General features: G+C 44.6%; 1 protein-coding gene across 6 annotated transcripts; it reads right to left on the reverse strand.

Annotated features, from left to right (window-relative positions):
• Positions 1-14,671: 14,671 nt before the first annotated feature.
• Positions 14,672-86,944, reverse strand: TBC1D24 (TBC1 domain family member 24). Of its 6 annotated transcripts, none has more exons than XM_077449218.1 (8): positions 86,811-86,944; positions 61,341-62,361; positions 53,053-53,070; positions 45,705-45,863; positions 32,094-32,157; positions 25,460-25,555; positions 22,640-22,862; positions 14,672-15,350 (listed from the first exon to the last, which is right to left on the reverse strand). In XM_077449218.1, the coding sequence occupies exons 2-8, from the start codon at positions 62,303-62,305 to the stop codon at positions 15,172-15,174; spliced, it is 1,704 nt and encodes a 567-aa protein (XP_077305344.1). In that variant the 5' UTR covers positions 62,306-62,361; positions 86,811-86,944; the 3' UTR covers positions 14,672-15,171. The 6 variants fall into 6 exon arrangements, with proteins under 6 accessions (XP_077305344.1, XP_077305346.1, XP_077305343.1 ...); XM_077449220.1 differs by having other exon boundaries at positions 86,793-86,924; XM_077449217.1 differs by lacking the exon at positions 86,811-86,944 and adding an exon at positions 86,634-86,767.
• Between the last annotated feature and the right edge of the window lie 57,235 nt (positions 86,945-144,179).

Genomic DNA, 144,179 nt, shown 5'->3' on the forward strand with positions numbered 1-144,179 from the left:
TGTCATGCTTGTGGCTCAGAGTCTTGCTATGCCTCATGGGACTTGTAGTTCTGCAACATCTGGAGGTCCGCTAATTGCATATCCCAGCTGTAGAGTCAGAACTTCCTATCTGCTTGTTCCAGATGAGTAACTGAGAAAATACTAAAGAAATTGGATCAGCATGAAAGTGAGGCAACAAGCATTTCAGAAGTCAGCAAAGACAGGCTCCTTAAAGTTTTTCTTCGATAAAGCTCAGTCCCAAGGAAAGGGTTAAGCTTGCCCAGTGTGAGGAGTAGAGATGAAGTGGTTAAATGTTTCCAGGAAGGAGGAAGGATGATGATGATGATTGCTCTGTGTAGTTTCCAGTCATCTGATCTGTCTTTGTGTGACTGTCCAGTGTGAAGTGTGAAGTTTACCTGGCCTAGAAAACTACTGAAAACACAGAATATTCCCAATGACAGCAATGCTTAATGGAGTTTGTTCTTTTTTGTCAATTGTGTATTTTCTTAAATTTTAAAAAAGATACAGAAGATGTATAAAAGAAATTCCAGTCATCAACAAAGCACAAGTCACATGCATAGAATATAAAAATGATACCTAAATTGCAGTTGCATGGTACTGCAACCTGGCTGATTAGAGAGGGGAGGAGGAAGAAGGGCAGGGGTTCCAAAGAGCGGGCGACGTAAACAAAACATGATATATCACACAAAAAGGGTTTGACGCTCTCTCAGTTATTATTGGAAGCCCCGGAGTGCCTGAACGAAAAATGAGGACACTCCACGGGGGTCCCACCTTGAAGAGAGAGTGAGAAGAGGGAGGGGGGGTGGAAAACACCATGGATATATAAAGTGAGATGGTTAATGGGTTAAGGGGGGGGTTAATCAATCAGCCAAAGTATTTAGGGAGATACAGATTATATTGAGTGTAATGGTATGGCACCCGGGATTAAGCTCTGACTGATCCCACAAGTCCCACATTTTTTAAAATTGAGGGAGTGTATCATGGACTATCACGGTTAGGTGTTCCATTCTGAGGATAGTTGTAAAACATGTGGGAGTGTAGGCGGAGAGGTGGATAACCATCTTAAGGGTATGGCTCCTCTTGCTGCAAGAAGAATAAAGGCAGCCAGTGTCTGGGTATGCTTGGAGACGCTCGGGAACAGCAGCCCTAGCAAGTAGTGGATCAGGTCTAATGGGAGATTGGTTTCTAGAAGGTCTTGTAGGAAAGCCTGGATGGAGGACCAGAATGGGGCACTCCCAGAATATGGGAAAAATGTGAGCCTATGTCACCTAGGCATCTCCAGCACACATATGGAACCTTAGGGTCATATCCATGTAGGACCTCCTGGATTTCTATACCAACAAAAAATGATATCTTATAAGCCATGTCTCTCTGTTCCACACACCTTGATGATTTGGAAACGGCCTTCCAGATCTTCTGCCATTGAGGAAGGAGTATGGGTCGTTGGGTGGCCTAGGACCATTTCTGCATATATGGGTGCTGTGTTTCAGTAAGTGGGTGGATCTCATGAAGGTACCTAATAGATATCTGAAATAAGGTGGTTTTGATGTGGGCCTTTAAGAAGTTCAAATGGGGTGTTTTTATCCAAGGTTAGGGGATTTAGAGCAGAAATAATGTTTAAATTGGAGGTAGGAGTAAAATAGTTGTTTAGGAATCTGGTGTTTTCATTGTATGTACACAAAAAGGTAGGAGGGTGAGTGGGTGTACCAAGGCCCAGAGCTGAAAGATTCCAGCCCGAGTCCAGGGTAGCATCCATGTGTAGGATAAACTATCCAACTTAATGAAGTTTTTAAATCTATGATTATTACTTATGTAAATATATGCCTGACAAAATACACATTTTATCATGTTTGATCCCTTTAAAAGACCCTGCAAGTACAGAAAAATACCTTTTAAACCACTTGACCTCATGAAGAGTTACACACACCACCCCCCCCCCCCCCCCTTATGACCAGGCCATACTACACAATATGGCACTGTGTTACTTTAACTGACAATTGCATGGTTGTGTGACACTGTCCCCACAAGTAAAGCTTACATTTGGTGGTATTTGATCACCTCTCTGGTGTTCATTTTTTGTGCTTGAAACAAAAAAAAAAAAAAAAAATATTTACTTTCTATTATAAAACACATTAAAAAAATCATAAAAAATAAAAATAAAAAATGCATTCTACTACATATTTTCAGTAAAAAAAAAAAAGAAACAAAAAACAAATCCTAATAAGCGTATGTGTTGATTGTAGTTGATTGTACACGTTATAGCTTTTGCGTAAACCAAACTATGGGATATTTTTTTTTTTTTTTTTTACTAGTAATGGTGGCAATTAGTGTAGTATGGGAGGAGCTTTTACTAGGGAAAGGCATGGATCCATGTCCATGCTTTGCAGGAACATGGGATCCATGCCTTTCCTACCGACAGAATGGCAGCCTGCCTTGTTTACCACCTTTCTGTCTCTGTGCTTGATGATCGTCAGGTGCCGAGTGCCGATGGACATCAAGTCTGCGGTACCCACATATCAGCTACCGCTGTGTATAATCGCAGCATGAGCAGCCTGTCGTTGGCACGCATGCACGCTCCAGATCTAGAAGTGTCGGATTATGTACTAGGTATGTGGTTCAGGGCAGCAGCACCACCTTGCCACCATATACAAGTTATATGGATGGCAAGTGGTTAATCTGTCAAAAATACACTCAGATCCAAAGCCCTATTGTGGGCTACCACACATTTGTGTGGACTGAGTGGTGTCAGGCACTTTGATAAATTACTTGGCTAATCCCACTCCCAGCTCTCTTCAACTTAAAAGGCTAAAAAAACGAGGAAGACACAGGACGGGTAAAGAGGACACAGGGCAGCTCTGAATTTTTGACAATATTAAAGTAGTTGTAAAAGTCAGCAGGGTGAGTTGGCCTAAATTGATAGAGAAATTTGATTTTAAAAATGTTTTGTATTGGATGTCTATAGCAGAATGAACAAAAAAACAAAAACACAAAAAAACAAAAAAAAAAAAACCGCAGTGGTGATCAAATAGCACCAAAGGAAAGCTCTAAATGTTGGAAAAAAGGACATGCATTTATTACAGCGTCAGCGTCGCACGAGCCTTGAGGGCACTCTGCACATACTCAGATTGACGTGTATTGGTAGAAAGAATTTTTTTTTTGTTGCGAGTGCATGCACAGGGCCAATCGGCACTGTCCAGACAGAGGGTCAGGGGTCCTGCAGCCTCATAGGACAGTCAGAGTAGAATGAAAACTTCTCCTACAAGCTTTAACCAGACACTGATAGAAGTCACAAGACTGCTATATACTGCTAATGAGAAAAGTTATTTAGCAGTTTAGATTTACTAAAGCAATTGCATTTCCATGCTGTCTGTACTGTGAGAGACCAGATATAGTGAATGGAGGGTGACCCTCCTCTTGGGTTTAGCTAACCTGTCATTAGAGAAACATGGGGACTGCCAATTCCAAATCTGCTTCTGAAAAAAATAAATAAAAAAGGGAAGGAGGAGGAATTACATTAGGTCTCACCTGTAAATTCCATATCTTGACATGCAGTACAGGACACAAGCAGAAAACGGACAGACACTGGGTAACAGGCTGGTGCATTCAGGTGATTGGACCCCATGTACAGGCAAGTCACAATCACTCTTATCATAATCTTACAGTACCACAGGAGTATTTATAGAACTTGGGATGTTCATAAGCTATGAATAAGAAGGGTGGGCAACCTCTAGGCACACAGAACTGTCAACAGGCCCAGCAATAACAAGGGACACAAAGAGTACCACTGCTAGAACCTTGTGGCCAAATACCACATCCACAGCAGACTGGACATCCTGAAAATCCCAAACATTGTGTCAATATTAAAAAAACACAAACAGAAGGGAAATCTTCCAATGGGGACACTAGTTCTGGTGACACCTCAATATTTCCTGACTTTGAAAAGTGATTTCCTCTCATTTCCGATTCTGGCTATGACACAGAAAGTGAAGAGAAATCTCCCCAATAGGACACAAATGGCAAAAAAAACTGACAGGGGTTATACCCTTCCTTAAGCCTGGTACGCACAATGAGATTATTGAACGAATGAACGTCCGTTTTTTTTTTGGCATTGTAATCTCATATAGAGTTTTACAAAGTTACAAAAATTCTTTTACAAACAATAAAAATTCTGAAGTGATGCAAATGTGTTGTTTTGTATTGGATTTTCAGATGTCAACTGTATTGATTAAAAGGAAAAATCATACGATCTGGTATTATACACGTAAAATATTCTTGCTTATCCAATCAGATAATAAAATCAGATGAACTGTCATGATCAGCTCTCGAAAAGCTTGATTGATATATCATACGATCGCTTCGAAAGTGGTATTTTTTCCATACGATTTTCCGATCGGGGGTCCGATCCTTTGCTCAAAATGGGCAGATATAAAAGACAAAATGAATGCAGCGCTGTAGTCACAAATACATTATTAACTGCTTGCCACCCGCTGGCCATCATCATTTAAACAGGGAATGTGCTTGATCGTGTGCGTGCATACCTGTTCCTTCTGTGGCGGCGTGTTACAGAGACACCGCTCAGACATGGCTGTTGACCACGTGACTTCATCATGTCCGATCACAGGTGGTACCACCCCACCTTGCACAGGGCATGCGTGTGGACTCGAGCACACACGTCGGTGGCGGCGTGTTTCCAGGAACACTGCTCATCACCGACACTGGTAAGCAGCCATTGGCCAGTGGCGGTTTACCACGTGACATCACTAAATGTCACCAAACCGCAGTAACCAGAGGTTACCGGGTTCTCCTCACACACCGATCGTGTGTGAGAAGGGAGATTGCAGTAACATCTTGTTACCGCTTACAGTGTACACCAAACAAACTGATTGCCGCCCGACCCCCCCCCCCAATAAAGACCTGTCATCACCCATCAAAGTACCTGTCACAGTTCATCCGAGTAGTCGTCAGTCCATCTGGGTACCCGAGTACCTGTCACTGCCCTTCAGCATAACGGAAAACCAGTCACCAGCCCATCAGAGTACCCGAGTACCTGTCACCAGGCCATCAGAGTACCTATTTGCAGCCCATGCCTCATAGAATATATGTTGGGTCATTTTGTGGGCAATTCCATTGTCCTGGTGCTCAAGGACCTTCAAAAGTGTGATAGGTAGGAATGAGATGAGATGTGTACTTTATGCTCCTAGAACACCTGACGGTACTACTTCAATGTTGGGCCTCTGTATGTGGACAGGCTGTGTAAAAGTCTCACATGTGGTATCGCCATACTCAGGAAGAGTAGCAGAATGTATTTTGGGGTGTAATTTGTTGTATGCATATGCTGTGTGTGAGAAATAACCTGATAATTTGACAATTTTGTAAAAAATAAAATAAATAAATCATTTTGTAAAGACTCGTGGAGCAAAAAATTACAACTTAAAAAAAAAAAAAAAAATCACCATGCTACTTAATACCTTGGAATGTCTACTTTTTTAAAAAGGGGTCATTTGGGGGGGCATTTGTACTTTCCTGACTTGTTAGGGTCAGTTTTTCAGGGGGACCTGAACGGATGCTCCATTGAGGTCTATAGAGCGTCGGATGTCAGCGGTGACATGTCCACTGACAGCAGACCCGTTCCGAAAAAGTTTGACGGAGGAAAAAACCTACTTTTCCATCCATAATCAGATCGGGTGACGGACTCTGCGGTCCGTCGTCATCCGATCTCCCATAGGGGAGAGCGGTGCTCTGACAGTCCCGTCCCTGCGCAGTGTGCAGAGACGGACCTGTCATCTGCCTGCTCAGTGGGGATTGACGGAGCGATCCCTGCTGAGGAAGCGGATATCCACAGGGCAGATCATCCCTGAGCCGTCCCGTGTGAAAGGACCCTTCGTGTCAAGAAATTAGATTCACCTGATGTACTGAAGGCGTGATCATATGTGATAAATTTTCAGTGAGTCGCACCAGTTTGTAGACTGTATAACTTTTACAAAGACCAAATATACACTAATGTGGGTTATTTTTTACCAAAGATATGTAGCAGTTTCAATTTTGACCAAAATTTATGAAGAAAAATGACTAATTAGCAAAATTTTATGACAAAGTAAAAGGCATTTATTTTCACAAAATTTACGGATTTTTATTTATAGCACAAAAAAATAAAAAATCCACTAGTGATTGAATACCATCAAAAGAAAGCTCTATGTGTGAAAAAAAAGGGCACACGTTTCACATCGGTACAGTGTTCCGTGACTGAGTAATTGTCATTCAAACTGTGAGAGCGCTGAAAGCTGAAAATTGGTCTGGGCAGGAAGGGGGTGTAAGTGCCCTGTATTGAGGTGGTTAAATGTATTTGGAGGGATCAGTCTATTGCAGTCCTTGCACAGCAGAGCTTGGACTGGGAAAGGGGGAAGCAGCCCAAGTAGCCAATTAATTCATGTGCCTATACTGATAGGAGAAGAAAGCAGACTGAAGAACACCCCAACAAACCTGCCATCAGACGTGCATTGCCGCACAGTGTAAGGCAACATACTAATGTTTGTTTGAACGTGCAAAAAAAGGTTATTGGAGTGAACGGCAGGATATTGCTTTGTGCTCAAGTGTGTGCCCATCAGAAGGTTGAACTGGGTGCCATTCAGAATAAATGGTATTGCATCCCACAAGCCAACATTGCCACAAAAACATGGCGTGAACAAGCCTTCAAAGTCTAGTATTAGGCTGAGGGATAGTCCTGGGATCAGAGGAAGTAGGTCAAATGATGATGATTGATGTTAGAAGACTGACATCTAGTGGCAGTATTACTGTGGGATTATTCTGGCTTTATACAGAATATTGCAGTAAAATCTTTTAATGGGCTTTTTTTTTTTTTAATGGAGTTTTGCTTTAAGAGTCTTTGGAAGGCACACCAGACACTAAAATCAGGAAATATAATGAGAAGGAAAGAGAACGATTCATTTATTCCATAAGGAGTGTAATGGGAGCACACAGCTTGTAAATGAGTGGATGAAGCAGTCCTGAACCCGCAGTTACAACCGGAGGGGACTGGTTAATATGGCCTCTTGCTTCTGACTTTGATAAATAAGGTCAAATACGTACTTGTGTGATGGGGAAAACAGGAACCAGAAAACGAGCTGCAAAGCTATGTCAGGAAGGCGGCTCAAAGTTTGGCCTTGCAATTGTAGTGCCTACCCCAGTAGGAGCCGCTGGCAATGATGGGTCCTCTGTCCTGCCACAATTCTTAAAGCCAACACACATGGTTATAGATAGAAGGCCACTCACACCTGTGTAAAACTTAACCACTTGCCGCCCACCCTATAGTAAAATGACAGGGGCAGGGTGGCACTCATTCTGGGATGGCATCATATGACGGTGCACCAGTACAGCTGTTCTTGAGTGCCCGCAGTTTAGCTATCGTGGCCATGCCTTGGTTCCCAGGACACGGCGTGATCACGATCTCTAAAGAGCCGCACCTCTTCAGTCATGTGATCGGCGGTGTCCAATTACAGCTGGTCACCCGTACATAAGGTAGTGCTGTTTATTGGCTCACACTGATAGACACACACACACTGTGTGTTGAGGAAAGCCAATCAGTGGCATTTCCTTGCAGGGGAGACCTGTTCAGGTAATCAGGGCACTGATCATCAGTACCCCGTTTACAGGACAGCCCTAGCAGTGCCCCATCAGCAATACCAAGCAGTAGACATGTGCAATTCATTTTTTTCCAAATTCGCTTTACTGAATGTCAAAATTGAAAAAAATTTCAAAATTTGTTAATATCAGAATTAACAAATACCCGTTTAACAAGTTTTTCCGGAAAATCAAAAACCCAAAAATATTATATATTTAAGTTATTAGTATTACATTTCAAAATTTGACTGTTAGCGAACGTAATGGATACAAATTTATCCAAAGTTACAAATGATCAGAAATAAAGAATGGAATGTAACAAATAATAAACAACTTTATTATTACATTTGTTCCGTTCCATTTGGTTAGATGTGGCATTCGTTATTTCAGATAATTGGTAACTTTGGATAAATTCCCATTAATTACGTTCACTAAACAACAAATTTGAAAGGAAAATCCAACAACTAATTTAATAGTTTAGTTAGAATTTGAAAAAATAGTTTTGCAATTCGTAAAATCCGAAAATAAGAATCCTAACGAATGACCCGAAAAATGAAAACCCACATTTTTCAGCAGTGCACATGTCTACCAATCAGTGCCCATCAGGTGAGCGGCTCACACAGCCAGCTGCACAATAATGAAGTCTGGCCTCTAATTACAATAAGCAGATCATTTGATATCTCGGACATTTACTGCTACAATTAGCTTCCCCTAAACTGGTCTGTGTACTTCTGTATGACTGCAGCTCTGCACACCACTTTGGGGAAGTCAACTACTGCATTTATTGTTTTCTATATAGTATGTCAAGCCTATATACAGTGGTGTGAAAAAGTGTTTGCCCCCTTCCTCATTTCCTGTTCCTTTGCATGTTTGTCACACTTAAGTGTTTCGGAACATCAAACCAATTTAAACAATAGTCAAGGACAACACAAGTAAACACAAAATGCAATTTGTAAATGAAGGTGTTTATTATTAAAGGTGAAAAAAAATCCAAACCATCATGGCCCTGTGTGAAAAAGTGATTGCCCCCCTTGTTAAAACATACTATAACTGTGGTTGTCCACACCTGAGTTCAATTTCTCTAGCCACACCCAGGCCTGATTATTGCCACACCTGTTCACAATCAAGGCATCACTTAAATAGGAGCTGCTTGACACAGTAAGGTCCACCAGAAGATCCTTAAAAGCTACACATCATGCCGAGACCCAAAGAAATTCAGGAACAATTGAGAAAGAAAGTAATTGAGATCTATCAGTCTGGAAAGGGTTATAAAGCCATTTCCAAAGCTTTGGGAATCCAGCGAACCACAGTGAGAGCCATTATCCACAAATGGCGAAGACATGGAACAGTGGTGAACCTTCCCAGGAGTGGCCGGCCGCCCAAAATTACCCCAAGAGCGCAGCGACGACTCATCCAAGAGGTCACAAAAGACCCCACAACAACGTCCAAGGAACTGCAGGCCTCACTTGCCTCAGTTAAGGTCAGCGTTCATGCCTCCACCATCAGGAAAAGACTGGGCAAAAATGGCCTGCATGGCAGAGTTCCAAGGAGAAAACCACTGCTGAGCAAAAAGAACATCAAAGCTCGTCTCAATTTCTCCACAACACATCTTGATGATCCCCAAGACTTTTGGGACAACATTCTGTGGACCGATGAGACAAAAGTGGAACTCTTTGGAAGGTGTGTGTCCAAGTATATCTGGCGTAGAAGGAACACTGCATTTCATAAAAAGAACATTATACCAACAGTAAAATATGGTGGTGGTAGTGTGATGGTCTGGGGCTGTTTTGCTGCTTCAGGACCTGGAAGACTTGCCGTGATAAAAGGAACTATGAATTCTGCTGTCTACCAAGAGATCCTGAAGGAGAATGTCCGACCATCTGTTCGTGTACTCAAGCTGAAATGAACTTGGGTTCTGCAGCAGGACAATGATCCTAAACACACCAGCAAGTCCACCACCGAATGGCTGAAGAAAAACAAAATGAAGACTTTGGAGTGGCCTAGCCAAAGTCCTGACCTGAATCCTATTGAGATGTTGTGGTATGACCTTAAAAAGGCCGTTCATGCTCGAAAACCCTCTAATGTAACTGAATTAGGACAATTCTGCAAAGATGAGTGGGCCAAAATTCCTCCAGGACGCTGTAAAAGCCTCATTGCACGTTATCGCAAACGCTTGGTTGCAGTTGTTGCTGCTAAGGGTGGCCCAACCAGTTATTAGGTTTAGGGGCAATCACTTTTTCACACAGGGCCATGATGGTTTGGATTTTTTTTCACCTTTAATAATAAACACCTTCATTTACAAATTGCATTTTGTGTTTACTTGTGTTGTCCTTGACTATTGTTTAAATTGGTTTGATGTTCCGAAACACTTAAGTGTGACAAACATGCAAAGGAACAGGAAATGAGGAAGGGGGCAAACACTTTTTCACACCACTGTAGTAGGTCAGCACTAAAGACATGAGAATAGTTTTCTCCCAGTAGGACGGATAACGGGTGAATTAATGATAGCAGCCCATGTGGCTTTGTCCAACATTTTACAGTTGATAGCCCAAGCTTAACATATTTAAAGCCATATTTTCCCCCTAATCTATGTCTCATTAGGGAGATTTCCCTTGACTTACTGTCTTGTGAAGTGAAAGGATATGCACATTATATTGTCAAATGTATTGGGATGCCTGCCTACACACACACACACACACACACACACACTTCAATGACCTCTTATTTCATAGGGTTCAATATTGAGTTGGCCCACCCTTTGCAGATATAACAGCTTCAACTCTTCTGGAAAGGCCGTCCACAAGGTTTAGGAGTGTGTCTATGGGAATGTTTGACCATTCTTCCAGGGTTCAATATCGAATTGACGCACCCAGAAGAGCATTTGCGAGTTCAGACACTGGTGTTGGACAAGAAGCCCTCGCTCACAATCTCTGTTCTAATTCTTCCCATAGGTGTTCTATCGGGTTGAGGTCAGGACTCTGCAGGCTAGTCAAGTTCCTCCACCCCAAACTCCCTCAACCAATGTCTTTTATGGACCTTGCTATAAAGGGTGGGCCAACTCACTTTTGAACCCTATGGACCAAGACTGGGATGCCATTAAATTTAATGTGCGTGTAAAGGTAGATGTCCCAATACTTTTGGGAATATAGTGCATTTCCAATAGGACTGAAATTCCCCTGCTGACTGCCTTCATAGGGATAAGTGTCCCGATTGGAAGATTTCCCCTTCTATTGGCAGCTCTAAACTTTGGATCTACACCCTTACCTTCATTCCAGGTGGCATTGGCGACGAAGACATTTACAAGCAGCAAATCTATCACAGGGATACAGACTGCAATGATAACAGTGGGTTCTAACCCATCAATACTCTCCAAAAAGCACCACGCCATCGTCACGGGTAAAAATGATGAAACATTCAGTAGTTGCATGAAAATTACATGTTCTTGTGACTGCATGGGTTTTCTACAGCTTCCTCCTAAACCCCAAGGACATGCTAGTAGGTCAATTGGCTCATCTCCAAATTGGCCCTGGTGTGTGTGTGTGTGTGTGTGTGTGTGCACTTGTATATGTATGCATGTGGGATAAGGACCTTAGACTGTAAACATCATGAGTGCAGGGACTGCTGTGACTGTACAGTATTGTAAAGCACTGCATTAAATTACTATTGTGCTCTACCTGGAATAAATAAAAAAAATAATAATAATAGCATATTGCCAACCCTCTGTCAATGCTGCCATCTAGTGGACACTTGAGAATTGGCAGTACACATGGCCAGAATTTTGCTTAGCAACAAGCTTCAGGGCAGGGGACAGTGGCGTCTTCTTCAAAATTTAAAACAAATAAATAAAAAAAAAAAAAAAAAAAAAAAGAAGAAAGAAAGAAATAAAAAAAGAATGTTATCTAAAAAATTAAATGAGAACAAAGACCGACCGATGCCTTGCATAGAAAAACAGAAACTAGAATACATGAACACAGTATTGATTCTGGTAAAAGGGAAATTTGTCATTGAGTTGTCTGTATTACTAAAGCTTCAACTCAAGTACACAGATGCTGCCCCAGTGTTCAGTGTCACATGTTCTAAAGTCTAGGCATTTGATCATGTACACTATATTGCCAAAAGTATTGGGACACCTGCCTTTACACACACGAACTTTAATGGTGTCTTAGTCCGTAGGGTTCAAGGTCAAGCTGGCCCACCCATTGCAGCTATAACAGCTTCAACTCTTCTGGGAAGGCTGTCCACAAGCTTTAGGAGTGTCTATGGGAACATTTGACCATTCTTCCAGAAGTGCATTTGTGCAGTCAGATGATGGTCTGATGTGGATGGTGAGGCCTGGCTCAGGGTCTGCCTCAATTCACACCAAAGGTGTTTTGTCGGGTTGAGGTCAGGACAGTCACGTTCCTCCACCCCAAAAACTCAAATCTACGTCTTTGTGGACCTTGCTTGTGCACTAGTGCGCAGTCATGTTGGAACAAGAGGCTATCCCCAAATTGTTACCACAAAGTTTGGATCATGAAATTGTCCAAAATGTCTTGGCATGTGTGACGCCTTAAGAGATCCATTCACTGGAAATAAGAGGCCAGGCCAAACCCCTGAAAAACAACCCCACACCATAACACCCACCCCGACCAAGTGAGGTGTACCAGTGCACAAAGCAAGATCCATAAAGACATGGATGAGAGAGTTTGGGGTAGAGGAACACGATTGGCCTGCACAGAGTCCTGACCTCAACCTGATAGAATACCTTTGGGATGAATTAGAGCAGAGACTGCGGGCCAGGCCTTCTTGTCCAACGACAGTGCCCGACCTCACAAATGCGCTTCTGGGTGGGCCCACTCAATATTGAACCCTATAGACTAAGACTGGGATGGCATTACACGTTCATGGTAACATACCAGGGACATGTGGGGAGGTCAGTGGCTGGGGAGGCACTGGCTAGTATCAGAGCCAGATATACACAGGTTACATATGCCACGAATGTCAGAGAGAGCAACAATTCTAACACAATACCTCCTCTGTAACCCTAAACATGTAACCTATAAAAATCTTACTCACCTATGGAGATTTTTATGTACCGAAGTTTGGCGCCATTCCACAAGTGTTTCCCAAAAAATGCATTTGAAACATTGCTGTGCAAATACCATGTAACATAAAAAGTTGCAACAGCCAACATTTTATTCCCTAGGGTGTCGGTTTAAATGAAGAATGTTTTATATAAATATATACATTATATATAGAATGCATTATACAAATTAAATATGGTTTTTAAGGCAATTTACTATATTTTCAAAAATTGTACTCAAGTAGGTGGCTTAATGGACAAATTACTGAAGTTTGAAGTTATAACAAACCAGTAATTTCACAGTAAATAGATTAAGTTATAACATAATAATTTATCAAGCTATATAAAGCAGTACCTTTTCAGCAGTAGATTTTTATTCTCCCCAATAACTGAGAAAAACATGGAATTATGGGTAAATCTTATACCCATAAACCCATGCTTTTTCCTTTTAGTTAAGAGGGCTAGGCTGGAAGGGAGCATGCTTCTTTTAGTCTAATGCCCCCTTCTATGACACTGTAGTGAGAGGAGAGCCTCCACTGCAACATTTTTGACAGCTGGGGCCCAAGGCTCCAAGCTGTCCATTAAGCTTAGTGCCTCTGACAAGAAGTGAGGAGAGGCACTGTGAGCTCAGCCCCACTCTGCTGCAAAAAGAACGTGCGTGTTTGTATTTAAAAGCCCCGTATGTCCGGAACTATAAGTGGAAGGAGCCACAAATTTTGACCAGTGGTGGGGTAGGCCTTCAGCTGCCTACCCCAAGTCGCCGAGCTATGACCCTCAAGATGCAATCCCCCCCCCCTTCCATGTTCATGGCCGGTCCAAATCCTTACATATTGATGCCTTTTCTCCCCCCCCCCCCCCCCCCCGGAAGAGCATGGCCTGTGCACAGTAGTGAGATTGCTGGTTCTGTGCCTGGCTGGCACGTGAGCAGTAGGGTCTGGTAGCACATGCACAGTAGGGGCTGCTGAGTTGTTGCTCTGTGAGAAAATAGGGGGGGCACTAGCATTGTGCCAAGCCAGTGCATGCACAGTAACATTGTTGGAAAACCAAGCACAGTACAACGCATGTGCAGTCTGGACAAAGAACCTGACAGACAGCAGCCTCTACTGCACATGCGCTAGCCAGACAACACCAGTGCTTCTAGACAGACTATAGGCAGAAACTCAGGGGAAACATTCAAATATTTTAAAGTCTAGATAGGAGCATTTACCAAAAACAAAAAAACAAAACAAAAAAAAAACCAAACACACACACACACACACACACACACAGGCATGTAGCTACATGTATTTTTCTAGGAGGGTTTCCTTTCACATTAAAACAAGACAGCCATGGTTGCAGCAGAGACAGCCATGGTTGCGGCAGCAGCAAGTGTACCCATCAGTGTCCCCTAGAACCCATTGGCAGGTTGTTTGGAAAAACAATGCTCCGATTTATGATGCCTGAAGCTGGAAAGGAGTGTCTTTCAGAATACACACTGCATCTGGGGATTCCAAACATGTACTGCAATCCCATCAAACACTCACCCTCCCCCATCTACAAAATGCCAGGTTTAGATGATTCCACTCACCTGATCTGTAACCTTCAGTGCAAGTATGTCTACAGCTTACAATAAAACGAGGTTCCGGGTAGACATTACTAGACAGAATTAATGTGCAAAGTGAATACTCTGAGTTCTACCCATCCCTATCACCATGACTTACATTTTCTCTGGCTCCAATGACGAATATGCATACCAGTACTGCATTAGCCACAGGAGGTTTCAGTTTAAAAAAACAAAAACAGCCAATTCATTTACCAGCTGGAGAGTGGGAGGAAACCATACCCAGAGGAAATCCCAGATAGCAAACTCCATACAGTTAGTGTCATGACTGAGATTCAAACCAAGGCCCCAGTGCTGCAAGTGCTAGCCACTGTGCTGCCCCCTAGAGTTCTCCTTAAAAATGCTAAAATTTATAATAAAAAAAAAAAAAAAAAAAAAACATGCAGGACCAATGCCTGAGATTCACTTTTATTCCTAAAATTTCCAACATGGAGACAGACTTGGGACAAGTGAAATATTCCCCTATCCAGACTCTTTAGTTCTTTTTAAGGTGTCTTATTTAATGTTACAAATGATAGCTGGTTTCTGAGGGAGGAGAAGGGAAGATTGAATACACAAATACATGAAGACAGTACAAATAGCTGCATTTGACAAGCACACAGGGCAGATACCACAGCAAACAAACACACTCGGAATGGGCGGAAGTCACATATCCCTGGTGCAAAGTCTAAATGATAAGAATTCTTGATATGCTATGGAATGAAGATGAAGTTACTTCAACAGACATCAATAATCTCAGAGGTCATAGTATGGTCTTGTACAACACAACAGATACACATTTCAGTCCATCAGACAAGAACCAGCGGCGAACAGCAACTCTAGCAGACCTCCTGGGTACCTGCTTAGCTGTCCCAGAATTCTGCGCTGGGGACATTGGTCATTGAAAAATGGCTCAACGCAAGGTTGAGGGACGTTCCTCATTGTGGAGATTGTCCTCAAAACCCCACACCTCTATTATTGCCACCTGGAAGGTTTCGGAGCACAGAGGCTGGTTGTTGAAGGTGTTGCAGTGGCTGGTTCTTCCATAATTCAGATCAGAGTCCAAATATAAAGCTTGTCCATCGCCGCCACCTAGTGGAAGGAAAGATTCAGGCAGGACCAGTTAATAAGACAACAGGTAACGCAGCAGATCTAAAGGATTCATCCATTAGTAAACGAAAAACATTTTCAAAAAGAAATAAAATGCACACATTAACGACCTTCTGAAAATGCTGGTTATCTGGCTATTATACTGACATATTGGCTTTAGTACTGTCTGACGTCAAGCAGGTGGATCAGATCAGAAATGATTTTCACTTGAAAAAGCTGAAACCAAGACCCTTTCAGGTGCTTTCATGCCAAACAAAAGCACCCCGAAAACCTATTTCCATTAAAATCAATGAATGCTTTCACACTGGGGCAGTGCGCTGGCAGGGCTGTGAAAGAACACCATTGAAATCAATGGAAAGGTCTTAAAAAGCACCTGAAAAGCTCTATAAAAGCGCTCAGTGTGAAAGGGGCCCAAGGCTACTTTCACACAGAGGTGTTCTAGCACTAAAAATAGCACCTGCATAGCGCCTATAAGAGCCTCTCCTCTCACTCCAATGTGAAAGCCCCCAGGCTTTCACACTGGAGCGGTGCGCTGGCAGGACGCCAAAAAAAGTAATGCAAGCCGCATCTTTGAGGCGCTGTAGGAGCGATGTATATACCTCTCCTGCCCATCAAAATCAATGGGCCGTACCACCGAAGTACTGGCTGCAGCAGTGCTTTTAACTCTTTTTCAGCCATTTGCGGGGGTTAAAAGCACCCTGCTAGCAGCTGAAGAAACAACGGTAAAAGTGCAGCTAAAAATAACGCTCCCAATGCCCCAGTGTGGAAGTAGCCTAAATAGGTGCAAAATACTTACCTCTTCTCTATGGTCCGCGAGGACCTTAGCCTTGATTAAAATGACACAAGATGATGCAACAGGAAATCATTTATCCCAGCATCAAGGCACTGTGACAAGAATGTGTTTATTTTACCCATAAATGCAACTTTAAGATTTAGTGAGAATGTACAGAAATAAGATGATCAGCATGAAAGCCAGACAAACTTTTGCAGGATTAGAAATCAGCAATTGTGGCCTCCCAGTTTCTCCCAGGAAGGGTTTCCTTTAAAGCGGTTGTAGGCCTGACCAAAACACCCAAACCTGTAAAAGGTAAAGGCATAATGAGCTAGTATGCATCGTATACTAGCTCATTATGAAACTTACCTTGGAACGAAGCCCCCGTGCCCCCTCCCGGCCACTGCGACTGCACTGCCAGTTTCCGCCTGCACATGCACGAGTCACGCAGTGCTTTGTGAATGGCCAGCTTGTCTTCTGTGACACACAGGTCCCAGAAGACATGGGGCTCACCGCAGAAGCTGTGAGGTCTCAAAAATTGGGTGGAACTCCGTTTTAAAAAGGAGAAGTAGGGCCAAAACTCTTTCAGCGTCTTTCAGGTTTTCTTATCCTGGGGATCACAGGAATGCACTTTTGTACGCCTGGACCTGTGGGCCAAGGTCCACTGTCCTCCGATGTCAATGAGCTGCTCCAGGCTCTGCAGGGACCTCGACTTTAATGTAGGGAGCCACCCAGATGCTTGGACCAGCAGCTGGCTCAGCCTCTCAGCGAACCACCGAGAGCCTTAACCACCCGCTCCCGCCACCCTCTACAGCCCACCGCTGCAGTGAGCAAAGGAGAGGCTGGACAGAGAGTGGCACCTGCACAGATTGGCTAACCTGTTGTGTTGACAAGGCATCAGGCTGACCGCTCAGCATAGGACATGGAAACAAGTACAGATCATGGGTAGCAGCATCTACTTCGGTAATTTCAAGATTCCAGGGGGAAATCGGCCAGGTATATACAGTTATGCTCATAAGTTTAAATACCCTGGCAGAATTTATGATTTCTTGGCCATTTTTCAGAGAATACGAATGATAACAACTTTTCTTTCACTCATGGTTAGTGTTTGGCTGAAGCCATTTATTATCTGTCAACTGCCTTCACTCTTAAAATCATAATGGCAACAGAAACTACCCAAATGACCCTGATAAAAAGTTTACATACCCTGGCGATTTTGGCCTGATAACATGCACACAAGTTGACACAAAAGGGGTTTGAATTGCTATAAAATAACCATCCTCACCTGCGATCTGTTTGCTTGTAATGTGTGTATAATATATTATATTACAAAATTACTTTTTTTTGGAATTGGGGTTGTACTAGTAGGTGGGTACCATACCCTGAGCCCCCCCTTGGGGAAAAAAACAAAACAAAAAAAAAAAACCACAACACACACAATAAGAGGTAGGGAAGGGGAAAGATGTGAAATACAGTAAAATGGTCTCTTTAACGGATTAGTGACGGACTCACGTGCACCTACTGTGGGGCGGGCAGCTGCTCTGTGCAGAATCATGTACCTGTAAGGTTCTGAAGTTAATCACAGCACCAATCTTCAGGTCTAGGCCAATGATTTATGGGCTGGACCTGCTGATCGGGTCTGACAAATCAGACCCGCCCGTGTCTGTATTTACATTACACAGACAAAGGAAATTATGTGATCTTCTCTCCTGGAGCCCTCATCAGAGCTAGGGTGAGAAGAGGGAACAGACAGTGAGTACAAGCACTACACTGACACCAGTTCAACCCCCAGTTAACCCTTTCACTCCATGTCACAGTGTCATTAGGTACAGTGTACAGATATTTTTTCTGATCACTGTATTAGTGTCACTAGATAGCGTTAGCAGCAGTCCCAGATAGGTAATATATGGTGGGTATCCTGATGCTAATAAAGTTGCACCCCCTGATCACCCCCAGTTAACCTTTTCACTCCCCTATCAGTGTCGTTATACAGTGGTCAGAAAAAAGATCTGTACACTGTACTAAGTGTCACAGGTGATGCCAGATGGAGTTAGTGTCAATGCCAGAAAGCGTCAGATTGCCCACCACACATTCACCAATACATTTTAACCCTTTGATTTCCAGTAACACCAACACAGACACACTATACACCTCCATACTAGCGTCCCCAAAATATAGCATTAGCAGGGTCAGCCCCGACACCTGCGTCTATGCCTCAAGTGCAGTGTCAGTAGATCACGGTCACTTCCGATACACAGCACACAAAACCACAGCAGGTACATTTTATTTGTAGCAGTTCAGACCCTGACAGCCAGGTGCTTTACCTCAGAGTCACACTGGGTACCTAGCAAATTAGTGGCCAAAATATCAAACGAAAGGTATACTAGTGAAGAGGCCTATAGGATGCAGAGCATGACAGATGAGAGCGATGGGAAGCACTCGCTGTTAGAATCAGGCTCAGTATTCGAGCCTATAAAGAGCACCCTGACAGATTGCTCTGACGAGGAAGTAGAGATCCCCGCTAAGGTCAGGCGTACCTGACCCCATTCCTTGGTTGCTGAGGTGCTGCAATCGCACGATTCCTGTATGCAGCAGAGATCCAGTACTAGTGTCGCTCTACCTTTTGGTGAGCTGCCGAGCACCAGCAGCCTAGTACATTCTGTTCTTAGACACACCAGTACTGCTGTAACACTTGGTTACGTGGCGAGTCCCATATGTTAAAGCTGGAGTAGTGGCTAGCACACGTAGTGTCCTGCAGCCATTAAGAATTCAAAGACAGGCACATAGAGCCTATAGTACCCTTACCGATGTGCTTGCGAATACCGATTGGGAGCCCAGATTCTGCAGCGCCTGTACTTTCCCCATTAACTCGCCAACCCGGAATTCAGGTGGAAACAGCAGATTTTACTTCCCTTGGTCTTTGAGCTGTTTTCCATGGAAGATCTGTACTGATCTATTGTGGACCAAAACAATTTATATGCCAATCAATTTATCGCTGAAAACCCAAATTTGAACCTTGCCAGACAATTTGCATGGAAACGTACCACGGTTTCAGAATGTAACTTTTCTGGGCCTAACCCTCAACATGGGCATTACTAAAAAGAACGGGTTGCGGTCATATTGGTCCAGTGACCCAATTCATTTGTGCCCCGTGTTCTCTGCTGCCATGACCAGGGGTAGATATGAGCATATCATGAAATTTATGCACTTCAATGACAATGAACTCTGTCATGCTTGGGGTGACCCTGGCTATATGATTTCACAAAAATCGGCCACTCTTAAATCAAACAGTGGCTAGATGGTTTGGAACTTGAAGGGGTACCATTCATACCTGGACAATTTTTATACACCTTTTTGAATTTGGAATTGGCACATGTGGATTCCCCAACAGCTTGCAAATTAGTTTTTCATTCATGCAGATACAACAGTCCAAACTGCAACGGTGACAGGTGTTTTTGGGAAGCCCCCCATCTGTCCACGATTACAACCTTAACATGGGAGGGGTGCACCTCAAACGACCAGATGGGGCCGTACTTCATTTCTTGTAAGGCCTGACGCTGGTATAAAAAAAAAAAAAAAAAAGTCTGTATATTTTCATCCAATTGACCGAGTTTAATACTCATGTACTATACAAAAGCGTCAGGAAGAAGTGGATCCTTCCTAAAATTTCAGGAAGAGATCACAGCCCTTTTGTTTCTACATTTTCTAATCCAGGTGCAGTGAGCCGGCTGCATGAGAGGCATTTTCCGAACGTCCTCCCTGGTGCCCCTACCCAAAGAGCGGCTCAAAAAAGTGGTGGTCTGTACCAAACGCGGATGCAGGCAGACACCCGATATTTTTTTCCCTCTTGTCCTGGTCAACCTGGTCTCTGCATCAAGGACTGTTTCCGTCACTACCACACACTAGTGGAGTATTAGTATAGGGTACAACATGGCACAATCTAGGGTACACATTCACACAGGGTCTCGAAAGAGGTTAGTCAGGAAACTGCCCATTGCATTTTGAGAGACCCTAGCCTGGAATGTTTAACCACTTGCCACATGCTATATAGAAATGACGGTGGCAAAGTGGTTTAGTTATCCTGATCGGACGTCATATGACTTGATCAGGCTAAAAAGTCAGCGCATGCCAGTGGGGGCACGCAGCGTGGCAATTGGAGGGCGATGTGCGTCAGTCTGACACACCGCAACTCCAACCGGGTTAGGGAGCCTCTGACAGAAGCTTCTTACTACGTGATCAGCTGTGACCAATCACAGCTGATCATTGCGTGAACCAGGAAGTGGTGGTAAACGGCTTTCCTCAGTTCACACCGACAGGGAGAGCTGATCGGCGGCTCTCCGCTGATAATACATTGCTTATCGGTGCAGACCCCATCAGATGTGTCCATCACCTGCCAATCAGTGCCACCTATCCAGTGCCCATCAGTTTTTTTATTTTGTTTATAGTGCAAACAATAAAAACTGCAGAGGTTATCAAATACCAAACAAAAGTTCTATTTGTCGGAAGAAAATTATAAAAATGTAGTTTGGATACAGTGTTGCATGACTGTGCAACTGTCAAAGCTGAAAATTGTCTTGGGCAGGAAGGGGGGAAAGTGCCTGGTATTGAAGTAGTTAAAAAATTTTTTACAGATACAAAAAAAAAAAAAAAAAATGTAATAAAAGTATAAAAATATAATAGCCAAAAAGTTGTTGTTTTTTCCGAGTTCCGTTCTGTTCTTACAGTACTGTACACTGTAATGTTTTACTGTTTGCTTTGCAGATACGCAATTCAGCTGCAGCACTGATCTGTTTATTCTGACAGCAACATGGTTCAATTTCAGAATACATAAATCAATGATTGCAAGACCATAGGAGATGAATTCACCACCGCAGTAAAATTAAAAACCCACCACGAACATTGCATATATGCCCATCATTAGAAGTGGGTGGATGCAGGGCAGTATAGTCCAATGGTGGGAATACTACACTTTTTGGCAGAGATTTCTTCATCCACAGGTTTCAATGTGAATGGAGGAATCTGTTAGGTTCTCTTTTTTTCACTCACACCCATAGGCTGCATGGAAAAAAACATTACATTATATGCCCAACAAGGACAGGCAACGTACTGGTACTTTGCTGGACTTTGAGCGGTTATACCAGGTGATGCCTGGAAGTTTAGGCATATTCCCGGTAATGCTTTTTTTCAGCCGGCTAATTAGCCACCAGACTGCTTTTACAAGGGAGGGGAGGCAAATGTAAGCCTTCGTCTCGTGTCGTATGTAAACAATTACACCATGCATGCAAAGGTCAAATCAAGAGCAGTAATTCTTGCACTATGCCTCCTCTGTAAATCTAAAGTGGTAACCTGTAAAAGGTTTTTAAAAATGTATGTAGTTTGTCGCTGCTGCACAGGTGTGTGCAGTTTTAAAGCATGTCATGTTTGGTATCCATGTACAACAATTGGGCAATATATTGCGTTTTTTGTGCAAAAAAAAAAAAAAAAAAAGTAAAGTGTATTTTTTTTCCAAAAAAGCGTTTGGAAAATTGCTGTGCAAATACTGAAAAAAATAAAAATAAAAAAAAATAAAAAAACCCACCCACCATTTTATTCTGTATGGATTTAAAGACAAATGTTTGGGAGTTCAAAGCAATTTTCTAGAAAAAAAAAAAAAAAATAATTTCATTTTTCCATGTAAACAAAAAGTGTCAGAAAAGGCTTGGTCTTCAAGTGGTTACAACAGTGGATGATGTGTAGCATAAGCTTCTAATGCTGGGCAAAAAAAAGGCAGGACACTTCAAAATACACCAACCCCCCCCACTACCCACCACAGTGTTGGAGGCCATGAAATGTCAAGATCGCACAAAACTTCCCAAAATGACCCCTTTTTAGAACATAGACACCCCAAAGTATTTGCCAAGAGGCATGGCGAGTATTTTGCAGATCATTTGTTACCACAATTTTTTGGAAAAATAAACAAAATTAAAATTCGTTTTGTTTATTTTTCCCCAAACAAAGTTGTGCTATCTTGGTATTTCATGGCCTCCTAAACCGATAAGTAGCAAGGAAGTGAAATGAGCAATTCCCTTTGAAATCATGAAGGCGGTGATTGGTTTTCGGGGTCCTGTATGCAGCTAGACTGCTAAAAAGTCTCACATGTGGTATCCCCTTACTTTCACATATGCCCATGGTATGTGTGAGCAATATATAAAATTTAAGTGACAATTTTTTTATTTTTACACAAAACACTATAGTTAGTAGACGCTACAACTTTTGCACAAAATCAATCAATATACGTTTTATTGGGATTAGTTTTACCAAAGAAAAAAAAAGGATATAAAATTTTGTCTGGGTACAGCATTGCATGACCGTGCAATTACCAGTTAAAGTAGAGCAGTGCCAAATTGCAAAAAAACGCCCTGGTCATGAAAGGGGTATAACTTTCCAGAGGTTAAGTGGTTAAACATTTAGAGCAATAATAAAATAGGCCAGTATTACACTTTGTGCGCTAACTACTCACCTATGATAATGCATTCTGTGCTCCCAGCCATGAACATGGAGGCTGTTTTGGATGGAAGGTTGAAGTGGCGAGTGGCCAGGAATGGAGACAGGCGATCAGAAGGGTCTGTGCCATCAGCTGTGTCTTGGGAAGAGTTTGATTCTTGGTCAGCTGTTGCACTTACTCTGCCGAGCTCGGGGTGTTTTATGATCACCCACTCGTAGCGTTCCACCTCTGGCTGAAGCTAAACAAACAGAATCAATTAAGACACTGAAAAAATTATGCCAGTTATGCCTTCTATGTACACAATGCCACACCGTTCGGTTCTGAAGTACACAGTTTTGACCCACGAGAAGTCTGAACATGCAGGTTAAATGCAAATTAGTTTTTTTTTTTTTTATTCTAGTTTTAGCTTCCACCCATTTAATCATCTCCAATTTTAGAGTGCTTTTCTTATCCATCTATAAACTTTCCTGAAGCTGATCCGATCCCACAATGAGCTGCCAGCGGTGGCTTTGTGTAGGCAGGTGCAAAAAAGGAAGCGACAACGGAAGCTCCATAGCAAGTCTATTGGTGACGTCACTTCCCTGGCATTTCACAGCCATTGCAGGCTGCATCCTGCACCAAGCTTTCACTGCTGGAGACCAGATCAGAGCGACTTCACAAAAAGTTACATATAGCAAGTTTTACCGAGCTAGACAGGTTACTCAAATTGTGCCTGCAAGTAGATTTACAGATTTTAGTTTTAGGCTTGACTTTCACTTTAAGACAAACCTGTGAGTTGCATATGCAAAATTGCCCTACATGAACACAGTACAGCTTTACTTTAAGGACTAGCATGTAAAGGCTTTAGTTATTTCCTTCCAACCTGTCTGTGAAGCAGTTTGGAAGGATTTGGAATGCGGTGTTAGCATTATCAAAATAATCTTACAAAGCCATGTACACCTCCATTGAAATCTCTGCATTTGCTTTGCTTGCATAAATGTAACATTCAGCTGCATCTGAACCATTTTACCCCGCCTGTCAGACTTGGACCACTTTCACAGTGAGGCGCTATTCAGGCGCTTTCGTGCTAAAAACAGCACCTAAAAAGCTAATGAAAACGTATTTCCATTAAAATCAATGAATGTTTCACATTGGGGCAGTGTGCTAGCAGGGCTGTGAAAAACTCCCTCTCCGTTGAATTGAATGGAAAGCTCTTCAAAAGCGCTCTGTTTTTACTGGCAGTTTAGAAGCTCCTCAGTGTGAAAGTGGCCTTACAAGTCTATGTGAAAGCAAACAAAGCAACCTAAAGCAGCTCAGAAGTAAGGCAGACCATACATTATGCAATTTTCTTTCCTTTAACCATAGATTAAAAAGGAAAGAAAAATGCTTGATTTCCCCCCCCCTACCTACACTGACTGTTGATGGGGGCAACCCTCCCGCAGTGGTATTTTCTGTAGGTGGGGAGCAATGTTGCCGTCAGTATCTTTACTGGCAGCCAGAAAAAAAAAAGGCACTTTTCTCCTGCCAGTGACAGGAAAGGGTTGCCAGTAAAAAAAACAAAAAAAAAAAACAAAAAAAAAAACAAACAAACACCACAACCCCAACAACATGACTGAGGCTTGGCACTGAAGTTCTGGTCTGGAGCTGGCCTGAGACCATCCACGTTCCTGCTACAGTGTCTGTAGAGGTGGTGGCTGCATGTGTTGTGTGATATCGTGGTGCAATGGAGAAGAGCGGAATTGTGTTCAGGTCTGCAGGACAGGAGCATGGCAAGCCGGGAGTGGCATGGCCAGTGCTGTTTGTACTGAAGGAACCTCCTGGTTTGGGGAGAGACTCAGGAGGGGACGTGTCATCTCTGCTGCACATTGCTGTCAGTGTCACGAGTCAAATTTTATGCGTGTGTTTGGGCCTGCCCATTCTAAATTTCTTGCCCTCCAGTGTCCTGTCCCCGAGCTACTTACTATATCAAAAATAAGACGGGGAATATGTTTTTTGCCTTAATATCTACCTTAAAGCGGAGCTCCACCCAAAAGGGGAATTTCTGCCACCTTTTCCGGTTCAGCCTACCCATTCACAGAGCACAGTGCGCTTCATGTAGGTGCAGTAGGGAAGCCACAAGACTTCACTGCTGGTTTGCCTTAGTGGAGATGGCGGCAGGGTGAAGACACTGCTGGATTCCTGGACAGGCAAGTGTCCCACAATATTTGTATCTGCTGAAGGAGCCCGAAGCTCTTCTTTAAAATACACATTGCTAATTGCATATTGTACTTGTTAGTAGCCTAAATACTGAAATTCGCACTTAAAATTAATTTCGTAAATGGCAGCTAAAAACAAAACAAAAAAAATAAATAAAAAATAATAAAAAAAAAAACAAAAAAAAACACACAAACACCTTGGCTGTGTATCCCAGAGCCGGGGATAACAACCGAGGGACACCCAAACCCCCCCTCCCCCCCAGCCGCCTCCTCGGTCTGCAACTTCCGGCAGCTAGGGACAGACTGGCATGAAGCTGGAAACTGCTTTTTTTCCAGTCTGATTGTAAACATGGAACCAACGTCACTTCCTGTTTAATCGGCTGCCAACGGCGCCGGTAAAAAACAAAAAAAAAAAAAAGCCCACAACAGTATTCAGAATCGCCGAAAGTGGTGATCTGAATGCTTTGAAGTGCAAAGGAGGGATTGGAGGTCTTGTAGACCCGATCCCTCCATAAAGAGTACCTGTCACATATATAGTTTGGGGGCTCAAAGTAATTTTCTAGTAAATAAAAATAGGGATTTTAACTTGTAAACACCAAATTGTGAGAAATAGGCTTAGTAATGAAAGGGTTAAAGGAGGACTGTAGGGAGAGCTTCTTACCCGAAAAACAAAACACTCTCCAGTTCCAAAGAAGCTCAGCTTGTTTCCGCTTTTCTTACGTGAATTCCAGTCAGTAGACAGATACGCACCACACACCTAGAAAACAGACAAATGGAGAGAAACTGAAAATGATCAGTCAGCATGAGTAGGCGTTTTTCCCCCATGGTCAGCAACTACAGGTGTACTACAGATTTCTGCCAATATGTAGCAGGCAAGTTGTAAACAATCTATGCAGTCACTTCTCCTAAAGATAGGAGCTGGCCAAAACAACGATAACAGCCACCACCTACTGGGATTACCGTAATTCTACAAAGTGTAGCAATGCTTTCTCCAAGAAGGAAGGCATTGAATTATTCCTTTATCAAAACATGCATCCAGAGTTGATTGCACACAGCATCTGGTGCAGCTGTGTATAGTAACCAATCTGTTCCAGCGCGTTGAATTAAAGTGTCACTAAACCCACATCTTAAAAACAAAAAACAAACACACCCATCAATAGATTGTGTATTACATGCTGTTCATACTTGCTCAGTCACTATGGGTCCTTTCACACTAGCGTTCTGTTTCAGCAGTTCAGTCACTTTTTTTCCAAAGAAAAAACTGATCAGTTATTTATTTTTATTTTTTTCACATCTACTACCAATGCAAAATGGACCTTTTTTATACAGGAGAAAAATATGGAGTTAAACCATTCCAAAAAAAGTTGTTGACGGAAGCGGATGTAAAAATGGATAATCTGTTTACATCAATTTTCCATAGAGACACGTTGATTTTCGTTTTTCATCCGTTAACGGATGGATGAAAAACAGACAAAACTGAACGCCATGTGAAAGGGGCCTATGAGATTCATTTTCTGCAAAAAAAATAAAAAAAATCACCACACAAACTGGTTGATCATGCTGTTTTCTATCTCCACCTTCTGTCCATGTCCCCAATTCAGCCATTGATTTTGCAACAGTGTTTGCAGCTCTGCACATGCGCAGTTTTCAGTGATTTTCCATGCTGAGCATTTCCTCACCATCACATCTGAGCAGCCCATGCGACTACAGAGACATGAGAGTGTTAGGGTTGCCACCTTTTCTTCAAGTCAAACCTGAACACTTTAGCGGCGCACCGCAATTTTTTTATTATTGTATAAACTATACATAGATTTTTCTATTAAATAACATTTCTTATAAGAAATTAACAACAAGAGTCTCCCTTTACATCAGAGTCCACAGAGTTCCCGTTTTACATCTGAACTTGCAGAGTTCTTTCACTGTAAGGGGGGACTCTGCAGACTCTGATGCAAGGGAGAATTCTGGGAACCCCGATTTAAGGGGGAACACTGAGAACTCTGATGTATGGAGAGGACTTGGGGATTGGAGTGTGGGTAGACAGAGGGGTAGGGGTGGGGGGAGAGTTGCAGATCTCATGTCTCATAAATTTCATGTCAAATATACTGTATATTTGTATGACAATTTAAAACCCGTTTATAGATGTTAATTATTTTTACTCTGTATTCCAAAAGTTTTTTTTTTTTTTTTTTTTTTTTTTTTTTTTTTTAATATGAGGAAAAGGACAGTTGTGCCAATTACACTTACCTTATTGCGGTCTTTTCTGAGATATGTTCTGCTGAAACCGAATGTAGTGATACCAATATGACCAAGAGCACCAACAGCTCTTGGTCAAGTTTGTGCAACCCTTTACAATTATAAAGGGAGACCGTACAGTTCTAATACAAAATCAAGACAAGGAGGGTTAAGAAGGCCTTGCTTGTGAAAGCTACTACTGCCTCAATGCTTCTGGGCTTCTAGAAAGCTATGGGACGGCCATTGTAGTAACAAATTCTACTCAGAAGACAGCAAGGGCAGGAAGTAAATGGCAGACGGATGACAGCATGGAGGCAAGTGCAATTACAGCAGAAGTAGGGCCAAAAGGTCTTTTGGCCCTACTTCTGTGGGTCCCAGGAGTGCACTTAGCTCTGCACTCCAGTGACCCAGAATCAGTTAAAGCCTTCTGTCGGCAGATGTCACAGAGCCATTCCAGGCTCTACAGGGATCCTGACAATGGTCGGGGTCCACCCAGAAGCCTGGACTGACAGCTAGCTCACCACACCGCTGAGAGCCTGAGCCATCCACGTCCGTCCCCTCCACAGTCCAGTACTCTAGCGAGCACCAGAGGGGTAGAGCAGAGAATGGCACTTGACAGTCCGCTTTCTGTGCTCAGAGCGTGCCTGAGAAGTGAGTGATCAGCAAGGATGAGCTCAGGCGTGTTCGCATACTCCACATCGGGGCAATGTCTCACTGCCTGTGATTAGCGCAGCGATGCGCCAAATTCCTGGCAGGCTCTGCACGTGGAGTATGCAAACACGTCGGAGCTCATCCTTAGTGATCAGCAGTCTTTGATCGCTCAGCTCTCAGTGTAGAACAGCAGCAGCATCGGATCCATGCTGCATCTACATTCGCGAGCATGTAGGTTAATGTTTTTATTTTTACAATCCTTCTCTTTCAAGAAAAGAAAGAAAATAAAAAAAGAAATAAAAAAGGAGGGCTCCAGGTTTAGCACTCCATGGTGTTCCTCCTTTTCTCACTGTAGAAAATGAATACAAATATTGGACTGATGGTTAGAAGGATATAGAGATATAATCTATTATGTGATTAGGTTATGTGAGCATTACCAACCTAAAATTGAACTGCACCATCACAAAACACACATCAGTACTTGTTCCCGCAACCCGAAAGTGGCTGTAAGCTACGGACATGAAATATTAAAGCATATCCCTCTAGTGTGTACTTGTCTCAGTTCAGAACGTTAAAAAAGGTAAAAAGTAAAAGGGGATGGACCACAAGATGATTGACAGCCACAGCCCAGTTCCTGTGTGAATGGGAGGGGATCCCCTCCCTCCAATCAGCTCTCGGATATCTGGAGTGTAACTCCAGTTCTCGGCCAACTTTTTTCTGAACTCTCAGACAAGCTTATAAATTCATCACTTTGTAGGGATGTAGAGAAAACTGCAAACAGATACAACTTATGCAGGGGGACTGGTTTCATCTCTGCAGCACCGGTGTATAGCCTGTTCACTTGGTATAATGGAAGGGTGTACAACCTCCTTAAGACCGAATTCCCACTAAATTCCATCCATTTTAGGAGAGTTTTGACACGTGTTAAAGTGCTATGCATTTTACATACTTCTTGTGACATCATATCCTGTGTGTGGGTTAGTGAAGGAGTGAGTGAAGATATTCATTTTTGGATAGTTTTTTGGTAAACAGGATGTCTAGAAAGCACCTGCTCTGCACACATTGCTCCCCCCACCTTCAATTCCCCAAAGATGGCTGCTGGTATGGGTGCTTGTAAAAGTACAAAATTCATGACAACGCATAGTTTATTTCCTTGACATGCATTTTACACATTTACATGCATTACACTGTGCTGCATTTTAAAGCAATGCAACATTGTAGTGTAAGCGTGTCACATTGAAAACCTCTGCTTTACAAGTCTTTGTATTGATCGACATTATACAAGTGCACAAAAACGCAGATCAACGTACCAGTGTTAATTAGCTAAGAATTAGCCTCAAAATTAAAGACCATTACTCAAGGGGACTTCTTTACCGCAGCATGACCTAGCTTTCTGCTTGCATCCATCTGTGCTGTGAAGCAGTTTCTGGTCACCACTAGAGGGCGCTGCATATAGACAGGAGAGCGGCTCTGCATTTTGCTGAATGGCCAAACTGTCACCCTAGACTAGATTCATTAGAGCACAGCAGAAAAACGCAGGGGACAATGCTGCAGGAAAAAAAGGCCTTGACTGTACGTGAATGTCATTAGAGAAGCTGTAATACGAATCGGATGCAATACCTTACTCCTCGATCTGCCAGGCTCCCTCCATTTGTGCAATACCAGAGTGCAACAACCGGTGGGAGAGTCTTACAGAAGAGGCTTCGGGGAAATGATCATATAGATGAAGGAAGCCTGCCAGAGCGAGAAAATATAACCTAGTACACCCCATTTCTATACTTGTATATTTTAGGAGCAATTAACCTGGTAGTTCTTTGTAATTCCCCAAGTTGGGCTTTAAGTCACAGACCCACAACAAGCTGCATAATATAAAAAAAAAAAAAAAAAAAAAAAAAGTCAGCATTCCTTTGCGTATACTTGTTGCGGGTCAGCGAATCAAACTGCACTGAAGGTATAGCATTAGCATGACCACCTGGGAACTAGCGTACTAAACAGGAAATCGGCATCCTCCATTCTCTCAGGATGGGTTCACAATAAAAAGCGGAGATTCACACAAATTGAACCTCTGCTTTTCGGAACCCCCCCCCCCTCCGGTGTCACATTTGACACCTTTCAGAGGGGAAGGGGTGAAGATACCCATCTAAGACAGGTATTTGCACCCACTTCCAGGCATAGACTCCCACAGGAGTCTATGCCTCTTCCTGTCCCGCCGCGCTGTCTGCTGTGACACACACGGGTCACAGACATCGTGGACCACTCATTGCGCTGTGCAGTAGGGAACTGAAGCTGCAACGCTTCACTTCCCGATTCCCTCACAGAGAATGGCGCCGGCAGCAGCCGAGAGATTGCTCGGCTTCTGACATTACTGGACTTCAGCAAAGGTAAGTGTCCATTTATTAAAAATCAGCAGCTGCAGTATTTGTAGCTGCTGGCTTTTAATAATTTTTTTTTAGGTGTTTTTTAGGACTCTAAAAGTAGGAATAAGGCCCCATACACACTATTAGATTTTCTGCAGATTTCCCAAAACCATGTAATATGGAGGTCAAACCTTAAACGTTGCAATTTGTAAGCAAATCGGGTAGGCCCTTGCACTGCATGGTTTTGGTAAATCTGAGGACCGAAATCTGCAGAAAATCTAATGGCGTGTATGGGGTCTTATCCATCAAACTGCTATTTTTTTTATTAGGTAACCAAACTGCCATTTTTAGGGCTCCAAGGACAAGTACAAATATATAAGTGGTGGGGGATTTTTTGACTAAGTTGTCAAGATTTTTATTCCTTCAGTTTTGACTTGGGTCCCCTTTATATGACCATTCTGATTAAATGGTCCATTCACCACTATGGACCGGTGGGTGTAAACAGACTTGTGTCTATTTACGCCTGCCTACCTCCAATACGAGACATATACCAAAAAAATAAATAAATAATAAAAAAATAAAAAATAAAAAACCCCCACACAACACACACAGGAATCCATTTTGCCGGGCAGATACTGGGGGCAGAGCTGGTAAGTATAAAGGGTCTGGAGGACGACTGGAGTTAGCTGCTGAATGCTGAGACCAAGGAGGGCAGAGACAAGAAGGTACTGCGGTTGCACAGAGAAGCGCAGGACCTGCTGGAGAAGTTCTGTCCTTCTCTCTGCTACCAACTGCTCAGATGAGGCAGGGTCAGAGATGAGGGGGGGGGGGGGGTGCCACAGCTGCAGGAGAGGTGCAAGGACCACAAGAAGTGGCCTGGCAGGACAGATTTGGCTCACAAGTCTTGTGTGTGACACATGGTCTAGGCAGAGCAGATTGGAGGGCTGTCGTGTGTACATGGACAGCAGAGCCCATTTACATCTGGCCACCCATAGAGCACAGTAAAGCTTGCTGCGTGTAGGAGTGCCATATAAACTGTATACAGTGCTTAATCCTGCAGCAGGATGAGACCTTCTCCTTCCACACTGGGAAGGTTATGATGTACATTTTACTTAAAGTACCAGTAACCCTCAGATGTAATTAACATTTCTAAAGTTTTACATTACAGTAGTAGGGTCCTCTTCTCAATTCTGTCAAGGGACACCAACTGTATGCAATCTGCATGTTCTTCTTATTATGTTGGTTTCCTCTGACCATCACTGATCCAAAAATCATGCTGGTATGTTAATTGGCATATGATCAATTATCTGGACAGTGACTTAAGTGCTTTTTGTATAAATGTAGCATAACTTCATTTTAATTAAAAGAGCTTTTTTATTTATTTATTTTTGTCATAACAAAAAACACACACACCTTTTTTGGGGCATACTTCTCTTGTGGGCCACAATAACACGCTTAGTAGTGCTCTCCTGTGACCCAGAAGCAGCTGACAGTGGGCTAAAATCTGCTGTCAGCTGACGTCACACAGCCACTCCAGATGCTGTTAGGATCCACCAAGATGCCTGATGGATATAGTTGACTGAACCTCTCAGTGTGCAGCTGAGAGTCAGAGCCAGCCACTTCCACCTCTTCTCCTGTCCCACCCTCCAGTGAGCGAGAGACCATTCTCTGCTCAGAGCAGACCGAGAACTGAGCAAGATCAACAGTCATGTGATCATTTAGTTCTCAGGCTTAGAGATGGAGAGAGACATCACAGCGATGCAGCAGCATAGATGTGAATATATAGGGTCCCCCCCCCATATATCTTCTTTAACCGCTTTCCAACTTCCGCATGAACATTTACATCGGCAGAATGGCACCAACAGGCAAATCCCTTTAAATTTGGCGTAGTGTGGTCACGTGCATCCCCCAAAAAAACGGGGAAATGCAATGCCGAATCGCAAAAAAAAACAATCTGGTCTTTGGACAACCAAATGGTCCTGGACTTAAGTGGTTAAATACTGCAGATCTGAGCCAAGGTTACGATTATCAGTCTGTGTATGCCATAATACATACCTCTTGGCTGCTGGTTTTGATCAGGAGTAGGGTGGGCTCATGTCCTTCACAATGCAAGAAAAACCTGGAAACAAAAGAAAAAAAAAAAACAGTAGAGGTCGGTCAGAATAAAGGCCAATTCAGTTTAAATGCCACTGGGGATATGGAAAAAAAAATAAAAAAAGAAGGAATTTAGATATGGTGTTCATATTAAATAGATTTTGTATGCATTACAAAAATCGGAAGACAAGATGCTGTTCTTTAACATGTGGGTATGGCTCCCACCTCTAGGAGCATTGGACACTATATAAGAGAGGCCTGGCTCCATCCAGTGTCTAACCCGACACCTAAATACAAGCGGAACTGTGTCCTAGAGAAAAAGCATTTCTCCCAGTGTTCATTGCGGGATATGGGACTATTCTGCAAACATTTGTAAAGTTGTTAAAGCAGTTCCAAAAAAATAAATAAAAATATATTTTATTTTAATAAAAATTAGATATAGAGAGATTATACACACACACACACACACACACACACACACACACACACACACATCCAAAAACGTATATGTATTGTGATTTTATGTGATAGATCAACACAAAGTGGCACATAAATTGTGAAGTGGAAGGAAAATGATAAAATGGTTTTCAAAATGTTTTACAAATAAATATCTGAAAAAAAAGTGTGGCGTGCATTTGTATTCAGCCCCCTTTACTGTGATATCCCCAACTCAAATCTAGTGGAACCAATTTCCTTCAGAAGTCTCTTAACCACTTTTAGACCGGACCAATATGCTGGTCAAAGACCAGAGCACTTTTTGCGATTCGGCACTGCGTCGCTTTAAACTGACAATTGCGCGGTCGTGCGACGTGGCTCCCAAACAAAATTGACGTTTTTTTTTTCCCACAAATAGTGCTCTCTTTTGGTGGTATTTGATCACCCCTGCGGTTTTTATTTTTTGCGCTATAAACAAAAATAGAGCGACAATTTTGAAAAAAAACGCATTATTTTTTACTTTTTGTTATAATAAATATCCCCTATATATATATATATATATATATAAAAAATTTCCCCTCAGTTTAGGCCGATACGTATTCTTCTACATATTTTTGGTAAAAAAAAAAAATAAGCGATTGATTGGTTTGCGCAAAAGTTATAGCGTTTACAAAATAGGGATAGTTTTATAGCATTTTTAATTAATAATTTTTAATTATTTTTTTTTTTACTAGTAATGGCGGCGATCAGCGATTTTTATTGTGACTGCGACATTGTGGGGTAGACCCATCAGACATTTGACACATTTTTGGGACCATTGTCATTTATACAGTAATCACTGCTATATAAATGCAGTGATTCCTGTGTAAATGACACTGGCAGTGAAGGGGTTAACCAGTGGGTGGCAGTGTAGGGGTTAAGTGTTCCTAGGGGTGTGTTACTAACTGTGGGGGGGGGGGGGGGGTTGGGCTTTCATTTAGTGAACACTGATCTCTGCTCCAATCACATGGAGCAGAGATCAGCGTCACTAGTTGCTAGGCAGAATGGAGAAATGCTGTTTACAAAGGCATTTCTTCATTTGGCCGCTCCGTGAGACGATCGCAGGTATGCCCGCGGCGATCGAGTCCGCGGGTCCCGCGACCGGACTCACGGGGGTCCCGACCAGCGCGGGAGCGCGCCGGCGGCGGCGCGCTCCCGATGGCAGGGCGGCAAATTTAAAGGGACGTACATGTACGCCCATTTGCCTTCCCGTGTCATTCGGTCGACGTACATCGGCGTGCGCTGGTCGGCAAGTGGTTAATTAGTAAATAGAGTCCACCTGTGTGTAATTTAATCTCAGAATACAGCTATTCTGTGAAGCCCTCAGATTTGTTGGAGAACCTTAGTGAACATCATGAAGGCCAAGGAAAACACCAGACAGGTCAGGGGAAGTCAAGGCTGAGGATACCACTCTACTCATCACTCCAGATCTAAATGTGCGTCTTTAAGGGGCCATCCCATTGTTCTTTGAAGCCTTACAGGAGCCAGGACGGGTTCCATCCCCTGTCAGCACTTTAGCAGCGGCCTCGGAAGCATCGACTACAAACCCCTACCACAGAGCCTGAGTAGAACACACCAGACAAGTCAGGGACAAAGTTGTGGAGACATTTAAAGGGTAGTAATAATATCTCCCTCGCCATATCCTCCCCTCTCTAGCTTTGAACATCTCACGGACCAATGTTCAATCCATCATCTGAAAATAGAAAGAGCACGGCACAACTGCAAACCTACCAAGGACATGGCTGTACACCTAAACTGACAGGCCGGGCAAAGAGCATTAGTCCAAGAAGCAGCCAAGAGGCCCATGGTCTGGAGGAGCTGCAGAGATCCACAGCTCAGGTGGGAGAATCTGTCCACAGGACAATTATAAAAGTCATGTGCTCCAAAATCTGGCCTTTATGGAAAAGTGGCAAGAAGCCATTGTTGAACGAAAGCCATAAACCGTCCCATTTGCAGTTTGTGAGAAGCCATGTGGGGGACACAGCAAAACGTGGAAGAAGGTGCTCTGGTCAGAGGAGACCAAAAAATAGGATTTTTACGTCATACTTACCTGTAAAATCCTTTTGAGTACCTCATGGGACAGTCAGGTTAATATTCGTTACTTGCTGGGACATCCCAGAGCAATAGCCTTGAGGGAGGGAGACACCCTGTCAAACAATAGCCAACAGAACTTATATGGTAGCCCACAATACACTGTGGCCGAAAGCCAAAGCCTCAGCTGCTCAAACAGCCACTTGATACATTTTTGTGAACGTATGCACTGAAGACAAGGTAGCAGCCTTACAAATTTGAGCCACAGATACCTGATGGCGAAAAGCCCAGGAGGTTCCTACACCACTGGTAGAATGAGCTCTCACTCTAAAAGGGGAGGAGCTATGTTTCAGACCTTAGGCCTGAATGACCAATGGACGGACGAGTCTGATCCTTGGATCTCTGCAGATCTAGACAGATAAACCTTGACTACCCAGACAACATCCAAATGCAGTTGGCTTTCTTCCGCCAAGTGAGGCAGAGAAAAAAAAAAAAAAAAAGGCAAAAATAACCCGATTTAAATGAAAGGTCGACACCACCTTTGGCAAAAAGGATGAAACAGGTCATAACTGTCATGGTGATCAAGTACGGTTCCCTGCATGAAATGGCCACCAACGCGACACCCTTCTAGCCGAGGTGATAGCCATCAGGTAGGCTAGCTTACATGACAGCAAATCTAATGAAATTTCCTTAATTGGTTCAAATAGTTGTTTCTGTAACACAGACAGCACCAAGTTCAAGTCCCAAGGACACATAGGTGACCTAATGGGGGGGAAGCAAGCGAGTTGCCTGGGTCATTGAATGGGAGGCTAAAGACCTTTGGAAGAATACTGATGGGGCCGAAACCTGAACTCTGTACTCAAAGCCAATTTGATTTCCACAGCTGACGGCAGAAAAGAGAATTCTCCCAATCACATATTTCCGACGAAGCCATTTTCTGGCTTCACACTAAGCAATAGAAGTCTTCCAGACTTTATGATAAAATCTTCCTAGCGACAGCTTTTATTAGCATTCACTAAAGTATACACCACTGGTCCTGAGATGCCACAGTCCTTTGACAGCATGGCTATTAAAGCCAGGGTGTTAAATTTAGAGACTGTAAATTGGGGTGGAATATAGGATCTTGAGACAGTAGATCGGGGCGACATGGAAGCATCCATGACCCGTCTATCGTCCGTTTCCCATCTCCGGGAACCAGGGCCTTCTGGGCCAGGCTGGTGCCACCAGAATGGCTGGAACCCCCCCCTCTCTGAATCCTGCGCAACAAATGTAGAAGTAGAGGAAAAAATCGGCAGGAACGCATAAACCAAGGAGCACTAGCTCTATGGAACTATCAGAGCATCAGCTCCAATTGCCAGAGGATCTCTTGTTCGAGACAAACTGCTGTAGCTTGTTGAACCTGGATGCCAGTAGGTCGACCTCTGGCCATCCCAAATGTTGTTGGGGATTTCCTGGATTTTAAATTTCCTGGAACACCTCTGGGTGTAAGGACCATTCCCCCGGGCAGATCTGCTGAGAGAATCCACTTTCCAGTTCTCTACTCTCAGGATATGGACTGCAGATATCATTGGCACATGCCCCTCTTCCCAGGCTAGTATGCAAAGTTCAGAGGAAGTAGCCGATCGCTAGCTTGATGAATCAATGGCATGCTTCCATCCCTGGTTATTTAGTAAAAAAATTGAAAATGAAAATGGGACTTTAATTTTAAACAGGTCATTGTGGTTATGGATAATAAAAAAGGGAGATCTATTAGATTAATATTGATTTAATGTCATTAATCCCTAGGGGTGGTCCATGATTTTTTTTAAGCAAAAAAAAAAAAAAAAAAAAAAAAAAATATATATATTTTAGACTAAAATAGGATACAGGTATCAAAAGATGAATATATTTATAATGATAATCACACCTTTATGTAAACAAAATCAATGGACATAAAATGTAACACTCAAAATGACATAAAATCACATGATATGGATACAGACTCGGATATTGTTAATTGAAATTGGCTTAGCTCTGCACCCTAAGTTTATAAACTGACACGTTTCTTGGCTTCCTGACAGTCATCAGGGGTGGGATTCACGTGATAAAAGTGATCATCAATATATGCAAAACCTTAATGACAGCAAATTAAATAAAAATTGATCTAAAAATGTATCTACCTTTATTATCCATACCCACAATGAAATGTTTCATTTAAAGTCCCATTTTCATGTTCCAATTTTTTTAGTTTTTTTTTTTACAGGCTAGTATGTAGTTTACCTCCAGAGCTGAACGACCCCCGTTACCGCCTTGGTGGTTTATATAGGCCACTGCCATGGCATTGTTGGACTGAACCCCGATGGGGCAGTCTTGAAGCTCCACCATCCAGGACCGAAGGGCCAGACGTACTGCCTGTAATTCTAGGACGCCGATGGGCAGGGTCTGTTCTGTCCCTGACCATTTCCCTTGAGCTGTGAGCCCGTCTAAAGTCGCTCCCCTGCCTGAGAGACTGTCATCTGTAGTCAGTACTCTCCAAGTTACAGAGAGAAAGGATTTTCCCTTTTGCAGGTTCTGATTCTGCAACCACCAGTTTAGGCTTAAGCATGCCTGAGGAGATAAGCACATTGGATAATCCAGAGCTTTTCTTGATCTGTTCCAAGCCGACTAGATGTCTTGTTGTAAGGGTCCAGAATGGAACTAGGCATAGGGCATTGCCTCAAAGGAGGCCAACATCCTCCCTAGAAGACTCATACAGAGCCGAATGGAGGGTTGTCTAGTGCCCTTTATCCGATACACCCGATCCTTCAGGGCACAGATCCTTTACGGGTGGCAAGAAGACTCTTGCTTGGACTGTGTTTAGAAGCAGACCTAAATATCTCAGACTTTGTTCTCAAGGGTGACTTTTCAGTATTTATGATCCAGCCTAAGCTTTTCAAATAACTGTGTATATTATGCTCTGTTCTAGAGCCTGTACTGAGCAATCTCTGAGCAGGTCGTCCAGATACCCAAGCACCAGGATCCCTTGGTCTCTTAAAAAGACCCAGTATTGGTGCTAGGACCGGTGTGAACACCTGGGGAGCTGTAGCAAGCCCAAAGGGTAGAGTCACAAACTTAAAGTGACTTACCTCTACTGCAAAACGTAGGAACCTCTGATGAGGCTGAAAGATAGCCAAGTGTAGGTACGTGTCCTTTATATCGATGGAGGCTAAAAAAGTCTCCCCTTCTGTAGTGAGGTTACTATCGAGTGGACAGACTCCATCTGAAAGGACCATCAATAAATCGCAAATCTTTGGGCACCCAGATAAAAGCCACCTTTAATGCATCAAGGGGGTACACTTTGCAAACAGCTAGCCCAGAACTCCCCAGTATGATCACCGTACACAGGTGTCCAGTCTTTAGTTAGGGCTGGTTCACACTGCGGGCGATGCGAGGCGACACCGACTTGCCTCGCCGCGACCTGCCGCGACCTCAGCGGCGATTTGCAAATGACTTCTGTATAGAAGTCAATGCAAGTCGCCCCGAGGTCGCCCAGAAGTAGTACAGGAACCTTTTTTCTGAGTCGGAGCGACTCGAGTCGCTCCTCTCAGAACGGTTCCATTGTACAGAACGGGGGCGACTTGTCAGATTGCGGTGAGGCAAGTCGTGTCGCCTCGCATCGCCCGCAGTGTGAACCGGCCCTTAGCTTGACTGATTCACTGGGACACCCCCACAATAATAAGAGGGGTTTCAATTACCCGTCCAGGCGCAGCACCACTTAGAAGCTAAGGGCCCAATCTTCACCCTTCACGGCGGGTTCCTGTCAATAGGACCTTCAAGGACTGGGTACCCTTTCATGTTTAGGGTCCACAACCTTGGACCTGTACTGCACCCTGCAAGAAATGCCTTAGTGCTGTAGTGTCCAGGATTTCCACTCCACAGGGTCCAGTGCCCGGAGGCCACATTACAGGCAAAACCTTTCATGATCTTGAGTCTTCTTTGCAAGGCTCGGGTACCATTTATCCAAGCATAAAAGCCAAATGGATCCGATTAATCCCTTGATTCATTTTTGGAACAGTTTGTGGCACTAGAGACCTGGAGCTCAGAGCTCAAACAAACCGTGCCATCCACCTTGCAGACACTGGTAAAAATAAATAAATAAATGCACTTCCTGTATGGGAGGGGTTATATAGAGGATCACTTCCTATCTGAAGACCTTTGATCTACCAGGGTCTGCATGAAAAATAAATTTACCTTTTTGGCCTAAAATCAAAATGCTATGTGTGGTGGAAAACTAACACTGCACATCACCCTGAACGCACCATCTCCACCGTGAAACATGGTGGTGGCAGCATCACATTGTGGGAATGCTTTTCTTCAGTAGGGACAGGGAAGCTGGTTAGAGCGGATGGAAAGCTAGATGGAGCCAAATACCAGGCACTCTTAGAAGAAAATCTGTAAAAAAAGACTTGAGACTGGGGCAGACGTTCACCTTCCAGCAGGATGACGACCCTAAAGATACAGCCAGAGCTGCAATGGAATGGTTTAGATCAAAACATATTCATGTGTTAGCCCTTGTACACACGGTCGGACATTGAGACGGAAAATGTCCGATCGGACCGTGTTGTCGGATAATCCGACCGTATGACTGTCTGATCGGAATTCTCTACAAACGATCGGACAAAGTGCCACGCATGCCCAGATCAAATTCCTAGACCAAAGCTATTGGCTAGTAGCCTGAACGTAGTCCCGTCATAACGAAATAATGTCATCACGCTACGAATGATCGGATTTTCCGTCAACTTTGTCTGACCGTGTGTATGCAACACCAGTTTCGGTCAAAATCCGGCGGACAAAATCAGACGGATTTTGTTGTCGGAAGGTCCGACTGTGTGTACAAGGGCTTAGAATGGCCAAGTCACAGTCCAGACCTAAATCCAATTGAGAATTTGTGACAAGACTTGAACATTGCTATTCCCAGAGGCTCGCCATCCAATCTGACAGAGCTTGAGCTATTTTGCAAAGAAGAATGGGCAAAAAAAAAAAAAATATATATATATACACATCACTCTAGATGTTCAAAGCTGGTAGAGACATCCCCAAAAAGTCTTGTAGCTGTAATTGCAGAGAAAGTTGGTTCTACAGGTATTAACTCAGGGGGCTGAATACAAATGCATGCCACACTTGAGATTTTTTTTTTTTTATACAAATAAAGGGCCATGAATACTTTCAAGGCACTGCAAATCAAAAAAAGGAGGAGATCTATGTATTGCAATTAATCTCTACTTCGAAGATACATCTTCATATACAGTAAATTCAAATTTATGGATCATTTATTGTATATGAAGATGGATTTTCAAAATAAAGATAAAATTGCAATATACAGAGATCTCATCCTCGTTTTCTGCAGTAAATTTTTGGTGAATCTATTGGGAGGCCGCTGTGTGGTGAGAAGTGCATAACATGGCAGGAGTGACTATTCAAAAAGAAATGATTATTATTAATATATTACACATTACCATTCTGTCCGCACATACACTAGTTTACCATAAATATTGGGACACCTGCCTTTACACGCACATGAACTTTAACCACGTCAGCTCTCAGCCTATTTTTCAAACTTGTTGTTTACAAGTTAAAATATTTTTTGATAGAAAATTACTTAGAATAAAAAATATATTTAATATTATTCTAACGTTTGGGGGTTGTAAAAACCTAGAAAATAAAATGGTGGTCTTTGCAATACTCAGTCACACCATATTTTCGCAGCAGTCTTACAACTTTGAGAGAGAAAAAAAAAAAAAACAAACACACACACACACACACACACTTTTGAATAAAATATAAAAAACACCCCCACACACTCACACCACACAGTAAAATTAGCCCAATTTTTAATATTGCGAAAGATAATGTTACGCCGAGTAAATTGATACCCAACATGTCAAGCTTCAAAGTTGCACCCGCTCTGCGACAAACTTACCCTTATGCAACGTTTAGAAAAAAAAAAAAAAAAAAAATTCTACAGGTTGCATATTTTGAGTTACACATGCGATACCTCACATGTGTAGTTTTAATATGTGGGCGCTACTCGCGTATGCGCTCACTTCTGCACGCGAGCTCGGCAGGATGGGGTCAGTTTAAAATGTCTCCCCCCCCACTCCTTCTTTCACCTTTTATTTTTACACTGTTCTTCAAAAATTGTGTCAGTTTTATTCCTATTACAAGGAATGCAAACATCCTTTAACCAGTTGCCGACCGCCGCACGATGATGTACGTCGACAGAATGGCACGGGCAGGCATATGGGCGTACATTTACGTCCCTGCCTTCCCGCGGGTGGGGGGCCCGATCGGGCCCCCCCCCCGGTGCCAGCGGTGGTCGGAATCCGTTCAGGAGCGATCCGGGATGAGGGGGCGGCCATTCATTCATGGCCACCCCCTCACGATCGCTCCTGACGAATGGAATTGCAGCATGACATCACTTCCTCTCCTGTAATGTAAACACAGGCAGAGGAAGTGATGTAATCTCTCCTACGTGTCGGTATTTTTTGCTCCGGCTCCGAGGAGAGAGGATCGGTGAGTTGCACCAACACTACACAGTAGAACACGCCAGGCACACTTTCACCCCCCCTATCACCCCTGCACCCCCAGTCACAGTGACACCAATTGCATTTTTTTTTTTTTATTATTGCATTGGTGTCATTTGTGACTGCAATAACTGTTAGGGTTAGCCCCCTTTAGCTCTAGGGTACCCCCTAACCCCCCCAATAAAGGTTTAACCCCGTGATCACCCCCCGTCGCCAGTGTCACTAAGGCTGGGTTCACATTGCAGCGGTTTATGAGAACGGATGTGATTTGCACCACACTGCAGTGCAAATCACATCCGATCTCTGTGCGATGCGAGTTCAGCCATACAGATAGTATGGCTAAATTCGCATCGCACCCGCCGCAAACTCGCACGGGACCCTTTTTTGGTCCGCAGCAGAATCGGATCGCATGGGTGTTCACACCATGCGATCCGATTCCTGTCCGAGTTTGCAGATCGCACTGCGATATGCGAACTGATCTGGGGGTGTCATTAACATTTCACTGACACTCCCAGCAGTTTGCATAGGGCAGTGTGAACTGCCGCCGGGAGGCATGCGATGCGGGAACCCGCCGCGGATTTGCGGCGTTCCCGCATCGCTCCAGTGTGAACCCAGCCTAATAAGCGATCGTTTTTCAGATCGCTGTATTAGTGTCACAGGTGAAGCTAGTTAGGCAGGTATTTAGGTTCGCCGCAGCTTTTTATAGCGCCAGGGACCCCCATATACTACCGCATAAAGCCCCCTGATTGCCCCCTAGTTAACCCTTTCACCAGTGATCACCATACAACTGTTACAGGTGACGCTGGTTGGTTAGTTATTTTTTTTATAGTTTCAGGGCACCCGCCATTTATTACCTAATAAAGGTTTAACCCCCTGATCACCCGGCGGGTGATATAAGTTTGAGGGTCAGATAAGGTCTGCGTCGCCCCAGGCAGCGTCAGGTTAGTGCCAGTACCGCGAACACCCACGCGCAAAGCATACACCTCCCTTAGTAATATAGTATCTGATCAAATCTATATTAGCGTCGCCAGCAGTTTAGGTTTCCCAAAACGCATTGTTAGCGGGATCAGCCCAGATACCTGCTAGCACCTGCGTTTAGCCCCTCCGCCAAGCCCAGCCCAGCCCACCCAAGTGCAGTATCGATCGATCACTGTCACTTACAAAACACAACACGCATAACTGCAGCGTTCGCAGAGTCAGGCCTGATCCCTAACAGTTTTTTTTGTAGCGTTTTGATACAGTCGCTGACAGCCTAGGAGCTTTTTTACCTGTGAGTCTCACTAGTGTACCCCTAAATTTAGGGGTGTCTACTTTCCAAAATGGGGTAATTTGGGGGGGGGTTGTGCCATCTTGGCATTTTATGGCCTTCAAAACTGCGATAGGTAGTGAGGAGTGAAATCAAAAATTTACACCCTTAGAAATCCTGAAGGCGGTGCTTGGTTTTCGGGGCCCCGTACGCGGCTAGGCTCCCAAAAAGTCCCACATGCGGTATGCCCGTACTCAGGAGAAGCAGCAGAATTTATTTTGGGGTGTCATTTCACATATGCCCATGGCATGTGTGAGCAATATATCAATTAGTGACAACTTTGTGAAAAAATAAAAAATAAATAAAAGTTTGTAATTTTCCCGCAACTTGTGGCAAAATATAAAATATTCCATGGACTCAACATGCCTCTCAGCAAATAGCTTGGGGTGTCTACTTTCTAAAATGGGGTCATTTGTGGGTGTTTTGTGCCATCTTGGCATTTTATGGCCTTCAAAACTGATAGGTAGTGAGGAGTGAAATTACAAATGTATGCCCTTAGAAATCCTGAAGGCGGTGCTTGGTTTTCGGGGCCCCGTACGCGGCTAGGCTTCCAAAAGGTCGACCACATGTGGTATCCCCGTACTCAGGAGAAGCAGCAGAATGTATTTTGGGGTACAATTCCACATATAACCATGGCATGTGTGAGCAATATATATCATTTAGTGACAACTTTGTGTAAAAAAAATAAAAATAAATTTGTCATTATTCAATCGCTTGAGGCAAAAAAATAAAATATTCAGTGGGCTCAACATGCCACTTATCAATTTCCTTAGGGTGTCTACTTTCCAAAATGGGGTCATTTGGGGGGGGGAGTTTTGTACTGCCCTGCCATTTTAGCACCTCAAGAAATGAGATAGGCAGTCAAACTAAAAGCTGCGTAAATTCCAGAAAATGTACATTAGTTTGTAGATGTGACAACTTTTGCGCAAACCAATAAACATACAGTTATTGACTTTTTTTTTACCAAAGACATGTGGCTGAATACATTTTGGCCTAAATATATGACTAAAATTGAGTTTATTGGATTTTTCTAATAACAAAAAGTAGAATATATAATTTTTTTTCAAAATTTGCAGTCTTTTTACGTTTATATCGCAAAAAAAAAAAATAAAAAAAAAAAAAATAAAATAAAATCGCAGAGTCAGTCAAATACCTTTAAAAGAAAGCTCTATTTGTGGGGAAAAAAAAAAAGGACGCAAATTTTGTTTGGGTACAACATTGCATGACCGCGCAATTACCAGTTAAAGCAGCGCAGTGCCAAATTGTAAAAAGACCTCTGGTCATTTACCAGCAAAATGGTCCGGTCTGAAAGTGGTTAATAGAAGAAAAAAAAAAAAAAAAAAAAAGCCTGACAGGATCTCTTAAATAGGAGATCTAGGGGTCAAAAAGATCTCAGATCTCATAAAAAAAAAAAAAAAAAAAAAAAAATTAAGGTTTGCTGTCGCTTCTGCCCTGCATTGGTATGGAGCCGGGTGGGGGGCCATCTTCCCCTCACTCAGCTCCATACAACACGCGGAAGAGGTCCTGATCGCCTCCACCACTACCGACTGCTCCGGTAAGCAGCGGAGGGCCTCCCTCCCGCCATCGATAAGTGATCTCGTTGCATATTCGCTGGCGAGACCACTTACTTTGAAGCGGACTGCCTGCTGAAGAGGATACCGGGGTTATGGTAGCTAGCTGCTGCCACAACGATAACCCTCTTCAAACAGCCGACGTATAACAATGGCGGGCAGTATATAAGTGGTTAATGGCATCCCAGGCTTCGTCCATAGGATTCAATAAATGAGTTGGCCCACACTTTTCTGCTATAACAGCTTCAACTCTTCTGGGAAGGCTGTCCACAAGATTTAGGAATGTGTGACCATTCTTCCAGAAGTGCATTTGTAAGGTCAGGTACCGATGTTGGGCGAGAAGACCTTGCTTGCAGTCTCTGTTCCAATTCACCCCAGAGGTGTTCTATTGGGTTAAGGTCGGGAGTATGCAGGCCAGTTTTATGGTGTGGGGTTGTTTTTCAGGGGTTGAGGTTGGCCTCTTAGTTCCAGTAAAGGGAACTCTTAAAGCGTCAGCATACCAAGACATTTTGGACAATTTCACGCTTTGTGGAAACAGTTTGGAGATGGCCCCTTCCTGTTCCAATGTGACTGCACAAAGAAAGGCCCATAAAGACATGGATGAGCCAGTTTGAGGTGGAGGAACTTGACTGGCCTGCAGAGTCCTGACATCAACTCAATAGAATACCTTTGGGGTGAATGAGAGCAGGCACTGCAAGCCAGGCCTTCTCATGTAACATCAGTGCCTGACCTCACAAATGTGCTTCTGGAAGAATGGTCAAACATTCCCATAGACACTCCTAAACCTTGTGGTCAGCCTTCCCAGAAGAGTTGAAGCTGTTATAGCTGCAATGGGTGAGCCAACTCAATATTGAAACCTACAGAATAAGACTGGGATGCCATTATAGTTCATGTGCGTAAAAGGCAGGTGTCCCAATACTTTTGGCAATATAGTGTAGCATCCTCTGGCTGAATGTATACTCTCCAGTTTTAGTAAATCAACCCAGTCTACTGCTTTACGACACAAAGCTGAACTGGGCTTGTATGCAGGTGCAGGGATACAGCCAGCCAGAGGGAGGTGTGCAGCTTGATGTGCTTAGTGTCCTAAACTTCTAGTGGTGGGATCTTCACTTACACATTAAGGCAAGAGTCCTGTGCTCTGCAAAATTCTGCCTCTCGATTACATCAGCCCAGCAGTAGTAATATCTTGTGCATCATAATTACATTTGATGGAACACCAGCCAAGCATTCGGAAGGGATTATAACCATCAGGTTTCCATTGCTCTTTGTGCCCCCATTTTGGAGAATTTCCCACGAATCCTGTCCTGGTGACAGGACAGAAAGTGAGTGGAAAATTACCCAACAGCACAGATTTTCTATCCCTTCTTTAGAGTACAGAGGGATCAGAACATCTGCCAGTTTTTGTTGGAGAATGGGGACACTAGTTCTGGTGACCTGGGTTCTCCAAAAGAAACCCTTCATTTGCATGGATTTCCTCTCACTCACTTTGTTTGGCTATAGGGCAGGGAGTAGAGGTACATTTCCACAATAGAAAAAAAGATGCCAAAGGGGTTATTAAAAATGTGGCATATAGTTCTACTTTAAGTTGTGGTTGAACAATCCACCTGGCAGCAGAAATAGTGGTACTGCAGAAATCCGTGGCTCTCACCTGCCGAGGCTATTGCCATGCTCCTGGTTGGTGAAGAGCAGCAGCGGCTGGCAGAGGGCAAACCTTTCCGGAATCCAGGACCAGATGTCTCGCATCTCCTTCACACTGACAATCTCAGACTTGAAGTTTTCGGCATCTACAGCCAAGTGGACATTCTGTCTGTCAGACACAAAGTGTTACAGAAATCCATTAGCGTGCATTACATACACAGTACTTTGGCTGTATATCCATTTTGAAAGTCCCAGCTGGTCACTTTCATGGCAAGTTTAGGAGCAGGATTTTTAGCTCAGAGAATCAGTCATCTACAAGTGAATTGTGTGTAGCCAAACCAATTAAATTACTGCTCCTCAGCATGGCTTTGCTTCAAGAGGAATCCCTGAATAAGGATTGCCACGTACAGCACAGTAACAGATGTTCCAGATGTCAAGCATCAATTTCTTTATTAATGCCAGTCCCGCTGTCCTAGGAGATAATGAGCACCTATAGGGAGTCAGATGTTTACACTTTTCAACTTGCTGGAAAAATCTCTCCAAAAAGTGGGCCAAATTGTGCACTACTAACAAAAATAAATAATAAAAAAAAAAAAAAACACCCCACCACGTGAAGGAAGCACTACATGCAAGCCACTGGGGGGTTGATTTACTAAAACTGGAGAGTGAAAAATCCAGTGCAGCTCTGCAAAGAAACCAATCAGCTGCCAGTTTGTTTTTTGTCAAAGCTTAATGGAACAAGCTGAAGTTAGAAGCCAATTGGCTACCATGCACAGCTACACCAGATTTTGCACTCCCCAGTCTTAGTAAATCCATCCTACCGCCATCATGGTGGTTCAAGTTGCTCAAGGAAGGGCAGATTTCTATACCAGAGTTTCCCCTGGAAGGGGTCTGCTTATCTATGGAATGGCCACACTTGGGGCCACATCACAGCATGTTTGCTACAGTAACAGAACAGCTCCCCTTTATCTTTAATGGCCATACACATGGGCCAAATAATTGGGTGGTATAGGCTGGCTCAAAAGAAACCTATTTCTGAATAGACTAAAAAGGTGGCTAGAGAACTGAATAGTTTAGCTCATGAGAATATAGCAGCAAGGGGGAGAATGCCAAAGAGGTTGGTCAAAATCCATCCGATGATTGCAAGTAAAGCGCCAAATTTAAAGCATTGTTATAAGGCCATGTTTGACCACTTGTACCAGTGAGTCTCAGCCTGGGTTCTGTGTACCTTTAAGGTGCCTTCAGGAGGTTGCTAGGGGCTCCCTGAGCTGTGGTTAACCGACTCACCATCTGATGGTGCCTTCAAACTTCCAGGTCCAATGCCACAGAGCCAGCTGTATGGTTGCAAGGGTGTCATTCTGGCCACGAATGTAAGGGGTATTTTCTCAATGAACCCCATGGACTAATCTTATCTGGGGTTACCTGAGACCTGGAAATTTCAAGGGTTCCTCTAGGGCAAAGAGGTTGAGAAACGCTGAGCTATACTGTTGATGTAAAGACAGATTTGATCACATGCGCAGCCGACAGTTCTGCAAATTAAGAGCAACACTTTTTTTTGCGCAGCATGCTTTAACAAGTCTAGCCTATCACTTGAACTTACTAGGCTTATTTGTTTCTTAGCAACAGAAGAAAAGCCTGAGAAGATTACGCTAATCATGGATCAAGTGCCAAGACGAAACAGCAAGTATTGATAAAAAGTGTTTAACCGTTATATATACTGTACACAGATATGGTTTTGACATTTGCATTTCTCAAGGTGGCCAGGTCGGATGCAGCCCTAAAACAAGAAAGAAATAAAACAGACTGGGCATTGGCTGAGAAGCTTGGACTGTGCACTGTTAGTTAACCAAAGAGCAATAACATGCATTTCCAAGCTAGCTTACATGTACAGCTGCTGAAAATTTCTTTATAGCTTCACCCATTTTCTATAGCGTTATGATGCAGACGGCAGCACGTTATCACAAAGTGCAACAGAAAGAACACCACAACTTCTACCAGACTTGTCTGTGGCAAACGATGCCTGCAGGACTCAATTTTCACTAGAATTGCAAGTGATCTAAGAACCATCAATTATTCAATATCGGAGGGCGTTCTGTGGAACGAAATGCATCAGCTAGGACCAGCAGTGGAGTCATCACGCCGGCGTGGTTTGGTGATGCCGCTTGCATTCCATGCTGTTACTACTTCTGCGAGTATATGACTTGCATGTCAATAAAGAGGTCTTAATATACTACACTATGAGGTCTCCTCCTTTCCTTCCTTTTGCCTGTATACTGCTGAAGCTGCTGCATAATTGCTTTGAGGAGCCATTACCCTATATGCTGGGAGAAACTATGAGCCACGAGAGTTGGTGATTCGATTACAAGCAATGTCAGACCTCTAATGCAGGGTACTGAGCTATATTGGTGGTGGCATCACATTGGATGGTGAAGGAGTCTTTGTATTGATGGATTGCATGTCCAGCAGGGTTTTGGTTGGACGTACTCTTTATCCAATGCCCTTCTGAACCCTCTTCTAAAAAAAAAAAGAAGATTTTTTTCCTTTTGCCTTTTTCAGGCTTTAGCTTTTTCTGGTTAGGAAAGGACTCCTTTTGTTTAGGTTTCTTCATTGTAATGGTGGGTGACCAATAGGTCTCCAGCATTTCAAACATAATGGCCATTGCTCTTTGGTTAATTACCTTTCATAGGCCTATCTGTTGTGGAGGAAGTTTTAGGACTTCTAATGCTGCCGCCTGGGAGAAGGCTGGATGAGTCAAAGCCAGACAGATTCAAAAGACTGTTGATCGATCAGGTCTGGACTGGGATAAAAATTAGGCCCGGGCATTTTAGACTGATCAGCAGGGCAGGAGGTGCAGATATGGATCATATTAACAAGCAGGTGACCGATTACCCGCTTGTTAATATGAAAAAACTCCCACTCTCTACAGATTACAAGCTCCTCCCACCCCGTTCTGCTGGGAGAGCCAGGAGAGGAGACACAGGCATGGCTGCATAGCCGGAGGTGTGTGGCGACCGTGATCTGTATCAGCCATGTCCAGACTGTGTTCACTGGCAACCTCCACAAAAAGAATTTCTCCCAGGCTCTGGTGTCTAGTTCCTCAATGCATGATGTGAACAGCTTCATATTAGTAATGCCCGACATCTTGCAGCCCTCCTCTGAATAATGGGTATTCATACCCTAAAAGGAAAAAAAATAAATAAATACACTATTCAAATATAAAACAGCAAAGTGTATACTCAAACGAGTATTGATAGAAGGCATAATCAAAGCAAAATCCACTGTTCTGAACATCGACAAGCCAGGACCTGACGTTGAGTGGATCGAACGATACCTAAAGATGCCCAACGCATTTCAGGGGAGAACCCCTTTCCTCAGAGCCTAAATGGGCAAACCGATTAGGCTCTGAAACGCATTGTATTCTTGAGGTATTGTTCGATCCACTCGACGTCAGGTCCTGGCTTGTCGATGTTCAGAACAGTGGATTTTGCGTTATTGATTATGCCTTCTATCAATACTCATTTGTGAGTATACACTCACAAGCTTTACTAGTGGTAATGCACTAGGTCTGTGCACCCTCCTTTTCTTTCACCGCCAACCTCCCTCTGTGCCACCCGGTCATCCACAGGCAATGATGCGAACTGGGAGCTGGGGACCCCTGCATTAGGCAGGCAAATGGCCTGTGTTCCCTATGGCCAGTTCGGCCTTCTGTTGATAATAAAATGGATCCTAGTGTGCAATGCATTATATATTTTATACATACTTACAGGCTCAAGTAGTCAATCATATTACATGCACACTGGCACGTTTACAAATTTGAAATCGGTTTAAAAATTGCACAGTTCTCTTCGGACAAAGCCAGTGAATTCCTGTTGGTCTTTATAACCCTGGTCCCATTAAACATGCATCCCAGTTAGTATTTCCATGGATATGCTTAAGGGAAGTACACAGTTTTCCATTAGCCATGCGATGAGAGACAATAAGCTGGTATTGTATGTCATGCAATCTGCTATGCCCTTCTCTCCTGGACTTCCCTTGGTTGGCATTTAACAAAAGATTTGCCTTTAGCGAACAGGAGAGCCTTATAAATAAAAAGCATTAAAAATTAATTCGGTCACGTTGTTTGGGATACTTCACCATAAGGCTGCCAACAGTGCAGAAATCTAAGAACAGTCTGTAAAACAAGGCAAGCTAAAAATGAGGCTTTCCTTCATAAAATCTGTGAAATAAAAAAATAGTCCAAAATAAAGGCTTCATTTTTCTTGCTTTTCTGTATTAATATCAGTGCTTTTATCACCTTACGGACTGGACTGAATTTTTTATTTTATTTTTAAGAACCAAACTAGGAACTAGGACACAGCTCTCAAAAAAATAAAAATAAATACATACCATATAGCTACTTGCTAATGTATACATATCCCAATTCAAATGCAATTAAAAGAGAAGGACCATGCGGTCATTAGAACCATGTCATCACTATAAAAAGACCCATGTAAACATGCTCAGCTCTTTGCAAATACATTTGGGGTAGGGATACTGATAGAGCTAAAACAACTATGTAAGGTGGTCTTGCTGCTGAAAGTCCACCAATAAACAGCTCCTGGGCTCTGTATGCTGTCAGACTCTACCCCCCCCCCCCCCCAACCCCCCATATCACTGACCAATGAACACCTTTCATTTGTCCATCCCTTTGTTGGAGCATACAAAAGGAATTGGATTGATTATTTTATGGAAGTCCGTTAGAAGGGAATATGAAATTGGATTCTGAACATGCAAGCACACCATTTATTGTACTTGTATAGCCACAAGTACAGTTTTTTTTATCCTTTGCCCTACACTGCCCAACAGTCCAGTAAATCAGGCCTCATTGGCCAATGTAGACCCTCACATTAGACAGTTTATTGGGAGGCTGGATTTCTTATTTGCTCCTGTTTGGAACTTGCAAAAACCCACACGTGTATAAAGCCAATGAGCCTCCAAAACATCTATCGTAACAGGTTCTCTTTAAAGCATTCTTAATATACCTCCAACTCTCAGAGCACAAGCAACACCATTTCAATAATTCTTATGCAAAGGACCAGCTTATACTAGTGGGACCGCAATACTCTAAAGACACAGGATTACAGAACCAAGGGGGTTATTTACAAAAGGCAAACTCACATTGCACTACAAGTGCAAACCTACAAGTCCAAACTGCACTTGAAAGTGCAGTCGCTGTAAATCTGAGGGGTAGATCTGAAATCAGGGGGAAGCTCTGCCGATTTTATCATCCAAGCGTGTACAAGCTACAATGCTGTTTATTTTTCTTTCATGTCCCCCTCGGATCTACAGCGACTCAAGTGCACTTGTAGCGCAAAGTGGATTTGCCCTTCGTAAATAAACCTCACCCCCCCCCCCCGTGTCCTTCTTTGCTTACCTGTTTCAGCCCTGTGCAAGCTCAATAATGTGTAGGGCTGAAACAACTAATCGATTATGAAATTAATCGGTTACTATTTTCATAGTCGATCGACCAGTAACATAATGGGGTTAAAAAAAAAAAACTAAAATGAGCCCTTTATAATACAAAAAGAGCAAATAATCACTACTGTAAATATTACTTTCACAGTTCTACAGTAAAAAAATGAACCCCTTCCAGTAGTGATTATCTGCTTTTTTTTTTTTACTATAAAGGGCTCATTTTAGTCTTTTTAACCCCATTATGTTACTAAATGTCTTAGGCCTGGTTCACATCTATGTGTTTATTGGTGTTTTTTGCAGAAACGCACTACAGTTCATTTACATGGTTTCCTATGGGACCCGTTCATATCTGTGCTTTTTTTCAACCGCTGCGTATTTGGAAAGGGTCAGGGACTTTTAAAAGCAAAAACTGTTTCTTTGGTTCAATATACTTCAATGGAGAAGCTGTAGAAAAGCATGTAATGCATTTTTGAAGCAATTTGTATTTTTTAATCTGCCCAAAAAAAAAAAAAAAAAAAAATGCAAAAACTCAAATTGCAGTAAAATCACGTGCGCAGAAATAAAAAACGCACAGCAAAAAGCACTGCAGAAACAGATCAAAAGCAAACTGCATAGGTGTGTACCGAGCCTTATGCTGGCCACACAGATCAATTTTCAGATGAGAATATTCAGACGAAAAATCTTTGTACATTCGCTGAAAGAAAGAATTTGGTTTGAAATTCTCACTTGTTTTTAACATTCCGTTTTTAAAACGAATGTAATTTCTGAATGAAAACCACATCCACTGTCTGAAAATTCCTTTGACTAAGCAGTTTTCTATTTCCAAATTTTGCTATCACTGTGATTGAAAATGAACGTCAATTTCATTTTTTAAGGTTATTAACCGATTAATCGAAACAATAATCGGCCAACTAATCGATTATGAAAATAATCATTAGTTGCAGCCCTAATAATGTGTCAAGGTCTAAAACCAGATATTGCTACCGTGGCTCTCAGGAGCCTCCTGAACACTGCACACTGGCACTGGCCCTACATGGACTTTCAGGTTGAGCGGCAGCTATTTAGTTGTGCAGCCAAAATCAGAACAGAAAAATCAGCACAAGGGACATAACTCACTGTCAGTGGGAGATGTGCCTTGTGACAATTCCTCTTCTATTCATAGCAATCTTTCTCCATACTGCCACCCCCTTCAAGAAAGGCTGACTATGCCCACCCTTTCCACTATTTATGGAAGCTGTACTACAGCTTAAATGAATGGAACATGATCTGTGGATAGAGGATTGATAGCTCCACCCCCTCCATTCATAGAAGCAGTGTTAAGACTTCTATTAATGACGAATCTGGGAAGGCATAGACAAGCTCTCTTGAGGCGTGCCAGTGGACAAGACAGCCCTTTAGTTGTGTTAACCCCTGCCACACCAGAAGCAGGGGGCAAGAATTACTACTAACAGTGGCAATCAACACAAGGGACACATTACTACTGACTGCATGCTCCTGGCTGCTACAAATGGGAATCTCTTAAACTGTGTGCGTTTAGGAGATACTCACGGTACCTACAAGGTAAGCCTTACTATAGGTTTACCTGTACCAACAACTGAAAAAGTAGACTTTACTACAGCTTTAACTTGCACCGAGATGAGGTTATAAAATCTGCTCAGCAGGGTTCTCAAACAACTTATTATAACAAGTTATGGGCATTTTCCTCCAGTAAATCTAACATCTTCCCAAGCAGCTTAAACAACTTGTGACCACAATGCATGCTGAAGCATTTAAAAGCAGTCTTGGACTGCAGCACAGGGTAGTTAGTCAGCCGGGGAGCCATCAGCTACTATTAGAATAGAGGAAGCAGAAGACAGCGCTGGGGTTAAGTACAGGATAGAATAAGGTGCACCAAGGTCACTTACCGGGCAGGAGGCTTTAATCTGGAAAAAGGACAGGAAGAGGAAGAAACAAAAAGGCAGAGAGAAGACAAGAGAGTAAGAAACAGAAGTTATTTTATTGGTGAACAGGGATAACATTTTAATCCATTAAAACCCACCATTTGTTGGCAATAGAGATGGAAACTCAAATCAATAGGCAAGAACGACATAGTAAAAAATAAATCAACTAGGCAGGTTGCTATTGGTCGACTATACAAATATAACTTTCCAGTTGCTACATCAAAGCTAGACATACCTTAATCACCCAGTCCTTATGCATGTAAGAAATTAGACTTGAAAAGCAGCATTACCGAAAAATGTTTAGGCACAGTTCACACTAGTGTGACTTGTCACACAAAGCAGAAAGCCATTTATTGCAATGGCACCAGTTCCAATCTATGGGACTCAAGTCACAGCATATTCAAAAAAAAGGTTCCTGCACTACTTTGATGTGACTTAAAAGGGGTTGTAAAGGTTCGTTTATTTTCTAAATAGGTTCCTTTAAGCTAGTACATTGTTGATTCACTTACCTTTTCCTTAGATTTCCCTTCTAAATGTTTTTTTTTTTCTTGGTTTGATTTGTCTGAATTTCTCAATTACTGTTCCTCCTCAGTAAGCTGTCCTGACTGTAAGTGAACCAACAATGCACTAGCTTAAAAGGAACCTATTTAGAAAATAATAAAAACAAAACAAAAAAAAAAACAAAAAAAACAAACAAACAAAGCTTTACAACCCCTTTAAGAATCCCATAAAACGCTAACATTGCATGAAAGTCAGCCGACAATGGGGTTGCACCATTGTGAACGGAGCCTCAGTCAGCTGAGATCCTGGAGTAGTTATAATGAGGCGTTGCCTATTACCTTATCCTATAATTAATCTGCAAGTGTCCATCTGCAAGGTACACTCACTTCTCATCCAGCAGGCCTTCAAACTGTTTTAAGAGAAGAGGACTAGAGATGAGGAAAAATACAAGTGCCACAGGTAAGATTTACAGAATGGTTTGGCAATTTATCTTTGTAGGTAAATACTTAGTAAAGTTGTCCTTTAAATGTTTTCACCCACCCCTTCAGTGAAGTCCAGGTAGCATTATATTTCCTTTCATCCCTACACCTGGGATCTTCAATGCCCAGCCCTGAATGGCACCATGCAGCTCAGCCCATTTCTATGGCCGATCTGTCCTCATTGCAGTCTCCAGCCATCCACAGGAGTAGCAGTAGGTTAAAATAGCCAATGGGCCGAGTGGCACATGGACACAGGAGTAGAAAAATGTGTCCGGGCTGCACATTGAGGATATCTACAGTGGGGAGGATGGTATTTTACTACCTAGGCAAGGGATAAACACTGAGGGACAACTAAATGGTTAACCTACATGAAGTCCCCGGTTCTGGCAGTATCCTTATTTATGACATAATGTTCAGGTCACACGCAGGGCATTGCTGTAACACTGGTCTACAAATTGTGGGAAATCATCAACCTCAGATAAAAATGTGCCAATTCGTACATATTTTGATTAGATGAATTATAAAAAAGGTGATGAAGGTGCTGGTTGGCTAAAGTTGAGATATTTCACAATAAAGATTTACACACGGGCGTATATTTGCCTACATGGTAGTGAGGTGTCCGATGATCACGATGCTTCATAACTTCGACAAACTACAGTAGAAAAGTTAAAATGGTACCACATGGAAATGCCTAAATTTATGTTCACTTTGAGACCAAAAAGATTATTGGCCAACTGTAAAGTTCTTATTGCTAGATACAGTTGTCCTGGTCAGATGTACACATCAAAGTTTCATCTGGTGGCTTGTGAAAGTGTAATTGACTAACATTTCCAAGGAACAGTTGCGTGATATTTTCCCTCAGAAGGCAAGATGCCTTGAAACTAAACAACGCAGAAAACTTCTGCTACATTTGAATCTCAAAAGTGCAGTACGATAGATCTATCTATCATTTTTTGGATGCAAAACAAAATAGGGGATCAGGACAAGAGTTGGGACCCTTATTGTTAAGGAAGAAAAAGTCCACGCCTTTCGCAGTCCCAATAGTGTGGAGGGAGCATGAAAAACCAATAAATGAATGCAAAGTTAGGTTATTGGTATCAATAGAAAGATAACATTTATAACGATTGGCGTGGCAATATTCTCATTACTAGATCACATTTTGCACATCACCCTCGTAATTTTGAATTATTTTGATCTGAAGCTATATCTTGGAAACTGGAGGCAATTAATACGCAGGACTTAAAAGTTTCCTTTATTAGTGACCCAAGTCACAAGCTAAGCTTCCAATTTCCCCCTCTAGGAGGTAATTTTCTATACATGTTTAAGCAGAATCACCTAGAGCACAACGACCACTACCGTGTTTCCCCAAAAACAAGACCTAGCATTATTTTCCAGGAAGGCTGCAATATAAGCCATACCCCGAAAATAAGCCCTGGTTTAAAATGCTTATAAAATCCTATAAGCCACTCTTACAGTAGTATATAATGTACAATGTGTGCATTTTTGTAATATAGTTGCGGGGAAGAGAGCTCCCTTGGGTCACAAGGGCAGAGCGGCACTATAAATGAAGGTATTTGGCGCAATCATATTACAGAAACACATTGGATTATAGGATTTTACAAGCATTTTAACTCAGTCTACACTGGGGATGACTGAAAGGCAGGGTGAGAGGGGGAGAGCGAAAATAAGCCCTACTGTGTCTTTCGTTGCCCAAAATTGATATAAGACCCAGGCTTATTTTCGGGGAAACACTGTAGTAGATTCTTCACAGGAACAAATGTAGCAAAAATAAAAAAGACTAAGTTAGACTTACCGGTGACGGTATTTCTAAGAGCCTTTCAGGACAACCCCGGAGAGAGTAGCTCCACCTTGCAATCAGGAAACACATGCCCACTTTAAAAACACCTCCTCTTCCTCCATGGCTTCAGTTATTGTGGCCTTCCGACGCTGGAAAACAAAGCACAGAAAGCACAACACCATGGTAGAACTTAATACATTTACTAAGCATAACCTAGGGAGGGAAGTAACGGTTGTCCTGAAAGGCTCTTAGAAATACCGTCACCGGTAAGTCTAACTTAGTCTTTCTCAAATCGCCTTTCAGGACAACCCCGGAGAGGATAACCGAGAAACTTACCCTAGGGCGGGACTACTGCCTGCAGAACCTTCCTGCCGAAGGCCTGATCTGCTGCAGACAGTAGATCTAACCGGTAGTGCCGGAGAAATGTCGAATAACTGGACCAAGTGGCAGCCTTGCAGATTTGTTCAGGCGTTGCACCGGCCCTTTCAGCCCAGGAAACTGCCGTGGATCTAGTAGAGTGGGCAGCAATACCTGAGGGAGGTATTTCTCCTTTTGCTTTATAGGCTTCTGTTATAGCCAACTTAAGCCATCTACCCAGCGTACTTTTAGAAGCTTTCTCCCCCTTGCGTGATCCAGAAAATATCACAAAGAGGGCGTTTGATTTTCTAAATTCCTTAGTAACTTTCAGAAACTGTAAAAGACATCTTCTCACATCCAATGTGTGAAAAACTTCCTCTCCTGCATTTGCTGGGGTTGCAGAAAATGTAGGTAACACTATTTCCTGTGATCGATGGAAAGTTGAAGATACTTTCGGTAGGAATGCTGGATCCGTCCTCAGTACCACCCTGTCCTGATAAATTTTAAGGAAGGGTTCTGTAATAGCTAGAGCTTGTAGCTCGCTGACTCTCCTGGCCGAGGTGATGGCCACCAAAAAGATTGTTTTTAAAAACCACCTTCTGTAAAGAAGCTTCCTGTAAGGGTTCAAACGGTGCTCCCGAGAGACCCTGTAAAACTGTAGACAAATCCCAACTGGGAAAGTCTTTAAGGGCTACTGGTCTATTTCGAGCAAGAGCCCTAAAAAATCTAGAAATTCAAGTTTCTTTAGATAAAGTCTTTTCAAAGAAAACTGATAAGGCAGCCACCTGAGTCTTCAGGGTACTGGCTGCGAGACCCTTCTCCATTCCTTCATGGAGAAACTCCAAGACGGACACCGTGCTCTTGACCTTGAGTTCTCTAGAACTGCACCAGGAGTTGAACTTTTTCCAGACCTTCATGTAAATTGCCTGTGTAACTGCCTTCCTACTGGACAGCAGAGTCTTTACTACTTTATCTGAGAGACCTTTGGCTTTTAATAGGTCCTCCTCAGAAACCAGGCGGTTAGCTGCAGGAGTTCCACCTCTGGATGACTTACTGTCCCCTGGGATAACAGATCTTTTCTGAGTGGTAACCTCCATGGGGGCTTCGAGGCTAGGTTTCGAAGACCCGCGAACCAGGGCCTTTTTGGCCAAAAAGGAGTGACTAGTATTAAGTCTGTCCTTTCTTCCCTGAATTTCCTCAGTACTAGTGGAATTAGAGGAAAGGGGGGAAAGGCATAGCACAGCTGGTAATGCCAGGGGTGAGCGAATGCATCCAACCCTATTGCTGCATCTCCTCGGTGAAGAGAAAAGAACCTGTCCATCTTTGAGTTCTGCTGGCTGGCAAAAAGGTCTACCTGTGGAACCCCCCAGGCCTCGGAGATCATCAGGAACACTTCCTGATTCAGACTCCATTCTGCCTCTAGTAATTTGCACCTGCTTAGGAGGTCCGCAAACAAATTCTGAGAGCCCTTCAGATGCACTGCCGATAGTGAGGCTGTGTTCTGTTCTGCCCAGGCTAACAACAGATTGGCCAGCTCCATCAAGCTCATGCTTCTGGTTCCCCCTTGCTTCATAATGTAGGTAACCGCTGTTGTGTTGTCTGACAACACCTGGACATGGTGGCCTTTCAAACTCTGCTGAAATGCCACTAAACCCAGAAAGATCGCCTTCAACTCCCTCCAGTTGGATGATCTTTGAGCTTCCTGTTTGGACCAGACCCCCTGAGATGTCTGACCATCCAGATGGGCTCCCCAGCCCCAGGCACTTGCGTCTGTAGTAAGGCGCTTGTCCACAGGAAAGGTCCACACCAGGCCCCTTGAGAGGTTTGCCTGGTCTCTCCACCACCAAAGAGCCCTTTTCGTCTTTGACGAAATTTTTAGCTGTTTTTCCAAAGGATCTTGATGGGACCAGCTTGACAAAACCTCCCTCTGAAGGGGTCTGGAATGGAACCTGGCCCACTGAACAGCCGGGATTGCTGCCGTAAGCAGGCCCAGAACTGCCATAGCCATCCTGACTGAGACTGTCTGGTTGCTCTGTATCCGCTGTACAGCTAGCTGTAACTTTTCCTGTTTTTCCAACGGTAGGAAAACTTTCTGGAGAATCGAATTTAAGGTATACCCCAGAAATTTCATTTCCTGTGAGGGGGTCAGGATTGACTTCTCTAGGTTTAGAAGCCATCCCAGGCCCTCGAGGTGAGACTGGGCCCTCTGGAGATTGACTAGGACCTGCTCCCTGGAGTCTGCAAAAAACAAAAGGTCGTCCAGATAAGGAACGACTGGAATCCCCTTCAATTTCAGGGGTTCCAAGGCCTCTGCCATAATCTTCATAAAGACCCTGGGAGAGGAGGAGAGTCCGAACGGCAGAGCCCTGAATTGGAGGTGCCATACCGAACTCCCCACCTTCAATGCCAGGCGCAGGAACTGCTGCGATGCCTGATGAATTGGTATATGAAGGTAGGCATCCCTTAGGTCCAGGGATGCCATGAAGCATTCTGGGGTCAACAGCTTTGTGATGGAGAAAATTGTATCCATCCTGAAATGTTTGTACCGAATGAACCTGTTCAGGAATTTCAGATTCAGGATTAGACGGTACTTCCCTGAGGGTTTTTTCACCAGAAAAATATGTGAATAAAAACCCCCGCCCTGCTGGTTTACTGGGACTTGAATCAGAACCTCTTGCTGTATCAGCTCCTGTAACAACAGCTTCATTGCAGAGGCCTTCTCCTGATCCCTTGGCAATGTTGTCACATAAAACCTGCTTGGGGGTAGTTCTGAAAACTCCAACCTGTACCCCTGATCGACAACGCTCTTCACGAACAGATTTGGAGACAGCCTGTCCCATTGTTCGCGAAAAGCTGACAGTCTCCCCCCCACTGGGGAGATATTGTCACTTGTTCTTAGGGGACTGCTCTGGGGGAGATCTAAAGAGGACTCCACCCCTGCCTTTGCCCTTCTGTGAACCCCATCTGCTCTTGTGCTCCTGGTCTTTTTTATGGGACTGCTGAAAAGCACGAAAATTCTTTTTAGCAATCTGCTTTTTCTTAACTGGAAAAGCCTTCTTTTTATCGGCTGTTCTATCCAGCACAGACTCTAAATCGGGACCAAAGAGCAAGTCACCCGAGAAGGGAAGACCACACAGCTTGACCTTAGAAGCAGTGTCCCCAGACCATGTTTTCAGCCAAACTGCTCTCCTGGCTGAATTTACAAGAGCCGAAGACCTAGCGGCCAGTTTAACCGATTCTGCTGATGCATCCGCCATGTATTTGACTGCATTCAGGATCAGTGGAAAGGACTCTAAGAGATCCTTGCGGGGTGTCCCCGCCTCAATATGGCTCTTCAGCTTCTCTACCCAACATTCCAGATTCCTGGCCACCACCGTAGCTGCCATTGCTGGTTTTAGACTGACTGACGCGGCATCCCAAGCTTTTTTAAGGATGGAGTCAGCTTTTTTGTCCATTGGGTCTTTAAGGATCCCCATAGCCTCAAAGGCTAGATCCGTTCGTCTGGACACCTGTGAGAAAGCTGCATCGACTCTGGGTTTTTTGTTCCAAACCTCTGAGTCCTTATCTTCGAAGGGAAACCTTCTCTTGAGAGCTTTAGAGAAGAAAGGGGCTTTTTCTGGGTCCTTCCACTCTTTTCTCACTGAATCTGAGAGGACCCTGTGGACAGGAAAAACTCGCCGTTTTGTTTCGTCCAACCCCTGGTACATTTTATCATGAACTGACAGTTGTACTTTTTCTTCTTGAATTTCTAGAGTAGTGTAGATTGCTTTTAAAATATCATCTACTTCCTCTAGTGATAGCTTGAATTTGGAGCCCCTGCTATCTTCTTCCTCTTCCTCCTCCTCAGAATCCCTGAAGGAGATGAGAGTACTACCCCCTTCGTCTCCAGACTCTTCAGTTTCCACCTGTCTGGATGACGACGCCCTGGGGCTGGGCGGTAAGTTCTGAGGCTCGGTCTGTGCGGGAGGGTTTTGTATCAGGATGGACCTGACTGAACTCAAGGAGTTTGTCAGCTCTTTAACCGAAGAAAACAAATCCTTATATTGTTGAGATGTTTCCTCTTCCATCAATTCTCTGATACAATTTCTGCACATTGCCTTCTGCCATGAATCTCTGAGGGGGGTTTTGCAAGAAGGACATTTTCTCTGACCTGGTCTAGCTTTTCCTAGTGATTTTTCCTGAAACGACATACAGGTTTAACTCACTAAAAGCTCTCAACAACCAGTTGTTTAACACCAAGCCAGTGCAGAGACCCACCACCAAACAGACCACTAGTGAGACCCCAGAACTAGGCTGCAAAAGGTCAGAGCGAAGTCCACCTCAGACCTGCAGCGACAGGCCCCCAAGAGGGGGGGAACAAAACAAAGACATAACCCACAGTAAAGCAGAGGGTGCCAGTGCACCTTACGTACCTGGGCTGGACCGGTGCTGGGGGCGCCTGTCTCCGCCATAGCTGGCTTGCACTCTTCCATCGCTTGAGTGAGGCAGCTATTTTACAAACAGCTCTCATTTTAAATTTTCCCGGCCGCCGCGTCATCAAGGCCGGCCGGAAGCGGAAGCACGCGGTCACCTGACCCGCCCCATGACCCCTGCGTTCCAGGCGCTGAACCACGGCGCCACGCCCCCTCAGAGCGCCCGCGCGTCACCGTAAACGACGCCGTCGCCGCCCGGGACCCGGCGCCGAAAACTGAGCCATGCCGCTGACCTGCAGCGGCCTCCGCCAGCAACAGAGCCCTCCCTGTGCTAACAAGCGGACACCGGGCACCCGACGCCGGCACTCCGAGGGTCCTTACTCCCGTGAGATGGCGGGACCAGGAGCTCCAGGAGTCCTCTCCCCGTGGAGATGCTGCTGGGGGTCAAAGAGAAACAACCTGCAACAAAAGGTAAGCCTTACTCCCCTGCAGAGAGTGTAGCTCTCCCTGGTTCAGGCACATGCTTCCTCCAAGGAGGAAACACAATAACTGAAGCCATGGAGGAAGAGGAGGTGTTTTTAAAGTGGGCATGTGTTTCCTGATTGCAAGGTGGAGCTACTCTCTCCGGGGTTGTCCTGAAAGGCGATTTGAGAAAAGATATATAAAGTGTACCTACCACAACGTTACCTGCTCTAGAGTGCTTACCTCTTCTGCTTTACGGTGATGCCTTTCTGCTGCAGAGCTTTCTCATTGGCTATCTGAAGTAACTGTATTTCTTTACGGGAGAAAAGTCGGATAGCAAAGGCTTTCTCCAAGAGTTTTTCTGGAGACACGGATTTGCTGATGTCCCTCACAAATTCCTGGATGTCTCTTTTTACATTATTTGACTCCATAGGCTGTCCACCTCTTACTTTGTGAAAGAATTTCAGGAGAGCCAACGCTAACCTGAAGAGAACTTTGTAACCTTCCACCAAAAACACATCAAACACCCTTGTGACGTAGTTAAAGGGCAATTCTCCAAAAAGCCACCTCTGCCAGTCTGAGTATACCTCCATGACATCTTCAGACACTGCTACCATGAGCTTGTGAGGTCCCTGGCAGTATTTGCCTGCCAGATCCCCGAAAGTCATGCAAGAAGACTCAAATGCTAAAAAGGTTTGGTCAACAAGCCGCCTGTTCGGGTCATTGCAGGCTAATATTCGAGAGACGCTTTCAAAGCATTCTGCCTCGTCCTGGCTGTAATGTAGAAGAAGAGCCACAATGGAAGGGAGAGCAGGACAAAAGGAGATATCTGGAAATTGATTTGAGATACACATTATGACTTTCCTGACTGCTCCAACCCCTTCAGAGTTCAGACAGTAGGTGGGAACCTGACGGTCGTCAACAAATTCAGGTAGTGGTAACGTACTGGTATTTCTCTTGCCCACTATTTTTCCCACAATGTCTCGGTACACACTGGCGTCAGGTGTCACAGTGCGGCAAGGGATGTCCTTGATAAGTTTTTTATAAACTTTTGCTCGTAGCGAATGGTTCTTGGCCCAATACCCCTGACGAGACAGCTGTTTCAGTTCCTGTAAATCATTACAGTTTAGTACTTTGGGGCTCTGTTCCTGGCCCCCACTCTCCATCTTATCCCAGTCCACAAAACGCCCATATTCGGTGTCATCCATAGTTGATCTTTACCAGGAAATACAGTCTTCAGACACAGCTCTCAGTTCATAGCTTCCTGAAAACAAAAGAACAAAATTAAGGAGCAAGCCTCTACTATGCCAATGTGTTCCCCAGTTTTTGTTAATGCCCACCAAAAACCACCAAGTAAATAGACAAATTAGACATTTTCTGTCCTAGGAGAAACTAAACTAGGGTGGCTGGAAATCAACCTCACCAGCCACAAAGGTTATTTTGTTCTGTCAGTCAAACAAAGTTGATAGCAAAAATAGGGGAAAGTACCCTCAAAAGTACCAGGGGCAGTTACCAAGTTATAAAAAAATTAAATAAAGAAAAAACAGGCATTACAGAAAAACCATATTAGGAAGTCTATCTGGATAAACAATTACTATAAAGCTGATCTTGACGGGAAAGTCATTTTGCATTAGCCTGTAATACAAGAGGCCTGTTCCATCGAGTCCACGGAATGTTTGTACAAACCCTGTTTACAGGGCTTTACACAGACAGCATCCCATAAAGTCAGCAGTAGTGGAGATAACATCGGCTGTGACCCAGATAACTTGAAACCCAAGTTAAAACATTAAACAGGCATGTGCAAACTGTACGGAGTGCCAGAGGAAAGATGGTCCAGCCAAAACACCCTATTCCTAACATAAAGAGGCCTGTTAATAATATTAAGTAAAATGCTAGCCAGGCCACCAGCATGTGCAAATAAAGCTGATATTATGATTCCAGCAGGCCCCAAATATTGCTGATGAAGAAAGAATCTTCACGTTGCATCCACAATCCAGGGATCACTCTACACCAAATGACCTAAACACAAAGTATGACATTATTGCTAGACTTACTCCTACAAGTTCTTGAATGCTAATGAAACCACACAGGTCGCAAAGTAGAATGCAGAAATGCCAAAATACTTCAAAAACATTAAAATGAAGCAGCAGGACTATAGTAACAGTGTGTACTGTAGAATCAGGTTTGCACTGTCTGGCCTATACAGGGTCAGGCTCCGTTCACTGCTAAGCAGGTGCGTAGGAGTGCGACACTGTTTAAGGCTAGGTTCACACCGCAGAAAATGGCACTCAAAATGCGCGACTAATCACTTCAATATTGGGCGCTTTCACCCCCTTCCTGCCCAGGCCAATTTTTGATCGACCAATTGCACGGTCATGCAACACTGTACCTATATGAAATTTTTAGCATGTTTTTGGTTGCGTTTACCAGCTTCGTTTCTGCTACTCAAAGAAAAAATAAAATAAAAAAAAAAAAAACACACAAACACACACCTTTTCTCTTAGTTTTGGTTATAACATTTTGCAAATAAGTATTCCCCCCCCCCCTTCACTTGCATGCGCGGATGAGGCTGCACTGATGATTAGTGTCCCGATCATCAGTGTAAATCATGTACTGACAGCCTTGCTGGTTATTGGCAATCCTTTCCTCACACAGACTAGCATTGTAACCATCTTTCAGATATAGCAGGTGGGAAGTTGTTAAATATGCATGGGGCTGCCATTCATTCATTCTTAATTGCACCCCCATGCATCTAAAAAAAAAAAAAAAAAAAAAAAAAAAAAAAAATATATAATAATAATAATAATAATAATAATAATAAGTCAGGTTTGCAAGTGAGGGAACAGCTGGAAAATCCCTGACTTTGTGTTTAACCACTTCAATACCCGCCCATTGTCATGACATCCGCAGATGGGATCTCCCATCCTGGGCGGACGTCATATGATGTCCTGGGCTTCCCGGCTGTCTGGGGGGGTGCACGCACACCCCTGCTGCATCATTTGGGACCCGATGCACGTGCCCAGTGGCCGCAATTTGTGCCGGGCACCCGTGATTGCCCATTAACTGAGCAGGACTGGAGACCAATCGTCTCCTCCCCTTGTGAGTCCCCTGCCCCTACAGTTAGAATCACTCCCTAGGACACTGTTAACCCTTTGAGCACCCCCTAGTGTTAACCCCTTCCCTGCCAGTGACATTTATACAGTAATCAATGCATTTTTCCTGAATAATAATAATTTTTACAGCATGGATCGCTGTATAAATACCAATGGTCCCAAAAGTGTCCGACGTGTCCGCTGCAATATCGCATACAAAAAATAAAAATATAAATAAAAATGCCATAAAACTATCCCCCATTTTGTAGATGCTATAATTTTTACAAACCAATAAATAAACGCTTATTGCGATTTTTTTAAACCAGAAATATGTAGAAGAAGAATATAGATCCACCTAAACTGAGGACTTTTTTTTAATTTGCGATATTTATTATAGCAAAAAGTAAAAAATAGTGTTTTCTTTTTTTTTTTTTTTTAAACTTATCGTTCTTGTTTATAGTGCAAAAAATAAAAACCACAGAGATAATCAAATAGCACTATTGTGTGGGAAAGAAAAAAAAAAAAAAAAATAACACAAAAAACAAAACAAACAAAGATAAAATTTAAAATTGCCAAAGTGCGACAATGCTGAAAACTGAAAATTGGCTTGGGCAGGAAGGGGTGAAAATGCCCTGTATTGAAGTGGTTAAAAAAAATGGTGCAAGAACATTTTTCCTGCATGAAACGCAGGCACAGCAGGCCATTAAAATGAATGTGCTGTCGTGTCTCCGCAAATGTGGCTGGCAGAGCCTCAATAGTGTGCACTGAGGCCTGGTTCACGTTAGCAAAACACACAGGGGTGCCATTAAAATAAAAAAAAGGCATTGCTACACATCTGCAAAAGGGTTGCGCATTCCCACGACACACAATTGTAAATCTAGTCTCAGTGCAAAGCTTACAGACTCCAGTGCTCTGAATTCTCTCACTATTGGTAGATACCGCAAGGAAGATTTTTTTTTGGGGGGGGGGAGAGAATGTAAAGCTTACGATTATTCACTGCAAGCCAGTCTTAAGCGGCTCGTGCACAGTTCGAATTTTGGCTGGCAGGCCAAAAATTCACTTTGTGGATGGCCTGGTCACAGTGGCAGACTGGGCTGGGGGCAGAGTGGCAATTTCCTCCTGGGCTCATCTGATGCGCCCAGAAAAGGCTGCCTGAGACCCGTTTGTTCCATCGCTGGTCTCCATCGTCTGCACTGGTTCCTAGGATTACCTGGCACCTAGCCAGGGCAGTCATCAGAAATGGTGGGGCCTCTTACACAGCTTTAGACCTGGGCCTGACTGCCAACATTCCCCAGGACCCACCCACATCCTCCTCCAATCCCATGTTCTCTTCCAGTCAAATCTCCTCCTACCACAGAAAGGAAGGGGGCAGTGGGCAGTGGGACAGGAGGGGGGGACAGCATCACAGAGGTAGCCGCACGTGGGTGTGTGGGGGGGGGAAGACAGATGGAAAGGCTTGAGACAGGTGGGGGGGGGGGGGGGGGGGGGGAAGGGTCATACCTAGGGAAGGACTGGTCCTCTGAGCTCTCACCTGTCCAGCAGTGCCAGGAGGGGGGTAGCTGAACCTGTGTCCCATCTCCACCAGGATCTCCGGCAGCAGCAACAAGGAGGAACCAACTGGGTACCAACTGGCCTCGCCCACCCTGGGGCACAGAGCGGGGGGGGCCCCCTCCCTCCTCCATGGGGCCCTCCGACCTGGCACCTCACCCCACACAGCATCTGACAGCAGGCCCCCCGACCTGCCCACGTGGGATCCTCCCACCTCTCCTGCATCCTGGCAGCCGGTCTGCTCTGATGACAGCTGCCTCGTGTTTAAGATGGCCTGGACCACCGGTCACAACCTCCTTACATGCGTACCAGCTGTACCCCCCCGGGTTCATGCTGGGACTTGTAGTGCTTCACTTTTGAGGATGTGATTCCCCCAAAAGGACTACAGGTTCCAGCATGAACCCCTCAGAGCTCAGAATGTGCTATGCATCTCCCCCCCCCCGCCCCAAACTAGTGAAGAACAGGTTACAGCATGAACCCGTGAGATCTAAGGGGGGCAAATACTTGATCACAAAGGTGGGGGGGGGATACAGTGTGGCCCTCTAAGTTCAACACCCCCACGCGACTTTTCCCCGATCCAATACTTTGCCACCACCGGCTCTATGGGCCACCTGACTGGACTTGCCCCACCCCCAAACATAATTTGACTGGGGGAAAAAAAAAATGGATATTATAAAAATGTATCTGTCGAAGAAGCTGCACAAAAAAATAAAAAATAAAAATAAAACGGTCCAGGGAGCAGTGGCTACATCTGAATGGATGCTGGTGTCAGCTGTCAGAGTAAAAATATCTTGAATGGAGGAATTTGCCAGATTTTGTTAAGCCAACAGGCAAAAAATAAAAAAATAAAAATTAATAATAATAATAATAATAATAATAATAATAATAATAATAAATAAAAAAAAAGTTAGGTCTCTGAGCTTTTTACAGCTGGTCCCAGGGTCTTCTGGCACAACCCCCCCCCCCCCCCCCCATGTTAACCTGTCCATGCACATACATAGGCTTTTAGCAACTTTAGTGCCAGGATAGTTTTTGAAGTAGGAAAAAACTCCATCGTGTGTCCAGAAGCAGAGTTTGGGCAGAAAAGCGATTGACGCTACTAAAAGCACCCAAACGCTAAACATGATTAGCACATGGGCGTTTTTCATTTCCATGGCCAAAATTAAATTAAAAATCCTGGCTAAAGAAATAAAAATGCACAAATACAAAATGCTGCTAAACTGGTTTAAAAAATAAAACCCAACAACCAAAAAACAACGCAGCTTGGCCAAGTTTAATGCCGATTCCGTCAGGAGAAAAAGCATTCACAATAAACCAACGTGCATGAGCTCTTCGGAAGACACCCTTTACACAAACTCTGCTTCCTAATACTTTGTTAGCATAGGAGCCCAGCCCAACACGGGTTAGTCAAGTCCGCCAGCATTTTTACATACTGGCTTCTCTATAATGTAACTGTATTAAATAAAATTTGACACATTTACAGAAGTTTAACAATGGTTGAGATAAGATTATGCACATAGGAAGTTTAGGAGTGTCAATCTGAATTATCTAAGAATTATTCAGATCCTGGGCCCTTAAAGCAGATTAAACAGCACAGTGCTTGTGCAGTGTAATCTGTGTCCCCCGCCCCCCCCCCCAAACTGAAGAACAAAACCCACCTCCCTGAACCTGCCACTTCATGCAGTCCCTTCTCTGTACTGACCACGAAAAGCACCGTGGTCAGAGTGCATCCCTCCATCACACGGAGCTGTCCCTCTCTACTCTACTCCTTGCCCCTCAGCTCCCGCTGTCTGTCTCTCTCTCTCCCCCCCTCCCCCCATTTATATATTCGGCTCAAACACTTTACGGCGTCAGCATACCAAGACATTTTGGACAATTTCATACTCCCAACATTGGGGATGGCCCCTTCCTGTTCCAACATGACTGTGCACCAGTGCACAAAGCAAGGTCCACAAAGACATGAATGAGAGCGTTTGGGGTGGAGGAACTTGACTGGCCTGCACAGAGTCCTGACCTCAACCCGATAGAACACCTTTGGGATGAATTAAAGCAGAGACTGCAAACCAGGCTCTCTCATCCAACATCAGTGCCTGACCTCACAAATGTGCTTCTGGAAGAATGGTCAAACATTCCCACAGACACTCTTAAACCTTGGGGACAGCCTTCCCAGAAGAGTTGAAGCTGCAAAAGGGTGGACCAACTCAATATTGAACTCTACGGACTAAAGCCTCATACACACGATCGGATTTTCCACAGATAAAACGTCAGACTTTTGTCCGAAGGGCGTTGGCCGGGAGCTTGTCTTGCATACAAATAGCACACAATTGTCGGCCAACAAACAAACGTAGTGACGTACTGCGTGGCTTTGCAGCTCTTTAGCACCACCCTTTGGGCTCCTTCTGCTAATGTTGTCTTTGGTGAGCATCGATTCCAAGCATACGCGTTTGTACTTTTGTCTGGCAGAATTGTCTACACACGATTGGAAAATCTGACAACAGACAGTTGTCCACGGAAAATTTATAAGCCTGCCATGCAACATTTGTCGGATTTCCGGACAATTGGCTGATGGAGTGTACAAATGGTCAGAATTTAGGCCAAACACACAATTCCCTGCTGAAAATCCAATCGTGTGTATGAGGCTCAAGACTGGGGTGCCATTAAAGTTCATGTGCATATAGGCAGACATCACAATACTTTATATTATTTAAATAAATATTAATTTTACTATATTTATATATATATATATATATATATATATATATATATATATATATATATATATATATATATATATATATATATATATATATATATATATTATATATATATATATATATATATACACACACACACACACACATACATATACACACACACACACACACACACAGATGTTTTTACATGTATTCAAATAAAATATAGTACATATAATGATGCATTGTCCTATACATATCTTGTTCCAATCATATCCTGGGCATACATGAACTGGCTCCCTCTTGCTCAGCAGTCACAGGAGGCAGAGGGAGGGGGGTGATCAGGCACGATGCAGATCCATTACAGAATCATTGCACCATTCGATGAAACCCTGTAATGTGATTAAACACAGTTCGATCATCCCAGAAATAGCTGCTGGCTTTAGAAGTCACTATACATTGCTGCAGCCTGCTAGTGAGGACACACACTGATCAGAAATTCAATATTAGCAATTGTCAGGCCACTACGCCTCTGTGGCTGGGCGCTAAAAAACAATGATGCATTTTTATTATACAAAAATTGTTAAACTGGGGAAATCACTAGAATTGATGTGAAGGGGGAACAAGTGGCTGAGCACAGTATTTATGGACAAGTCTATGGCAAAAAGGAGTAAATATTTTATTATATCTTTTCATGCAATAACACTGAAGAGATTACACTTTGCTACAATGTAATGAGTGTACAGCTTGTACAACAGTGTAAATTTGCTGTCCCCTCAAAATAACTCAACACAGCCATTAAGGTCTAAACCGCTGGTAACAAAAGTGATTTCACTCTAAGTGAAAATGTCCAAATTGGGCCAAAAGTGTCAATATTTTGTGTGGCCACCATTATTTTCCAGCACTGCCTTAACCATCTTTGACATGGAGTTTTACCAGAGCTTCACAAGTTGCCACTGGAGGAGGAGTGGCAACTCTTCCTCTTCCACTCCTCCGTGACAAAATCATGGAGCTGGTGGATGTTAGAGACCTTCCGCTCCTCCACCTTCCATTTGAGGATGCACCACAGATGCTCAATAGGGTTTAGGTCTGGAGACATGCTTGGCCAGTCCATCACCTTTACCCTCAGCTTCTTTAGGAACGCAGTGGTCATCTTGGAGGTGTGTTTGGGGTCGTTATATTGGAATACTGCCCTATGGCACAGTCCCCATTCCATTGGGGGGGGGGGGGGGGGGGGGGAATCATGCTCCGCTTCAGTATGTCACAGTACATGTTGGCATTCATGGTCCCCTCAAACTGTAGCTCCCCAGTGCTAGAAGCACTCGTGCAGCCCCAGACCATGACACTCCCACCACCATGATTGAATGTAGGTAAGACACACTTGTCTTTGTACTCCTCACCTGGTTGCCGTCACACACGCTTGACACCATCTGAACCAAATAAGTTTATCTTGGTCTCATCAGACCACAAGACATGGTTCCAGTAATCATGTCCTTGGTCGGCTTGTCTTCAGCAAACTGTTTGCAGCCTCTCTTGTGCATCATCTTTAGAAGAGGCTTCCTTCTGGGACGACAGCCATGTAGACCAATTTGATGCAGTGTATGGTCTGAGCATTGAGACTGACCCCCCACCCCTTCAACCTCTGCATCAATGCTGGTAGCACTCATACACTGTTTCCCCAAAGAAACCTCTGGATATGACGCTGAGCACGTGCACTCAACTTCTTTGGTCGACCATGGCGAGGCCTGTTCTAAGTGGAAAAAAAAAAAAATAGCAAGAACACCCTGACTAACCTAAACCGTATAGCTTTAATCTAGGCTTACCTGTAGGTCAAAGTGGGTTTACAACCACTTTAATGGGATTAACACCATTTAGTCACCCTGTCAAACGATCTGTACACACCGTCAGCCAGGGGTAATTGGTGTCAGAAACAGTAAACACCCCCCCTGGGGTTGTAACCCTCTGAACAAAAAGCATATAGTAGAAAAAGGACTGGAAAATTTCCAAAAAGTTATTCTTCAAGGAGGGTATACCGGATATAACAAGATTTTGATCGCTCACACCACAGATAAATAGTACAAAAAATTCAATATAATTAACCCCTCCAATACGAACAATTAGAATGAAGACAAGGTCTTAGCCCACGTACACACGGTCAGAGATTTTGCTAACCAAATCCGTCGGATTTAGTCCGACGGATTGTGTCCGAAACTGTTGCATACACACGGTCGGGCCAAGTTGTCGAAAAATCCGATCTTTCACAACGTGATGACGTAATTTCGTTACGATGGGACTACGTTCAGGCTAGTAGCCAATAGCTTTGATGTAGGAATTTGATCTGAGCATGCGTGGCACTTGGTCCGATCAAAATGCTCTACACATGATCGGAGTATGTCCGTCCGGCCCAGTTGGTCAGGAAATATTTCCAATATACTGGAAAATTGGGTCGGACGGAATCAGTCCGATGCATACCACACACAGTCAGATTATCTGACGACACGGTCCGATAAGACTGATTCCGACAGATTCTCCGACCGTGTGTACAAGGGCTAAGACACCGGTGTCTATATGTACTCATCCACACCATCCATTCAACACACACACACTATATTGGAAAAAATTTGAACCATGCATGGTACTAAAGTTTTTAAAGAATTTTTCTCATCATATCTTTCAAATAGTCTTATTCAAAAATCCATCGATGTGTTGATTGACTCCACTAACGTGACAACTTTATTGCTACAGATATCCTGTTAGTTTTCCTATTGAATGAAAGTGACTGTGTAAAGTAGTATCAGTCAGGCAATTAGACAAGGAAACCGCTATGGCTTTAAATAGGCAGTCTTTCCATTTATCAGATACAGCTCACGGTCTGACATCTTGTCTCATGCTTTGTTTCTTTTACTTCTTTGATACTTTGTTTCTCATACAGACGGCCTCATCACATGTAGATTGTCACATAAGTATCAACTTGTAATTTGTTCAAACATCAGGGTTCTATAGACACCGAGCTTGGATCGTTGCCAGCAATTTCAGTCACATAGTAACATTGTATGTATACAAACGGCAGTCTTAGGCCTCTTTCACACTGACGTTCCGTTCAGGCCCGCCTGTCAGTTTTTCAGGCGGACCTAAACGGATGCTCCATAGAGCTCTATGGAGCGTCGGATGTCAGCGGTGACATGTCCGCTGACATCCGACCCGCTCCGATCCGAAAAAGTGTAACGGAGGAAAAAGCCATTTTTCCATCCGTCTGCGGATCGGATGACGACGGGCACTGCGGTCCGTCGTCATCCGATAGGGGAGAGCGGCGCTGTGACAGGTCCATCCCTGCGCAGTGTGCAGAGACGGAGCTGTCATCTCCCTGCTCAGCGGGGGATCGGCTGAGTGATCCCCGCTGAGCAAACGGATATCCACGGGGCGGATCAGAACTGATCCACCCCGTGTGAAAGGACCCTTACAATATTCTCCAGTCACCAGGCCACAGACCTTAAGGGTCAGTTCACACAGGGGCGACCCGTCAGGCGACTTAGCCGCCTGACAAGTCGCGTCCCGCTCTATCCAATGGAACCATTCTAATCGGAGCGACTCAAGTCGCTCCGACTTAGAAAAAGGTTCCTGTACGACTTTTGGGGCTACTTGCATTGACTTCTATACAGAAGTCATTTCACAAGCTGCCGCTAAAGTCGGATCCCGGTCGCCGGAGGCAGTCGCGCTACAAGTCGTGCTGCCTCAGTGTGAATGGGCTCTAAAGGGGTTATAAAGTTATTTATTTATTTTTTTTTAAACAAACATGTTATACTTACCGCCACTGTGCAGCTCGTTTTACACAGAGTGGCCCCGAACCTGCTTTTCAGGGGTCCTTCGGCGGCTGTCTCAGCTTCCGCCTGCAAGTACTTGTCATGTTCATGCGAAGCACTTGCGGGCGCGCTCCCGTGATACAGCCGGTGCTCCATTGGATGTGACTGATAGAAGCGCGAGCCAATGGCTGCGCTGCTTTCAATCCATCCACTCCAGTCGAACAGCGGCCAGGCTGAGTGGCGAAGAGGACGTTGGGGGCGAGCGCGGGACTTTCGAGGGGTCAGGCAAGTAAAAACTGGGGGCGCCGGCACTGAGATGTTTTTTCACCTTAATGCATTAAGGTGAAAAAATATTTACCTTTACAACACCTTTAACATAGTCTCAGGATGGAAGAGGTATAGCGCTTAGTGGAGCCATAGGATGAAGGCAATACAGCGCTGTAAGAGTAAACATGCCGGTGTTCACATATGCAGTGATGTCTCTAAATGCTTACACGTTTCGCTTTTAACCAAGCTTCCTCAGAGCATGTTCAGCGAGACCAAAATGTGTCCTTATATACCTGTGCTGCCCATTAATCAATTTGCAATCACAGGAATCACAGACATCCAGGTCTCGCTTACACACAGACATCCATTCATACATTCCACAAACCAAGTACAAATCAGGGACGGTCTCCCGCTGCCACAAAAAACAAAATCAGCATATTTCATATAAAAATCTTATATATCTCTACAGACCAGTACAGCTGGGGATGACAATATTTTTATCTAGTCATGCTTCAATTTGCGCAAACCCATGCTGTGCATGAACTTAATACCAGAACAAATGCAGGTCCTAAAACCTAGTACCGTATATACTCGAGTATAAGCCGAGATTTTCAGCCTCTTTTTTGAGGCTGAAAGTGCCCCCCTCGGCTTATACTCGAGTCATCGCTGTCTGCCCGCTCGATCAGCGTGTCGAGCAGACAGACAGCGGCCATTCTGATTCAAAAGCCGCGCCTCCGGCTCCGCCTTCGCCTGTGATAGGCGGAACACTGAATTTCCCAGCAGCCTGTGTTCCGCCTATCACGGGCATCTTCTCATCCTCGTACTACGGACGAGGATGATACGACGTCCGTGATAGGCGGAACACAGGCTGCTGGGAAATTCAGTGTTCCGCCTATCACAGGCGAAGGAGGAGGCGCGGCTTTTGAATTTTACAATGGCCGCCGACGAAGAGGGCACGGGACGGAGGCAAGGCAAGGCACGGCACGGGACAGGACAGGACGGGACGGGACGGGACGGGACGGGACGAAGGCAAGGCACGACACGGGACGGAGGCTCGGGACAAAGGCTCGGGACACAGGTAGGCTGGACACACACACACACACACACACACACACACGGATGGAGACACACACACACGGATGGATGGATGGATGGAGACACACACACACACACAGGGATGGATGGATACACACACACACAGGGATGGATGGATACACACACACACAGGGATGGATGGATGGATGGATGGAGACACACACACACACACAGGGATGGATGGATGGATGGACACACACACACACAGGGATGGATGGACGGACACACAGGGATGGACGGACACACAGGGATGGACGGACACACAGGGATGGACGGACACACAGGGATGGACGGACACACAGGGATGGACGGACACACAGGGATGGACGGACACACAGGGATGGACGGACACACACACAGGGATGGACAGGCATGTCTCACCCTCGGCTTATACACGAGTCAATAAGTTTGCCAGTTTTTTTGGGGGTAAATTGGGGGCCTCGGCTTATATTCGGGTCGGCCTATACTCGAGTATATACGGTATATCAGAAATCTACAAAAGTCAATTTTATTTTTTCCCCTGAGTGGAATTTGTTCTGTAAAACTGCTGTATGGTCTTGACCACCGTGCTGCAGCTCAGTTTCAGGGTCTTGGCAATCTTCTTACAGCCTAGGCCATCTTTATGTAGAGCAACAATTCTTTTTTTTTCAGATCCTCAGAGTTCTTTGGCATGTGGTGCCATGTTGTACTTCCAGTGACCAGTATGAGAGAAAGAGCGATAACGCCAAATTTAACACACCTGCTCCCCATTCACACCTCAGACCTTGTAACACCAATGAGTCACATGACACTGGGGAGGGAAAATGGCTAATTGGGCCCAGTTTGGACATTTTCACTTAGGGGTATACCCACTTTTGTTGCGAGCAGTTTAGACATTAATGGCTGTATGTTGAGATTTTGAGGGGAGAGCACATTTACACTGTTATACAAACTGTACACACTACTTTGCTACAATGCGGAAAGTGTCGTTTCTTCAGTGTGGTCACATGAAAAGATAATAAAATTTATGATGGGTGTACTCACTTTTATGAGATACTGTACATATACTGACGGTCACAGCTCTCTGCTCAGAGCAGAGGGGGGAACTGGACAATCAGTGGGATTTGATCGCTCAGTTCTCACTGCAGAGCCAGCGGGGGGACACATGCAACATTGGATTGATGCTCCCCATCCAGGCTGAATAAAACTGAACCAATCCCCACCTGCACATTGAAGGTGTATGTGTGAATCCTCCCCAACCCTCTACTGTATTCCGATAGAGGGGACTCCCATCGTCAGAATACAGTGATCAGTGCTGCAGCTCTAACTGAAGCAAACTTCCCAACAAGTCAATTTGAGAGCAGTCAGTCCTTAGATCGACCAATATTGAACTGGAACAGCCATGGATGCATGAATTTCAATCTATGGTCAGCTCAGGCCCCTTTCTCATGGGGTGGACTCCACCTGCTCCATCTCTGCTCATACAGAGTGGACTGCCCTCCTACAGGGGCGGATGAATGTAAACAGACCACCTGTCCATTTACACCCCTGACTGCCATCCAATCCATTAGACGGATGGGGATTTGTTCCCCATACATCTGTTTTTAGTAGATCGGATTGGATGTCTACTTATTGGATTTCTCCCCCCCCCCCCCACATTTGGCACCTTTCAGGGGGGAGGCGGAGCAGATACCTGTTAAATCCAAGTATTTGCTCCAACAATATTTGTAGCTGCTGAATTTTTGGCGGCGCTTTACCGCCAATTTCACAGCACGATTCGGCCACTAGCAGGGCTATGCCAGCGGTATAGCCACGCTGCCCCATTGATTTCATTGGGCAGGAGCGATGTATACACCGCTCCAAAGATGCGGCTAGCAGGACTTTTTTTTACCATCCTGCCAGCGCACCGCTCCAGTGTGAAAGCTCTTGGGGCTTTCACATTGGAGACACAGCAGCGGCTCTTTCAGGGCGCTATTTTTAGCGCTGTAGCGCCTGGAAAGTGCCCCAGTGTGAAAGGGGTCCAACTAACAGTTTGAGATGTTCCTCATCACACAGAAAGTCATCAAGGCAGCTTCCTTCCTCTCCTGTGGTAGAACCGTCCTAAAAGTGAATTTGTAGAACTGGTTTTTGACTCTGAGATGACACAGACAATAAAAGAAACCATCGATGAAGTGCCCACTTTGCTAAAAGTATTAGACTCCATGCACACTGGACGTTAATATAACGTTATAAAAATTACAGGGAGTTTAACGCTAAGGCCGCGTACACACGGGCGGATTGTCTGCCCAACTTAGTCCGCTGAACCGTGTTTCAGCGGACAATCCGCTTGTGTGTGGGCTTCAGCGGACTTTTTCAGCGGACAGTCTGACGGACTAAGTCTTTCGGAATTTCCGTAATTTTGTCCGTCCAAACTTGGTTTCAGCGGACAGTCCGCTCGTGTGTAGGCAAGTTGGACGGACTAAGTATGGCGCATGCTCAGAAAGGATTTAGACGGCCGAAGGTTGCATTGCAGTGTATTGGATGTCGTATTTCTAGTCCCGTCGTACGTGCCGTACACATCATCGCGCAAGCTTTCAGCGGACTGTCTGTTCATCGTGTGTGGTCAAGTCCGTTCATTCAAAAGTTGAACGGACTGTCTGTCGGATTGTCTGACAAACTTAGTTGGGCAGACAATCCGCCCGTGTGTACGCGGCCTTAGAGGTTTTTTTTTGTTTTTTTATAAATAATCATTTTTCAATGGATCAAAAATGCTAAACGCTGGTGAGCCACGTTTGAGCATTTAGCGAAGTTTATCATTTTTTGTGGTCAGTAAAAACGACTCCTTAATGCAGTTTTATGGCGTTCAGAAAACAGTCCATAAATTCCACTGCTGATGGGGGGGGGGGGGGGGGGGGGGGGGTCTTGGGGTGGAATTACATCAGTGCTACAGTTTGAATTTAAAACATATTTGTGTGAACTGTGAAGTAAAGCTGCCATGACGCAATCGACTACAAAAATACGTCGACGTGCGTGAAAGCCGGCGACACATCACGCACGTCTCATCTCGCGGGTAAATGGCGGAGGCTGCTGCTCCCGGGAATGGGGAAAAAAAAAAAAGTTCTGATGCAGCACGAAAAGCCAGACCACGACTTTCCAAAAGGTATGGGAATTCTTTAAACAGAGGCCAGATAAAATGGTCCTTTGTTTCCTCTGCAAAACCGAAATGGCGTACCACGGCAGCACTACTGCGATGCACGAGCACCTCAGAAGAAAACATCCTGGCGCTCTACGGCCTCAAATGGACGAGCCATCTTTGTAAGTACTTACTAGTATTTTTTCGTTTTGGGAGACAATGGGAGTAATTTGTGGTCAATTAATATATGCTGCTACTGCTAGTAATTATTACGGATGATACATTATTAGCGCATGCTCAGGGGGTACAGATTTGTTGCTGTGCTGCGATTGCCAATTGCTTTTTTGTAGTGGCCATCATGTTTTTTTTAAATGTTTCACAAGGCACTTTTTGCACTGCAGCCCTCAGTGTCTTGCCATCCTTTTTATTTTTTTTAACTCCTGTACACAGCCTTGCCTCTTCCTGAGAAGAAAAACCCCCCCCAAAAAAAAAAAACCACCACACATAATTAACATTTAGGAACCTGAACGCTCAATGCCAATAATATACTTGTACTGTGTATTTCAAAGAGGGTACGGGTAGGGTAGTAAATGTCTGCAATAAATTATTATATAGTTGCTGCTCTGTATTTTGGAAGAAAAGCATGGCATCTCTTTTCTCAGGTGTGCTGGTCATACATTGCAGTTAGTTGTCAATGTCAACCATGCCCTGAGGGATCCCCAGATCAGCAAGACCCTGAGGGCTGCAAAAGTGCCTTGTGGAACATTTAAAAAAAAAAAAAAGTGAGCTGGCCACTACAAAGCTTAAAGTGGTTGTAAACCCTTACAACCAACTTTGACCTACAGTTAAGCCTAGATTAAGGCTTACCTGTAGATCCAAGAAATATCTCCTAAACCTATAAGGTTTAGGAGATATTTACCCGAAGACAGGCACCGCTATCTACGGCGCATGCACCATAGACAGTGGCGCGCAGGCGCACTGGGTAGGCCGCGAGTGTCGGATCCCATGCGCACGAGTGACGTCATCGCGGCTCAGGCGAATCACAGTGCCGGAGCTGCGAGACCCGAAAGTCGCTCCGGGATACATGGCAGCGGCAAAGAGGAAGACGGAGGACTGCTTCGGGGGCTTCGTTCTCAGGTAAGTGATTCATAATGAGCTAGTATGCTATGAATAAATTTGCCTTTACTTCCTCTTTAAAGCAAAGCAGCAACAAATGGGTACCCCTGAGCATGCACTAATAAATGATGTATCCATAAGATGGAACAGCACTTTACACATGATCAGCCGCCTGCTTGAACAGAGGTGGCCTGTGACTGCAACTCTTTCCGATCCTGATGTCACACCACGAGGGAAGCGCTTCCTGGATTTAAAACATGATCAGTGGAGCTTACTTGAGGAAGTGGAACAAGTCCTGAAGCCATTTGAGTGTGCTACTGTTTTCTTGAGTGGAGAGTCCTATGTGACTGCTTCCGCTCTACCTCCTCTGGTAAAAGGCCTCCAGAAATCCATACAGAGCACAATTCGCGAGACAGCAGCAGTCAAAGCTTTCCAAAGTGTTGCTGCACAGGAGATGACATCAAGATGGGAGCGGGAAACTAAATTCAGTGATGATGGTGGAGAAAATATATGTCTTATTGCAGCAGCCCTGGACCCCAGATTCCACAAACTAAAATTCCTGCCAGCAGAGGACAGTTTAAAAGTTCACCTCAAGGTCCAAGCTCTTGCTCTTGAAGTGAGAAGATACGAAGAAGAGCAAAAGCAACATCGATGTGAGGAACAACGGTCAGCCAGTGCAGACATGAAATTTTCTGAGAAGAGGCAAGTGTCTCTGTTAGACACTTTGCTCGCTTCTTCAGATTCAGATGACCACCACAGTAATGGCGAGGATGACACTGGTCACATCCAAGATCAAGAAACCCACAGTGAAGTTGTGCGGAATGAGATACACATGCATTTCAGTGAGCAGGCTATTCTTTCCCATCTTGGCCATGCTGGCAAAGAGTTACTTGTCTGTGCCTGCAACATCAACCCCATCGGAAAGGCTTTTCTCAGTTGCTGGCAACATTGTGATGTGACAAAAAAAAAAAAAAAAAAAAAAGAAAAAGAATAAGAAGGAGCAAGCCTAACATCAGAGCATGTCGATATGCTAACCTTCCTCCATTGCAATGCGAATATATAGCATTGCAATGGCATAAGTACCACAGGCCCCCCAACCTTTTGCACTCATACACTGTTCTTGTTGGGCTGTATTAGTGTATTTATGTGGAGATGGCTCATGGCTGCCTTCAGTGTATTGGCCATTATTTTTGCACAGCCACAGAGTTGAGCAGTGCTTTTGTTGGGCTTGGTTCCTTGCTTCCTTCCTTGAAAACTGTTACCTCCTCAGGTATGTTTTACATTACAATTACAAGTAACACACCACAAAAATACTGCTCAATCCACTCTACAATAAATAATAATGATTAAAATTACATAGTGTTATTGTATGTTGACCAGCATTTTTGTGGTGTTAACAACACTTTAGGTCAAGAGGCATAATGCCATATAAATTCTGCCCAAGGCCCCTTTCACACATGCGGACATTATGTCTGTATTTCATCCATCCGTTTGTGGATGAAATACGGACATACATGCATTCCTATGGGATAGCGGGTGTCTGCGGATGAACATCCGCAGACACCCGATATCATCCGCCTCCGTAATTGTCCAATTCTGCAGACGGAGGAAAATCCTATTTTTTCTATCCGCCTGCAGAGCGGATCGGATGAACACGGACAGAGGAAAAAACAAAAAAAAAAAAAACACTTTAGTGTGCAACATCACCCCCCCCCCCCCCCCCAATCACAATCCAGCAATGTGCACTCAGTGTGCCTCAGCTCTCTGGGGACTCTCCTTCCTCATTGGTTGGGAATGGGCCCCGCAGCTGAAAAAGCCTGGGGAGAGGGGGTTCCATGTATGAATTGACATGCAGAGCTGTGGCTCGGGTACCCTCATTGCAAGCCATTTTACTCTGGGGCACTAGAAGCCCTGGTGGGTGATACGAGAAGAGGATTGGGGTTGCGCTATCATTGCACAAAGCAGGCGGGGGGGGGGGGGGGGGGAAGAGTATAACTCTTGACCCCCCCCAACATAAACTTCATTCGCATGATTTGAATAAGCTTGCAACAATTCTAGTAGATATCAGATTAGGTACAACGTAGGCCCGATAGTAGACTATTAGTAGGGGGGATCAGGACAAGATCTTGCACAACTTGTTTACTTCTCTATGGCTATAAAATAAGTCATTGCACAGAATAAGCTCCAAAGTTCTGATTCTGTAAAATTTAATTTGACCTCTGCGAGTCACTCATAGATGGAAGACATGTGAATTCCATTATAAGAAAGCTAAGCCTGCACAAATCAGGCCAGCACATGCTACAAAACACAAGCAATGTGCAATTCCAGTTGTTAGTAACAGATATTGATTTTCAGATAGGTACTAAACCAGTTGAATCTCAATCCTTTGCAACAATGATGGCAATATACAGTGGAACCTTGGATTACAAGCATAATCCATTCCTCCCCCCATCTTATCCCATCTACATATTATGATTCATGAAATTCATTGGTATAAGCAACCATTTTTACGAAATGAAACTGGTTAATTCAGTGGCTTTTGTTGTGATTAGCAGTGACTGGCTAAAGATAATCACATGATACAGATAGGCAGCGTCTGTACCATGTGAGCACTGTGACCAATCACAGCTACCAACTCAATTGTATACAATGCAGGGTGGATAAAAAGCAATGACTTGCGGCAAGGTTACATTTGAATCTCAAAAGTGCAGTACGACAGCAAAAAAAAAAAAAAAATAAAATAATAAAAAAAAAAAAGTGTAATTATATTAGAATATATACACTTTATTGTTTTACCAAGATGCTTTGGGAATATAAAGATGGTTTTCTATTTAAGATACATTCATTTAGTTTATTCAGCAGGAAATGGAGCTTAGTTATGTAGCATGAGGCTGTAATATTACTTTTTTTTTTAATCCAAGCTCTGCAAGCTGAGATGACATGCACTGCATTGATATATTCACACAATTTCACAGTAACCATGAGATAAAACAAAGTTCAGGAGCATTCCTTTATTCCATGTTTTGCAAATCCATGTACAAATAGAATTTAGAAAGACAAAATTTAAATATATATATATATATATATATATATATATATATATATATATATATATATATATATAGTGGCAAGGATCCTCCGACATACCACAATCAGAGATGCGGAGTGTCAGACTGACACAGCACCACTGTTTGCTGCACGCCCCCGAGGGCACGCGCCGGGTGTGTTATCCTGCTGGACATCACATGACACCCAGTCAGGATAACAGAACCACCGGCCAGCCATCATTCTACTATACACCTGCAGGAAGTGGTTAAGGGGGCTGAATACAAATGCATGCCACACTTTTCAGATATTTATTAGTAAAAAATAAAAAAAATTCACAACCATTTTTAAATTTTCTTTCCACTTCACAATTGTGCCACTTTGGGTTTTCCTTTCATATAAAGTCCCATTAAAATACATTTACATTTTTTGGTTGTAACATGACAAAATGTGGAACATTTCAATGGGGTATGAATACTTTTTGAAGACACTATTTAACTTTGATCAAAGCTGCAGCTTAGAGACAATAACTTTTCTATTTTGGAGGGGGAAAAAAAAAAAAAAAAAAAGCTACCAAAATGAATTATTTTGCTGTCATTTGACTGCAGTGAATTTATAGTCCATTTAGAGGAGTGCAACAGCCTCTGAAACCAAAAACTGGATTAAGAATATCGTTTTAATACCAACTTTTCTTTTTAAAATGAGCATGGTGTCACAGATCACCGCTCAAAGGCCGGGGCATCGAGGATTCAGAATAATTAAATCAGCACACCATCACATGACCCAGTCTGGATCGCACAGGTTAGGTCCACACTACAACAATGTGTGCCTGTGTATAGAACATAAAAATGTGTTGCGGTTATAGTAGAATAATAGTTACCAATATAGTTAGTGTGCTGTTTACTATAAACATTCACATCGCATTGACTGCAAGGTGCTTATTTTATTTTATTTTATTTTATTTTATTTTAGAGATCAGCATACTCCTTTTTCCAGCGATCCTGGTCTGGACAGATACATTCGCCAGCACACCATGGATCTTCAAATACCACATGCCTGACAAAGGGGTCCTGTGCAGCACCCAAACGTTGCACTTGTGATGTGATCTTCCTGCAATAAAAGTTTTGGATGACATTTAATGATCCATGGTGTGCTGGCAAATATATTCAATGATCGGCGACTAGTCCAGTTTCCAGCTGGTGATCGCTGCAGCAACCAATACAGATGAGCCCATAGCCAGGAATGTGATGCGATGAGAATATTGACCGGTGACGTCACAGGTCCTTTTCTTCCTCTGGCAATGATGCAGAGAGCGAGGTCATATAAAGACATGATACCACTCTCTATGGCATCTCCATGTGTGCACAAAGCAGGGGGCAGAGCCATGACACTCTGGGTGCACAGGAAATGGAATGCTGGGAGTCAATGGAACTGAAGAGGAGCAGAGACACGTTGCCGGATTAGCCAGTCTGTGGGGGGGTGAGCACTGCAGAACAGGTCAATATAGAAGTCATAGGAGCACTCTTCAACTTTTTTTTTTTTTTCCCACGAAATGTAAAAAACACCATACATACACACACACACGCCGTCATTGTACGTCAGTATTTTGACGCTAAATACCGTTGTTATAGCTGCCATAACTCTGGTATTTTCAACAACAGTGAGCAGCTGTCTTTCGGAAAAAGTGGTCTCCGCAGGGAAATTACTTTTATTCAGGGGCGAGAGAGGGCCATCCCACCGCAGTCCGGTGAGCTCCACCACATACCGGAGCCGTCAGTAGCGGCGGAGACGATCGTGTCCTTTTTCCTCCGAGACATGGAAAGATGGCCCCGCTCGACTACATAACTGTGAATGGCAGAAGCGATGTCAAACGTCACTTCCGCTCAATCTTAAAAAATTTAATTTTTTTATTAAAAATTTTTTGCATTTTGGTTTGAATGTGAGCCCTGAGGTCTTTTTGACCTCAGATCTCACATTTAAGATGTCCTGTCATGCTTTTTTTCTATTACAAGGGAGGTTTACATTCCTTGTAATAGGAATAAAAAAGTGAAAATTTTTTCTTGTAAAAAAAAAAAAAAAAATTCTAAGTCAGCAGCTACAAATACTGCAACTGCTGACTTTTAATAAAAATCGGACACTTACCTGTCCCAGGGTCCAGCGATGTGGGGGATCAAAGCACTGCTCGTCTCCCCCTCCGGTGGCACCGGCATTGTAACTGGGCTCCCGGCTGTGGCTTGCGCAAGCGGCACCACGTGCCGCGATTGCCCGAGCAATCATCTGAGACCCGTCACGTGTCCCAGATGATTGATAAGAGGGAGGGAAGGGGGCAGAGCTGAGCCCTTCCTGCTCTGAGGGGAAATGACGTCAAGAGCCCAGGCACTGAAGGAGGCAGACTACCAGGGGCCCCCTAGCAACAGCCATTTAGAGGTGAGTTTAGGCGGAGCACCACTTTAAGTGGTTAAAATAGCCGAAGGAAACACTTTTTAAAAGTTTTTGGATAGAGTGGAAAAGTATAAGAACCCGTCACCTGTCACAGTTAGGGAGATCCACATCCTCCATTTGCCCCGTTTACTAGTCATTGAAAGAGAAGGAAAAGCTCAGATTTTTGGATAGTCACCAGAACAGGATACCAGGTCATTCTTCCAATTGGGCGCACGTGTTCTGGTGGCAACCAGAAACGCCTTTACTTTAAAAGTAGGGATATACAATCGGTGGCAAAACAAGTTCCAGTATGCCTCTGGGTGTCGTGGCTGTCAGAGTCTTGCTATGCCTCATGGGACTTGTAGTTTCTGCAGCAACTGTAGGGCAACAGTTTGCATATCTGTTTTAGAGGGATTTCCTCTCACCTCCTGTTTTGGCTATGGGACAGGAAATGGAGAAATATGGCCAACGGGGACACAGATGGGGGAAAATAAAAAAGCTGACAGGAGTTATAACCCTCCCTTACTATATCCAAAAATGGGGAAAAAATAAAAAGAAACAAAGGGAAGGTTTTGCTTTAGTTCTCCATTAATAATTTTCTTTGGCCTCAGCAAGACGCAGACCTGAAACAAGCATGCAGCCAGTGAAATCAGAGCGTCTTCTCTGCATACCTGACTCAGAACACTAAAGCCATATAGCCAAGAATTGTAATTTTCAAAAAGTCATCAACAGTAGCAGCCTGCCCATAAAAAGCGGATTTTGATGGAACTCTATGTTGAGCATCTTCTACAAACCAGACGATGGAGTGTTTGCACCATGATAGGAGTGTATTCATTTGATCACTATTGTTGACTGTACTTATTTACGGGTCCCCTTCTTACTAGGGCATGGGAGCCAATATCAAGCCTCTGCACAAGTACTCATACTAATGTTCCCATACCTGAAACCGATAGCTCTGTGGTGTGATTTCTGTCCGAATCACAGGCGGTTTCCCCCACCACTCCTGTGTGAACTCAGGCTTGTCATAGTGACTTCAGCCGGGGTTCACACAGAAGCGATGCAGTAATCCACATGTGATTCGGACAGAAATCACACCATATTCCTGTTCACATTGCATGCGATTCTTTGCTGTGCAATTTGAGCCCATTTATTTTGTATGGGCTCGAAGTGCACCGCAAAGGTATCAGTACTTGCTTGTTGGCGAGAACTTGACCGAAAGTATCAGTACTTGCTGGTGTAAAAAAAAAAAAAAAAAAAAGTATTGGTGCAACCCTATTGTGAGTTCAGAGATGGTATTCTGCATATCTTGGTTGTAGAGTGGTTATTTGAGTTACTGTTGCCTTTCTATTATCTGGACTGCCCATTTTCCTCCACGCAAATTCCATTTACTGGATATTTTCTCTTTTTCAGACCATTCTCTGTAAACCCGAGAATTGTGTGAAAATTCCAGTAGACCAGCAGTTTTTGAACTACTCAGACCAGCCTGTGTGGAACCAACAACCATGCCACGTTCAAAGTCACCTAAATCCCCTTTCTTCCGCATTCTGATGCTCGGTTCCAACTTCGGCTAGTTATCTTCACCACGTCTAGATGCCTAACTGCAGTGAGTTGCTGCCATGTGATTGGCCGATTAGCAATTTGTGTTAACAAGCAATTGAACAGGCGTACCTAATAAAGTGGCCAGTGAGTGTATGTGGATGCACTTTTGAGCCAGGCTGGCTGTGTGTGTCCATAGACATACACAGCTGCAGTAAGCCGCGCACCCCTCCCACACTCCTTTCTCTCAGTGGATTGACTGACAGCAGCATGAGCCAATGACTCCTGCCCCCAGTGTCTCCTGTAAGAACAGAAGAGAGGAGCTGGAGCAGGGGGGGGGGGAAGGGCTATAAATAGTGGGGTGTTTTTTACTATACCTTAATGCAGAGACTGCATCAAGTTAGAAAATAAAAAGAAACATTTAGGACTTCAGAACCACTTTAAAGTATCTAAACACAGATCCCTAAACTCTCATCAGATTCAACATGCTAACCTCATTTTGATCAGAGTAATGCCAGGTGATCCTGCCATGGAGGTCCACATTCAGGCACTTCCAGGGTGACAATGTTATGTCCCCATCTCCCAATTGTTCTCTTGTGTGGTCACACAGGCTTCCAACTTCCAACACACATGACACAGGAACATTGTTGTCACCATCAGGAAAACAGCTCTGAGAAATGCCACGTAGCCATCACTGGAGTGTATGTAGGCAGGAAGTGGCTGCAAAGAGGCTGCTGGAGATCAGAAGCACTGAGATGTGACAAAGAATAATAAAATCCTGAAATAGTATATAAAAACAAACAAAAAAAGAAGGGGGGGGGGAAGAGAGGGGAAGCCAGTGGTTTAGGTTTAGATCTACTTTAACAACTAGAAAGTACGGGTCATGTGTGCATCACAGTATATCCAACCTGTCCACTGCCAGTACCATAAGAACAGCTCCCGGGATTATGGGACCAGCAAACTATCCCTGACTCCTCAGTGTACCCCCCCCCCACCATATGAAGGGCTGATATTTAGGTACCCCCAGCCATGTTCCTCAGTACAATCCCAATTTATGGACACAAATATATATCAATATCCACTTCACACCAATGTACTGTGTACTGCTCTATGGGGGCAGGAAATAGAACAAAAACCAAAATGAAAACCCACCGCTAGAAGTATTCATCCCACAACATAGAGAAAGACACAGAACTGTGTACACCCCATGCCCCCCGCCAACATCTACTGATCGGCAGGGGCATTACTAGGTCTACAAGACATCTGAGCTAGAGCCCATAGTAAAGAGATATATATATATATATATATATATATATCCAGGGAGCACCCCCCCCCCACTTACATCAGGGTCCCCAGATAGCCTCCCCCTTCAAATCAGGATCCCCTTGGGGACCACTGAAGAGACTTGGGGCTATGGCCCCAAAAGCCACCCCCTAGCAATGCCACTGCTGATTGGTGAAGGGACACTTTACTGACAGCAAAATGTTCACAGAATAGAGAAGATACACACACACACACACACAAAACATTACACACCCCATATACAATATATGTTCCACAGACGCAATACACAACCCAGGTAAGGTGTATACACCACATACAGTATATACCCACCCCCCTATAGACCCGGGGACAGTATACACCGTGGGCATAGTATACAGCCCAGGGATAGTACACCCCAGGCACAGTATACATCCCCATATATATATATATATATATCCCAGGGACAGTATACATCCCATATACACCCCATGGAGACTATACACCCCCGTGTATATTGTGTTTCCTGCACACCTGTCCAGGGTACACAGGCCATCCCCCTTCCCCCATACCTGGTACACAGCGTCCTCCCCCCTTCTATAGGCTGATCACCGCTCTGCCATTCCGTCTTCACTTATACCGCCCCCTCCTCTTCCCTCACTGACAACTACAGGCCACGCCCCTCACGTAACAAAGCGGCTGTCACTCATTCAGTGAGGGCACCTACCTACCCTATCTGGAATGCGTACCTCTGAGCTGTCAATCAACCACGTGGCCCCGCCTTTACACGGGTCCACACCTCCATTGTATTTCAAGCTGTCAGAGAGCGGATTGTCCCGCCTCCTCCGCGCCTCGAGACCAAGTCCGCTAGTTGGCGCATGCGCGGCGCGCAGCCTGTTCTCTCTCTCTCGGTGTGTGTGTGTGTGGAGGGGTCTGAGCGGAACTGACGGCACGACTTTTCAACAATCTTGGACAGAGTGGAGAGAGAGGAGTACTCACCGTATTATTACCTTCTGCGTCCTATCAGGGAAATGATCCTCTCTATTTGTCCTGATGACCGTTATCACAGAGGGTTGTCAGCAGAGCAGGAATAGAAGGGACCTTTTGGGGGACACCAGTTCTGGTGACAACCTTCTCTTTTGGAGGGATTTTATTTCACTTCCTGTTTTAGCTATGTGACAGGAAGTGAAGGAAAATCACCCAGATGGGAAGTAAAATATCTGACAGGGGTTATAACCCTCCTTTACTGTATCCAAAATGGAAAGAAGAGTTTTTGCGTCTCTCTGAGTTGCAGATCTGTTTTGCCTTTAGTTCTTCTTTAACCACTTCCCACCCGGGCCAATTCTGACATTTCTCTCCTATATGTAAAAATCATAATTTTTTATTTTTTCTAGAAAATTACATAGAACCCCCAAACATTATATATGATATTATTAGCAACGACCCTAGAGAATACAATGGCGGTTGTTGCAACTTTTTATCTCACACTGTATTTGCGCAGCAATTTTTCAAATGTGTTTTTTTTGGGAAAGAAACAGTTTTGTGCTTTAAAAAAACTGTAAAGTTAGCCCAATGTTTTTACATATTGTGAAAGATGAAGTTACGCAGAGTAAATAGATACCTAACATGTCACACCTCAAAATTGCACACGCACCTGGAGTGGCGCCAAAATTCGGTTCCTAAAAATCCCCATAGGTGACACTTGAAATTTTTATTACTGGTTACATGTTTTGGGTTACAGAGGAGGTCTAGGGACAAAAATGACAAAATTATTGCTCTCGCTCCAACGTTTGCGTCGATACCTCACATGTATGGTTTGAACACCGTTTTCATATGTGACTTACATATGCGTCCACTTCTGTGTGTGAGCTCACAGGGACAGGGCACTTTTTTCATTTTATTTTTTTATTATTGTTAATTATACTTTCTTTTTTTATTTTGACACTTTTATTCCTATTACAAGGAATGTAAACATCCCTTGTAATAGGAATATGACACGACAGGTGCTCTTTACAGTGAGATGTGTCTCACCTATAGGCTGGGAAGCCTGCAATAAAAAATAATAATAAACCGATCACCGCTTCCCAGCCGAAGCGGCGCCGTTTTTTTTTAATGCAGAGGCCAGGCGCGACGTCATAACATCGCGCCCGACCTCCAACGATCATAGAGACTCCGGCGATCATTTGGTCCGCCACAAATCTCTTTGATCAACATCCAGGGCCGGCGGATCCGTTCTCTGACTCACCGATCGTAGCAGTGAGTCGCACGGGGGGGGGGGGAGGGACATCCCCTCTCACCTCCCGTAAGAACGTTCAAGCGGCGGAACAGCCGCTATGATTGTTCTTATAGTGTCGGGAATCACCGGCTGAAACCGGCAATATATGAATGAAGTCCGTCACGTCATATGACGGCGGGTGGGAGTGAGGTGGTTAATGTCACACTGAACTACTTGCCAACCGTGTCACCCAGATATACTGTGTGCCGATGGCCAATCTCCAGGCAACAACTGCGCTGTATAAGAGATGTTATACTTTGCAAAGTTCTGTCTGCTCTGCTGTATACTCCATGCTGTACATTACACTGATCATTAGCTTCTTGAGATCCGCGCTATAGCCTAATGACGGCTACAGCGCGAACCTGCTTTGCGGTGACGACTTCGATTGACGTCCTCCCGTGCACGAGCAGCCTGCGCGCCTCCTGAGGGCCGCGCGCGGCGCGCTCTGTGATCAGCGAGTCTATGAGACTCGCCTGATCACAGATCGGAGCAAGGGGTCGATCCCGACCCCTTACCACGTGATCAGCTGTCAGCCAATGACAGCTGATCATGTGATCACAACAGAGCCAGTAATCGGCTATTTTTCCTCCTTGCACTTACAGCGCGAGGAGAAAAAAAAAAGCCGATCACCGGCGGCCCTGATCGGGACATCAGTCCCGATCACAGCAAGCTGGGGACAGCTCATCAGTGCCCACCTGCCCCCTGCCAGTGCCACCTAAAATATAGCAAAAAGTGAAACCCATCAGTGCCCATAGTGCCACCCATCAGTGCCCACCAGTGCTGCCTCATCAGCGCATTTCAACGAAGGAGAAAAATTACCTGTTATAACAAACTATTAAACATGATTTTTTATTTTTTTTTGTTTTGCATTTTTTTTGTTTGTTTAGCAAAAAATAAAACTCCCAGCTGTAATTAAATACCACCAAAAGAAAGCTCTATTTGTGGGAAAAAAATGACAAAAATGTCATTTGGGTACAGTGTTATATGGCCGCACAATTGTCATTCAAAGTGCATCAGCGCTGAAAGCTGAAAATTGGTGCCCAGTAAGCAAGTGGTTAACATAAGGGGGGTCCTTCTACCACTCACCACCAATAGAAGGGGTCCTTGTCCCACTCTTCATTATTATAAAGGGAACTGATATGAAGGGGTGCTACCCTTGATAACTTATATAAGGGGATCATTAAACTACAGTGGGCCCTTCTTCCACTGATCACTATAATAAGGGGGTCCTTCTATCACTGACCACATATAAGGAGGCCCTTCTATCACTAATATAAGGGGGTCCTTCTATCACTGACCACATATAAGGGGGTCCTTCTATCACTGACCACATATAAGGAGGCCCTTCTATCACTAATATAAGGGGGTCCTTCTATCACTAATATAAGGGGGTCCTTCTATCACTGACCACATATAAGGGGGCCCTTCTATCACTGATCACATATAAGGGGGACCTTCTATCACCGACCACATATAAGGCGGCCCTTCTATCACTAATATAAGGGGGCCCTTCTATCACTGACCACATATAAGGCGGCCCTTCCATCACTGACCACATATAAGGAGGCCCTTCTATCACTAATATAAGGGGGTCCTTCTATCACTGACCACATATAAGGAGGCCCTTCTATCACTAATAAGGGGGTCCTTCTATCACTGATCACATATAAGGGGGCCCTTCTATCACCGACCACATATAAGGCGGCCCTTCTATCACTAATATAAGGGGGTCCTTCTATCACTGACCACATATAAGGAGGCCCTTCTATCACTAATATAAGGGGGTCCTTCTATCACTGACCACATATAAGGGGGCCCTTCTATCACTAATATAAGGGGGTCCTTCTATCAATGACCACATATAAGGGGGCCCTTCTATCACTAATATAAAGGGGTCCTTCTATCACTGACCACATATACAATGGGGTCCTACCACTGGTGACTAATACAGTGGAACCTTGGATTACAAGCATAATCCGTTCCAGGAGAATGTTTGTAATCCAAAACACTCGCATATCAAAGCGAGTTTCCCCATAGAAGTCAATAGAAACAAAGATAATTTGTTCCACATTGACTTTCATTGCATGCAATACCATGTGTGACCAGAGGTGGGGGGGGGGGGGGGCACACCGGAGAGCCTCGGAAATATTCGGGGACAATTCGGCTGAACTTGGAAAGGCTCAGAAACACTCGGGAACAGAGTATGTCAGAGTGTTTCCAAGTATTTCTGAGTGATTCCGAATTTCTGAACAGCTCCAAATCATTACGAGTGTCACCGGCGCCCCTGTACCTCTGGCCAAATGCGGTACTGCACACCCCATTAGCTTGAATTCTGCTCATTTTGCGAGACAACAGTCGCAAACCGAGTCAGAATTTTTTTTTTAAAGTTGCTTGTCTTTCAAAACGCTTGTTAACCAAGGTTCCACTGTATAATGAGGTTCTTCTCCCACTTGTCACTAATATTGATCACTGATCACTAATACAAAGGGGGCCCTTCTACCACTGATCACTAACACAACAGGCTCCAACCACTGGTCACTAATATAATGGGGTTCTTTTCTCACTGATCACTGACGTAGCACCCAGGAGTTCAGGCAGGGTTGCTCCTCACAAATTTATTTGCCAGGAGTAGTTATCCTGGTTGATTGCTATGCTAGAGATCTATTGATTTCTCCTTAAGTTTGGCCTTGTTGCACTTTTCTCTTCTACCATTAGGTGGCTGGTACTTGGTGGTATTAGACGCGCGAAGGGCAACCCAAGGTCAGGTTATGGGTATGTGGGGTATCTCAGCCAATGGGTAGGGGTTTTCTTGGATCCCTTGGCCTGCTCGGGGAGCCTATATATTTGGGTAGAGTCAGATGATGTATGTTCTGTGTCACCTGGACGGCTGTCTGGGTGGACGTGTGTTATATTGCCCGGGCTGCTAGGCTGGAGATTGGGTCTATCCCAGGCACATCTGGCTGCTAGGGTGTTTGAGGGCCTATCCAGAAGCAAGAGAGTGACTCAGGGCTGGGATTGCGCCTGGCAATTCAACCAGAAGTGACGGTTCTGCGGGCCGGAGAACCTGTCGTGGTCGGAGGTAGAAGGGAAGCTGTCGCCACTAAGGGACCAACCACCTTATTACCAGGCACCACAGTGAGTAACTGAAGCAAGTACCGGAGCAGTATTCTCACCAAACGGGCACGGTGGAGAATTGGGAAACTTTAGTGGGAATCAAGCCAGGGACCCAGCCAGCGGAGGTGATGCTTACAGAGCAGCCTTGTGTGTCAAGCCAGAGACCGAGCAGGCCAGTGAGGTGAAGTTTGAGAGGTATCTTGAGTGCCAAGCTAGGAACCCAGCAGAAGCAGAGGTGATGCTTGAGGAAGATACCACCGTGAAGATTGCAAGAGCTCAAGGGATTTTGTGGCAGTGAATCAGTGGTGCTCAATATCTTTATCCACCTTGCACCCACAATGCCTCACAAACCACCATATACAGAAGGATGTCAGCTATCTCTGGCCATGGAGGTTTCCATTAGACCGATGGAGGCTGGAGACCTTGCTACACTAATATAAGGGGGTTCTTCTACCACTAATCACTAATATGAAGGGGGCCCTTCTCCCACTGATGACTATAATAAGGGAACCCTTTCACTGATCACTAAAAAAATGGGGTTCTTCTCCCACAAAACACTAATATAAGGGGGTCCTGCTATCATTGATCACTAATACAATGGGGTTCTACCACTGGTCACAAATATAATGGGGTTCTTCCGCACTGATCACTAATATGAGGGTCCTTCTAACACTAATCACTTATATAAGAGGCTCATTCTCCCACTGATCACTAATGTAAAGGGGGTCCTTCTGCCACTGATCACTATATTAAGGGGGTCCTCCTATTACTGATCTCTAATACAACAGGGTCCTAACACTGGCCACTAATATAATGGGGTTCTTCTCCCACTGATCACTAATATAAGGGGGTCCGTCTATCACTGATCACTAATATATAAAGGGGTCCAACTATCACTGATCACTAGGGATGAGCCAAACAACCCCCTGTTTGGTTCGTGGCTGAACTTTTGAACGTCACAAAAGTTCAGAACTGCATAACGAACCTCTTGAAGTCTATGGGACCTAAATTGGAAAAATCAAAAGTGACTATTTTGAAGGCTTGTATGCAAGTAATTGGGAATACAGTGGTTACGGGGGTCCGGGTACTGCCCTGAGGGACATGTATCAATGAAAAAAAGTTTGTTAAAAACATCATTTTTAAATGAGCAGTGATTTATTGATGTTTTTATTGATTTATTGATGTTTAAAGTGAAACCATAAAAATGAGAAATAACAATAAAAATTAAAAATGTCTTTAACCACTTAAGGACCGCCACATGGCAATGTACGTCAGCACAATGGCACCGACAGGCACAAGCACGTACATGTACGTGCTTGCCTTCCAGTGGGTGGGGGGTCCCCCTCCCGCTGGATGCGGCGGTCCATTTCGCTTCGCCGTTGGTTTCTGGCCATCCCCTCTCGATCGCTCCTGGCGAATGAGAAGCTTCCCCCACTGTGTATTGTAAACACAGGCAGTGAGGAAGTGATGTCATTCTCCTCGGGGCGGTCTTTTTGACCGGACTGCGAGGAGAACACAATAGTAAGTGCACCAACACTACACTGACATGTAGGTACACATAGGCACACAGATCCCCCCGCCCCCCCCCCTCCCAGTCACAGTGTCACTGATTGCAGTGATCATTTATTTACTGATCACTAGTGATGGCCGAACGGTTCGCCCAGCATTCGTTTCGCTGCGAATTTCGGCTGTTCGCGGTCCGCCCGTTCGGCGGACTATTGGCGCTGTTCGCCCGGCGGACTTCTGTGTTTACTGTGTAAAAGAACTTTGACCTATGATGACACATCCATCATGGGGTACAGGACAGCCAATTGAGACATTATAGCACATGGACACTTGGACATTCCCCCTAACTTATAAATACACCCGATCCGGCGGCCATTTTACATTCTTTCTTCTGTCACTATAGGGAGAGGTTGCTGTGTGGAGCAGGGAGAGATTGCAGTGACCCAAATTGCTAGCTATTTGGTACACAAAAGTTATTTTCAGGACTGGTATAGGTGTTAGGTGTATATAGGTTTGCTGTGCTACTGATTGTTGCAGCAGCCTGAGTGTCTTTTGTCAGTTTATAGAAAGGGACAGGACGGTGTGTCTGCTGTAGGGACAGTCAGTTTAGTCATTAGCTGTTACTATCAGGTCCACAAAAGTGCTATTCCAGTTATTGTTCCAGTAGCCTCTGTTTTGTCAGTTTATATAGGGACAGGCAGGAAGCAGTGTGTGAGGCAGTGAGGGTCAGTTTAATCAGTAGCTGTTACTATATTAGGTCCACAAAGGTTCTTTTCAGGACTGGTATCAGTGGTATGGTAATAGGCTTGTACACGTATAATATTCTTTCTTCCAAATATAGAAAGAATATTATACTTGACTGCTGCCCTTCTGCTGCAGTCTGCTAATCATTCACAACCTACTTGTTCCACAAAGGTCCTTATAAGGACTGGTAAGGTAATTACCTGGTGTAGGGTGCTATAGTACATAGGGTTGAGTGAGGTACAGTCTGCTATTCTATGAGGATTGGTATAGGTCCACAATACATAGGGTTGAGGTGCACTACTGCTGACCGCTGCCCTATACTGCAGCAGTCCTTCATTGGTATAGGGACTGACATACTACAGTACATAGGGTTGAGTGAGGTACAGTCTGCTATTCTATAAGGACTGGTATAGGTCCACAATACATAGGGTTGAGGTGCACTACTGCTGACCGCTGCCCTATACTGCAGCAGTCCTTCATCGGTATAGGGACTGACGTACAGTCTGCTAATCACTCACACACAACCTACTTGTTCCACAAAGGTCCTTATAAGGACTGGTAACTTGGTCTGTCTAGGGTGCTACAGTACATAGGGTTGAGTGAGGTACAGTCTGCCATTCTATAAGGACTGGTATAGGTCCACAATACATAGGGTTGAGGTGCACTACTGCTGACCGCTGCCCTATACTGCAGCAGTCCTTCATCGGTATAGGGACTGACGTACAGTCTGCTAATCACTCACACACAACCTACTTGTTCCACAAAGGTCCTTATAAGGACTGGTAACCTGGTGTAGCGTGCTACAGTACATAGGGTTGAGTGAGGTACAGTCTGCTATTCTATAAGGACTGGTATAGGTCCACAATAATAGGGTTGAGGTGCCCTACTGCTGACCGCTGCCCTATACTGCAGCAGTCCTTTATCAATATAGGGACTGACGTACAGTCTGCTAATCATTCACAACCTACTTGTTCCACAAAGATCCTTATAAGGACTGGTAAGGTATAGGGTACTACAATACATAGGGTTGAGTGAGGTACAGTCTGCTATTCTATAAGGACTGGTATAGGTCCACAATACATAGGGTTGAGGTGCACTACTGCTGACCGCTGCCCTATACTGCAGCAGTCCTTTATCAGTATAGGGACTGACGTACAGTCTGCTAATCAGTCACAACCTACTTGTTCCACAAAGGTCCTTATAAGGACTGGTAAGGTATAGGGTACTACAGTACATAGGGTTGAGTGAGGTACAGTCTGCTATTCTATAAGGACTGGTATAGGTCCACAATACATAGGGTTGAGGTGCACTACTGCTGACCGCTGCCCTATACTGCAGCAGTCCTTTATCAGTATAGGGACTGACGTACAGTCTGCTAATCACTCACACACAACCTTCTTGTTCCACAAAGGTCCTTATAAGGACTGGTAAGGTATAGGGTACTACAGTACATAGGGTTGAGTGAGGTACAGTCTGCTATTCTATAAGGACTGGTATAGGTCCACAATACATAGGGTTGAGGTGCACTACTGCTGACCGCTGCCCTATACTGCAGCAGTCCTTTATCAGTATAGGGACTGACGTACAGTCTGCTAATCATTCACAACCTACTTGTTCCACAAAGGTCCTTATAAGGACTGGTAACCTGGTGTAGCGTGCTACAGTACATAGGGTTGAGTGAGGTACAGTCTGCTATTCTATAAGGACTGGTATAGGTCCACAATACATAGGGTTGAGGTGCACTACTGCTGACCGCTGCCCTATACTGCAGCAGTCCTTTATCAGTATAGGGACTGACATACAGTCTGCTAATCATTCACAACCTACTTGTTCCACAAAGGTCCTTATAAGGACTGGTAAGGTATAGGGTACTACAGTACATAGGGTTGAGTGAGGTACAGTCTGCTATTCTACAAGGACTGGTATAGGTCCACAATACATAGGGTTGAGGTGCACTACTGCTGACCGCTGCCCTATACTGCAGTAGTCCTTCATCAGTATAGGAACTGACGTACAGTCTGCTAATCAGTCACAACCTACTTGTTCCACAAAGGTCCTTATAAGGACTGGTAACCTGGTGTAGCGTGCTACAGTACATAGGGTTGAGTGAGGTACAGTCTGCTATTCTATAAGGACTGGTATAGGTCCACAATACATAGGGTTGAGGTGCACTACTGCTGACCGCTGCCCTATACTGCAGCAGTCCTTCATCGGTATAGGGACTGACGTACAGTCTGCTAATCACTCACACACAACCTTCTTGTTCCACAAAGGTCCTTATAAGGACTGGTAAGGTATAGGGTACTACAGTACATAGGGTTGAGTGAGGTACAGTCTGCTATTCTATAAGGACTGGTATAGGTCCACAATACATAGGGTTGAGGTGCACTACTGCTGACCGCTGCCCTATACTGCAGCAGTCCTTTATCAGTATAGGGACTGACGTGCAGTCTGCTAATCATTCACAACCTACTTGTTCCACAAAGGTCCTTATAAGGACTGGTAACCTGGTGTAGCGTGCTACAGTACATAGGGTTGAGTGAGGTACAGTCTGCTATTCTATAAGGACTGGTATAGGTCCACAATACATAGGGTTGAGGTGCACTACTGCTGACCGCTGCCCTATACTGCAGCAGTCCTTTATAAGTATAGGGACTGACGTACAGTCTGCTTATCATTCACAACCTACTTGTTCCACAAAGGTCCTTATAAGGACTGGTAAGGTATAGGGTACTACAGTACATAGGGTTGAGTGAGGTACAGTCTGCTATTCTATAAGGACTGGTATAGGTCCACAATACATAGGGTTGAGGTGCACTACTGCTGACCGCTGCCCTATACTGCAGCAGTCCTTTATCAGTATAGGGACTGACTTACAGTCTGCTAATCAGTCACAACCTACTTGTTCCACAAAGGTCCTTATAAGGACTGGTAAGGTATAGGGTACTACAGTACATAGGGTTGAGTGAGGTACAGTCTGCTATTCTATAAGAACTGGTATAGGTCCACAATACATAGGGTTGAGGTGCACTACTGCTGACCGCTGCCCTATACTGCAGCAGTCCTTCATCAGTATAGGGACTGAGAGTTTTGTCACAGGGTCATTTAAAAAATGACAGGCAGAGGAAGAGGCAGGCCCTTCCGCAGGGGTGGTAGGGGTAGGGCAGGAGCAACAGGCTTGAGCCAAAGTGGGAAGTTGCAGAAGGTGCGTTCAATTACTTTAAAGGACGCACCAGACTTGGTTGAGTGGCTCACTCAGCCTTACTCTTCTGCACCCTCCTCATCCTCTCGATCTGCACCCTCTTCTTCACTTTCTGCTATGTGCACCCCCAAAGACACTACCAACAACAACACCACCACCACCACATACCTTCCGCTTGAGTCACAGGAATTATTTTACGATCCATATCAAGACATTTCTGATGCGCAGCCACTCTTGGTATTGGATCAGGAAGAGGAGGTAGCAACAACCGCCACTCAGCAGTCTGACGACAGTACCCAGATCAGCCCAAGGAGGAGGTTGGTCCCCGGTGTTGCTGCCTACTCCAAGATCTCTACTTATAGTGGTGGGGAAGGTGACGTCGATGATGACGTGTCTAGTGATGTCACGTGGGTGCCCACAAGAGAGGAAGAGGAGGGGAGTTCAGAGGGAGATATGGACCAGCAGATAGGGAGGAGAAGCAGGAATAACTTACATTGCACAGGAGGGACAAAGCAGACTGCAAATGTATCAGGAGCGAGTCATCGATCATGTACGGTCACATCTGGCGCTCCCAGGACACCGACACATGGCTCCGCAGTGTGGGCTTTTTTTAACGTGTCCGCTGCTTGCAGTCAACGCATTAGTCGCAGTAAGCCCAACACTCACCTAGGGATGACCGCCTTAAGAAGGCACATGAGCAGCCATCACCGAGCCCAGTGGGAGCAACGGAACACACAAAGCCACACTCCAGGCTCTCACCGTCCAGCCTCATCTTCTACTTCCCCTTCTCCTCTCTCCTCACAATTGTCCTCCACTCCACCTTCCATCACGCCAAGCTCACGTTTTTCTGCAAAAAGGCAGGCTTCTGTGGGCCTAATGTTCGAGCGTAAAAAAATGATGACGCAGGATAACCCTCTTGCCCAACGGTTGACGGCTGGCTTGTCAGAACTGATAGCCCACCAACTACTGCCATATAAACTGGTGGACTCGGAGGCCTTTCGTAAATTTGTGGCCATTGGAACACCACAATGGAAGGTCCCAGGAAAAAAGTATTTCTCACAGAAGGGCATCCCAGAGCTATATGGCCATGTTCAGCGGCAAGTGAATGTATCTCTGGCACACAGTGTCGGTGCCAAGATACATCTGACCACAGACACGTGGTCTAGCAAACACGGGCAGGGAAGGTATATCACTTTTACTGCCCACTGGGTGAACCTTCTGACGGCCGTCAAGCATGTAACCCGTGACACCCGTGTAGATTTGGTTTTACCGCCACGGATTGCATGCGGGCCTGGCTCTTCTTCTCCTCCTCCTCCTCCTACTCCATCCTCCTCCCTCTCCTCCTCGGCTGACTCCTCCTTTTCCGCTGCTAGCGTCTCTTCCACTGCGCCGCCCAAGCTCCCCAGAACCTATTCGTCATGCCAGGTGAGACGTTGCCATGCCGTGCTGCGTCTGTTGTGCCTGGAAGCCAAGAGCCACACTGGCCCGGCACTCCTTTCAGCTTTGCGTTCACAGGCAGATCAGTGGCTAACACCGCTCAATTTGACAGTTGGTAAAGTGGTGTGTGACAACGGTGCCAATCTGCTTAGCGCATTGAAACAGGGCAAAATCACGCACGCGCCATGCATGGCACACGTCTTAAACTTGGTCGTGCAGCGATTCGTTGTCAAATACCCTGGGGTCCAGGACATCTTGTGGCAGGCAAGGAAAATCTCGGCCCATTTCAGAAGATCTTACACGGCCATGGCTCGCCTTGCTGACATTCAGCGGCGACACAATCTGCCGGTCAGACGTCTTATTTGCGATTGCCAACTCAACCTTCTATATGCTTGATAGGCTGCTCCAGCAGAAACGTGCAGTTAACGTCTACCTGTATGAACTCTGCGGCAGAACAGGTTATGGGGAGCTGGGTTTTTTTTCACCGCGCCAATGGCTGCTCATGTGCGATGCATGCAGATTTCTGCGGCAATTTGAGGAGATCACCAAACTGGTCAGTCGCAGCCATGGCGCCATCAGTGACATGGTACCTTATGCCTTCTTTATGGAGCGTGCATTGCGTCGTGTCATTGATCAAGCTGTGGAGGAGCAGGAGCGGGAAGATGAGGAAGTCGCAATGCTGGATGAATTCCCGGGGGGGCTACTCTATCTGAGACAAGTCAACAACAGGAGTCTCAAGAGGAGTCAGAGGAGGATGGTGCCGGGGCGGATGAGGAGGAGCAAGAAGAGCATGCTTTAAACCTTTCTGGGACCCCTGTTGTTGTGCGTGGATGGGGAGAGGAGAATGAAGAGGACGACATTATCCTGGATGCCAGGCCACCACACCGCTTCCAGTTTAGTGCAAATGGGGGCCTTCATGCTCCAGTGTTTTAATAGGGACCCCCGTATAAAAAGCATAAGGGTCAAGGACCAGTACTGGGTGGCAACGTACTTAGACCCCCGGTACAAACACAAAATGGCGGAAATGCTACCGCCGTCACAGAGGGCTGTCAGAATGCAGCACTTCCAGGCCTTGCTTCGAGAAATGCTGCATTCTGCTTTTGCGTGCGCTGGCAGAGGAGCAATTCCCACTCCCAGAGAAGGAGTTGTGGGTACCAATACAACAGCGCCTGCAAGAAGAGGCCGGTTTGAAGATGTGTTGGTGACTTCGGATATGAGGTCATTCTTTCAGCCGACCCATCGACAGGTGTCATCCGGATCCAGCATCAGGGAAAGCCTAGACTGTCAGGTGTCCGACTACATCGGGTTAACGGCCGATGTGGACGCTCAGAGGAGTGATGAACCCCTGGACTACTGGGTGGGCAGGCTTGACCTCTGGCCAGAGCTTGCCCAATTTGCAATCGAACTGTTGGCTTGCCCCTCGTCCAGTGTCCTGTCCGAAAGGACGTTCAGCGCAGCAGGGGGGATCGTGACCGATAAGCGTACTCGCCTAGCTCACGACAGTGTTAACTACCTCACATTTCTAAAAATGAATGAGGCATGGATCTCGGAGGAATTCAACACATGTGACCAGTAGATCATATATATGTCTATAAACAATTTTTTTAATCGAGCACACAGACCTTCTTTCTTCATTTGGCTCACTTCCTTGTCCAAAAAAAGCACACCGTACTATATGCCTGTACCCTCCTCTTTGAAGAGGTTGAGCGGTGTCATATTTCTACTGGGGCTGCTTATTATAAGGGGCTCCCACCATCCCTGTGCTGTGCTGACTTCCTCCTGGGGCTGCTTATTATGAGGGGCTCCCACCATCCCTGTGCTGTGCTGACTTCCTCCTGGGGCTGCTTATTATGAGGGGCTCCCACCATCCCTGTGCTATGCTTATTATGAGGGGCTCCCACCATCCCTGTGCTGTGCTGACTTCCTCCTGGGGCTGCTTATTCTGAGGGGCTCCCACCATCCCTGTGCTGTGCTGACTTCCTCCTGGGGCTACTTATTATGAGGGGCTCCCACCATCCCTGTGCTATGCTTATTATGAGGGGCTCCCACCATCCCTGTGCTGTGCTGACTTCCTCCTGGGGCTGCTTATTATGAGGGGCTCCCACCATCCCTGTGCTGTGCTGACTTCCTCCTGGGGCTGCTTATTATGAGGGGCTCCCACCATCCCTGTGCTATGCTGACATCCTCCTGGGGCTGCTTATTATGAGGGGCTCCCACCATCCCTGTGCTATGCTGACATCCTCCTGGGGCTGCTTATTATGAGGGGCTCCCTCCATCCCTGTGCTATGCTGACATCCTCCTGGGGCTGCTTATTATGAGGGGATCCCACCATCCCTGTGCTGTGCTGACTTCCTCCTGGGGCTGTACCTCTGCTGTGCATATTATGAATTATGAATGAGGGGCTCCCACCATCCCTGTGCTATGTTGACTTCCTCCTGGGGCTGCTTACGGTGCATGTGTCAGTGCTGTATATCACGGTGCTGATGTCAGTACTCTCTATCACGGTGCTGCTGTCAGTGCTGTATATCACGGTGCTGCTGTTAGTGCTTTATGTCACGCTGCTGATGTCAGTGCTCTCTACCACGGTGCTGGTGTCAGATCACTCTATCACGGTGCAGGTGTCATTGCTGTATGTCACGCTGCTGATGTCAGTTCTCTCTATCACGGTGCTGCTGTCAGTGCTGTATATCACGGTGCTGATGTCAGTGCTCTCTATCACGGTGCTGCTGTCAGTGCTGTATACCACGGTGCTGGTGTTAGTGCTTTATGTCACGCTGCTGATGTCAGTGCTCTCTATCACGGTACTGGTGTCAGATGACTCTATCACGGTGCAGGTGTCATTGCTGTATGTCACGCTGCTGATGTCAGTGCTCTCTATCACGGTGCTGCTGTCAGTGCTATATATATCGGTGCTGGTGTTAGTGCTTTATGTCACGCTGCTGATGTCAGTGCTCTCTATTACGGTGCTGTTGTCAGATCACTCTATCACGGGGCAGGTGTCATTGCTGTATGTCACGCTGCTGATGTCAGTGCTCTCTATCACGGTGCTGGTGTCAGATGACTCTATCACGGTGCAGGTGTCATTGCTGTATGTCACGCTGCTGGTGATCATCTCCTGCACCCTCTTCTTTGCCTACCCTGGTCCCTGACCTTCCCTCTCCTCCATTGCCTTCATGCGTTCCACAGTCCTGAATTGTCACAACAATTTCCCATATAAAAAAAGAATGCTTGTAGTTGTCGATCCCAGATTCACCTCATACATGTGTTATGTCATTGGCCATGTGGTGGGACTATGTTTGCACAGCTATTAATTATTTTGTGGCTGCAAATTTGACCTGTAGGTTTGCAAAGTTCGCCTCCCATTGAAGTCAATGGGGCCCGCTGCGAACGTTCCGGTTCGCGAACTATCGGCCACGTTCGCGGTCCGCGTTCGTGAAACGTCCCGTCGGAAGTTCGTCCATCACTACTGATCACTGCATTTAGTGTCATTTGTGACAGTAAAAACTGTCAGGGCAGTTAGTGTTAGGTCCAGGGTAGCCCCCTGCCCCCCCAATAAAGGTTTAACCCCCTGATTGCCCCTAGAGTTAACCCTTTCACCCCCTTTTGCCAGTGTCACTAAGCAATCGTTTTTCTGATCGCTGCATTAGTGTCACTAGTGCCGCTAGGTAGCTAGTTATTTTTTTAGGTTCACCACCAGGTTTTTATAGCGCTAGGTACCCCCATATACTACCCAATAACGGTTTTAACCCCCTGATTGCCCATAGTTAACCCTTTCACCCCCTTTTGCCAGTGTCACTAAGCGATCATTTTTCTGATCGCTGCATTAGTGTCACTGGTGCCGCTAGGTAGCTAGTTATTTTTTTAGGTTCACCACCAGGTTTTTATAGCGCTAGGTACCCCCATATACTACCCAATAACAGTTTTAACCCCCTGGTTGCCCCTAGTTAACCCTTTCACCCCCTTTTGCCAGTGTCACTAAGTGATCATTTTTCTGATCGTTACATTAGTGTCACTGGTGACGCTGGTTAGCCAGTTAGTTATTTAGGTTCCCGTCAGGTTTTTATATAGCGTCAGGGACCCCCATATACTACCTAATAAAGATTTTAACCCCCTGATTGCCCCTAGTTAACTCTTTCACCAGTGATCACCGTATAAGTGTTACGGGTGACTCTGGTTAGTTAGTTTGCTTTTTATATCATCAGGGCACCCACCATTTATTACCCAATAAAGGTTTAACCCCCTGATCACCCGGCGGATGATATCAATTAGGTTTTAGGGTCAGGGTCTGCGTCGCCCCAGGCAGCGCTAGGTTAGTGCCAGTACCGCTAACACCCACATGCAAAGCATTAACCTCCCGTAGTGGTATAGAATATGAACAGATCAATATCTGATCTGATCAGATCTATACTAGCATCCCCAGCAGTTTAGGGTTCCAAAAAAACGCATTGTTAGCGGGATCAGCCCAGATACCTGCTAGCACCTGCGTTTTGCCCTCCGCCCAGCCCACCCAAGTGCAGTATCGATCGATCACTGTCACTTACAAAACACTAAACACATAACTGCAGCGTTCGCAGAGTCAGGCCTGATCCCTAACAGTTTTTTTTGGTAGCGTTTTATATTTAAATCCTGAAGGCGGTGCTTGGTTTTCGGGGTCCCGTACGTGGCTAGGCTCCCAAAAAGTCCCCCACGTGTGGTATCCCCATACTCGGGAGAAGCAGCAGGATTTATTTTGGGGTGTAATTTCACTTATGCCCATAGCATGTGTGAGCAATATATCATTTAGTGAAAACTTTTTGCAAAAAAATAAAAAATAAAAAATTGTAATATTCCTGCAACTTGTGGCAAAATATAAAATATTACATGGACTCAACATGCCTCTCAGTAAATAGCTTGGGGTGTCTACTTTCCAAAATGGGGTCATTTGGGGGGGTTTTGTGCTATTTTGCATTTTATGGCCTTCAAAACTGTGATAGGTAGTGAGGAGTGAAATCAAAAATTTGCACTCTTAGAAACCCTGAAGGCAGTGATTGGCTTTCGTGGTCCCGTACGCGGCTCGACTCCCAAAAAGTCCCACATATGTGGTATCCCTGGACTCAGGAGAAGCAGCAGAATATATTTTGGTGTTCAATTCCACATATAACTATGGCATGTGTGAGCAATATATCATTTAGTGACAACTTTTTGTAAACTTTTTTTTTTGTGTGTCATTATTCAATCACTTGTGACAAAAAAAAATGATTGAATGGGCTCAACATGCCCCTCAGCAATTTCCTTGGGGTGTCTACTTTCCAAAATGGGGTCATTTGGGGGGGGGGGGGGGGTTTGTACTGCCCTGCCATTTTAGCACCTTAAGAAATGAGATAGGCAGTCATAAATTAAAAGCTGTGTAAATTCCAGAAAATGTACTCTAGTTTGTAGACGCTATAACTTTTGCGCAAACCAATAAATATACGCTTATTGACATTTTTTTTACTAAAGACATGTGGCTGAATACATTTTGGCCTAAATGTATGACTAAAATTTAGTTCATTCGATTTTTCTTATAACAAAAAGTAGAAAATATCTTTTTTTTTTAATTTTTCAGTCTTTTTCCTTTTATATCGTAAAAAATAAATATCACAGAGGCAATCAAATACCATCAAAAGAAAGCTCTATTTGTGGGAAGAAAAGGACGCAAATTTAGTTTGGGTACAACATTGCATGACCGCGCAATTACCAGTTAAAGCAGTGCAGTGCGAAATTGTAAAAAGACCTCTGGTCCTTAGGCTGACTATTGGTCCGGGGCTGAAGTGGTTAAATATAGTGCCCTAATGCCCTGTACACATGGTCGGACTTTCCGACGGAAAATGTGAGATCGGATTGTGTTGTCGGAAATTCCGACACATAAAGTTTGAGATCTTGATCTAAAATTTTCCGATCAAAATCCGATCGTTTAAATTCCGATCATGTGTAGACAATTCCAACGCACAAAGTGCCACGCATGCTCAGAATAAATTACGAGAGGAAAGCTATTGGCTACTGGCCTCTTTATAGTCCCGTCATACATATTGTACGTCACCTCGTTCTGAACGATCACATTTTCTGACAACTTTATGCGACTGTGTGTATGCAAGACAAGTTTGGGCCAAAATTACGGATTTTGACCGTGTGTACAGGGCATGCTTGTAATGTGCAAGATTAGGGGGGAGGTAGGTTGCGCTATGGAGCACTCAGCTTAAAAGGTAATAAATATATAATATATAAAAATTAGGTAAGAGCAGCCTCTATTTATTTCCACCCAATTGGGTGGAAAGATACTAAAGGGGAAAAAAGGAATAGACCTGGCGCTATACCGCTTACTGCTAGAAATCTATAGATGAGAACTCTGTTACATATAATTCTCAGCGTGCTGGCAATTAAATGAAAATGGTGAAATAAAAACCATAAAGTGAAAAATACTTATCCATACACCATAAATAGCTTTAACAGTATGCTGCTATTGATGAAGTGCAAGTGCCAGTGAATCTACATGTGCCAATATCTGTATGCTATAATAAATAAACCATAAATATAAATAGGAAGGGAATTTTGTGAAATAAAAAATAAGAAATATAAAAATAAATAGAATAAGGCAAAATGTGATATCTTTGAACTGCCGGTGAATATGGTGACTGTAGTTAGTCTATTGAGTGTTTACAAAAACTTCGTGCAGAATATAATCAAGGTTGATATCGTGATAAATAGCACACTGCAAATAAATAAAGGTGGGAACGTGTACAATAAAAATTAAATTTTTTTAAAAAAATATACAAAATTAAAAGTGGACCATATGCGTTTAAAAATGTGAATAGTCTCTAATAAGTGACGGAATCTTCAGTGAGTGAGGGAGGGGGGGTGATGATTTCCAATATTATTCCCCGTGTTCAGTGGTCACTTCTATATTATGCTCTCACCGGAAAAAAAGACATCTATGGCAGTCAAATAAGGTGTAAAACTATATAATTAACTTAGGGTGGTAATAACTGTGGATTCTACCCCTACCAATAATTCAATGAGCAGCACATTAAATTGGGTCGAATGTTATCTATTTAAAAATAAAAACAAAATACTTCCGGTAAAACTCATGGTAGTAAGCATATATAAAAACAAGGCACTCTCAATTTTGTCCTTTCTATACATATTACCGTCTTTTCATATTTCACACCGATTTTTACCTCTCATATTTTTATATTTTTATATTCCTTGTATATCTTCTACATTTCTTATATCTTTTTTATATCATTTTTATACCATTTTTTACATTATTTTTCTCAACTATATATTTTTATAGGTCAAATTCCTTACACAACATCAAGACTGAGTATTATTATTTTATATATTTTTTCCCTTTTATCTTATTATTTTTTCCTTTTTCCTAAGCATAAAATAGGTCCCTTCCTGTTAAATTAATGAATCAGCGCAGTACGTATTTGTAGTAATAAGAATTCATTTAATTTTACTATATATATAAGTCTTCTATAATTGGATGTTCCTGTAACATTAAAAACTAAAGGTAATTGGGTATTCCAATTTATTGTTTCAAATCCATTATTTTAGTCTCAGCCACACTGACATCATACAAGAAGCCAGTATTAAGTATCCATTCGGTTTCCGGTTCAAACTAAATCACATTCATCTAACTATAATCATCCTCTTTGCTAGATTCTTCACCATAGCTGTCCCCACACTCGTTTTTAGATTTACTGTTAATGTTTAATAAAGTTTATCTCTGATAAAGTTTCATTGTAAAGCCTTGAGTGGGTTAAGTTGCAGTCCCAATTATAGGGGTGTAATGTCCATCACGCAGTACTAAAGTATGAGGGCATTCCCTTACTAGAAATGGCGGCGATCGACCGCGCATGCGCGATAGGAACATTACACCCTATATAAAGCAAAAGGTGTATGAAGATGGCCGCTCCAGATGACGTCTGAATGACGAAACGCGTAGGGCGTGGCCAGGCAACGTACACCTCTAGCATAGACGAGGAAGCCGAGCGGGACTTTTAAAGCTGTTTTAAAGCTGTATTAACAACCGCAATTGAAAATTCTGCTTTTGTAAGTAGTTTTAATCTATTTCTGAATAAATATGAGTTTTTAAACGTTATCACACTATGGATGTGCCTCTCTTTTATCATACATAACGTGGCGGTGGCACACTACACTCACGGAAACACGAGGGATCCCCAGCATTACATCTGAAGCAAGCCAGAGAGCGACACAATAGCTGATATTGTGAAGGCTGATCCACCCCGGATGGGGTATTTTTTCCGGTGAGAGCATAATATAGAAGTGACCACTGAACACGGGGAATAATATTGGAAATCATCACCCCCCCCTCCCTCACTCACGGAAGATTCCGTCACTTATTAGAGACTATTCACATTTTTAAACGCATATGGTCCACTTTTAATTTTGTATATTTTTTTAAAAAAAATTAATTTTTATTGTACACGTTCCCACCTTTATTTATTTGCAGTGTGCTATTTATCACGATATCAACCTCGATTATATTCTGCACGAAGTTTTTGTAAACACTCAATAGACTAACTACAGTCACCATATTCACCGGCAGTTCAAAGATATCACATTTTGCCTTATTCTATTTATTTTTATATTTCTTATTTTTTATTTCACAAAATTCCCTTCCTATTTATATTTATGGTTTATTTATTATAGCATACAGATATTGGCACATGTAGATTCACTGGCACTTGCACTTCATCAATAGCAGCATACTGTTAAAGCTATTTATGGTGTATGGATAAGTATTTTTCACTTTATGGTTTTTATTTCACCATTTTCATTTAATTGCCAGCACGCTGAGAATTATATGTAACAGAGTTCTCATCTATAGATTTCTAGCAGTAAACGGTATAGCGCCAGGTCTATGCCTGTAATGTGGCACACCTATACCGCGTATAGAGCCTGCTGCTGCAATAAACGGCTTGGGGAGCCAGTCTGTATGATGAGGCCACAATGTAGTGCACTGGGAACAAGATTAGAGATTTTTTCTATAAATTCTGGTGTCTCTTGCAGACTTTGGATAGAAGTAACAGGTGTGAAAAAATTAAGCTTTGGGTGTTGGTGGTGCCCTCACTCCGTAACCCTATAGAGATGCTCTTGGTGAAAGCAAGAATTGGGCTTGCTGCCAAAAATTGCAATGATAGGCACTTGTCAGACAAGTGTGGAAAAATTGGTCTTTCATGCCTAAGAGCCCGTTCACACAGGGGCAACTCAGGATCTGACTTCAGGTCGCCCCTAGTCGCCTCAAGTCGCGCTACATGTAGAAATCAATGTAAGTGAATGAGAGCCGTCTTAATGTACACTACTGAAGTCGCTTCGACTTCAGAAAAGGTTCCTGTACTACTTCAATCCGACTTCTAGGCGACTGGTACCCATTGAAGTCAGATCTCCATCTATATTGAGGCGACAATGTCTGGTATGGATTTTAAGGGGAACCCCCCTATGCCGAAAAAACGGCGTGGGGGTCCCCCCAAGGTCCATACCAGACCCTTATCCAAGCACGAAGCCTGGCCAGTCAGGAAGGGGGTGGGGACGAGCGAGGGCCCCCCCACCGCGTGCCTTCAACATGGGGGGGTTGGTGCTTTGGGGAAGGGGGCTGCCCTGCGGCCCCCCCACCCAAAAGCACCTTGTCCCCATGTTGATGAGGACAAGGGCCTCTTCCTGACAACCCTGGCCATTGGTTGTCGGGGTCTGCGGGCAGGGGGCTTATCGGAATCCAGGAGCCCCCAGATCCTGGCCCCCCACCCTATGTGAATGAGTAATTAACCTGGGGAAAAAGTGTCAATAAAAAACACAACACAAGTTTTAAAAGTAATTTATTAATCAGCTCCGGGGGTCTTCTGACGTCGGGGGTCTTCTTCCGACTTCTCCGCTCTATTTGGCCTCTTCTCCCGGTGTCCGGCCTCTTCTCCCGCTCTCCGGCGTTTTCTCCTGGGCTTTTACTAGCGGAGGAGCCCGGTCTCCTCCGTCCTCTGTCCTTCTTCCCTCTTCTCTCTTCTTTCTTCTTCCGATGTTGACACGGCGCTGTCTTCCGCTGTACTGGCTTGTGCGACCTGCGCGGTGACTTATATAGGTATAGGGCATGTTCACCGCCCCTTTATGATGTCATGTCCTGGGGCATGCTGGGACTATGATGCCATAAAGGGATGGGGTCGCCGCATGACATTACCCGGTGACCACGCCCCACGTCGCACAAGTCAGTACAGCGGAAGAGAGCGTCGTGTTAACATCGGAAGAAGAAAGAAGAGGGAAGAAGGAGAGAGGATGGAGGAGACCGAGCTCCTCCGCTAGTAAAAGAGCTCCAAGAAGACAGCAGAGGAGCCCGGGAGAAGAGGCCGGACACCGGGAGAAGAGGCCGAACAGAGCGGAGAAGTCAGAAGAAGAACCCTGACGTAGGAAGAAGACCCCCGGAGTTGATTAATAAATTACTTTTAAAACTTGTGTTGTGTTTTTTATTGACACTTTTTCCATAGGGTGGGGGGGCCGGGATCTGGATCCCCCTTATTCAAGGGGCTCCCGGATTCCGATAAGTCTCCCGTCCGCAGACAACCAACGGCCAGGGTTGTCGGGAAGAGGCCCTTGTCCTCATCAACATGGGGACAAGGTGCATTGGGGTGGGGGGGCCCCCCTTCCCCAAAGCACCAACCCCCCATGTTGAGGGCACGCGGCCTGGTACGGTCCAGGGGGAGAGCGCTCGCTCGTCCCCACCCCCTTCCTGACCAGCCAAGCTTCATGCTCAGATAAGGGTCTGGTATGGACCTTGGGGGGACCCCCATGGCTTAGGGGGGTTCCCCTTAAAATCCATACCAGACCTAAGGGCCTGGTATGCTCCTGGAGGGGGAACCCATGACATTTATGTGTGTGTATGTATGTATATGTGTGTATATATATATATATATTATTTTTTTTAGCAGAGAATCTAGAGAATAAAATGGCGATTGTTGCAATATTTTATGTTACACGGTATTTGTGCAGTGGTGATTTAAACACAACTTTTTGGGAAAAGGGACGCTCTCATGAATTTTCAAAAAACGAAACAGTAAAGTTAGCCCAATTTTTTTGTAAAATGTGAAAGATGATGTTACGCTGAGTGAATTGCACGCACTCGTAGAATGACAAACTATGGTACCTAAAAATCTCCATAGTTGACGCTTTACATTTTTTTACGGTTACCAGGTTAGAGTTACAGAGGAGGTCTAGTGCTAGAATTATTGTTCTCATGCTGATGATTGAGGTGATACCTCACATGTGTGATTTGAACAGTTTACATATGCAGGCGCGACTTCCATATGCGTTTTCTTTGCTGCGCGAGCTCGCGGGGACTGGGACGCTTTAAAAAAAAAAATCTTATTTTTTTATATCATTAAATTGTGTTTAAAAATAAAATTGAACACTTTTATTGCTGTCATAAGGAAGGTAAACATCCCTTGTGATAGTAATAGCTGGTGACAGGCACTCTTTATGGAGAGATCTGGGGTCTAAAAGACCTCCAATCCCTCCTTTGCATTTCAAACTATTCAGATCGCTGAAAACAGCGATTCTGAATACTGTACATTTTCTTAAATCCGGCGCCATTGGCAGCCGAGTAAACAGGAAGTGACATTGTGACATCGCGTCCATGTTTATATTCAGGAGATTGGACAGTCTGTGTCTAGACACCGGAAGTGGCGCATCACAGATTGGGGCTCCCACTGGGACAGGAGGCCCGTTAAGAGCGGTGGGAGGTGACAGAAGGGGCCCCTTAACTCTCCTCCGGGATAACAATCAAGCAGATTTTAGCCGCATTGATTGTTATCCCTGGAAAGCCGATAGCCCGGTATAACCCCCGAAAGACAGGGCCCTATATATGCGTACGCTCGGTGCGAAGGGGTTAAAAACCTACACAAAAAATTTCTTCCAGATGAAATCAACACTCACAAAGCTAGGCAGCCTAGACAGTCTTTCAGAGATTCCTGATCCAGAAAGCACTTAATCAGTGACATCGGCATCAGGGGCTTGATAGCTGCTGCTAATCCAGAACTGATTCATTTTGACGAATGTCAGCCGGTCCATGGACTCTGTGGACAGACGTGCTTTCTTATCTGTCAAAAACCTCCGGTAGCACTGAATGCCTGTTCGGAAAGCACGCTGGATGCAGGGCAGCCCAGCAGCACTATTGCATACTGGGCTAGTTCTAGTCAGTGGTCTATTCTCATAACCCAGTGGATCGTCAACTGGAAAGCTCTCCATTTATGTTTTCGCTCCTAGATAATCTCCCACCATATGATTATGAAGATGCTGCTGATGGGATGTGAAAGCTAACAGCCCTGGGTGCCGAGGACTAAAAACCATAATGCCGCGCAGGGTCTGCTCCAGCAGGAACACAACAGGGATTGTGTCACTGATGCATGCATTCCTTACATGCATGCACAGGGTGGCAGGCCCTGTAAAATGGTTCTCTATTCTGGCAATGAGCAGTCTCAGAGCTTTTTCAAGCAAAACAGCCTACTTCAGGCTCTTCAAAAAAGAAGATGCGGATGGACATGAGCAACCAGAGATGAGGATGATGATACCAAATAGGTTGTCACATTCATTCAACAAGTGGCCTATACACTCAAAAGGAGTGTTTCTACTCACCCTGTAAAGGTGTTATATGTTCTAGCAATTAGCAGTCTCATAGCCTTCCCAGGCAAAACATGCTCTTCAGACTCTCCAAAGGGGAAGGTGCAGATGAATGTGACTGTATGAATCTTGCTTTGTTCAAGCAACCTGAGATGAGGATGATGACACCTAACAGGTTTTCACATTCATTAAACAAGTTGCCAATACGCTAAAAAGGAGTTATTTCCACTTACCCTGTGAAGGGTTTATATGTTCTTGCAAAGAGCAGTCTCATAGCCTTCCCAGGAAAAGCAGCCCTCTTCAGAATCTATAATGAGGAAGATGAGGATGAGCATGACTGTATGGATCCTGCTGGTTCAAGCAGCCAGGGATGGAGATGATGATACCTAACAGGATGTCACATTCAATAAGCACGTTGTCAATGCACTCTAAAGGAGTGGTTATCTGCTCTGGCAATGATAACGGAAGGGCAATAAAATGGTAATGTCTTCCAGAGGTAGAGCTGTTCCCAAGCTCAGTCAACACCAAGTGCCAAAGTTAAATTCTAGAGTCCAAAATCCACAGGCAGTCGGGATGGAGGTGCTGATCACAGAGTTTATTTCCAAGACAGCTTATACCTTTCTGCTACCCCCTCTGATTCTCAGCTTCCTGCTGAGGTTGTGATGGGGAAGGTGACAATTATGGTGATGATCTGAGGTTAACGGAATGGGCCATGGAACCTTCTGCTCCTCCTAATGAGTGTCGAGGATCGACTCACTCTGCCGGTCAGATCTAATCTTCTCCAAAGTCCCATTTGTCCAGCACCCAACAGGCTCAAGCTGATGGCTTGGGTCTTGAGAGGCAGAGGATAATAGATCTCAAATGCTCTGTAAAGGCTGTGAATACTCTTACGAAAGCAAGAAAGGACCGGGATAACATTGTCTATAGTAGAATATGGCATACATTCACAGGATTGCTGCTGATCAAGGTTTTACACTGGCCTCTTCAGGAGTCTGTCACATTGTGAAGTTTGTGCAGGTGGAGCTAGATTTAGGGCTATGTGTAAGTATGCTATAGGCCCACATTTCGGCTATCTCTGCCTTCACCGGCATACAATGGGCATCCAACACTTAAAGAGGGATTCCACCAAAAAAAAATATATTAAAAGCCAGCAGCTATAAATACTACAGCTGCTGACTTTTAATAAATGGACACTCACCTGTCCCGGGTTCCAGCGATGCCGGCAGCCGAGGCCGATCGATTGCTCGGCTCTCGGCTGCTGCAGTCACCATTCTAGGTGAGGGAATCAGGAAGTGAAGCGAATCGGCTTCACTTCCCAGTTCCCTACTGCGCATGCGCGAGCCGCGCCGCGCAATAGGAAATCTCTGCGCTGTCACTGGGACCCGTGTGTGTCCCAGCAGACAGCGCGGCAGGGCAGGAAATGGCGTAGACTCCCACGGGAGTCTATGCCCGGAAGTGGGTGAAAATACCTGTCTTTGACAGGTATCTCCACCCCCCTCCCCCCTGAAAGGTGTCAATTGTGACACCGGAGGGGGGGAGGGATCCGATCAGCGGAGGTTCCACTTTAGGATGGAATCCCGCTTTAATTATGTGGTTTTCAAGCTGCAATTTGGTTGAAACCTTCCTAAGGGATATACATGTACATTGCTCTAAGGCAGTTTCTCTTACCCTGCTGCTCCAAAAAGCCTCTATCCCACATGGAGGGTGCGAGCCCTGTATGCAAACAGATATTTTTAAGAAAAGAAGGCTGGATGGCCGCACTCCTTTGCAATTTCTTTATTCAAGTGCTGGATACAAAGGTGAACTACAGGTATCAGCTTACATGTTTCACACCAAGGTCAGTGCTTATTCGTAGCTCCCTTCTCCCTAAGGGATGGTTGTTCCTGAAATGGGATATCCCATTGGTGCTGGACGTTTTTGCATCAGATGCCTTCAATCAAGCTGGCCTCCTGTGGTACGTCTCGCTGATAACTGCGTTCCTGGGGGCAATTGCATCAGCCATAAGAGAGTCGTTATTAACGGCCTTTGGGTTTAAAGAACCCTCTCTCATGTTCATCCCAAACAGGGTGGTACTCATGCTGATGCTCGAGATCATGCCTAAGTGACCTTTAGAGTTCATATCACACAAGAGGTTGTCCTTCCTATGCTCTTTTGGGGAGTACCCAAGTAGTTAGCCCATTGGATGTGGGCCAAGCTTTAAAATGTTACAAGGTGACTTCTGGCATCAGGAAGTTGGATCACCTGTTTGTCATTCCAGATTATTACCTCTTGGTTGGTGAAGCTCATGTCCTTTGCCTACAAGCTGGGGGTGATCACAGCACTCTCCACTAAAAGGGTCTCAACCTTGTGAGTGGCAGCAGGCCGAGTGTTCCCAGGGACAATCTGCAAGGCAGCTACGTGGGTATCAATATATACATTCATGGCTCACTACTGTATAGAAGCAGCCTTAACAACAGTTTCATTTGGCAAAGGCATCTTGGCCTCTGTTTTTAGCCAGAATTACAGTGTGTATCATTATCCCTCCTCTGTGTGGCTAGTTAGCTCCCAGCTGTGCTGACATGGAGCGTCAGGAAAACGGAAAATTGAATGGCAGATACTTACCTGAATTTTCCTTTCCTGGGGCGCTCCATGTGAAGCACAGATCCCACCCAGCTAGGTAGGACTATTTACAGAATGCCAAGGCTTCAGATGGGCTCAAATTTATGAGTCAAGGTCCTAGAAGCATAGGGGGGCCTAAACCCAGCTGTGCTGCCATGAAGCGTGTCAGAAAGCAAAATTACAGTAAGTATTTGTCATTCAATTTTCCGTTTTTATTGTAATTTTATGTGATAGACCAACACAAAGTGACACATAATTGTGAAGTGGAAGGAAAATGATAAATGGTTTTCCGATTTTTTTACAAATAAATATGGGAAAAGTGTGGCGTGCATTTGTATTCAGCCCCCCTTTACTCTGATACCAATAACTAAAATGTAGTGGAACCGATTGCCTTTAGAAGTCACCTAATTAGTAAATAGTCCACCTGTGTGTAAATTATTTGCCACTTTGTGTTGGTCTATCACATAAAATCCCAATAAAATCCATTTAAGTTTCTGGTTGTAACATGACAAATTGTGGAAAATTTCAAGGGATATGAATACTTTTTTAAGGCAATGTACAAAAACTGATACATAAAATGATATCATACAGCATCCAGGTAAAGTGTTCAGATCCAAGTCCAGACTATTCTCTGCTTCAAAACCCTGTTTGATGCGTTTCACTGCATGCTACTGCTTCATCGGGAATGAGCATTGATATTGCATACATGTAACACTGTGCATTGTTACTGAGAATGCAGATTTGCAGATGGCAGCATCCAGCACTGTTACTTGCCAGAGCCTTAAAGTGATTGTAAGGGTTAGTTTTTTTTTTTTTTTACATAACAAACATATCATACTTACCTCTACTGTGCAGCGTCTTCTGGGGTAAACTGGGGGCTCTCGCGGCTCCTCCCCACATCAGATAACCCTCTAGAAGAAGTGCTCTCCTGGGGGGTTACCTTGCAGGCATGCTCCCGAGTCCAGTATTTGGTGTCCATAGCCGCCGAATGTATGACTCCGCCCTGCCCCCGGCGCCCGCATCATTGGATTTGATTGACAGCAGTGGTTGCCAATAGCTGCCCTGCTATCAATCTATCCAGTCAAGAGCCGAGAACCCTGGGCAGAGAGACAGTGCATCCCCGTGGGACAAGTTCCAGGGCTCAGGTAAGTAAGATGGGGGGGGGGGGTCACTGCCAGGTGATGCAGGCTCCAACACTTTAGGCAAAGTGTACACCCCATGTTTACCAGCAGGACACTCATAAGGGAGATGATAAGGGAGACCTCCAACAATCCGTCCACTCTGTAGCTCCAAGCTGCAGGCAAAGGCTCTAAAGGCTCTAAATGCTCTACGACCTTGGGATTATCTGCCATAGAGATGTCTTAAAATAGCCTTAAAGTAAAAATGCGGGATATAAAAACAAATACACATACAGTACTCACCCATGTGGCTGCAGCATCTGTCCTATAATGAGCAAGGGTTAATGTCAGAGGTGGGCCATCTTCAGTGTTTCATAGGACAGTGGTCAATGATATGACCTGACTGCTTTTGCATAGAGCATTCTTCTGTGAGCCAATGTTTCCAAAGGAGTGCGTCCATGGCAGCCCAGGCTCACAGGAAGTGAGTTTTTGAAGGTTGAAAATTGCACAGAATTTTTTTAAGGAGCTACAGCAGCGCAGTGGGGCAGTTTAGGAAGTATAGCCTACTATCTGGAAAGGCTCTTACTTTGTCTACACCAGGCAAAGTACAACATTTGCTTGCTACCAATAAATGAACACCCACATTTTCCACAGTAGTCCGATCGCTGGGTTGGTTGCACAGGTGTATGAACTCTCTAATTTCTTTCTTGACCTCTGTGTACGTAACCTAGCTACATTGTTTGGAAACACAACATTTGCTAACATACCATTAATAAATGGCTTCATTTCAGGTGCCCACACAGTCCCAGATGTCTTCAGCATCCACACATCTGGTGTTGACTGGGAAACCATCAGCTCCTGGACCATAGCCTACCCACGTTCCTGGAAGACCAAGAGCGTCCGGGCCAAAGATAATGTTTTTAATCCCATGTCTGAATGATGGAGCTAGACAGATACAGAAGGTAGTGAGTATGTGTAAACTTAAAGGACATTTCTAGGCAAACACAGTTAAAACACATATACGGCAACTGTTTTACCCTAAACTATTTTTCAGGTTGTCCTGAGAAATTGGACCTGTACTCAAGTGTTAACATAAATTTAGGTCAATGATCGCGCTGAGAGGGATAAAAACAGAGTAACAGAAGAGCTAAAGTAATTGCCTATCCTGTAGAAAATACTACTCCAGTCTCTTTACATGACTGGTGTATGGCTGATGTGTTGTCTGCCCCAACTGTTACCCTCAACCCACAACCTTTACCTCCTTAGAATACCTAAAAAAACAAACACGCCACACATCCCGGATTAAATGGCCATATGTCCCCCTTTATTAACAACCATAGCAAAATTATTCTAAAAATAAATTCCATTTTAAATATATTTATATATAAATATATATAAACATATATAACCCAACTTTTTTAAACTGACTGCTATGTCTGAGGTTCATGAAGGAAGGTTTTCTATCGTATCGGCTGTACCACCACCACCTCGGCATCCTGGCCCCTAGCCGCGATCCCACCAGCTCAGGGACAAACTATTGCCCCCTTCTTGCCCAATGCAGCCCAATGACCAATAGCCCATTATTTCCAGATAGGGAAGGTACCTATACCGAGATAGGCCCAACCCGTTCCACACCATATACTTTATACCTTCCACCATTCCGACTTTCACAAACCAGAGACCCCTGCATCCATCAACCTATAAACCTAAAACATTAAACAAACCACACAGCTTAAATACAGAGAGAGAGGGAGGGAAATAAAAGATCTCTGCGATGTTGCCTCTTCTCCTGCTGACCCCTTAGGCCGCGTACACACGCGGGGACTGTTCGCTCAACTTTGTCCGTCAAACAGTTTCAGCGGACAGTCCGCTCAAAATTAGCATGGACGGACTTGCCCACACACGACGAACGAACAGTCCGCTGAAACCGTGCGCGATGACGTGAACGGCACGTACGACGGGACGAAAAATACGACGTCCTATACACTGCAATGCAAACTTCGGCGTGTAAATCCTTTCTGAGCATGCGCGGAACTTAGTTTGACGAACAAGCCTACACACGAGGGGACTGTTAGCTGAAACAGAGTTTCAGCGGACAGTTTTTCGGAATTTCCGAAAAACTTTGTTCAGCAGACTCTCCGCTGAAACTGTCCGCTGAAAGCCCACACACGAGCGGACTGTCCGCCGAAACCCTGTTCAGCGGACAAAGTTGAGCGAACAGTCCCTGCGTGTGTACGCGGCCTTACTGAAACAAACCCCCGCCCCCGGGAATGATCAGTACCCAGGCCGCACCTACTATCCCTGCCATTGCCCAGTACAAAAATCACCTCCACCCATTGACCTGCACATTTTGCAGGAACTAACCTGTGCAACCAACCCAGCAACCCCCTAGTCACGTGGGCCCTGCACCCAGGTTCCCTTTTGTTCTGGGCCTGTTCTGTATTGGCCACAGGATCCAAGGCCTAGCCCTAGGCATTTAATCATGTGATCTTTTTTAAAGACGGGTATCAGTGTTCAGGCTAGTCTTCCCCTTTACTAAACACCACAGGGAAAAATACCTAGGCTTTTGCTCACATGACCAACACAGTAGAGAATACACAAAAGACACAAATGTGTCGTTTAAAAAAATCTATCACAAAGCTCTCTAACAGCACCTGTAGCATTTGAGGGGCATTTATTCAGAGTTAGCTTTGCTTTGTTTTTTCAGGTACAGTATGAGATATACCAGGATGCTTTGAGAAACCAACAATCGAACCAGAAAGACATCATCAGTCACTTCCAGTTCAAGTATATATTCTGGGAGTGTCTGGTCCAGACCACAGCAGAGCAACTAGCAGACAGCACACGTAGTGTGCAACGTGGGAAGGCTATAGCAGAAGGTGAGTGGGGACTGGAGAGATAAGACTGAGCAGCAGACAATCAGCAGAGCTCAGGGACCGGAGCAGGAGAAACTAACAGATGTCACACATGGTGAGCAGCACAGGTTACTACTAAATGGGGGATCAGCAGAGCTGGGGGATAAAACTAAGTGGGGGATCAGCTGAGTTTGGGTTACTAATGAGCAGAGGATCAGCAAAGCTGAAGGTTACTACTGAGCAAGGGATCAGCAGAGCTGGGTATACTTCTGAGTGGGGCATCACCTGAGCTGGAGATACTACTGAGCCAGAAATCTGCTGAAAAGGGGTGCTAATGAGGTGGGGTCTAATGAGCAGGGGTACTAATGATCTAGGGATCTGCTGAACAGGGGCGCTAATGAGCTGGGGGTATTACTGAGTTGGGGGTACTACTGAGCCCCTTTAAAACAGACATATAACCAATGCACACAGGGCATTTGCTAAGCTTCATTAAAGCTTTAAAAAAAAACCTCCACAGAAGCATAAAAAACACATCAAACAACATGTTGAAGCTCTAGGTGCTTTATTGTGTGTTAACGCCAAAGCAAGTGCTCTTATAGAAACTGATCATAGAACTGTACCACCAGGGTCCTGGTCCTCACAGGTACCATCTCATTAACTGGGTTGTGTCCAGAGGAAGCTGGAAGCTGGCACCTGTCCTGGAGACTTGTGAGTAGTGACTCTAAGTTGATCCTTGAGACTGCATGTTAAGGAGAAGAATGTTCTCCAACTGCTACATATTGTCCAGTATCTCATTCCCTAAAACCCCCCTTTCCTGTTACACATTTCCAGCAATACATGCTAAAAGATATCACCTAGATCAGTGGTCTTCAAACTGCGGCCCTGGGGCCAGATGCAGCCCTTTGCTTGCCTTTATCCGGCCCTTGTGGCATAAATCCTGCCACTGACACCAACAATGGGGCATAATTCCTGCCACTGACACCAACAATGGGGCACTATTCCTTCCACTGACATTAAAAAATGGGGCATAATTCCTTCCACTGATAACAAAAATGGGGCACAATTCCTCCCAACGACACCAACTGTTTATCCACCCAATACCAAATATCGGGCATTGCTTACTCCCACTGGTCACAGTCCAGCCCCCTCTAATGTCTGAAGGACAGTAAACTGGCCCTTGCTTTAGAAAATTTGGAGTCTCCTGATCAATGGACTGTTGTTTGGGTGACCTCTGTATAGGGTTGCCACCTGTCTGGGATTCACCCGGACAGTTTGGGTTTGGAACCATGCATCCGGATTTCAGACTGACTGAAACCCGGACACATTATTCAGACTGGACTATGGCTTCCCAGCAGGGTTGCTGGCTGCAGTTCTGTAAGCTGAGAGTGTCTGTTACATTCTTTCACACTGCCCAAAACCAGAACTAACAATCCCCCCTCATACAGATGGGAGAGGAAAGAGGGTTTGGTCTACTCCTCTTCCTCCACCCTACCCCTCTGTGTCTGCCCACACTCTAATCCCCGTCACTCTGCCTCAGGAAAGGAAAGTTGGGGTCAGAAATTTGAAGTCCAGCAGCCTCAGCTACATCTAGATGAGAGGTGCTGACTTCCAAGGGGTGAGTGAGCTCACCATCCATCCCTGTCTGTGACTGAAGTCTCCCCCTTCTCTCTCCTGCCTCTGAGTGAGTACACTAAGGTAAATCAAGGTTCTCAGAGCAACCCTTACTTCAGAGTTCCCCTTTAGACCAGAGGCCGCAGTGTTCCGGCTTACAGCAGAGTCCTCTCTGTATACCAGAGTGCTTAGTGTCTCCCCTTAAATCAGGGTTCCCAGAGGATCCCTTATGTTAGAATCCCCAGAGTTCTCCCTTACATCAGAGTCTGCAGAGTCCCCCCTTACAGTGCAAGGGAACTCTGCAAGTTCAGATGTAAAAGAGGAGCTCTGTAGATTCAGATGTAAAAGAGGAGCTCTGTAGATTTGGGTGTAAAAGGGGAACTCTGGGGTCTCTGATGTAAAGGGGGACTCTTGTTATTAACTTCATATGATTAGAAATGTTATTTAATAGCAAAATATATGTATAGTTTATACAATAAAAAAAATAGCTGTGCGCCGCTAAAGAGTTCGGGTTTGACTTGAAGAAAAGGTGGCAACCCTACCTATGTACTGTTTGGGAAACAACCAGTTAATAACATCGGCCTTTACGGGGGTAGCGGCTCCCATGGGGTTCTCTCCAAAAGGGAGGGAAAATCCCCTCTTAAACAGCTGTCACTAAGACAGGTGTCCCCATTCAAAAAATTCCTGGCACCTCTTGTTTTACTGAAAATCTTAAAATTTTGGATTTTCTTTCACCTTCTGACCCTATTACAATATTGAGAGGGTGAATCTCCTTAGTGGGTTCAAGGAGGACAGTAAAACCTTCAGGCTGGGCTCACACTGTTGCGAATTGGATGCAGGTTTTCCACATCTAATTCGCTTAGCAGGAGATTGTGACTGGCTCCCTATGGAGTTCACACACCTCCGCAACGGCTCTGATGCGAATTGCACAGGAGTCCTGTGCGTCTTTTGATCAGTTTCAGGTCCAAATTCAGCTAAACATTCGGGCTGAAATCGGACCTGAAATGGTGAATGGAGACGCACCGGATTCCTGCTGTGAGCCGGAATGTGCTGCAGTGTGAACCCAGCCTCAAGGATTCCAATCATCCTCTGTCCAAAATTGTTTAGACTTGATATAGTCTTTCAATTTGAACTCCAGACAGATATAAAGAGTACAAAATACATGCAGCTCTGTAATAATTAATACAGAATGATGGAGAGATGATCTCATTACTCTGATGTTTCCCCCTTTTACTGTCCTGTCACAGGCTGGGTTGAGTCCAAGATGACCTGGGCCCAGAGTAAGTGGGTAGAATGATGCTGGCCATCCGACCGAGGACATCTAGTGGCAGAAAAAAAATACTAAGGGGGACATCTCTGTATTAACCACTTCAATACAGGGCACTTTCGCCCCATTCCTTCCCAGCCCAATTTTCAGCTTTCATCGCTCTCGCACTTTCAGTGACAATTGCGCGGTCATGCTACACTGTACCCAAATGAAATTTTTATCATTTTGTTCGCACAAATAGAGCTTTATTTTGGTGTTATTTATTCACGACTCCGTTTTTTATTTTTTGCGATATAAGCGCAAAAAAAGTGGAAATTTGGAAAAAAAACAATATTTTCTTTTTTCTATTTTAAAAGAAATCCAATAAAATCAAATTTATAAATTTAAGGCAAAATGTATTCTGCTACATGTTTTTGGTAAAAAAAATTCCGTTAAGTGTATAATAATTGGTTTGTGTGATCACGGACATATGTACGCAAATGATCATGTACATATGTGTGCAGGTGATCACGGACATATGTGTGCAGATAATCATTGGGACATGTGATTTTAGTGGGACATATGTGGGGGACATGTGTTTTTATTATTTGGGGACATGTATGTTTTGGGGACATGTGTGTTTTGGGGACATATGTGGGGACATTGTGTTTATACTGTGTGGCGTGTTGTGTGTTTACACTAGACTGATGATCAGTGAGTAAAAAGCTGTAAAAAACATCTCATACTCACTGATCATCAGCCGGCTGCATCGATCTGCTCTCCTCTCCTCAGCAATGACTTCTGTGTGAGGAGAGGAGGAGCCGATTGCCTAGCAACCGGCTGTTTGTTTACATCACATGACGGCCGTGATTGGACACGGCCGTCATGTGATCAGGAGGGCCAATCACAGACCCTCCTGCCGATCTGAGATGCGCACATCGGGATCGCGCCGCTGCGCGCGCGCGATCCAGCTCCTTCTGAAGGATGTTCCTGAACGTCCTATCAGAAGTAGACGGCTCCCACCCGGCCGTAATTGTGCATTGGCCGGGTGGGAAGTGGCTAAAGGTGGATTCTATGTTTTAATGGGCTATTTATTTTTATTTTGTTACTTTTGCCTGGAGTTCTGCTTTACAGCCAGCAGTGGCAAAATGCATTGGTTAACCTGTTTAATGCCGTATACACACGGTCGGACTTTCTGGCAGAAAAAGTCAGACGGAATCATTTCATCGGATATTCTGATCGTGTGGGGGCTTCAGCTGACTTTTTTTTTTCTAAAAATTCTGACGGACCTAGAAATAGAACATGTTTTAAATCATGTTTTCGGACGGAATCAGTTCCGGGAAAACCGTTCATCTGTATGCTATTCCGACGGACCAAAAACTACGCAAGGGCAGCTATTGGCTACTGACTATTGAACTTTCTTTTTCTAGTCCCGTTGTAAGTGTTGTACGTCACCTCGTTCTAAACGATCAGACTTTGGTGTGATCGTGTGTAGGCAAGTCCGTTTCAGCGGAAAAAAACGTCAGAGTATATTCTCACGGAAAAACTGGTAGTGTGTACGCGGCATTTGATATTAAGGTTCCAGGGTGATCTGCTAGCAATTTACAGACCTGTGCTGCTGTAAGTTCTATTACTCCTTTCATTTTCTTCATGCTTCTTCCTTTATAGTTTTTTTTTCTTTTTAATTGTTTCCGCAGGATAGGAAAAAAAATAATCTTTTGTTATTTCTGGACTCACAGAATTATACGCAGGAACCAGATCTGTCCTGTTTCTGAGAACAATTAAAATATGTTTCAGAAAATAGCTTCATGTGTTAACACATGGCAGCTATTCAACTGTCTGCTCAAAAATCTCCAACAAATGTCATCTCTAATAACATTTTTAGCCTGTTTATTTTATTTTGATTGCCCAATAAAATAAATGGTTCTTTACAATTCCAGAGCATTTGCAAATGTTATTATGTTCCTTCTGTCATGAGATGATCTAGGGGGCTGCAATTCATTAATCAGTCAGTAGAGGACAGTGTTGATCTTTAAGTTACATTTTCTTAACAGGATGGATGACAGATTCTTCTTGTACTCACAAAAGATGCTGTTAGCTGTATGCAGTAAGTTTAGCAAAATCATAACTGAAACAATTAGAAAAGCACTCTGCTATTCAGGGTGGTGGCAGGGTGCTTTGCAGGGGAGGATCGTGAACATTTGGCCCTGACGGCAACTATAGCTAAATGGACCTTTTGTGGCAAGGACAGGTTTTGTGTGCGCTAAAAAAAGTGTACCATGCAAAGTGTGTCACGGTACTCTTCAGGTATTGGAGATCATGATGAAAGGGTGTGTTCCCAATGGAAATGGTTTATTGTAACACACCTTGTCAAAGCATCAGCTTCCTTAATCACTTCGCATTTGGGCCAGTTCTGACACTTCTCTCCTACATGTAAAAATCATATTTATTTTTTTGCTAAAAAATTACTCAGAACCCCAAAACATTATGTATTTTTTATGGCAAAGACCCTAGAGAGTAAAATGGCAGTCATTTGAAGTTTTTATGCCACATGGTATTTACGCAGCAATTTTTCAAACTGAATTTTTTGGGGGAAAAAAGTACACTTTAATGAATTTTAATGCAAAAAAATTAACAAAACCCAATAGATAACCCAATTTTTTGGTAAAATATAAAAGATGATGTTACGTCGAGTAAATAGATACCAAACATGTCACGCTTCAGAATTGCGCACATTTGTGGAATGGTGCAAAACTACGGTACTTAAAAATATCCATAGGTGACACTTTAACAAATCTTACAGGTTACTAGTTTAGTGTTACAGAGGCAGTCTAGTGCTAGAATTATTGCTCTCACTCTAAGGCCGAGTTCACATATGTGAGGTCTAGTGCATTCCTGGTCATCGGTTCAGGTACGAATCAGGCCTGAATTTACGCCTGAATCTGACCCAAAGACACATTTTTGAATGCAAACCGCAGCCACCCCGGACATGTATGAACCCGGCTCTATTGAGAGTCGGTCACACGCCTGTCATGCAGGGAAAGCACATACAATTTGCAACGTTTGCGGCAATCATGTGCACAGGACATGCCAATTGTGCCTGGGAACACCCTAATCACCCTGTGTGGTGCAAATTTCCCCTGTTTATTTCACCAAAGTCCCCTAATGGGGCTCCTAAAAAAAATTGTAGAAAAATAGAAAAACTACTGACAACCTCCACTGCCCTACCGACACCAATCTCTGCCTTGCTGAGACCCTCCATTGTTCTGCTGACAACGTCAGTATATACTGTATACACATGCACACACACAAATGTGTTTGGGGTGCACATCCTAATGCAATAGGCTATGCACACCTATAGCGGGCGTAACCTACATATGCGTTTGCTTCTGCATGCGAGCTTAAGGGGACGGGGCGTTTAAAAAAAAAAAAAGTATTACTATTTTATTTCTACATTATCTCTTTAATTTTTAATTTTTTTTTATCACTTTTAATTTCTATTACAAGAAACGTAAACATCCTTTGGGCTAAGGTGTGACAGGTCCTCTTTATGGAGACATCTGGGGTCAATAAGATATCTCCTCTACTCTGGAAAGCCTGAGATTAAAAAAAAGCATCAATCTCTGCTTTCCTGGGTAAAAAACTGTCAGTGTTCACATCTGAGAGCGCTTCTGGCCTACAACATTCATAGAGATGGCCGGGGACCATCCAGTTCATGAGCAGCTCTATGGTATTCCAGCGGTGCAGTCTGATCTGTTTACCAGGTCTCTAATTGCAATTGCAAGAGCCTGGAGAGGCACCGGAGTGTGCCAGTAAAAGAAATCTAGCAGCTCATGGGCCACTATGATGGCTTTTACAAGATAGGGAATCACTGGCTGAAAACAAAAACATGTGGATGATGCCTGTAGCGGCAGGCATCATCCAGATATCACCACTTCAATTCCAGGACATCATATGATGGCCTTCTGGCGGTAAGTGGTTAAAGCTGAATTTTGGGCATGAAAACGGTCATTTTCATATATAATATTCCTCGATGGCTGCAAAGGATATAAATCCACTTTCGTGCACTTTTGTGCCTTTTCAAATGCAGTTATTACCTTGTAAAATTAGCAGTGACATCGTCACTGCGCTGTACATAGCCTGTGCAGAGAACAGAGGTGTGGGAGGGGCCCAGAAAACCCCACCCATTACAGGCTGCCTGCAGAAAACTACAGGAGAGGGTGAAGACAAGACCAGTCACCCTGCACAAGCAGAGAGAGCAACAGTGACCAGTCTTTATTACAGGAAACTCTTGCACAGATACAAAGTCTCACATTGCATTACTGCACAGATCTGGAAGAACTACACAAAACACGCCAAGATACATGTAAGAAGACACACAACTCTTGTATTTATACAATAATTGCTTATCCCGGAGTTCAGCTTCCCTTACAAACCACTTTGACCTACAGGTAAGCCTAGATTAAGGCTTACCTGTAGGTCCAAGAAAAATCTCCTAAACCTATACGGTTTTGGAGATATTTACAAAAAGACAGGCACCGCTGTCTACGGCGCAGATGCACTGAGCATACCGCTGCTAACGGCGATATGTACGCATGCGCGGGAGTGACGTCATCACTGCTCTGGCGCTGTGAGTGGCCGGAGCAGCGATACCCGGAAGGAGATGGTCCGTGCCCTCATGTAAGGCTTTCTCAACTCCTTCTAATCAGTCCTTCTGCACAATACTGGTATATAGAGAATTCACGTCTATCGTTGCCAGAAGACAGTGATTTACACCTTTAATTTGGTGCAGTTCATTGATGAGCTGTGTACTATCCCTCAGGTAAGACTTCCCTTTCTTAACAGATTTAAAAAATGAGTCGATATATTGAGTTGAGAAAGCCTTACATGAGGGCATGGACCTCTGGCAGGAACAAATAGTTTTTTTATTGGAAGGCATAAAATTAGTAATGGAGAGCAACTATTTTTGGTACCACAAGGAATACTATGTCCAAATGAAGGGTGTTGCCATGGGTGCCAAGTATGCCCCAAGTGTGGCAAACTTATTCATGGACATGTGGTAGGAGCGTTATATCTATGGCAAAAAATTACCAGAGATCAGATTTTACCGCAGGTATATTGATGATATAATTATCCTGTGGGAAGGCACATCCGAATCCTTCTACACTTTTTTGGGAAAACTAAATAAGAACAAATTTGGCATTACTTTTACTGGCCAGTGTGATCATAATCAGGTGGACTACTTAGATTTGCAGATCTTTAACCACTTCCCGTCTGGCGCACGCCGATGTACATCAGCAGAATGGCAAGGGCAGGCATATTGGCGTACAGTTACGTCCATTTCTATATGCTGCCCTGCCATCGCGTGCGGATTCGATCGCTGCGGGGATACCCGCGATCGTCTCACGGGACGGCTGAACGGGGAGATGCTGTTGTAAACAGCATCTCCCTATTCTGCCTAGCGACAAGTGACACTGATCTCTGCTTCATGTGATTGGAGCAGAGATCAGTGTTCACTAACACAAAGCCCAGGCCCCCACAGTTAGTAACACGCCCCTAGGAACACTTAACCCCTACACTGCCACCCCCTGGTTAACCCCTTCACTGCCAGTGTCATTTACACAGGAATCAGTGCATTTGTATAGCACTGATTGCTGTATAGATGACAATGGTCCCAAAAATGTGTCAAAAATGTCCGATGTGTCCGCCATAATGTCGCAGTCACAATAAAAATCGCTGATTGATCTAAAGGATTGCATTGTCATCTGTTAAAGAGCAATTATCTTCATCTGTTTGTAATTGGATATATGAGACTACTAGTTGTGAAATAGGTCGGTGTTTTTATTGGACCTGCTGGCATTCTTTGAGTTTTTTCTCTAAAAATACATTCTTTTTAGTATTGAGAATTAATATTCTTTTTTGTTAAATAGGTAGCGCCAGTTACCCCAGTTGTTAAGTTGTATTTATTGTTGGAGAAACCCCAATTGGGGATTTTCTTTTTGTGGGGGGGGCTGCAACCTATAAATATACATATATATATACTTTCTTTTGAACCCACCGCCTGGTTTTGTCTATCCAACACCCAGAGTTGATTAGCGCGGTTTCCTCAACTTCTACAATAAAAATCGCTGATTGCCACCATTAATAGTAAATAAAAAAAAAATGAATAAAAATGCCATAAAACTATCCCCTATTTTGTAATCGCTATAACTTTTGCGCAAACCAATCAATAATCGCTTATTGTGTTTTTTTGTTACCAAAAATATGTAGAAGAATATGTATCGGCCTAAACTGAGGGAAAATTTTTTTTTTTTATATTTTTGGGGGATATTTATTATAACAAAAAGTAAAAAATAATGTGTTTTTTTCAAAATTGTCGCTTTATTTTTGTTTATAGCGCAAAAAATAAAAACCGCAGGAGTGATCAAATACCACCGAAAGAAAGGTCTATTTGTGGGAACAAAAGGACATCAATTTTGTTTGGGAGCCACGCCGCATGACCGCGCAATTGTCAGTTAAAGCAACGCAGTGCCGAATCGCAAAAAGTGGTCTGGTCTTAAGCCAGCAAAATGGTCCGGTCTGAAAGTGGTTAAAGTGGGGGAAGAGATATTTACCAAAACGTTTTTTAAAAAGACAGATCGCAATGGGTACATACAAATGCAAGCGGATGCTCTGATAGAGAAGTTTGTTGACAAAGGGTACAAAATTGATCCGTTACTCGAACTCAAGCAGGAAATAGAAAAATTAGATCGTAACTCATTATTGAAAACTAAAGAGAAATTGAATAATGGTCATCAAATGAATGTTGCGTTCATCACAGGTAGGGATGAGCTTCGTGTTCGAGTCGAACGTACGTTCGACTCGAACATTGGCTGTTCGGCCGTTCGGCGAATTCCGAACGTTTGGGCCGTTCGCGTCAAAATTCGAGTGACGCGCGCGCGGACCACAATGCACTGCGGTGGCGCAGTGCATTGCTGCCCCATGATTGGCCAAGCATGCACTGTGACCCCGCATGCTTGGCCAATCGCAGCGCCGGCAGCGAGGAGAGCCATGATTGGCCACAGGCATCCTGCCTGTGGCCAATCATAGCTCAGGCTGTGTAGTGCACGCCCCACACTATATAAGGCCGCCTTTGAGGCGGCCTCGTGTAGTGTGTTACTTAGCATCTGAAGCAGTGGGTGTTCTGTGTACCTTCAACACAGTACACACCAATCGTTTTTGGCTGATTTCCTATCTTGCTGCTGTGTAGTGGTTGTTGTCTGTGCCCTGACTGCAGTATACACCACTATATTCACCTCACCTATATAGCTAGTGATCTAGCTTTAACCACTTAACAACTGCCCATTGCCGATTAACGGCTTCAGGGGGGTTGTTTAACTCTGAGAGGCCGTTAATTAACGGCCTCCCAGAATTCTGCTCTCGCGTGCCCCGAGGTGTGCGCACTCGAGAGCATCCGTGACCGCATCACGGATCACGGTAAACGGCCGCTCATAGCGGCCGTTTACCACGTGATTGCTCCGTCAAATGACGGAGTGATCACTTGGAAACAAACCAACGTCATGTTATGACGCCTGTTCCTCCCTCCCCTTTCTGTACCGATCGGTACAGCGGAGGGGAAAGAGATCGGTGTCAGCAGCGATGTGGGCTGCATCTGCAGTGCCCACATCGCTGCTCACCGAATTTAACCCCTCAATTCCCTGCCAATACTCTGCAATACCAGTGCATACTCTGCAGTACCCTGCCATTACTCTGCAGTACCCCCCATTACTCTGCAGTAACCCCCATTACTCTGCAGTACCCCCCAATACTCTGCAGTACCCGCCATTACTCTGCAGTACCCACCATTACTCTGCAGTACCCCCAATACTCTGCAGTACCCTGCCATTAATCTGTAGTACCCCCAATACTCTGCAGTACCCTGCTATTACTCTGTAGTACCCCGCCAATACTCTGTAATACCCTGCCATAAATTGCCATACCCAGCCATACTCAGAGATACCCAGCCATACTCGGTGATACCCTGAAATACCCAGCCATAGACGCCCCCCACCCCTCACCGCCCTCCGGTGCTTCTACCAACTCGCCAGTACGATCAAAGCCAGAATCTTTTTTTTATTTTTTATTTCAGGCTTCCCAGCCTAGAGGTGAGATGTGGGGTCATATTGACCCCCCAGATTTCACTGTAAAGAGGACCTGTCACCCCATATTCCTATTACAAGGGATGTTTACATTTCTTGTAATAGGAATAAAAGTGATCAAAAATATATTTTTGGGGAAAAAAATGTCAAACTAACATAAATAAAGTAAAATGAACAATAAAAAAATAAAATAAAAATTAAAGCGCCCATGTCCCCATGTGCTCGCATGTGCCACACATGTGAGGTATCGCCGAGAATGTTAGAGCGAGAGCAATAATTCTAGTCCTAGACCTCCTCTGCAACTCAAAACATGTAACCAGTAAAAAAAAAATTAAAGCGTCGCCTATGGGGATTTTTTAAGTAGCGACGTTTGGCGCCATTCCACGGGCATGTGCAATTTTGAAGAGTGACATGTTTGATATCTATTTACTCAGCATAACTTCATCTTTCACTTTATGCAAACATTGGGCTAACAAGTGGTTAATAATAGAGCTTGCAGTCAGTAGTGTTAGGAGATAGTGCGTGCTGTCTGCGTGCTCTGTACCCAGTACATACCGCTATAATATAGGGCAGGCCCCTACTTTCAAACATCCAACTTACAAACATCTCCTACTTGCAAACACAAGGAGACAGCAGCAAGTGAGATGAAAAAAGATGGACGACAAAACAAATTATACAGGGGTGATAACCCTTCCCTATGCTTTCCAAAAAGCTTAAAGATAGTTTTTTTGACTGGAGCTACACTTTAAAAATGTACCGGTTGAAAATGACAAACAGATTCAACTTAACACAACAAACCTACACAGTCCCTGTCTTGTTTGCACCGCCTGTATACTGCTGTTCTGAGTATATAGGGCCTGGGGGCCACACGCATTTCCTTTTTTTAATATGGGTACGGGGTTCCCCTTAATATGCGTACAAGACCCAAATAGGCTGGTAATGGGCAGGGAGGGCTACCCATGCCATGTTTCTCAATGATTTTCAACCATATTGCAGGAACCAGATATAACATTAAAACCGCAAGCAGTTTTAAATGGTGTTATTTCCGTTTAATGTCATTTTGTGCAGGGACTGTTCTAAACACGGGAAACACGTGACACTTCACAGGCATACTACAGACACCCCCCAGGCACCATATTTAAAGGAATATTTCACTTTTTTTTTTTCACTTTAATCGTCATTAAAATCAGTGCTCCCGCCAAAACGGCAGTTTTTAAAACTTTTTTTTGCAGTGACCCATGTCCCCTGAGGCAGGAGGCAGGTCCCCAAACCCTTTTTAGGACACTATCTTGCATATTAGCCGTTAAAATTAGCACTTTCCAATTCGAACGTTCGAGTCCCATAGACTTCAATGGGGTTCTAACGTTCTAACCGAACGCGGGGGTCGTTCGCAAGTTCTGGTGCGAACCGAACCGGGGGGTGTTCGGCTCATCCCTAATCACAGGGTTCAACAGGCAATGCAAATCAATAGAGCATATTATTAGGAAGTACTGGCCTATATTAAAGTGGTTGTAAACCCTTACAATCAACTTTGGCCTACAGGTAAGCCTAGATTAAGGCTTACCTGTAGGTCCAAGAAATATCTCCTAAATCTATACGGTTTAGGAGATATTTACCCGAAGACAGCCACCGCTGTCTATGGCGCACTGGGCAGGCCGCAGATCACGGTGATATGCCGCGAGTGTCGGCTCCCATGCGCATGAGACCCGGAAGTCTCTTCGGGATACATGGCAGCGGCGAAGAGGAAGACGAGGACCGCTTCGGGGGCTTCGTTCTCAGGTAAGTTATTCACAATGAGCTAGTATGCTATGCATACTAGCTCATTATGCCTTTGCCTTACAGGGTGTGTTTTAAAAAAAAAATAACTTTTGCCTTTACTTCCTCTTTAAAATCTGATAGGACTTTGGGCAGAATACTTGCAAAGAAACCGTGTTTCATCTACAGAAAAGCCCCAACCCTTAGGAACCAGTTAGTGAAAAACGTGATCGACCCTCCTAAAACTGTGCAGTTGTTCTCAGAACTGAAAGGTTTTTATAAATGCCAACGATGTTTAGCCTGTCGTGTGAGTAAGAAGCAACCGAGGAAGAGAACCTCCTTTAAATCAAGTTCTGGGAAAGAATTTGATATCAGAGAGTTGATCAATTGCAACAGTACTCACGTGACTTACATCATCGAGTGCCCTTGTCGGTTGCAATACGTGGGTAGGACGACTAGGCATTTATGTGTTTGCATTAGAGAACACATTAATAATATAAAAAGTGGTTTTCCGCAACATAATCTTTCGAGGCATATTGACGAATTTCATAATAGGGATCCCTCTGGCCTAATTTTTTATGGCATAGATATTATAAATGACCACTGGAGAGGAGGTAATAAGAATATTATGGTATCCCAGAATGAAACTAAATGGATTTATCTTCTAGGCTCTTTGGTTCCAAGCGGGTTGAATGTTGATATAGATCTTAACTGTTTCTTATCTAACTTCTAATTTTCTGGTTTCTGTAATTCTAATTGTATAAGGGTCATCATCCACTTCTATATCTCCATTCTCTATATTTGGGTGTCCCATGTAGGCCTGATATATATATATATATATATATATATATAGATAGATAGATAGATATAGTTTTGTGTATATATAAACCTTAGTATATAGATATTAATATCTAGTATAATTATAAGTAATTAATTACTTTTTAGTAATAAAATATATATATATATATATATATATATATATATATATATATATATGATTTTCTGTGGTATTTGATTTGTTACCATTTCCTTGAGCTATATATGGTTCTCTATGGATTTTTTGGTTTACCTTTATTTTCCGCTACTTGGTACCATCTATCTACGTATATATTAGGGTGGGGTGAAAGTTGTTGTGTTGGAGGCTTATCAGTGGTTGATACTAGATAGTTGTTTTATTTATTTTTCTAATAGTACATAGTTGATTATCCCTACCGTGATTCCTCTTACACATATTTTTACATACTTTTTAGATAGTTTTTAGATAATTTTTTATATATTTTTTGTTGATTATTATATATTTTTTTTATTTTTTGTTGATTATTATATACTTTTAGTGTAAAGAATATTTCTGTAATGGCTATACGCTGGCTGTGGAGACACCGCAGTATACTGTTGTTTAACCATCCACTAGATGGAGCGTGGGTTGGATGTCACATAGATATTTATGCGGTGGGGTGGCGACCAGGGTTTTTTCTAGTCTACTTAGGTTTCCTATCAAGCAAAATTTGCTTCCCCACGATTAGCTATTGCGGCCTCTCCACCCGCTTTATATTGCGTATGGTGTACCAAGATGGCAGCGCCTCCGATGACGTCCGTATGACGAAACGCGTAAGGCTGGACTTCTCTTGGTACGCAATATGTCACTTCCAGGAGTTTTGAGCTTCCGGTTTCGGTGAGTCCAGCCATGGAACGCATGCAGCGCCGGCTGTGATTACGTGAAGAATGGGCAGTTGTTTTGTATTCGGTTCAGGACTTATTGTCCCCGCTTGTACATTATATATGCTATTTGTGTTCTTTAATAAATATACACTTTTTAAATGGATTCACACTATGAGGCCTAGCCTTTCCCATATATGTGGATTGCCCGCTACTGACATTACAATGTGTGTAAGGATTACCTGCTGCTGATACATTCCTGTGAAGAGAAATAGCCACGGAAGGTCTTATAAACACCTGGACCCTTAGAGATATCCAGATCAAAGGGATACCAGTTTCGGGATAAGGATTATGTTACTCCATCCGGGGTGAGGCGCTCTGGTGAGTGCATATACGAGAGGGGGAAGCTGAACAAGGAGGGGAGCACTAAAAGTCACCTTTTTCCCTGCTGTACTTGCTAATTTTTTCACCTGTGGACTGTGGTGGCTGTGGTTTAAAATTTTTATTTTTTCTATTTTTATTTTTTCTATTTTTATTTTACATTTTTATTCTCCTTTTTTGAATCATCACTTTTTGGAGTTTTGTATTTTGGACATTTTATATATTGTGGACATTCTATTTCTCATTTTTTATGCTCTTTATTATTATTCATTATTATTATTATTATTCAGGATTTATATAGCGCCAACAGTTTGCGCAATGCCTTAGATTATGAGGGCAGACAGTACACTTACAATACAAATCAATATAGGAGGGATCAGAGGGCCCTGCTCATTAGAGCTTACAATCTATGACTATATTGACTATATATATTTTATAGTTGTTTTGATGCACTTTATTAACTTTTACATATCTAATTAATGAATTCACCCATTATCGTTATGCACTTTAGGAAGATATATATATATATATATATATATATATATATATATATATATATATATATATATATATATAATTAACTTACTTATTATTGGTATATAATTAATTTTTCAAATTTTTTCTATGATCTATTGTTATTTGTTGTTTATATAATTTGTCACGGATTTTGTCGCACTTTATTTGCCTTTTGCACTTTTTATATACTTGATGCACTTTATTATTTCTTTGTACTAGCACTTTATTTACAGAGATACTATTTATATACATACACCAGAGGTGTGGGTAGGATATATATATTGTTTTAGCATACGGTGCACTTATCATTATTATTTTTGGGAACAGCGCCACTATCCCTGTGTTGAGGTATGCATATTTTTTCTTGTTTCACTTTGGTGGGGTTTTAAAGGGAGGCTGCAGTACACTTTCCTAAGCGCGAACATTTTTTGATTATTTCGATAATTAATTTGTAATTGCAATGTAATCAGGCAAATAGTATAAAAAACCTCATCCTTAATGGATGTGGTTACCCTTCCAAATTACTAAGTTTAGGTGTTTCTAGTGAAGGGTGTTGTTTATCCTACAGCACGTTTTAGACAACTGTGCACTTGAAACCTCATGGCACAATTTTGGGGAAGACCCTTTTCCATACTCCCCAACCTTCTGAGATGGGAATGAAAGACATCTATAAGCAAAAGTATGTAGGCATAGGATAAACCTCCTGACACGTCCCCTAAAGGAGAACTGTACAAAAAAAAAAATGATTGGTTAAACCCACTACTATTCATTTATATTGGCTTTTGCAATTTACATATGCAGCAATTTAGAAATAGAATGAAAGGTTTAGCACTGGGAAACACTTTTTTGATAGATAAGTAGTCTATTTTATATACCACTATATAGATTAGATAGACAAAAATGAGGGACAAATGAGGAGGAAAGAGGGACAGAGGGACTCTGTTCCGAATCAGGGACAGTCCCTCGAAATCAGGCACAGTCCCTTTGAAAATTAGGACAGTTAAGAAATATGCTTTTCTCTCCAGCACCACTCCTGTCCACAAAGCCAGCTCCAAATAATGATGGGGAGATTTACTAAAACTGGAGCACTCAGAATCAGGTGTAGCTGTGCATGGTAGCCAATCAGCTTCTAACTTCTTGTTTAATTAAGCTTTGAAAATGAAACATTGTTTAATGAGTTTGGGGTGGAGGAACTGAGTCCTGACCTCCACCCTACTGAGCAATAAGGATGAGCTCAGGCATGTTCGAAACTGCACGTGCAGAGCCCGCCAGGAATTCGGCACTGCACAGCACTAATCACAGGCAGACATTTACCTATCTTTGCAGCCGCGGATCGGGAAAATGCCTCACTGCCTGTGATAAGTGCTGTGCAGTGCCGACTTCCTGGCAGGCTCTGAGCAACCTTGGGATGATTTGGAGTGGAGACTGCAAGTTAAGTCTTTTCATCCAACTTCAGTACCGGACCTTTCAATTTCTGAATAGGCACAAATTCCCATAGACACACTCCAAAATCTTGTGAAAAGCCTTCCCAGAATAGTGGGAGGCCAACTGTTAATGTCCATGGTTTTGAAATGGAGTGTCCAAAGCTCATAAGTGTGTGATGGTCAGGTGTCTACAAACATTTGGCTTTATAGTCTACATTAATTTCATCAAATTGTGTTTGCCACATGCTATTGCTACCTTCAAAAATGTGTGTGTAGACAGTTCTGGGCCCCCTGTACCTCTAGGACCCCATTGCTCTTGTCTGGTCTGTGGTATGTACCCAACCACATAAAGTACAGTGGTATAGAAAATAATCACCCCCTCTTTAAAATATATAATATAATCACATTTTGTTGCTTTTGCAGCCTGAAATTAAGGCAGACACAGTTTTTGTTCTATCCAGCTGAATTAGTGCAACCTCAGGGGCGTACCTAGAGCATTTGGCACCCGGGGCGGATCCTATATCTGGCACCCCCACCTTAAAATGTAAAAACACCCCACTGTGCCCCCTGCATACCTCTGCATCCTTCAATATCTTTTTGTCACTACTGTGTACCCCTCTCCATAACTGCACCTCTGGACCCCTTTAAATTACACATCACCCTGCACCTCTGGACCCTTTTACATTACACAGCACCCTGCACCTCTGGACCCCTTTACATTACACAGCACCCTGCACCTCTGGACCCCTTTACATTACACAGGACCTTGCACCTAAGGACCTCTTTACATTACACATAATCCTGCACCTCTGGACCCCTTTATATTACATAGCCCTTGTACCTCTGGATCCCTTTACATAACACAGTACCCCAAACCTCCTGACCCCTTTACATTACACAGCCCTTGTACCTCTGGACCCCTTTACATTACACAGCTCCCTGCACCTCTGGACCCCTTTACATTAGACAGCACCCTGAACCTCTGGACCCCTTTACATCACATAGCCCTTGTACCTCTGGACCCCTTTACATTACACAGCACCCTGCACCTCTGCACCCCTTTACATTACACAGCCCCTCACAGCTCTGGATACCCTGCATGTTACACAGACCCCCTACAGTGCAGACCTCCCTACCGTACAGGCCCCCCATCTACAGTGTAGAACCCCCTACAGTACAGACCCCCCTACAGTACAGAATCCTCACCTACAGTGCAGACCCTCCTATAGTACAGACCCCTCCACCCTACAGTGCAGACGCCCCATACAGCACAGACCCCCCTACAGTACAGAATCCTCCCCTACAGTGCAAACCCTCCTACAGTACAGACCCCTCCACCCTACAGCGCAGACCCCCCTACAGTACAGACTTCCCTACAGTACAGACCTCTCCCCCCTACAGTGCAAACCCCCCGTGCAGTACAGAATCCTCCCCTACAGTAAGAACTCCCCTACAGTACAGACCCCCTTACAGTGCAGGCCCCTCCCCTGCAGTACAGACCCCCCCTACAGTGCAGAATCCTCTCCTACAGTACAGACCCCCCCTACAGTACAGACCCCTCCCCCCTACAGTGCATACCCCCCTACACTGCAGACCCCCCTACAGTGCCAAATCTTCCCCTCCTGTACAGACCCCTCCCCTATAGTGCAGACCCCCCTATAGTACAGACCCCCCTACAGTGCAGGACCCCCCCTACAGTACAGACCCCCCCTACAGTGCAGACCCCCCCCACAGTGCACAGACCGCCCCACAGTGCAGACCCCCCCACAGTGCACAGACCCCCCCTACAGTGCTCAGACCCCCCTAACAATACAGCTCCCCCCACAGGCCCATAATGTACCTGAACACACATGAAGAGCCCAAGGCAGTGACATTGCAGGGGGTAGGTGCGAACAGCACCAGAGTGAAGTGACACCTGACGGCTCAGTGATCCGGCACCCGGCGCAATAATCCCCTTGTCTCTGTGGTCGCGTGACTCACGTTGCGTCGTTCTGATCAGTCTCGGGCAGCGGCTGTCACTCACAGCCGAGCAGAGTGAAGCCGCCTCCCCCTCCTCCTTTACGTCTACACAGTGCTGTGCATGCAGGAGGAGGGGGAGGCGGCTTCACTGTGAGTGACAGCCGCTGCCGAGACTGATCAGAACGGCACAACTTGACCACAGAGAGAAGGGGATTGTTGCGTCGGGTCCCAGATCACTGAGCCGACAGATGTCACTCCACTCGGGTGCTGCTCGCACCTCCCCCCTGCAATGCCGCCCACTGCCAGTGCCTCGGGCTCTCTCTGTGTGGGCTGCGAACCCACGGCGCTGTCTCCTCTTCAGTTGCGGAGGGGGAGGGCGCTGGCCTGACACCCCCCCCCAATGTGTGGCACCCGGGGCAGCCCGCCCCCCACTTAGTCCACCACTGTGCAACCTATAACATCCACATGAAAGATATAACACCAACATGTCAGAAAAAAATAAACACAATTTCAAAACAGAATCAGTGAGTTGGAAAAAGGATCCCCACCCTTGTGTCAATATTTTGTTGAACCACCTTGCTTTAATTACAATCTTTAAGCCGCGTACACACGGGGCGGACTGTCTGGCCAACTTAGTCCGTCAGACAATCCGACGGACAGTCCGTCATACTTTCGAATGAACGGACTTGCCCACACACGGCACTTTTTGAGCGGACTAATACGGCGTACTAAGTCCGCCATACTATCCGCCCTACTTTTGAAATGAACGGACTCGCCCACACACGCGGAGGAAAGTCCGCTCATTTTGAGCGCGTCTCCAGGTAGGCGGGGCCCGCGAAGGAGACGTCGCTGGCCCCGCCGCCTGGTATGGACTTAAAGGGGAACCCCAACGCCGAAAAAAATCGGCGTGGGGGTCCCCCCCAAGTCCACAACAGACCCTTGTCCGAGCATGCTACCCGGCCGGCCAGGAAAGGGGGGAGAGCGAGCGCCCCCCCTCCTGAGCCGTACCAGGCCGCGTGCCCTCAACATAGGGGGGTGCCTTGGGGAAGGGGGGCCGCGCGGCCCCCCCCCACCCCAAAGCACCTTGTCCCCATGTTGATGAGGACAAGGGCCTCTTCCCGACAACCCTGGCCGTTGGTTGTCGGGGTCTGCGGGCGGGGGGCTTATCGGAATCCGGGAGCCCCCTTTAATAAGGGGGCCCCCGGATACCGGCCCCCCACCCTATGTGAATGAGTATGGGGTACAATGTACCCCTACCCATTCACCTGTAAAATAAAAGTACCAAAAAAAACACAACACACGAGATAAAATACTTTATTGCACAGCTCCGGGGGTCTTCCGTCTTCGGGGGTCTTCTCGCCGGACTCCTCCGCTATCTTCTTGTAGCTCTTTTGCTAGCGGAGGAGTCTGGCTTTCTTCCTCGCCGCCGGCCTCTTCTCCCGACTTCGGGGGTCTTGTCCCCCTCTTCGGTTCTTCTGCCGGGCCACCGCGCCTTCTTATAGCTCTTTTACAGGCGGTGGCCCGGTCTTCTGTCGCCGCCGTTGCCGCCGTCGCCGCCGCCTTCCGTTCTTCTTCTTCTTCTTCTTCTTCTCCAGGAGATGTTGCCTCGACGATCTCTCCGGCTGGAATGCCAGGGACGCACTGCGCGGCCACTTATATAGGGACAAGGGGCGGTGTCACATGGCTTTATGTCACATGGGTTGGTCACATGGGTTGATGTCACATGGGGACTATGACTTTCTGAAGGGGGCGGGGTCACCATGTGACACCAACCCATGTGACATAAAGCCCCTTGTCCCTATATAAGTGGCCGCGCAGCGCGTCCCTGGCATTCCGGCCGGAGAGATCGTCGAGGCAACATCTCCTGGAGAAGAAGAAAAAGAAGAAGAAGAAGAAGAACGGAAGGCGGCGGCGGCGTCAGAAGACCGGGCCACCGCCTGTAAAAGAGCTATAAGAAGGCGTGGTGGCCCGGCAGAAGAACCGAAGAGGGGGACAAGACCCCCGAAGTTGGGAGAAGAGGCCGGCGGCGAGGAAGAAAGCCGGACTCCTCCGCTAGCAAAAGAGCTACAAGAAGATAGCGGAAGGAGTCCAGCGAGAAGACCCCCGAAGACGGAAGACCCCCGGAGCTGTGCACTAAAGTATTTTACCTCGTGTGTTGTGTTTTTTTTGGTACTTTTATTTTACAGGTGAATAGGTAGGGGTACATTGTACCCCATACTCATTCACATAGGGTGGAGGGCCGGTATCCGGGGGCCCCCTTATTAAAGGGGGCTCCCGGATTCCGATAAGCCCCCCGCCCGCAGACCCCGACAACCAACGGCCAGGGTTGTCGGGAAGAGGCCCTTGTCCTCATCAACATGGGGACAAGGTGCTTTGGGGTGGGGGGGGGCCGCGCGGCCCCCTTTCCCCAAGGCACCCCCCATGTTGAGGGCACGCGGCCTGGTACGGCTCAGAAGGGGGGGCGCTCGCTCGCCCCCCTTTCCTGGCCGGCCGGGTAGCGTGCTCGGACAAGGGTCTGTTGTGAACTTGGGGGGGACCCCCACGCCGATTTTTTTCGGCGTTGGGGTTCCCCTTTAAGTCCATACCAGGCGGCGGGGCCAGCGACGTCTCCTTCGCGGGCCCCGCCTACCTGGATACCCGCTCGAAATGAGCGGACTTTTCTCCGGGCGGGAAAAGTCCGCTCATTTCAAAAGTACGGCGGACTGGCACACACACGGGCGAATTGTCCGCCGAAATGCGAGTCCGACGGACAGTATTACGGAAATTCCGAAATACTTAGTCCGCCAGACTGCACGCTGAAAAAGTCCGCTGAAGCCCACACACGAGTGGACTGTCCGCTGAAATGTGTTTCGGCGGTACTAAGTAGGCCAGACAGTCCGCCCGTGTGTACGCGGCTTTAGTCTGTTGGGATTTGTCTCTACTAACTTTGCACATCTAGACTTTCCAATATTTGCCCACTCTTCATTGCAGAACGGCTCAAGTTCAGCTAAATTTGATGGTGACTGTTTGTGGACTGCAGTGTTCAAGTCATTCCACAGAATTTCAATGGGGTTTAAGTCTGGGCTCTGACTAAGCCATGCAAGGACATTCACCTTTTTCGCCTTCAACCACTGTGTGGTCATTTTTGCTGTGTGCTTTGGCTCATTGCTATGTTGGAAGGTAAGCCTTCTTCCCATTGACAACTTTCTGGCAGAGGGCAGCAGATTTTCCTCAAGAATGTGATGGTATTTTGCCCTGTCTATTTTCCTTCTATCCTGACAAGTTCTCCAGTCCTTGCTGCAGAGAAACACCCCCATAACAGCACACAGTGGTTGATGGAGAAAAAGGTGAATGTCCTTGCATGGCTTAGTCAGAGCCCAGACTTAAACCCCATTTGGTGGGGCGGGGCGAGGTAGGGTGATCCTTTTTTCCACCTTAGTGATTCTGTTTTTGATATTTTTTTTATATGTGGGTTTTATATCTTTCACTTCAATGTTATAATAGTAAATACAGCTGGATAAAACAGAAACTGTGTCTGTCTTTATTTCAGGCTGCAAAGCAACAATATGTGATTATTTTAAAGAGGTGGTGATTCTTTTCTATACGCACTGTACTTTATGTGGTTGGGTGCATACCATAGACCAGACACCTGGCTGTGACAACTTGTGGCTTCACAGCTGAGTGCGCACTGCGCATGTGCGAGTCGCGCTGCATGTCCTGAATGGCCGAGCATTCTTCTGGAACCTGGTACGTGTCCCAGAAGATTGCAGGGATGGAGGGGGAGAGGAGTCACCATCTAGGCAGCGCAAGAGGAATTGGGAGCTGGGTACCTGTGAAAACTAGGTACTCACTATCCCCCCCCCCCCCCCAAAAAAAATGACATGCAAATGTGGCATTTCAGGGGGTTAGGAGTCCTTAAAGCGAAAGTTCCACTTTTGGGAGGAACTCTGCTTTAACCACTTTCCGCCCAGCCTATAGCAAAATGACAGCTGGTGGTTTCGTTATCCTGACTGCAGGTCTCATATGACGTCTTTCAGGATAACAAACTCGCACACCCGTGGGGGCATGTAGCACTCCGATCTAGGTAAAGAGTCTCTGACAGAGACTATTTACCATGTGATCAGCTGTGTCCACTCACAGCTGATCACGGTGCAAACAGGAAAACCGTGTATCTGCTTTTCCTCTCTCGCATCTGACAGACGCGAGTAGAGGAGAGCCAATCGGCTGCTCTCCTAACAGGGGGGTCTGTGCTGATTATCAACGCAGCCCTCCCGAGGATGCCCACACAGGACCACCAGGGATGCCACCAGGACCACCAGTAATGCCCACCACTGATGACCACCAAGTATGCCACCCATGGTCACCAGGGATGCCAATCTGTGCCCAAAAATTATGGCAGTCATTGTCCACAAATTATGCCAATCAGTGTCCATCAGTAATGCCTGCCAGTGCCTTCTTTACAATGATGCCCATCAGTGCCATCTATAAGTGTCCATCAGTGCACCCATCAGTGTCCATCAGTGCCCATCAGTGCCATCCATAAGTACCCATCAGTGCAGCCTTTCAGTTCCCATCAGTGTCGCCTATCAGTGCCACCTATGAGTGCCCATTAGTGCTGTATATCAGTGCCCATCAGTGCTGAATATTAGTGACCATCATCAGTGCCACCTCATAAATGTCGCCTTATCAGTGCCGCCTTACCAGTGTCCATCAGTGCAGCCTCTTCAGTGCCCATCAGTGAAGTAGAAAATTTACTTATTTACAAAATTTTATAACAGAAACAAAGAAAAACTTTTTATTTGGTGATCAAAAAGCTCTATTTGTGGGAACAAAATTATAAAAATTTTGTTTGGGTACAGTGTTGCATGACTGCGCAATTGTCATTTAAAAAGCGACAGCGCTGAAAGCTAAAAATTGGCTTGGGTACGAAGGGTGGAAAGTGCCTGGTATTGAAGTGGTTAAAGACTGCTCACCAGCACTGCAGAAAGAAAAAAACTCAAGGAAGTCATGTGACTGACTGGAAGACAACTCTAAAGCCGCGTACACACGGGCGGATTGTATGGCCTACTTAGTCCGTCATACAATCCGACGGACAGTCCGTCATACTTTCGAATGAACGGACTTGACCACACACGGATGCAAAACAGTCCGTCGAAAGTTTGCGCGATGACGTGTACAGCACGTACGACGGGACTAGAAATAGGAAGTCCAATACACAGCAATGCAACCTTTCGCCGTGTAAATCCTTTCTGAGCATGCGCCATTCTTAGTCCGTCGAACTAGCCTACTGACGAGCGGATTGTCCGCTGAAACCAAAGTATGACGGACAGTATTTCGGAAATTCCGAAATACTTAGTACGCCAGACTGCACGCTGAAAAAGTCCGCTGAAGCCCACACACGAGCGGACTGTCCGCTGAAATGTGTTTCGACGGACTAAGTTGGCCAGACAGTCCGCCCGTGTGTACGCGGCTTTAGGGTGTGCATAAGGTGTATATTAACCACTTCAGCCCTGGGAGATTTGGCTGCTCAATGACCAGAGCACTTTTTGCGATGCGGCACTGTGTCATTGACAATTGCGCGGTCGTGTGACACTGTACCCAATTAAAACTGACAACCCTTTTTTTCCCCACAAATAGAGCTTTCTTTTGGTGGTATTTGATCATCTCTGAGGTTTTTATTTTTTGCGCTATAAACAAAAAAATAAGCGACAACTTTGAAAAATACACAATATTTTTTACTTTTTGCTTTGATAAATATCCCCAATTATTTTTTAAAAAAGCTAATTTTTTATCAGTTTAGGCCGATATGTATTCTTCTACATATTTTTGGTAATAAAAATCGAAATAAGCTTATATTGATTGGTTTGCGCAAAAGGTATAGCATCTATAAAATAGGGGATATATTTATGGCATTTTTATTATTATTATTTTATTAGTAATGGTGGCTATCTGCGATTTTTATCGTGACCGCGACATTATGGCGGACACATTGGACACTTTTGACACATTTTTGGGACGATTGATAATTATACAGTTATCAGTGTTATAAAAATGCACTGATTACTGTATAAATGTCACTGGCAGGGAATGGGTTAACACTAGGGGGCGATCAAGGGATTAACTGTGTTCTTTGACTGTGTGTTCTAACTGTAGAGGGAGGGGACTGACTATAGGAGATGACAGATCGTGGTTCTTCGCTATTAGGAACTCACGATCTGCATCTCCTCTCAGAACAGGGATTTGTGTGTTTATACACACATGTCCCTGTTCTGCTTCTTGTGCCTGCGATCGCTCATGGACGGCGGTCATCGGGACCGCCGGTCACGAGCATTGGCACCGGCCAAGTGCAGTGGGCTCGCCTGCTATCCCGCTTAAAGGAGCCAACGTATAGATAAGACGGCTCGAGGGATCATGCCAACCTGCCGCAGTATGACGACGGCTGGTCGGCAAGTGGTTAAATTATATTTAGCCAGGTGTTGGACTACAATATAATAATATAATCCTTAAACTACAAATCCCAACGGGCACTGTGCAGTAGGAGGAGTGGAAAGATGGTTTTAATTTAACTGCCTGGTAAAGTTCCTTCTCTTGACACAGAGGGAGTCAGACAAAGAGCACCTCCATATGGATATTCACCGCTGCTGAAAGGAGACTGGAGCGCCCACTCATATTCTGCTTTCCACCACTGATTACCAGAGTCTTTCAAGAAGAGATACCACCACAGCAAGAGGTCACTGCAGCATCCCGGTGACTGGTGAGAGAGCTATTCACCCAATGCTGGTACTGCTAGCAGGGACTGAGCCACAATAGCAAGACAACAAAAGTACCCAATCAATGCTGCACCCAAACTGCACTCTATAATGCGGTTATTCCAAATCTAGACTGCACCTATAGAAATCTTATACTGCATTATACCAAAACTTTACTGCATCTGAACCACATCTACCATGCACTTGTGCCAAGATTATACTGTACCTTTACTTCTACTGCATGCAGAATAACTTGGACTGTGGTTAATTGCACTGGTGCTCTTATGGGTCCCAACAATAGCCACCAGTAGAACATCTCAAAGGACTGCCCCTTCTGTAATAATTATTCTGCAATCCACCTTTGTTTCTCTGCCCCCTCGACTACCATCCTCCCTGTTTTCTGGACAGTGCATACCCAGTCGGTCTAGGACTAGCCATAAATGTGCTCTGGCAGTTTAGTTCAAGCACTCGGTAGATTAAAAACTTTACTACTGCTCACTGCTGCACTTAAGGTGGCCTTGCTACTCTTTAGGCTGATCTAAGCGCCAAGTGTCATTTTATGCCTAGTCCCTACTGTTAATCTTTTTTCCGCTAAATTGTGTTATTACCATTGTTAATTAATTGTATACCATTCATACTGAGTGACAAAATATTAAGTTTGTCTATACTACCTGGTTTTGTGCCTGTTTTCTTTGCTATAGTTCTACCACCGGGGCGGACTGGGCCTCCCCCGGGTTGATCTGATGCCCTCAGAAAAGGCCACTGCAGCAGCAGCTCTGCTTACAGAGTGACCCGTTTTACCTGGCCGAGACCTGTTTGTTCCACCGCTGGCCTCTATCATCTGCACTGGTTGCTAGGATCACCTGCCGCCTGGCATCTAGCAACCAGTGGCGTCACAGTTCCGAGAAGGAAAGTGAGGCTGAGGTCCCAGCGTTCAGGGTGGAGGAGAATCTTCCTCCTCCTCTGCAACTATTACTGTTTGGCTCCACCTCCACCTACCTCCTCCCTCCATCTTCTCCTGTGCAGCTGCATGTGCCTCAGAGCCTGCCTGGGGGAAGGGAACTGTCACTGACTGTGCCAGGAGCACCTTCTCCAGAGTCAACCTGCCTGAGATGAGGTCGGGAGCAGTGAATGATTTAGAACATATAACATATGTGTCATGTGGACCATGTGTGTTAGGGGAGCTTGAGCTGGCAGCAGAGGAGGAGGTCAT

Source organism: Lithobates pipiens, unplaced genomic scaffold (genome assembly GCF_037356315.1).
Source record: "Lithobates pipiens isolate NorthernLeopardFrog02 unplaced genomic scaffold, aLitPip1_a1.2 Scaffold_22, whole genome shotgun sequence".
Taxonomy (NCBI): domain Eukaryota; kingdom Metazoa; phylum Chordata; class Amphibia; order Anura; family Ranidae; genus Lithobates; species Lithobates pipiens.

Bases quoted from the DNA above. Each gene is read 5' to 3' on its own strand.
- TBC1D24 (XM_077449218.1), bottom strand. From the start codon at position 62,305: ATGGATGACACCGAATATGGGCGTTTTGTGGACTGGGATAAGATGGAG. The intron at 32,158-45,704 runs GTGAGAGCCACG...TTTTGTTTCCAG, and splicing joins CATGGCAATAGCCTCGGCAG to GTTTTTCTTGCATTGTGAAG. The intron at 15,351-22,639 runs GTGAGTAGTTAG...TCCTTCCACTAG, and splicing joins CACAGAATGCATTATCATAG to GTGGCGGCGATGGACAAGCT.